The 125,689-nt window shown below is 40.9% G+C and overlaps 1 protein-coding gene and 1 non-coding gene across 4 annotated transcripts; one reads left to right on the top strand and one right to left on the bottom strand.

Annotated features, from left to right (window-relative positions):
- Positions 1-10,916: 10,916 nt before the first annotated feature.
- trnav-cac (transfer RNA valine (anticodon CAC)) lies at positions 10,917-10,989 on the bottom strand. The gene has a single exon. It is a non-coding gene; the product is annotated as a tRNA-Val (tRNA).
- Positions 10,990-67,416: 56,427 nt separating this feature from the next.
- On the top strand, positions 67,417-124,248 carry glra4a (glycine receptor, alpha 4a). Of its 3 annotated transcripts, XM_054792309.1 has the most exons (10): positions 67,417-67,768; positions 100,778-100,905; positions 102,114-102,181; positions 102,731-102,954; positions 106,353-106,435; positions 110,820-110,957; positions 112,496-112,710; positions 117,929-118,078; positions 121,600-121,713; positions 123,466-124,248. In XM_054792309.1, the coding sequence occupies exons 1-10, from the start codon at positions 67,701-67,703 to the stop codon at positions 123,754-123,756; spliced, it is 1,479 nt and encodes a 492-aa protein (XP_054648284.1). In that variant the 5' UTR covers positions 67,417-67,700; the 3' UTR covers positions 123,757-124,248. The 3 variants fall into 3 exon arrangements, with proteins under 3 accessions (XP_054648284.1, XP_054648285.1, XP_054648286.1); XM_054792310.1 differs by lacking the exon at positions 121,600-121,713 and having other exon boundaries at positions 67,419-67,768; XM_054792311.1 differs by lacking the exons at positions 67,417-67,768; positions 106,353-106,435 and having other exon boundaries at positions 100,772-100,905.
- Positions 124,249-125,689: the final 1,441 nt, after the last annotated feature.

Raw genomic sequence — 125,689 nt, 5'->3', positions numbered from 1 at the left:
TAATATGAAGAGAATAATGTATATTTCCAATACGTATATTACGAGCGAAAATATAATATAAGATGTGATGTGATATTTTTAAAGTGATACTACTACGAGAAAAACATAAGTGAGAAAACAAGAACAAAGTAGGATTTTTTTTTAGAAAAGTTATATTCTGAAGGAAAAAATATGAATACTGCATAATGACAATAAATGTATTTTTTGGGAAAAATATGTAATCTTCAGAAAATAAATAAAATATCATATAATTTTTTTTTTTTACAAAAAAAAGTGATAGTACTACAATAAAAAAAACATGATGTAATATCATGAGTATATAGTCATTTTTTTAATTAAGATATAATACGAGAAAAAAGATGCAAATGTAATGAGACTGAATGTCATATTTTACACCAAAAAATACATAATCGTCCAAGAATAAAGTAATATTTTTTACTTTAAAAAAGTGGTTGTTCTACATGAAAAAATATGAACTATAGCAAGAATAAACATCATCTTTAGGAGAAAAGAAAGATGTAAGACAAGAATGTTATACTTTTACAAGAACATAAAAATACACGAAAAAAAATTATAATATAAAAATGTGAATAAAGTAGTATTTTTTTTTTTTTTTAGAAAAAAGGACATATTTATGAGGAAAAAAAGACATTATCTAAAGAATAAAGTCAGATTTTTACGAGAAAAAACCAAAAAAAGTCATAATAGAATGAGAATAAAGTCGCATTTTATTGAGAAAAATAGCTTGAGAAAAAGGACACAATCTTACAAGAGAAAAAGTAGGAGTACGATGAGATGTAGCTATGTCATATAATTAATGTGATTGCTTGCTAATGATACATGCCATATTGCATCAACGTAAGAAGCAGAAAGGCTTGTAGTCATCCATCATTTTCAAACCAAACAATGTTTGGTTGTACACAAGCACATAAGACGGTACAGTAGGTGAGTCATGTGCTTAATGTGATCCTTCCACCAATTATTATTCACGAAATAAATCCAAGAAATCCAAATTAGATACAAAGTCAGGAAATATGCAGTGTTGTATGATAAAGTGATGGCACGTGCAAACAACTGGCCCACTTCTGTTTAAGGACATGCACGTGTCATGTCAGCACTCCAGAGTGTGCACCGCAGTAATGGCCCAGCAGGGGAGGATCTTGCCTCCGAAGACCAGTGTCTAGCCTTCTCCCTCCCCATTTTGCCTTGCACTGTGAACACACATCTATATCGATGCCATTGTCGCTTCTTACCCAGTAGGACACTTTGGGGGAAGCAAGATAGGGAGCCTCAGTGCAATCACAGCCCTTTTCCGTGATGGTTATTAGCCACACTTTCCTTCAAGGCCACCATGAAGCCAGCATTGACAATGGTCAGGTTTGTCCAGTCAGAGCATTAAAAGCAAGAAGAAGGAGAAATTGACCGGTGCCGTGATGAGCAAAGAGATGGACGTGTGTTGCAGAAGGGGAGCTCATTTTTGTCACATCTTGTTTCTTGGAATGGTGTTTGTGAGGGAACGGCTCCAAAGCTTTCATTAAGGCTTAAATTGAGGGACCTCACCGCAATCCCGATATACTTGTTTCAGCGAAGGCAATTGCAGAAGCAAAAAAAACCCAAATGGGCCCTTGGAAAGCTCATTACACTTCCAAAACAGCGACTACGTCAGGCAGCCAGTGGGAAGAAAAATCTGTTGGTCCAATTTATATGATAAACTTCTGATGAAGCGCTGCTTGGGAAAAAGTGGGAATCGGACTTTTCTCGAACTGAAGAGCTGTAAAACTTCCACTGTTATTTGAGATTTTCTTGTGGGTATTATGTACAGCAAATTTTTAACCTCACCACTGTATTTATTTACAATTTGTTTAGACGTATTGATATTTTTCTGGTACAGGTTCATTATTTCATAATAATGCTCAGGTTTGATTGTCAGTGTGTTCAGTTTTAAAAGGGAAGTAGAAAATAAAAAATCCAGACTTGCACATGCAATTAACTATTTACAGAAATGTAATTTTAAATTATATTATTCTTTTTTTCAATAATTATTATGTGTTATTCGTAGGGGTGTTACAAGATCTCGTGTCACAAAATCTCACGAGATCACAGGGTGACAAAATTTGTCATTCAGAAAAAAAGTGCCTCGTGGGCACTAGATCTGGCATGATAATGAATAAATGAATTCATCACACAATAAATGAAAATGAACTTGATAATTTGAATATACAATAAATATAATTCAATGCATAGGCGTGTCTGTTTTCCTCGTCTTCCACCTCCAAAAAGGCAGGAAGAGAGTTCACTCTGTGCTTTGATTTCAATAACTTGGCGCTTTTGTTCCATAGAACAGCGGCATGAACGGAGTGAACCCTTTTGTCGGTCATACAGTCTCTTTGTGGGTGGAGGCGGGGCCACTAGCATACACACAGAGGGCAGAAGCGTGTAGCCTTGTGAGGCGCAACCTCACATTAGCTCATAGGCTCGGAACATAACCCTAGCGGGAAACTACTGTGTTTATTTTTTTATAATTGGGATCATTTTATTTCTTTCATTTATATCTTTTATTTATAATGTATGAGAACAAGCAGTACAGAAAATGAAATTTATGAAATATACTATGCTTTTATATAATACTTTTGAAATTCTGGTATTTTTTACCAGTTTTTGACTGATATTTGTTCATCAGTTAAACCCATTATTATATTAGTTGTAGTGCTAAGTACATTGTTACATAATATATTAACAGTATTATTACTACTGCAATCTGTTTCTAATACTGACAACATTGAGAAACGTTATTTCAGTTGCTGCATGTTATTCCTTGACAATAAAGACGATTACCCTAACATGCATGTTTTTGGAATGTGGGAGGAAACCGGAGTACCCGGAAAAAACCCACACACACACGGGGAGAACATGCAAACGTCACACAGAGATGCCCAAACAGAGATTTGAATTTGATTTCTCCAAGCTAATTTCCAGAAACTACATCTTTATTTTGTGTTTTTCTTGAATATTTCCACTCTAAATTAACATTTTTCCTCATAATATTACAAGCTTATTCTCTAAAATGATCAAACTTTTCTTCTCTTTACAATACAAGTTCTTTCTCTTAATATTTAGATTTTTTTTGTAAAATTCCAGCTGTTTTTTTTTCCATTTCTGATGCTGCTGTTGTTGTTGTTGTTGTTTTTTTTAACATTTTCTAACTATTTCAACTTTCTTCTTGTAAATGTTCTCCTCATAATCCTTCCCATAATATTTTGGCTCTATTCGTGTAACATTATAACTTTTTCACTAACCTAACTTTCCAAAAATACCAACTTTATTTCTTGTTATGTTGTTTCTCATAATATTACGATTTCTAAAAAAACTTTTCAACTTTATATTACTAAAAGGACGCTATTTTTCCGAATAAATTATTACGTTATTCTTGTAATGTTACGACTTTTTCTCGTTAGATTACAATTTTCATAAAATGTAATAAGTGGGGAGGTTATTTTATAAGTGACTCTTGTTAAAATACTTCGTTAGCATGGGGATGTTTCTGTGGTCTTATGACATCCACCAAGACTGAGCTACGTAAAAACTTGCGCAATGCACGTAGCGCAGACGTAAACGTCATATCCGGTTACGTTTAACATGAATAAATAGAATAGAACCCATAAAATGCAGTTATATTTCAGTGTAAAACAACCATAAGTAGAGTGCAATGATGGACTAATCTAGAGCAGGGGTCACCAACGTGGTGCCCGCGGGCACCAGGTAGCCCCCCACGACCACAAGAGGCGCCCGCAAGCCTGCTTTTCATTCAGGTTTTCAGTTAATGATGTGAGAACACTAGAAAGAAAAGTATTCTGAAACATAAAATGTGAGTTGTGGATGCCAGCAGTTTGTGAATGTTTTGGTAAAACAAGCATATTTGATCTGTTTGGGTTGAAATAAGGTATGAAAATCATTTCTACAAAAAAGAGTAGCTCGTGGCCATTTTCATTTTCTAAAAGTAGCTCTCGCAAGAAAAAACGTTGGTGACCCCTGCTCTAGAGGATTCAGCTTTTTCAGGGTTTTTTTTCTAAAAGGTGAAATGCCATCCATCCAAACATATCTTCCTAGCGAATGCTTTTGTGTGTTATTTTTTCAGTGGCGAAAAAAGACGTAAAATAATTTATGGAACAAAGAAAAGAGGGCTTATAAATTGTCCACTTGCGCCATGGATACGATATAAAAAAAGATTGATTATGTTGTTATTTATCAGAGTTCCTTCTATCTTGATAACATTTTTGGGAGTGGAGGGGGAACGCTTGCTGCCGTAAAATAGATCGACGGATGGCGTAGATTACACATGCCTAACACGTGACTGACAAAAAACAGCACATGCGTAGAACCCACTTGAACCGATTGCGTTCCGGGTACGTATTGCGCAGTGACATAGCGTGCATAGCATTGTAGGGACATTTTAACGCATGCACACACACATGCACACATTGTCATTTTGATATTTAAAAAAAAAAAAAAATTGTTGTTTATTTTGTGGTATAGTTGTTTAGATATTTGAGCTGGCACAAAAGCAACAAATATTTGTGTCAAAGTGAAAGTTATGCTTGAAATGTTTCACAAAAAGCCTGTTTTGCCCCTTTTCTAGTCGGCAACTGATATTTTCCTGAAACGTTCTGCTGCTGATGACTAAAGAACGGAAAAAGGTAGAAACAAACTTCTTTTCTCTGATGAAAGACAGGAGTCTAATCTTTCTTTTGTTAGGTTCCATGTTCATATAATCATAGAACACAATCATCTGATCCGTCAAAGTCACCGAAAATGCACTGACGGAGTTGTGTTTAGACTTACTGTATTCTAAAATTGTTGGTCATGTTTAAAAATGCACGCATTTAGTTGTATTCAGTGTTGAAACGTATTGTACGACTCTCGTTTTTAAATATGTGGCTTTCATGGCTGTCTTATGGTCGGAAAGGTTCCTGACTTAATAGATTGATTACAGCACACTTGATCCACTTATTTAGGCCCAATAACAGATCTCTTTCTTTTTATGAAAGGTCATGTTTTCATTTCTCTGAAGATGACATCTTGATCACACCGTGACTCTCTGTGCCTCCTTCAATTTGGCTGAAGAACTGGGAAACAAGGAATGGTGGCACATGTACACACATGGTGCTGAGATGTTCCATTCAAATCCACGTGCTAGCACTTCAACTCACTCTTCATTAATTCAGCCGGCCAATCATTCTTCTGAAAAAGGACGGAACACTCTGGGAACACAATAATGCCAGCAATTAATTCAAATTTTTAATAGAAAAACGCCGTGTGCCTTTGTCCCTGAAACATACTCCTGCACCAAGAGGTGCTTCAGTGCGTGTTTTGTATTCAGACTTCAAGTTTTTGTACAACTTCTCGGGTCTCTCGCTCTCTTTTTAATGAGTTTAGCAGTCAAGGTGCTTAAGCTTAATGGTGATAGCTTGTCTGGTGCTGTGTGAAGGTAACATAATATGCCTTCCAGATCCTTCAGGACTCACTGATGAACACAAACGTCTTCAGATGTATCTCGCTGACTCGTGCATCGCTGTTACACCTACAGTAGCTACGTATTGTTCTTATGATGACTGAATGTGTTATATGACAATACAGTATCATCCAGTTCCTATTGTCTTGTTCTTCTGTCTCCAAAGCCACAGTATTAGGCACACCAGCGCACTCAGACCAGCCAATGTGGTTTGCGTCGGTGCAGAACTGCATTGCATCACGCTGCGAGCTGTTTCTAATATTTTTACCCATCTTATGTACCTAAATAGGTTGTGCAGATCCCAAAGAGCTCACAGCATGATGCAATGCAGTTCGACCACTGCAAACTTAAACCATAATAATAAACATACCTGTAATTAAACATTAAATTAAAGGTTTATGAGTTGTCATTATTTTTGATCGATAAATGAAAGTATTCAATTACAATTAAAATGAATTAAATTAAAATAAATCGGTGATTTCAACACATTAGTTATTTAGCAATGAATTAACTTAGAATCTAAGCATTTGAATAAAGTATTATTGAAAAATACAATAAATTAAGAAAATCATTATTCTAAATATACAATATTAATTTGCAAATAAAATACAATTTAAAAATTAACACAGTTCTTAAATGAAGCACATTTATTTTTTTTAAATACAATTACAATTTAAAATTAAAATACAACAAAATAAAACAAAAACATGCAAATTCATTAACAATTTTCTTGATCACATTATTTTTTTTGAATAATAAATGTTACATTTAAAAATTGGAAATAAAATTGCCGATAAGATGAAATTAAAAATATGATCAAATTAAGACATTTTCTTACATATAGCAAATATTTAAAAAATATAAATTAAATTGCACTTCTACAAAGCCAATTTTTTTTATTTTTATTTTGATCAGGTAGAATTTTTCACAAGTTCTTGTGCTGGCTGGCATGACACTGTGCAGGCATCCCTAATGATTGAAGAATGAACACTTATTGCCCTATACAGCATGTAAGCCTGAAAAGGCAAAACGTATCAGAAGGAAAGTGGCAGCAGTGGCAGTGGTCAACAGGTCATCGTTAGGGAGTACTTTGTGCACTTTGTTAAAGCTGTCGTAAGGGTGCTTCTGCCTTTTAAGTTCTGGCACCATTAATGGCCGCGTATCCTTGACTATAGCTGCTCTTTCACTCCCGGCGCCGCTATTTACCACCTAATCCCCGACAAGGCCGCGGTTGTTTTTCCAGAGTTGTTAAGTGTGAAGTTTGTCAAACTGCGCCGAGGAAGGACAAGTTGATGTTTTGGCATTCACTGTTCTCGCTAAATTAATTTCCTTTTCAAACTTCCTGGCTCATCTAACTGGCTGAACACTAATAGAGCCTTTCAAATAAAAATTAAAAAAAAAAAGTCTGAGTGCATAACTGAAGGTCAGGCATTATTGATTTGTTGTAGCACAATGCCATCCTGTGGTAACACTGAGGGATGCTTCAACCTGCACCAGTGATGGCCGACCATCTGGACTTGAAGGATAATTGGTGCTCACTTTCGTATTTTCGTCATGGGACCCACGGCTGTGCAGTAAAGAACACATGCGTAAAGTAATGACTTGATTGGACAGCTTTTGTGACGTAATTAAAATATTTCAAACCACAATCATGTCTGGTGGTTTGAATACATGGGTTATTTTTATATTCTGCTATATTAACCTGCTAAGATTGTACAAAAAGCTTCTAAAACAGGGGTGTCAAACTCGTGCCATGGAGGGCCGAGACACTGCAGGTTTTCTTTCCAGCCGGTCACTAAAACAGGTGATTTTAATGATCAACACCTCCTTCAATTTGAGGGAAGGAGCTCATCAATTAAATCACCTGCTGGAGAAACTGGTTGAAGAGAAAACCTGCAGCGTCTCGGCCCCCCAGGGCACGAGTTTGACACCCCTGCTCTAAAACATACTTTGACAGAGCGCCGTTGTCACACACAGGGAGGGGGAGAGAGAAACAGCACTTCGATTTCCTCTTGCTTATTTGTCATTTCTGCAGGCTGTATGCTGTATTTGGACACTCCTCTGTGTCTTTGGTCCGTGTCTCATTCACATTTGAGCCGAACTCCACCCTAACTCTTATAAATATTCCACAACACAAGCATCACTTTTGTCTGCCCGTGTATGTCTGTCCTTCGAGTCACGAGCCGGGGATGCTATTCTTTCACACACCTACAAAAAAACAAGTGACTCCGGTGATTAATGGCGCAGAAAATCATTAAAATGTAAACAGTGGCAGTTGGTTGGCGCTCATTAGGGAGCTGACGGTGTGACAAGTAGCGCTAATTAACCCCGGGAAGTGACCCGTGGCCCAATGAAACTCTGCACTTCTCCCCACATCCACTCCCTCCCTGCTCTGCCATAGTTAAGTCACACGTGTTGTCATAAAAAAGTAGGGAAAACTGCAAAAGTATTCATGATGATAAAACACAAACTGTGTAACTTAAAAGAAAAATAAGTCACATTTTAAACTACATTTAACAGAATTGCTCAGATTTTTCTTGGCATGTCACACTCTGGCGGCCATTTGTTGCTGGGCAGAGTTTATTGGGCTTGCCCCACTGGCCAACAGCAAGAAATACTAATTTACTCAACACACATACTAAGCTAAGTACTATAATACAGTATAAGCTACAACACTATAAGACAAGCTGATGTATACACAGTAATTTGGTCCCTGCATTGTATTACTAATAAGAGGCAAATTTGTAAGAAAGATGGTCAAAGATACAAATGAGAGAAGCACTCGGAGAGCGCAGACCTCTGCCAAGCACCATAGCTCCCCCCATATTGTGATTCACACCAAAATAATAATCCTACATTTTTTGGATCAGTCTTTGATATTTTGTAGAACCTGTTGGAAAATTGGCATGTATTTTTTTTCCCAAGTGCTCTGGCCATTTTTTGTGGAGTTACATGCACAAATGCTGAAAATGGTCCAATCTCGCTACGTTAAAGAATCCTTTAAAAAAATTCCTGGATCCAGACGGTGATCCGGATCACCCCCAAAATGTAATCCGTTCTTCCATATCCCATTTCCGACCATTCCTGAAAATGTCATCCAAATCCATTCAGAACTTTTCAAGTTATTTTGAACACAAACAAACAGATAAATGCTGGCAGAAACATAACCTCTGTGTTTGGCGGAGGTAAAAAGATTACCCTTGAGCACTGAAAAGCTCTTACTTTGAAGGAAAAGAACATTTTTGATTTGAACAATAAAAATGCACATAAAATGAAATGATTATTTGTCACTTCATGTACTGTATTGATTGTCCAGGATGTGTTTCTTCAATATCAACACTAGAGGGCACAATAAACCTGTGGAAAAACAGTCCTCAGCGGTGTGCGATACCACTGATTTTATTTCCGATCCGATACAGAGTAAAATTCAGACTCGGTGATACCGATACTTTGTGCAAACACGCTGTCTTTTTTAATTTTCACTTTTAAAAAGTAGTGTATTTCAAATCATTGCATAGCTCATAGCATAAAGAATACAAGACAAGCTCTGTATGTAAGTATGTAGAGTACAGTAAGCTAAGCTAGTACAGTAAGCTAATATACAGCAACAGAAAAAAACAGAGGACAAAATCATATAAAATATGTAAAAATTGTATTTTAAACAAGAAGCAAAATAATAAATTAATTAAATTACAATTATTAATTAAAATTAATAAGAATGAGACTGACTTAGAGGGCAGTCGTTTTGTTTTGTGTCATGCGTTTCCGCATGACACCGTTCGGAAGAACAAGTAGTTCCTACCAACTGCGTATCATTTAGAAAAGGGGCCCGTTGCACAAAACTAGGATAAGAGATCAAGCCCGGATATCTTGCTTATCCTGGTTCAAATTATCCATGAAAAGTGGGATAGTGGAAAGTGGAATATGTTCTAGCATACAGAGATTTAATCTGTGGCGTTAGCCTGCTCCAGACCAAACTAAAGTCCAGCATCTATTTCATCTCATCCCTTATCTCAATCAGTAGTCACCATAAATGGAAACCAATAATTGTTCTACTGGCCACCACACATTGTTATCACATTTAAATACACCCGCTGTCATTACTTCAACTTTGTCATTTATTTCAATCATTGCAGACGGAGTTTACATGCTGTTGCAATCATTAGATCATTTATTAAATCATTTACACATTCTACATATAAAATACACATCCCATATGAATACAAATACACATGTACAAGACAAAAGAGTTATACAGTGTGATGGAGTTATATTTATATTTACTATTATATTTCAACGGATTCATAATCACAGTAGCCGTGGGGACCCGGAAGTTTACACGCTAGCGATTAGTGTTGCTGTGATGTGCTAATAAAGAGTTCATAGATATTCCTGTACAACGCTGTTCTTGATATGATAAACGGGTAACAATCAACATTAATTAACTATTTGGATTTGAATTGATGGTTTTAGCGGAGAGTATTTATGCACTGCTTACGCACAAACTATTGCAAATCGTCTCCGCAATACTTTGCCGCTTTGTGTCTTTGTTTTATGACTGTATCGGGGTTGCCTTTCTTTTTTTATTTGCTCTTTTGCGTCCTCGTAAGCCTCTATGAGGGTTTCTGCTTCAATGATGGGAAAGTCCGCCGCCTCGTTGCCATGGTGAGTCGGTGATTCTGTCATCGAGTGCGGAGTCCTACTTTTGTGCAACGGGCCCGAGAGTTCAATCATTTAGTTACTTTCCACTGTCCATCCATCCATTTTCTATACCGCTTCTTCCTCATTAGGGTCGCGGGTACTTTCCGCTGTGTTCCTGTTAATTAATGATATCGGTGTCCTGACCGGTATTATGATTTGAGAATCGATCTTAGCGTTTAAAGATCTGCTATCGGAGGTATCGCTATTTCAGTATCGACCAGTGGTGGCTTTGTCGTCGACCAACAGTATGCCATAGTTGATAACATAAATAATTTGTTAATCATTATACAAATTTGACAACTATATAGTAGAAAGCTGTAATTAACACAATTACTCAGATTTTTCTAGACATGCTCTGCCTGTGTAACATGTTGCCATGAATATCATATCGTTTATAGTTGGGTATGTTCACACTACAAATTGTGTGTAAAACGTATACTAAATGATAAAATCCACTGTTATAGCATTATTTAGTTAAAAGATTGTAGTCATGTGAACGATTACTTCAACAGGGATGCACATTTAGAGGATTTACTACATTTACAGCAGGTTTCCTTGCCCTCGTCGCCCCTCGACACTGGCCTCTCTCCAACCTTATTCCACTATTACATATGGCATCTGCACGAACAGTCGCGCACTAAGGCGGTAAAGAAAGTACAGTACCAAGATTAGTCCAACATTAAAAGGAAAAAAACACCATAAAAGTTGTTTCCGCCCGGTTTCGAACCGGGGACCTTTCGCGTGTGAGGCGAACGTGATAACCACTACACTACGGAAACTTCGATAACTTTTACCGATGACCAAATCATCACACGCACATATTACAGGTGATTATTCAAAAAAGTGTTATAGCGTTATAGTAATGTCTAAAAGTTGATGTACACACACTAATTTGGTAATCAAATCCCTTTCATTAAATGAAAAAGTCGTAGACACACTACAAACATGTTCTTTTGGTGGGGAAAAAGGAAGACTTTTGATACAATATAAAAATAAAAGCACACAGAAAATAAATGTATTGCTTAATCGTGACAGAATTTATTTTAAAAAGTGATATTCCGTATTTCCGGTGGGGTTTTGGCAGAAAATGTACTAATTGAATGTGTCCTGGATGTGTTTTTTCTCTTTTACCACTAGAGGGCAAAACAAGTCTATTGAAAAAAGAGTCTTCGTTGTCTTACATACTGGAGTGCATGTGTCAAACGAAGTCTACTTCAGGTTGTGGGCCGAACCGGGCATTACCACCCCAACTATAACCACCCCAACTATATCGCATTTATCGTATAAAAATATCATTAACTGTTTCCAAATTGAATATGTTTAGAAGACACTGCTCCGGTAAATCAGGGGTGGGCAACCTAAGACCCATGTCCCATGTAAAGCACACCATGGAATTACAAAACAAAAATTAGACCAACTGTTTAAAAACATTTTTTTTGGTGTCATGACAAGTGAAAAAGTGTTCCCCCCATTACTGATTTCATAGTTTTGTACATGTTTGTCACACGTAAACTTTTCAGATGATCAAACAAATTAAAATATTAGTCAATGACAACACAAGTGAACACAAAATTAGGTTTTTAAATGAAACTTTTTATTATTAAGGCAGAAAAAAAATCCAAACCTATGTGGCCCTGTGTGAAAAAGTGATTGCCCCCTAAACATAATAACTGGTTGGGCCACCCTAAGCAGCAACAACTGCAATCAAACTAGGAAAGAGTCTCTTACAGCGCTGGTGAGGAATTTTGGCCCACCCATCTTTGTAGAATTGTTATAATTCCGCCACATTGGAGCATTTTCGAGCATGAACCACCTTTTTAAGGTCATGCCACAGCATCTCGATAGGATTCAGGTCAGGACTTTGACTAGGCCACTCAAAAGTCTTCATTTAGTTTTTCTTCAGCCATTCAGAGGTGGACTTGCTGGTGTGTTTTGGGTCATTGTCCTGCTGCAGAACTCAAGCTGGTTTCAGTTTGAGGTCACGAACAGAGGGCTGGACATTCTCCTTCAGGATTTTTAGGTAGACAGCAGAATTCGTGGTCCCATTTATCACAGCGAGTCTTCCAGGTCCCGAAGAAGCAAAACAGCCCCAGACCATCACACTACCACCACCATATTTTACTGTTGGTATGATGTTCTTTTTCTGAAATGCGACGTTACACCAGATGTAATGGGACACACACCTTCCAAAAAGTTCAACTTTTTTCTTGTCAGACCACAGAGTATTTTCCCAAAGGTCTTGGGGATCATCAAGATGTTTTCTGGCAAAACTGAGACGAGCCTTAATGTTCTTTTTGTTCGGCAGTGGTTTTTGTCTTGGAACTCTGCTATGTAGGCTGGTTTTGCCCAGTGTTTTTCTTATGGTGGCGTCATGAACACTGACCTTAACTGAGGCAAGTGAGGCCTGCAGTTCTTTGGCTGCTGTTGGGGGGTCTTTTGTGCCGTCTTGGATGAGTCGTCGCTGCACTCTTGGGGTAATTTGGGTTGGCCGGCCACTCCTGGGAAGGTTCACCACTCTTCCATGTTTTCGCCATTTGTGGATAATGGCTCTCACTGTGGATCAATGGCGTCCCAAAGCTTTAGAAATGGCTTTTCCAGACTGATAGATCTGAATTAATCTCATTTAAGTTATGTTTTTAAAGGGCAGCAATCACTTTTTCACACAGGGCCATGTCGGGTTGGATTTTTTTCCTCCTTTAATATTAAAAAGTTTCATTTAAAAACTGCATTTTGTTTTCGGGTGTGTCATTGACTAATACATAAATTTGTTTGATGAGCTGAAACATTTACGTGTGACAAACATGCAAAAAAATAAGAAATCAGGAAGGGGGTCAAACACTTTTTCACACTACTGTTTGACTGAACGAAAAGGGAGCATCTAATCAGAATTAAGGCTGCCCTACTTTTTGCCTGATCAGCCTCATGACTGAATGGATGGAGGAGGAACGACTGTGACACGTCTCTCCCTCTGTGCATGAAGGCATCTTTGCTTTGGCGTGTTTTTAATTTCTCCATGTGCAAAGCATGACTCGGGCCATCTTGCAATGACACCTGCCAATACCCAGGTGGAATACGCATACTCACAATTCGCTTGTCACCATATTGTCAGCATCTCCCTGTGGACTTGTTAAGTACTGCTGCACCACAAAGACCACATGGTGTGGGGCTGTGGGTCTACATTTTCATGGCAAATGGATGTTTATTGTGTGTTTCTTGTTATTTTTAACGCATTTTTCAGATGTGCAGAAATTGGCATGACATGGTGTTTAATTTGTAGGTGGAAATGTATAATACTAAACACAAAAACACAAAAGTCTGTGTGATTTATCACAAAACTCCTAAAGCAAAATTAAAACGTCGGCTAGATAGCTGTGTTTATCCACCACGTGTTTTTGTGTGGCCTCTTGTTGCTAGGCGGAATATGTGAGTCACAATCAAAACTAATTACAGTTGCTTCTTGTTTATCGAGGATAAATGCTTCCAGACCCGGCTGCGCTAAATGAATTTCCGCGATATAGGAATCAATGTTAATAAATGGAATATTTTCCTAGTTAAAGCTTAGAAAACATGTTTATGACTTTTTAAATATATTTTTTATAATCATATTAGAGCCATGTAGACATAAAATAACAACCTTAAAGTCACCTTTACACTCCTATTACTCTTTGTTTACACCACAATGCTAATGTGCAGGCTACGGGATCAATGCAGGGACACAAGAGACGGCCACGGCTGCATTGCATGCTACTGCGCTAACTAGTTAGCCTCCAGTTTATTTATTTTTCAAACGGAGTGGGGAAGAAAGACAATATAAGAAGCCAAAAACTTACCACTTTCACACGGAATAGGAGGAGAAGTTATTTTGCGGCCGCATGGTTGCCTAGTGGTTAGCCTGCTGGCCACATAGTCAGGAGATCGGGAAGATCTGGGTTCGAATCTAAAAACATGCATGTTAGGTTAATTGGTGACTCTAAAAATTGTCTATAGGTATGAATGTGAGTGTGAATGGTTGTTTGTTCATATGTGCCCTGTGATTGGCTGGCAACCAGTCCAGGGTGTACCCCTCTCGCCCGAAGCCAGCATACCCACAACCCTAATCAGGATAAGCGGCATAGAAGATGGATGGATGGATGTCGGACATGCCATGGCTGACTACATGCAGTGTGACGGTAATGTGATGTAATGTCACGTCTCATCAATGTTTGGGGTCATTACTGATATCTAGTGGCCAAAATACTACATATACCTTGTATTTTAATATTTGATTAATGATAGGCCATAGTCAACCACAAAACAGCGATCATTTATGAATTAATTAATGAGCGAGGGAGCGATATTCGAACCACAATACAGCAAGGGACAACTCTAAACGTTTTTTGTCAACTTGAGGGAGAGTCCACCACTGCAGAGAAAGGACAAGGAGAGGCAGCTCAGTATTATGAAACACGTTCATTTTCCATATTAATTTGACAAAAGTAACAATTACATTTTGAAAACAATTTTAGCAACCTTAAAAACTATAGTACGCAGTATCTTACCATCTTTTTTTAACACTAACATGTGATATGTCCTAAAACTTTACAACTTAGTACAATTTTAAACAATGCTAGGAGACTAAGTTGCGCAAACTGTATGGTTGTTTTTTGTCCACATATTATTGGAGGGAATTTGTGCGGGCAACAACTTAAGCCCAATTACAAAACTGGAAAATGCGTGTTTTTGTGAGCCACCGCATCACACAGCAGAGAAAGAACAGGGAAAAGTGACGAAGGGATTTTTCTCCACATTCATTTTGTAACAGAATAAACTTTCTTCTCCATTTTGGGTTACGTTATTGAGGTGAGAAACACTATTGAATTCAAGTAATAACTCATGTCAAAACAGGAAGTTGATGGTGTTAAAATATGTTTTGGGGCGAGTCATGTCAAAAATCCCATCTTCAATGAAAGTGAAAGAAACCTGAAACATTCATTTATCCCTTTCATTCGTCATTTTGTTCATCAAATTGTTTTCTGCATGGAAAAATATCATCATAAAGCTATGAACACATGTTTTGTGTTAACATTTTTGACTTTCTGGAACAGATTAATTGGATTTACTTATTATTATTATTTCTTAAGGGAAAAACTGATAGCCAGCAAGCAAACGCAACAAGACACTCTCAAAAGGTCATATGGGTACATTTTCCACAAGATTCTCATCCGCGCTAATGACTGAATGTGTCGCGTGGACAGTTTTGTTGTTATGATTTGTTGTTACGCACTCACACTATGCTTTTATCCAATATTCTGCTGTCAGCTTGTGAAAAAAATTGTCTTAAGTTCAACATCTTTTCATATTCCGAGCATCATAGTGTCCATACTTTGCGACAGCAATACTTTCAAGGTAAAGGCCGTTTTATCCTTAAAGCCGAAAAGAGCCTCGTCATCAATTCCCTCGAAATGCATTATTAGAGACTCGTCAATGTTACCTCCCTCAAAGCCCCGCCTCAAAAACATCAGCTCAGCTTTTTTCCCCGTCTTTGGCCATCCCTCGTGGCGAGCGCCTTCTCATTAAATAACTTCCATAAGAGACGTGCAACTGAAGAAGAGTTGATGGGCAATTTTCACAAGCCCCCGGGGGGTTCGTACAGCAACAAACACGAGTCGTTGACTATTGATCCAGCCGAAGCTGAACATGCACTCTGGCGTAGTATTGTAAGAAGAACATACGTGTGTGTGGAGGGGAAAAAAGAAATGAATTGATTTTGCGTGAGAGACATAAAGTGTACCAAAGTGATGGGAGATTTTAAACATGGTGTTTTTTTTAGCCACATGAAAGAGTCAGCTCGTGCCTGAAGGGCAGAGAGATTATTTTAACTGACTGAACTGAAGGTCAGTGGTTTTGTTACTGAGGTCATCCTCCAAATGGACAATTTCCAAGCTCTATCAGTGTCTGTGTGCCCCCCTAGACCTTCTTACCATTATCTTTCTAGCATTCATTCATTTTCCCTACCCCCTGCTTACCTCTCCTCCTCATTTTTTCACCACTACAAATGACATTAGTGGCGCTCCCTATGGGGTATACTCAAAATGCTTTGGAAGACATGACTGCATGTAAAACAGATATCTTCAAATTATTATAATCAGGGGCGCCGTAAAGGGGGGGAAATTTAGGACAATTCCAAGGACCCCTGACTGACAGGGGCCTCAGTAAATTGGTAAAACAATTTTGCTGTCTGGTTGCGATAAAAAAAACGATTAAAACAATCTCTTGTATTTGGTAGTAACAGTTATCTACATTGAGTGCATACAATGGTTTGGTCCACTACTACTTTCACCATGTTTCCTAACTGCAGCTACTCGGCAGTTGCGGTAGAGCAGAGTGAAACAATGCTGCCGGTGCCTAGTAAAATAAAGTCTGGGAGTCAAAAAAGGAAAGACAGAAAGGTGAGAGTAGACAGGCAAACGAAAAGGGTGTCAATATGTGACCTGTAGCTGTGTATCATGGAAGTTAACCTGTTAAGTTAACGTCAACAATGTAATAAGCTAGCAGAGTGTTAGCCTATATCTCACTACTTTTTCACCAGCATTTCAACAGCGCAAGTAAATGTTTAGCATGTATTATTAAACCAGTCGTCCCCACCCCCCACATTTACCAGATTTAACAACAGATGACTCAGCAGCAGCCCTGTCTCGGCCCGTAACTTTACCCCTCCCTGTCCCAGTGAAGAAGGTGTGCAACAGTGTTCAATGACGTGTCACTTAGTGTCATTGCAGGGAGTCTTTGGAAAATATAAAAACATATATTTGCAGTATATTTTTGTGATGATAGAAATTCAAACAAATTACTTTTCCAAATAATTATTCGATATTTCAAAGTTAATGTACTGTATATGTAAGCATTATTTTTTTAAAGTCTTTCATAAATATTAAAACGATTTTGGAATTTTACAATTAAAACCACAATGCGACTGGAAAAGATGGCCTTTAGCACATTTATGTTCTCTTGTATCAAGTAGTGAATTGCATACTATGTGCAGACTGTTGCATGGACAACTCACTAGCAGGACATATTACACTGGTAGTATCCAACACTAAGAAGCAAGTTATGTTATGTAGTTATGTAAAGCTCTTGTTGGGTCAGTTAAGGTTCTAGAGATGTGGTGATTTTTGGTGATTTTTTTTCATGAGGCCTAGAATTCCCGGCGGCTCCCCTGATTATAATCATGAGACAAATGGTCAATGGCAATTAGTTAGGTGTCCCTACAAAGCTGTGTTGCTTGAAGGTGGCATGGCAACCATCCGTCCATTTTCTGTGCCACTTATCCTACCTAGGGTCGCGGGAGGCGGTCTACATCCTGGACTGGTCGCCAGCCAATCGCAGGGCACTTATAGACAAAGAACCATTCACACTCACATTCATACCTATGGACAATTTAGAGTCACCAATTAAACTAACATGCATGTTTTTGGAATGCGGGGGCAAGCCGGAGTACCTGGTGAAAACGCACGCACGGGGACAACATGCAAACTCCATCTAGAAATGGACAAGCAGAGATTGGAAATCTTCCAGATCTCCTGACTGTGTGGCCAACATGCTAACCACTCAACCAATCTTGCTCAAATCAAATAACAGCACAGGCTACACAGAAGGGGTGCATGTTTTCACCCTTTTGTGTGCAGCAGTTCAGGGGTAGAAATAACACAGCATGCATGTACATACACAAACACACACACACCCACACACACCGCAGCCAACACTTGGCATCTATCCTTATTACACAAGACATACCTGGAGGATATCGCAGGAAAGTAAAGATGAAAAGTTGCCATTTGTAGACTAGTCTTCATTTATCTTCTTTGAGCAGATGTTACCCAAAGCCTGATGCATTGCACACTGCATAAAGTGCATCGATTTCACATACAGTATTATACATATTAGATAGCATATTCCTTGTTTTTTTGTTATTGTGGAGTGGCCACAAATGATTGTCCCTCCACTAATTCTGGCCAGCACATTCTTCCCAGCATATACTGCAAGATTTTTTACTTTTATGTTTTTATATTAAATGTTATTAAACAATTAAACTATGCAAATTAATCATTTAAACCCAAAAATATAGGAGTTTAGTTGTACTTTTTCCAAAAAAATATTATACTTTATTGAAACGTAACATTAAAATGTTATGTATGTTAACATTAATATAACAGTAAAATATATTTAGTAATTTTTTTTAGGGCTATCAAATCCTGTTCATTTTTAATCAGATTAATCACAGCTTTCCAATTAATTAATCATGATTAATCACCATGTCACACTACGTCTGAAATATGCCCATGTTTACTGTATTTTATTGAAAAGAAAGATAAATGACAGGGCAGGGGATGATATATATATATATTATATATATGTATGAGAATTTAAATTAAGTTAAGAGATGGCACACATATCTGAAAATCTACTTACCTAACAGTGCTTTCTTTAATAGCAGACTGCAATGAGTAGTTGTGTTCAAAGACACCACATCATTTAAGTTGAATTCACATGTTTTGAGTAAATCTTCTGGGATTTACGAGTATACATAAATGCAGCAATTTGTAAGATAAGAATATCCCCTTTTTGTTTTCCTTTGCATTTCTGTTCGACCACACATACACGCATCACAAAGACGTCGTTGTGATGTTCGGAGTGTCCCTGAATGCATCTCGCGGCCCGTCTAGTGACAATGAGGAAGCGTTGTTGCAATGACAAATGGACTACGGACGTGTTTGTTTGGAGTTGGAGATACATATATGGGGTTGGAATTGCACCGCTGTTGATGTGTTTGGGTCAGAATAAAGTTATAAAAGATGGGCAGACTCTGCTGTGGCTTGCCAGGATGCGTATGCGTTAATTACGCAAAAAAATGTAACGTAATTACTGAAATAAATTAGTTACCGCCATCAATGCGTTATTTTTGACAGCCCTAATTTTATGTATATGTTAATGTTTACTACTGATATATTGAACACACACACTAATTATGTTTTATTATACTATGTATTTCATATTGCAAGGTAGTAATAACCTATGCTATGTACAGTTGTGGCAATTTGATATTTTTCCATTTGGTTTATTAAAGTTATGTATAGTTATTCTGACATACTGTGTGTATCTATGTACTTCTGCTAATATACACACTATTGCAATGACACTTTGCAGCAGCAATGAACGTGCATTGTGATTACCACAAGTCACTTGAAGAAATAACCAAAGTTTTACTGTATCTATGTCATCCGTCAATCACTTTAGGGGTTAAAGGACCAAAAATGATATGGCAGAATGACTCAGTATTGAATAATAGAGTGTCTTGCAAACTAGGCTAAAACTATCAGGAGGAACTAAACACATACACATTCAGCCCACACTCAAAGCTCAAGAATGTGCTGTTGATGGAGAACTGGTATTACACGCCATTGTTATCTTGTAACGCCAGTTTTTAATGCTAACCACCACCTTGTCAAGTAGAAATAAGCAGAGCAACTACAGACAAACTACCTTGCTAGGAAAGTCGCAGTAATACAGTGTTGTATATTGTGAAGCCGTACTGCTGGAGACTTCCAGCCTTTGTCCCTGGAAGGTTATCTGCACGACAGAATCAACAGGTTGTTTTTATAATAATAGTCGGCGTTTGCTGTTCCACCCCCCACTCTTTCACCGACTCTCCACCCTGCGTCATCAATTTTCTTTATTTTACTTTCTTGATTTTCTGTGTCGGCTGTGAACCTCCTGAACCCTCCTCATTCACCGCGGACTGTAAATGAATGAAGTGTGTGTTCATCAGACAGGACGCTTGCAAATGGAGTTGCCTTGCTTGAAAGTGAATGGCGTGTCATAATATTCATAGGCAGAGAGAAAAAGAACGCGCTGTATCTTCCCTCCAAATGACAAGTGAAATCACAAACAAACGCAAATGGCGCCTCATTAACGCCGTGTCTGTCAGCACGGAACAAACTGCCAAACAAACGCATAACTTACCGCTATAAGGCATATATGCATGTACATATATGCATGGCATCCATTACCACTGAATGGCAAACAACAATGAGGCTATATTGTTATTTTCTTATGCAGCTCCATCAATGCTAATTCCCCTCATACAAACAAACTTGTAAAGTGTCGGTGTCATCGTAAAGCTATAAATAAAGTGAGTGAGTCATTTCGGAGAGGAACCATTGAGGGCCAAGAATTGCTGTCAGCTATTGCAGCAGTCATGTCTTTTTTATTTATATGTAAACATCTTTAGCGGGTTTCTACGTGTTAGCCCCGTCATTTGATTGAAAATATGAACCTAAATATTGTGTCGGTGCTGTTTTAAACGTCAAGCAGCATTGAGAGACGGAGCACCAGGGACCAGCCAATGAGGCAGATAACAGATGGATGTAAAAACCCAGCGGAGAATGGATCTGCAAAATTAGACGCAACGGGGTTAGAAGGGAAAATCCCTTTCCAATACAGTGGACGGTCCATTTGTCAAGTCCCGGAGGGGACGCAGGAGGAGGGGAGAGGGGTGGGGGGTGGTGCAGCGAACATGAGCTATTAGCGCAACATGGAGTCGGCCTTTAAAGACATGCTTAGCCTCATCTAGGTTGGTCGGCCTCCAGATAGCCAGAGGGTGGCGTCATCAATATGTAAATGTTTGCATGTCGCAAATTGTCTCCCTGGATGGTTTTTGCGCATGGTGCACAAAACAGTTCATTTGTTTTTGCTGCGCGTTTGTCTTTAAATGAGCTGATGCTAACACTGTACATCCATCAATCTGGACTGTTAGCTCAAGCCACTTCTTATATGCAGCAAGTATGGAAAACGCTAGTTATATAGTATAGTTCCTTCACTCAAATAGATGCCACTTCAATAAATAAACACTCAAGACACCTGATTACTTTAACCATGTATCACGGTAGATGGCATCTGTAAAGCTGAAGCGTTTAGGGTGGAGTTCAAAGACAAAGTTGCTTTATGCCACGTAGAAGGTTCTGGAGTAAAAGTTGGTAAACATTTCCACTTAAAAAAATGTATCTATAAAAATAACTCATAAATAAACTTATAGACACACAAGTCTAGTTGGACAGTAGTGCTGTTTGGCCAGAGTGTCCAGAAAAATGAAAATCAGCCCTTCAATATGTATTTTAATACCGCATACAGTGGTGTGAAAAAGTGTTTGCACCCTTCCTGATTTGTCACACTTAAATGTTTCAGCTCATCAAACACATTTAAATATTAATCAATGACAACGCAGCCGAACACAAAATGCAGTTTTAAAATGGAACGTTTTATTATTTAGGGAGAAAAAAATCCCAAACTACATGGCCCTGTGTGAAAAAACCCCCACCCCACCACAGAAACAAAGAAATTGAGCTCTGTCTTATAAAGCCAGCGACGACTCATCCAAGAGGTCACAAAAGACCCCACAACAACAGGCAAAGAACTGCAGGCCTCACTTGCCTCAGTTAAGGTCAGTGTTCATGACTCCACCATGAGAAAGACACTGGGGCACAAACGGCCTGCATGGCAGAGTTCCAAGATGAAAACCACTGCTGAACAAAAACAACATTAAGGCTTGTCTCAATGTTGGTTTGGATTTTTTTCCCCTTAATAATGAAAAGAGACTCCTTGTACTTTCTGCAGTTGAGTAAATAAGTGAGTAAAAACATCTCTTCTTCACTATATGAGGAAAAATAAAAAAAAAATATTTAAAAAAATATATATATTTTACATATTTAAAAATGTTGTATTATATTCAAATTGTATATATTTGTTGTAGCTGCACTGTATTTCTGGCCTATCTATTTTTCATTTGATTCAGGGTACTTTGTCCTCATTAAACTTTCTAATTAGGATTTTAGGTTTCTTTTTTTTTTTTTTTTTTTTTTTTAGTTCCCTCCCCGCAAAACTGCGTTCGCTTCCAATTACGCTGCATTACTTTTTGCAAATGTAGAAAAGGCTGACGTAATCGCATGCCCAGCGATAAAAGAAACAGGCTAGCACAATAACAACACGGCATCTGGTGGCCTCTCATTTCACTTCTTTATTTTTGTGCTTTTATTTCCAATCCATGCTGCTGTACCACTGAGCTCGTCTGTGGTTCAGCGACTGACACCAGTGTGCTGATTCCTGCTATATGACACTGCCAGTGGACTGAACAGTGGAGAAAGTGCTTTAATAAGGGGGCATGCCATCTGTTCTGTTCTGCACACTATTAAAAAACAGTATTGAAACTACTTTGGTGAATGCAAAGCATGTGGTATGCTAATGAAAATAATCCCGTTATACACAAAAAAATACCAGAGGGCCTCTTATATCAAGACTCAGAGATGCAATATAAAGAAGCAAACTCATGTATTTTGTTGCTAAGTGTACATTTCTGACAAGCCGGTGCATTAAATCAGTTCTTAATGATGACAAAACAACTCAACAATAAACAGCCAGTGCATGCTCAAATCAGCTCACCCCTTTGTTTCAATCTAGCAGTGTAATATTTCCAAGCAGTCCGCTAATGCTGCTCATTTAACCTCACCGCCCTTGGCAATAAAAACCTAATAAGCACTTTTGCATTTGCTGAACACAAGCCGATCCTTCTTGCTTTAATTAAGTAGGTTGGTCACCTCATTGGTTATCAGTGACAGCATGTAAAAATGAATAGCAGTAGTGCAGTTTGAGACGAGAATACCGACGTTTAAAATAACTGCAGTCATGTGAAAAAAAATCACATGCACAAATGGTCAGTGACTGATGGACAATTGGTTGCTAAGCCCAAAGACGTTTTGCTTGATGGTGGCCACGTCTTTTGAACAATCGTGCTCAAATTGTACACACATGTGCTAGTCGGTCCCCGAAAGGTGTGTACAAAATTTCGGGTCAATTCGACTAAATACCCTTAAGTTACGGCGGGTGTTTGGTAGAGCGTGTTAAGCTGTGTGAGGAATTTCACGTTAATCCGATTTGTGGGAGTAAAACTTTGGTGCTTAATAACGGCGCCACCATGTGGTGTATTCGTCAGAAAAATAATAACACAGGCAACACAGTAGATGTGCATGTTTCTGACTAACTTTCATCTTTTTGTGTGTAGTAGTTCACAAGTAGAAGAGTTAGCTTACACAAACAGTCATGACTGTGTTGTGAACTGGTATGTGATATACTCTAGTTTATTACACTTATATTGTGCACTCCTATGAGATACACTCTAGTTTATTACACTTAGCTATCAAACATTCATAACATCAGCAACGATACACCCAGCGGGACAGCGCACACTCTAAATTGTTGTGCATTTTAATTAAGCACTTGGCAATTAATGCCACAATGCAAATTAGCTTGGATAATCGCCTGGACCCTTGGTAATTTAGTAAACAAATATCTGGCAAGGGAGTTACGTGTTACTCTATCCCTGTCATAGATGTGGCGTACCTCTGCTTGCATGGCGGAGACTCAGCTGGAAGTGTAGTGTTAGAAGACACAAACCTGTACAGACTACAGAAACAAGAATTGGAAAAAAACACTCATTTCAATGCTTTTGCAGCTGTAGCAAGTGCTTTGCCTACACTATCATAGCCCAAAACCATCATGTTGAATAGTTTTCTATTTGACTTAAATACAAATAGATTTTGAGATAGAGGGTGGAGAAAAAACATAGAGGCCTCCTACCTATTCCTACTGGCCTCCTTCCATTTGCTTTGCTCAGCAGAGTGGAAATGAGGAATGATAGGTGTAACAACTTGTCCGACCCCCCACCTCTCTTTTAAAAGCACCCTCTCGACAAAGTGTGACGTTTTTGTTTTTTTTTATAGATTATGTTTGTGATGTATTAATGGGAGAGTGCAGATAGTGGGGGGACAAATGACTTTTTGGCAGCATCCAGAACTCTATTTTTTAAGCTGAGGCTTTTGGCTTGGTTTATAGGCGTGTCATTTTGTGGTTTAGAGAGGAGCATTTGGATGGCTACCGTGCAGGTGCAGGTGAAAGGTTTATATTATTATATTATACCTTATTATCAGTAATGTCATGTTTGAGGACCTAAATACGTTAGCTTGACAGCTACACTAGTGTGGTTTGTGCTCCAGCCAGGATATGTTCCAGTATTGGTGGACGAAAATGGACCTCGGATCAGGTCAGCGTTTGGCACCATGGCATTTGCTGCAACATAACCAGCTATTTATTGCAGAACTCGTGCAAAAAATGGCAGATTTGAAGAGAATAATGCTAAACAGAATAATAATAAACAGGGCTGTGCATTAATAATAAATTTGATTCATGGATGGATGCAATGATGGATTAACGAGAGAGAAAAACTCCACGGTTGGATTATTGTTTTGGTTCCCTGTACTGCGTGTGTGTTACTTTTGGTTTCTTACTGCCTGTGTGTCTTATTGCTGTCATGTTCTGTAGTGCTGCTCTGCTGCCGCCTATCTGTGCTCTGTTGCAGCACACCAGCCATGGTCTGGGAGGAGCCACCAGGTCACACCTGCAGCCAATTATCCTGGGACTACTTTAGCTGCCAGTGTGTGAACTCATCGTCAGATTGTTCCCTGCTTAATGCCTGACTCCTGCTATTCCTCGCCTCGTGTTCATTCTTGTACTTTACTTTCTGGTGTACCCTTGTTGCACCGTGAGTAAGTCATATTCCCCTGCTTGATTTCCAGCAGTGGTGATTTTTTTTTATAGCTTAGCTCACGTTCCTGCTCGGCTTTCAGCAGCGTCTTTTGTTCTTCTTCCTCGTTTTCCAGCTCCGTTGCATCTGTGGCTTTTTGTTAGCGGTGTCTAGCAGCGTCCTTAGTTTCAGTGCTTTTTCCCCGCGGCTCAGCCCGGTGGTTTTCATTGTACTTTGTATTTTTTGCTTCTTGTGAGTCTTCCTTTTGTTCATAAACTTCCGTTACTCGGACTGACTCGCCTCTGCATTCTGGGATGTTGTACATTGGCCGTGGCCAACCGTGACAACTGCTTTGGTGTCCTATCGCCGGTGTGGCTAATTGTTTTGGTTTCTTACTGCATTTGTAGCTTATGTGGCTTTCTTACTGCTTATGTGGCTTATTGTTTTGGTTCTACTGCTGGTGTGGCCATTTTAATAAAAAAAAAAAAATCCTTGATGGAAATAAATCATTCAAATAAATAAAACAATACAGTAACTCAATAGGAATACAGCGGAATACAGCTTTGTCGCTCAAACCACATGTTTGGACGCTGGTGGACAACGATTATTTTACGTTTTGATTATTTAAAAAAAAAAAATAGTTTTTCTACGTCAGGTTTTGGAGCTCCAAAAGGGTTAGCGACAAAAAGCATATGGAGCCACATATGCAGTCCGTCTAATTATATTTCATTAGGAACCTTGCTAGTTATTGTCTTTCAGTTTATTGTACAGATTAGTCTTCAAAGCTCTTTTTTTATATTAGAAATGGATGCTGTCAAGTGCAAATGAATGACAGGCTGGCATCACATCACAATTAAGCCGACAAAAGCCTTGTTCTGCCTGCTGATTTCAAAACAATTCATAATTGATGCACCCGTTCTATCAAGTGTGAGCGTCTAAATTGTCTTCTAGAAAAAAAACCCATCTGGATATGCCAGTGAATGCAAGCACCCTAAATGCCCTTTATTCATTTATAATCATTTGCTGTCATTTGTAGCAAAGGAGAAGGACTGTGGTCTTTGTGATGATGCAGGATTATTCATTCGCATTATTCATTCGCCGCAGCGTATGAGTAGTGCCTCCAGCTCGCCAGTTGATAACGTGATCTTTCCTCCACACTGCATTGTATTGTATTGTATTGAACAGGCGGAGTGAATTACAAGAGCTTTCACCTCAAGATCCCTGCGTAAAGCCATTAATTGGGCCTATCGCACTGGGCAAATAATGACACCAACGACGTGTCCATTATCTCACGCCCTTGATTGTGCTTTGGGGGAAATCAGATTTTCCAAATTTAAACGATATCTCAGACAAGGGACGCCGCGGAGCAGAAGAGATCAGACATGGCGGGCTATTCACCGCGAGAAGCGTTTGACAAGGACGGCGAAACGTGTGAGGTGAGAAGACACAGCAAACACGGAGCGCTTTGGGGCCTCGTTTATCCAGCACGCATTTGAACACTCGCAGCTGTGACCTTGTAACGCGCGGACATGGTTAGTGCAGACAAAGCAGCTGTGCATGCGACCCGTGTCAACTGCGAGGGAACTAGCAAAAATTCCACAGAAACATACACACATGGAGACGTCTATTATAAATAATGCAATCGCTCCTCTCGCCAGCGGGTACTGATAACTGCCACCACGCATCACAGAAATAAACGACGCAAAATGAGCCACAAAGTCTATAAAGTTACAGTACAGTGTTCCCTCATTTATCGCGGTTCTAGGGGCGTAACGATTTATTCCTCTCGCCCAAAGTCCGACCCTAATGCGGCACAGAAAAAGGATGGATGGCATAGCACATTCATTTGCTCAGAAATTGGCATAACGTCCCTCACCTTTAGGCGTAAAGTGCCGGTTGGGATTGTTCTATTTAAAGTGAATAATGAATCATGGAAAGCTATACCACCCTCTGTTCATCCTGATTTTGTATTGCATTTTTAACAATTTTTTTTTCATCTCTGATAATTTATTATTAAGTATTATTAATAATTTATACCTAATTCCCTTACAAAAACAAAGAGAATCAAGGAAACTTCACCTGTCCAGTATCCAGGTATTTATTTCACAGTCACACTGGTTGAATATTTGGCTAAAAAGTTACTGAAATGATTTAAAGTTACTGAATCGTTTTGGATCATATTGTTCTAAATGAAGCGATATTGTTCTTGAGTCATATCACCAACCAAGAAACGTGATGCAAATCGAATCGTTATTAAAACGAATCGTTACGTGAAATCCGCAAAGTAGCCAACTTTATTTGTTTACAATTATTATCTGTTTTAAGGCTGTAAATCCCGACACAATACACTTTACTTTTCTCAGACAGACATTAACATTTTCTCACATTTCTCTCTTCTTTAAACACTTTCAAAGTTCAAATTTCGTTTGATTTTTAATGATCAATCTACTAGGTTGGACACAAGAAATTATTAAGTGACTCACGTGTATTCACTCCTCTGACCGTGCCTCATCCTGGCGATGTTCGACTGTAGCGTTTTTGTATCCTTGTTAAAACATATTGCTCCTGCCGTCGTATTTTCCTCCTCCTGTTCTACTCTTTGAACCGAAGATTCATTTATTCCGTAATGGCGCCCCAATGCCGGTTAGCCTCTTCTTCTTCCTCTGTTGTTTATTGGCAGTTAGCAAGCAGCTCACGCAGTTAGCTAGTTTGCTAGCAACTAGGGATGAGCCGGATACTTGTTTTAGACAAGTATCTGTTACGGATAATGCAGTACACCGCACCCGCTTCCTGTTCATCCCCCGCCCACTTCAAGTACAGCCAGCCACGGATACGGATCATTTAGATGGATGAACAGATACAGATACAGATAGTGGTGTGCTCGCTCATCCCTACGAGTGACCATTGACCACAACAGGAAACGGCACAAAGGAGATTGATTGACAACAGTCTACAGCCAATCACGACGCAGAGCACATTGGGCGGGTTCCCACTTAAGCCCCGGTCACACCGCCCGAACTTTGCTCTAGCGTTCCTGGAGCGGTGAAAAAAATTCATCACCGCTCGTAACCGTTCACCACCGTTTAACAGAAGTTGGCCCCCGTCAAGGCAACGCCGTATACGCTCGGCCACCGCTGATGGTTCCTCCTACCGCTCTGAAAGTTTTGAGCTTCACAAAATATTGCCAGCGGTGAGGAGCGGGAAATTTTCCGCCACGGCAAAGTTCATTACCGCTCCATCAACGCCCAGTCAAAGTTTGGCGCCGCTAGACGCAAGTTTGTGGACGCTTGTGTCCGCTAAGCCGACGCAGAAATCTTGAACGCTGGACCACTGCTGCTTCGCCAGCTTGCCCGGACGGTGATTAAACGTTGCACAAACTTTGGTGGAGCGGTTGTAAGCTTTTTACGAGCGGACACAGGATTGCTGGAATGGTGTCAGGCGTTGAAGCAGCGATCCATTGCGGTGATGAACTTTGGTTTGGCGTTGGTATGGAGGTGTCGGAGGGGCACCACAATTTGGCTATAAATACGGGGAGAAATGGACCAGGAGCCCATTAGTCTGTTGTGGCATTGCTTTGACTTTAGCGCCCTCTGCTGTACAGTTGCTGAAAATGCTTGTGTTCAGCCAATTCCTTTCTAACTTATCTGACTGCTGTGTGTCTTTATTTTCACACAATGAAACGATCTCTATATGCACTGAAGCTAACCTAAGCTTCCATTAAAACATTGCAGATGATGTAAAATACAATACAACGTTGGAGTTTATTCAAATTCACACTGAAGCAATGCAGCATTATGTGTTATATGTACATTACATGGATAACTGATCCGCATGCGCAGAACGCCGCTCTATCAACGCTCGCATCACCGCTAAACCAACGTTCGCTACCGTTAAACCAACGCTAAAGCAACGCCGGCTTCAGTGGTGCACCGCTAGGACAACGCCCATGTTTTAGATTTTTTTTTCCCATTTTGTGCGCGGTGACGAGCGTTGTCGAAATTCGGCCCCCGTTCAAGGAATGCTACAGCAAAGTTCGGGCGGTGTGACCGGGCCTTTAGCCAAAAAGGACTGCTGTGGCTCTATATTTAGCCGGCTATTGTTGTCTGTGGGTTCCTAATATGCTCATACAGGCACATAAACATACTGAGACAAGGTGGAGCTGCACACAACTCTCACATGAGTATACAACACCCTCGACTGGTTGCAGTAGTAAATACAATAACAGACACATACAACAGAGCACCGATAGATCGCTTTAATACACCACAAGGATGCAGAACACAGTGCGTGTTCATACGCTGTTAAAAAAAAAGTGCAAAATTACACTTAAAAAAAACAACGAATCCGCGAAAGGTGTACTGCAATGTAGCGAGGGAACACTGTAGCACAGTTCTGTATGATGACGTGATGGTACATGCAAAAAGGCGAAAGCCTGAATGCTGTAGAGCTGTGTAAGTGCAAGGGAAACTGCTTCATCCGGTATGAAAACTGCCTTTAAAACACAGCCACTTTTACAATTGACTTAAATTCTTCTCACATTAATCCGCTACAGTCCCATACTTTAATTTAACGTGTGGGCCCCCACCGAACGAGCAAATCGATTGTCAGGGTTTCAACTGAATTTCGAGACATTTCACAGAAACGCAGCAACGGAGGCCTTTAATTATCTGTCATGAAAACAAAACAATCCCAGCGTCCGTGACACGGTGGGAGAAATGGAAGTGGGTGAAATTGCGCCTCGCTGTTCAATGAAAATCAAATCAGCGGAAACTCAAACTGCCACAGCGAGCGAGACGACGCCGGGCTCATTTATTACATGTGCTCAACCTCAAGGATTTTTGGGGTTACATCAAACACAAAGACACATAGAGGGAGCACATTCATGTGATTGTAACTGAAACGACAAGTTGATTGACCAGTAATAATCGTTAGTTGGGCTTAGGTAAGCGTTGAGCTGCAGACCAATTACAGCAGGTCGGAAGGGATGCTGTGCATGATGACACAGGCTAATGGAAGGATGCAATGTAGCGCACACTTGCCAGCGTAATGCAGATATTTACCTTTCCACTTCAATGGAGCTCTACGGATCTCATTTACATCACAATACCAGGCTGTGTGAAGGGCACAAATAAAGTCACTGGTGTTCTTTTTGTCTTAATGTCCTAATGTTCAAATGAACATGACAATGTGATAGTTTAAGATATTTTGAAAATTGTTCGATGTGATATTATATGTGATAAAAATGTGATATTAAAAGAAACATATGTGTGGTGCCCAAGGTGTCTAAAGTGCAGTTCAGATATGTTTTTTTTTTATTAATAAAAAAAATTGAGTAAAGCTTAAGTTTATGAGATAAACTTGAAAAGTATAACTTAGGCTGTTCTTTCTTTAAATATATAACATTTTTTATCATACATTATCGTCCCTCGTTTACCGAGGTTAATTGTTTCCAGCCTCGACCACGATACGTGCAAAGTAGAATTCAGTATTAATAAATGGAATATTTTCATAGGTAGAGCATAGAAAACCTGTTTATGACTTTCTAAATACATTAGTACCTCGCATAACGTAAACCTTCTTTTACGTAAATTCCACTGAACGTAAAGAATTTATGTAAAGTTTTTGCTTCGTATTACAGAAGAAGTTCAGACTAGTTCAGAGTTGTTCAGAGTGCAAATTCAGACTAAAGCTTGGTGACGCCTTCTGACACTTCACGCTCTCATTGGCTGATTTTCGGGGCACTGCCTCCGCTCTCATCTCATTGGCTGATTATCGGGGCACCGCCTACGCTCTCATCTCATTGGCTGACTTATACAGCACGTTTGTGTGAGAGACAGACTTCTTCCTTCAACCTCCTTCATCTTCGTAGTCGCCCTTAAACTAACTTTTAAACAATTAAGTTAAGTTAAATTAAAATTTTGCACACAGCATTATCGTGTAGTGCGTGTGCATTTGTCTCTGAGACCAGCTGACTTTTAGACTCTTTAAGGCTAGTCCTCCTCCTCCTTCCTGCCTCCACTTGCACTCCTGATCAAGACATCTCGTGAACGGTAGGATTGTTTTTGTTTTTCAGTTTTATTCATTTACAGTAATCTTACTTATTACCTTATTTTATATTGGAATGTTACTCTACTATGTTTATGCTAACGTTTTCTTATATTTTCCCACCATATTTGGTGGACTTTGAATATTTTGAAGTGTTAAAGGGGTGAGTTTGGGAAGATCTTGGAACAGATTAGGCTATTTACATGTATTTTACGCTTCGTATAACATAAAAACCCTATAACACAAAGGTTCTCGGAACGGATTGTTTACGTTGTAGGGGCGCCTACTGTACGTGTTTTTTTTTACCCATTATTAGAGCCCTGTAGACATGAAATAACACCCCTATAGTCACCTTTACACTCCTATTCTTTGTTTACACGACATTGCTAATGCACAGGCTACGGGATCACTGCAAGGACACAAGAGACGGCCACAGCTTTAAGCATAGCAAGCTAGTGAGCGAACGTATAGGCCCTGTCCACACAGGCACATTCATGTTTTGTTTTTTTTGGCAGGTTGAAAAAAATTCACGTCCACCCTGTGCCGGATTATTAAATAGTTGCATCCAGATGGGAAAGGATCACTGGGTGAAAACGATGTAAAACACAAGTCACACCACCGTGTGGCGCTGTAAACAGACACACAGACAGAACCATGTGGCACACCAAACTATAGAAGAAGAAAGAACGCATTTGGATAACTTTGTCATCTTCCGCTTTCCAAGGCTTGTCTAGACTTACGACAAAGTGGCATTACTTCTACAAGTCTTTTTGGAGTTTGAAAAACAAAATATCGTGAAAATGTCAACTGGGGTGAGTCATGCCAGTCAAAATATTCAGATATTATGTTGGTTTCTCATCAAATCCCACTTCTGGTCACTAGTCGGTGACGTAGTTTTCAGAAAGAAGTGGGTTGCTTGTCCAGACGGAAACGGTTTCAGATTTTCCCACCTTGGAAGCCGTTTTCAAAAGATACCTTTTCAGGTCACCCAGAACGCCGTTTCCGTGTGGATGAAAGGCTGAAATGATCAAATACTTTTTGACCTGAAAACGTTTCCGTGTAGATAGCCTTCCAGTAAGTCTCCAATTTATTTATACATTTTTAAAATTTTGACAATATTTTTAAACAAAAGTGAAAAATATCAAAGTTGAACCTGCATTCTACAGTTCTTCTGTATGTGGCGCTTGGTGGAAAAAGTTTGGACACCCTGCCTTATGTGGTTCACAACATTATTCTTTGCTATTAATCCAATAACAATCCATTGCTCCTTTACATCTCCCCCCCAGCATGATGATGGTTGTATTTTATATTCCAGCTTCATGGCTTCAGGGGACAACAAATGGCTGCAAGTTTTTTACCCCAAGGCTGAGTCTATCAAACGGCTCATCTGTCTATGCAAATGAAGCCCACGGAAGAACGTAGTGTGGTGCCATTTCAACGAGGCATCAGTCATTCATTTTGACGGCCTCGGTTGAAAGAAATGCGCTTTTAACGGCCTGAAACCTTAATGAAGCGTTGAAAAATTCATGAAGGAGATTAACATTAAGGTTAAAGCCCTCACCTAGGTTACCCCTCCCGTGTGTGCACTTCCTCTCACATATTCATGGTGCTCTTGCATGTTTTTGACACTGACAGTCAAAGGAACCATTTGCAAACCCTAATGACCCTTCGCTTTGTGCAGCAACAGGATTACATTTACAGATTGAGCTCAAACTGTGGTACGAGTACCCACTGGTAGTACGCAGGCTTCATCTAATGGATTTTTTCTTTTGATACAACATTTTATTAGAGCGATATACTGCGCATCAAATATGTATGAAATCCATCCATCCATCCATTCCCTTCCGTTTATCCGGGTTTGGGTTACAGCGGCAGCGGCGTCAGTAAGGAAGTGCTGACGTCCCGGTCTCCAGCCACCTCTTCCAGTTCCACCAGGAGGACATTGAGGCATTTCCAGGCCAGCTGTGAGACATAATCCCTCCAGCGTGTCCTAAGTCTGCCACGGAGCCTCGTCCCACCTGGATATGCGCAGAACACCTCACCAGGGAGGCATCCAGGAGGCATCATGTACAGGATCAGTGGCTCTACTCTCTCGAGCTCCTCACCATCTCTTAGGGTGAGTCCAGCCCTCCTGGAGAGGAAACTCTTTATCTACAATCTTGTCCGTTCGGTCACGACACAAAGCTCATGACCATAGGTGGGGGTGGGACCAAAGACTGAGCAGTAAACTGAGAACTCTGCCTTCTGGTTCAGCTCTTGTTTCACCACAACGGTCCAGTACAGCGACCGCATTGCTGCAGACGCTGCACCAATCTGCATGTCGATCTCACTCGTTTGCCCACTCGTTAACAAGATCACAGGATACTTGAACTCCTCCACTTGGGGGAAGACCAAGAAATACACCCTTTTATGGGTGACAACCATGGCCTCAGATGTGGAGGTGCTGAGTCTCATTCCGGAGGCTTCACACTCCGCTGTGATCCCGCCCCAGTAAACGCTGAAGGTCACAGCCCGTTGAGGCCATGAAGATGACATCATCTCTGAATGGCAGAGATGAGATCCTATGGGGCCCCCAAACTGGACCCCCTCAACGCCTTGGCTGCGCCTAGAAATTCTGTCCAAACAAAACATTAAAATATGCCTTGAAAGTCACGTGAATCAATTGCACACATGATGTCACGGAAGGTATTAGCATACAGATAGCGCTAAACCTCAATAAGCCTTGAAAAATCAGGATGAATGGATTTTCCTTGGCTTTTTACGCTCTTTTATTCCCAAAGTGCCCTACAAGGTTAAGGCAGAAGTCAGAATTTATCAGACTTTTTCTCCTAGGTTATTGTTCTGTATAAACAGCACTGACACAGAACGGGTGGACAAAGTCATCCCGCCTGCAGTCCACCTTCTGACGTAATATCAGACTGTGCAAAAGGGAGACTTGCCAGTGTGTGACGTGTGGCTAACCTGTTGTGTTGGAAGCAATTGTCACTGTTCGACAAGTGTTGTTCATACAGGAATATCCCGCCTTCGCTAGGTTACTTATTGTCTGGTCTTCTGTTTAACATCTCCGATGTGTGTAAGAGAGGCTAACGTGTTTTTACGTTTTACAGTTTACTTCTTTTTACATTTGTGCGACAATGAAGAATGGTAAAAAGAGATATGTGTCGTGAAGTATCGCCAGTGGTTAACTTATATGTACACTTTTATGACAGATAAGTGTTATCCTTAACTGTGGACAAAGCGTTCGTGTTAGAGGTTCCACGGGAATAATGACAGTTTCCGCTACAGCTTGGCGTTGGCGCTTTACTTGCAGGTTGGTGGGTCCATTATACAAAAATATGCATGTTTTGCTCAGTAAACAAAGATGTTCAATCTAAGTGATGGGAATATGGCTCGTGGCCATGAATGGGCAGGAGGAGAGAGCGCGCTCCCTCATTATTATGCTGCACATGAAGTGTGTTTTTCGACACACTCCGTTCACTGCCACTTTGATTCACATTGGAAATGTAAACGTTAAGGTTATTAGATGACCGCAGAGTCTTGGCAAATGGCGGCAAAAATGCAATTCGACTTTAAGCATGAGAGGGGAAACTGAAGTCCAGATTGTTTCTATTTTGTGTGACGGGTATTATTTCTGCATTAGCCTCTGTTCCGTTGCTTTGTCCTCTTTCTCCTTTACGTCTCTTTATTTTTTCCAGAACACGTTGGGCCCACCAGAATCCGATGTGACAATCTCTCACGGGATTTGAGGCTCAGAAGTCATTAGAGCGAAAAGCGTATTCAGCACAAAGTCATCAGGGATGAAAATAGTACGGAGCCCTGCATTGTTCCATAGCTGCTTTACAACAACTGCCAAAAGTCTCGTCTGTCTGATCCTGACCAAAACATTGGTCTGTCAAGCCAACACTGGAGTCCTCTGTTGAATTAGACAGGATAGTAAACATCAAGAGTCCCAAGAGCCGATTCCATAGCATCTTTTTGAAACACCTTAAAAGGTGAACTAGGTCAGGTCAGATGTGAACAAGCAGCTAAACGCAAACATGCTTCCAGGGTGAGTGGCAGCCCGATAGGGCAGAGATGACACTTTGCTAGGCTTCTTAACACACACCCACACACACACACGTACACACACACACACACACACACACATATGTGTGACTTGGATCGCCGTCAAATAACATTAAGAGATTTCTCCACACTGAGGCCTTCCTCTCTCTCTGTGCTCATAATCACCCTTCCATCTTTGGTTTGGTCTGAGCGGTGCTCATCTGATAACATGATTAGCACAGTGTGGAAAAATCCCACATATCACCTTTATTTGTCACTTCTCATCGCTTGCATGGCGGCTTCTGAGGATGCCTGTCATTTAAGTGTCTCACAGTTATTCATAAGACATACTGTAATGGTTGTCTGCTGTAACTGTCCTGTTCATGTGCTGATTAGACGGACGTAAGAGAGTGGAAAGTCAGAGAAGAGAAAAAAAGAGTAGAGTGCAAGTTCGATCAGGGAGAAGCGACTCCTACAGTTAGAATAGAGTGAGAGTAAGGGGAGAGTGTGAGTAGGTTGAAAGTGAAGGGAGTGCATGAAATGGAGAAGAGGGCAATAGAGTGAGGGTGAATGCACTGACCGTGAGGAAAGGGCAAGTTAGAGGAGAGTGATGGAGTGAGAGGACGGGACAAGTGTGAGTTGCGGTAAGGAGAAGAGTGGCAGAGTCAGGAGAGAGGAGGGAAAGACGAGAGGTTGACAAGAGGTTCTAGTGAACGGCAATGAGTGGAAAAACACGAGAGAAGAGTGTCAGCCGGACGACGAGTGTGTGGAAAGTGATGCAGTGCAGGTTGGCCGAGGGCAAGTTTGTGGAGAGCAATCGAGTGAAACGACACTTATAGAGTGAAAGACAAAAGTCAAAGACAAGCATGAGTGGGAGTACGGCTGGGGTATGAGTGGTAGAGTCGGAGAAGAGCGTGAATTAGAAGACAGTACTGTGAGATATACTAGAGTCAGGGAGTATGAGGAATAAGAGTGAGAGGCGTTGGAGAGAGGAGTGTGAGCTAAAGCAAAGTAGAGTAATCCCTCGTTTATCACAGTTAATTTGTTCCGAGTTTGACCGTGATAAGTGAATTTCAATTTATAAATTGACTACTTTAATAGTTAGAGCATAGAGAGCCTGTTTACGACCTTGTATAGACGGTTTTAACATTATTCAAGCCCTCTAGACATGAAATAACACCCCTATAGGCTCCTTTACATTCATATTACCAAATATAGTAGAGACAATAGAGAAAATGAGACAGAAATTAGACATAATATAGACTCACACGTTAGCATCGGGAGAGTCACATTATCACAGAGTACTGTACTTCCTGCGGTGGCTATTGTCTCATCAATGTAACATTACTGACACCTAGTGAGCAGTGTAGAATACTACATATCGTTACAACACGTACATACCCCGAGCCAAGAGGTTTGTTTCATTTGATACGCTTACTACACGCTTGTATAGCAGTAATACTTGCGTACTTGTACATTATAATTACACACACATACAGTTCTTACACACAACCACTAACATGTGAAAATACTGCAACTTGTTTGATGATGCCAAGGATTTGTCTTTGAATGGGTGAGTACAGTACAGTAGTCTTCTGAATGCCTTTTATTTGTATTTTAATTCATTTAGCCATTTTTATGCTTGGACATGCTTAATTGTGCCCCGAAATGTGTAAAATATGCTTAAAATGCACTTAAATGTGCATATTTTTGACTATTAATAAGCTGTAGTCAACCACAAAATAGCAATTACTTTTTTTTATTAATATATTTAGAAAAAAAAATGAATGAATAAAAAAAAATTGAAGAAATGAATCACAGTTTTACTTAACTAATTAATCATGATTAATCATCATTTGCAACTCTGTGTGAAATATGCCGTTTTACTGTATTTTATGAACAAAAAAATAAACAACAGGACACAATTGTATATACTTGTATGTATTAACAGCTCCAAATGATTTGAAATCACGCTAAAAGATACCACACATTTGCTTCACACTAGTCTTTTTAATAGTAGCAGAACATTTGGATCACACTAGTGTTATTATGAGCCATGAGCAGTTGTGTTCACGTCATTTTTTAAGTTGAATTTATTTACTCTTTTGAGTGTAGACGTATTTTCTGGGATTTCCCAGCATACTTAAATGCAGTAAATTGTACTTCCGCAGTAAGAGTTACGCTGGTGAGGGATAAGAATATCCACTTACTGTTTTTCTGTGTTGTCTTTCTGTTTATTTACAGCAGACCATGCAAACACGCATGATGATTGTGACAACATCGTCAAGTGACAATCAGGAAGTGTCCTTCCGAGGAGGACTAGCGACGTCTTTGTGAGTTTATGACACATATAAGGTGCTGGAACTGCACTGTTGTTGATGTGTTCATTTCAGAATAAAGTGATAAAAGAGTGTCAGACTCTGTGTGGGGACGCTATTGTGCCCCAGTCTGCCGTCATAACAAAGAGGGGTGGCTTGACATGGTGCGCATGCGTTGATTGCGCAAAAAATTTGAATGTAATTCATGAAATAAATTCATTTCCGCCGTTAAAGTGCTCGTTTTGACAAAAAAAAAACTAATAGAGTGAAGCCGCAAAAGTCGAAAGCGTCCAATGTGAACGTTTTCATGGGGCCCACAATTCCTGGCAGCATCCCTGTGTGAGATATATGCACGTGAGAGAGTTAGAGAGGAGTGTATGTTAAAGAGTCTCAGTGTGTGCAAAGTGAGAGTGTATTGTTTACAAGTATGCCTCATCCACTAATCATTATGTTTGCCTTAATGGGAAAAAAACCGGCAGCAATTGTCGTTGCTTTAATCGTTTTCTTTGTGTCTTTTGCTGCGACAGCGAGCTCCGCTCACACTCTTGTTGACGTCACTCCGCTCATTCGCAAACACATTCATCATAATTCAAAAAGCAAAACTGACCTTAACCACGCGTTCCCCACCGAGACCCTCTTGCATTGATATGAACGACAATCAATCAGCCATGTTTGACTTGTGCTTTATTAAGCTGACTGAGTTGTTGTCCCATAAAGGTTGCGCTCTCTTTGTGCAGACTGATGAAGTAACGCAAGTTGTCCAACCAGTGAGGACTTTAAAGTATTGCCGCTCAGCCTTTATCTCCCCTCTCGTTTAGGGATACTTATCTCCTTGTCAGGCGGCTACAGGACAGAGATTACAGGAAAGAGGGAGTTAAGATGTAATATCTGGCTCTACCTTCTTGGTTGATGATAAACAATTGACTGTGTAATTAACACCTGCACATGCACCAGAGAGACCGACATATTGATTTCTGCTCTTGCCTCAATGTCTCCTCTCCTGAGGACTTGAGGGACAAGATGAACATAATGGAATCTTTCCAGTGCTCATCTACGTACATCACCCTTGTTACCTCCACCAAGCACAAAAGCACAAGGGCAAGAAGTATTGTTGGTTGGTTTGTGTGCTTGTTAGTTAGCAAGATTACACAAAAACTATACCAGGGATTTCCATTCAACTTCGTAAATAGTTAGCACTAGTGTATCACGGCACATGTATTCGTAATTGCAAGTGAGTGGTTCACGGTGAGTTATGATCCCTGTCTTTTACGTTTGAATGTGGATTTGCAATAAACTCATGACTGCTCATTGTCATTTTACCGCTTCGTTCCTGTCAGAGTGCACGCGGCTGTTTACAGGAACTGACACTTTGTGGTCCAACAAACAACACACGTATATGGCACTCCAGGATTCCCTCCCGCCCTCACCTTTTAACAGTTCAACCTTAGCAGAGGCCTGCTCCTCGCGGGGCGCCTCTCTAGATTTGTATTAGCCTACCATTCCCCAATTGTGATTATATTTAAAAGAAGTAATTTTCTCTTTGTCCACCAGCAATGACCACTTCTGACCCTTTAACACAATTTGATGCGATGCTTCAGTTGAACAAGGTGATCCTTATGATGAGGAACAACTAGAGGAGGGAAAGGTGCTTACTGTCACCATTTTCCTGTCCCTGGAGCTCAGGCAGCGTTATTCTTTCACATGTACGGATCAGCAGGGTCAAAAGTTCCTCTCTCCTTACAAAAGACTAATGCCTTCCCTTTTGAGTCTCCCCCCGCGAGGGCAGAGAGTAGAAAGAGGACTCGTTAATTGGGATGCTGGACCCGAGGTGCTGCGGCTTTTTGGAAGAGAAAGTTAATGGCAAGCTTTTAATGTGAAAGTCAGTTCTTTTGAACCAGAACATTGGTTGGATGCTAATTCATTACACCTATTGCCTGTAGAAATAAACAGACCGACTCAAAATAAGCCTCAAAGTTATGGTAAAAACGGTTTAGTGTCATGAAGCGATGGCAAATCAAACATGCCTAATGGGTGCAGTGTGAGTGCAGGCCAATGGGGATGGAAAAGAAGGACTACGGAAGAGGATCATGGAAGTTTCCACTTGTAGAGTGACAGGAAAGGTTACTAAGAAAGACCACACGCCAAAGTGATGTCAGACGGCTCGCTGCAATGTAGGCCAACAGTTGATACAACTGTGTCTTCCGTATCTGGGCCAAGACGTTGACCCCAGCTCTCAGCGCCTCTCTCAGCTCTCTGAACTGAAATATTGCTAGATTTCAGTTACAGTATACGGTATGAATACTTCAAAGAGCTCGTATGGGACATACTGTACTGTAGAGCGATATGGGCGACGGATGAGTTTTAAATAACTCAAGTTGAACAGGAGCGGCTTATCACAGCAGGGAAGGCAGCTGGACTTTCAGCTGAGGCTGGCACTCACACCACCTGACACAGGACAGCTGGCTGTACCCGAAAACCAAGTCCCAAGTGTCCCCTCTTGGACTTGAGGAAGGAGGCTCAGATGGTAGCATTTTCCTACATGCTGCGTGTTGAAGTCCACATCTGCAGACGGATAAATAATGAATTTTATTAGCTGTGCAGTGAGATCCAGGGCCCCAGGAAGACATAATGTGTTACAATTTCATCATATTCTGGGATGCCTATTGATCATCCTCTATTGGTTTCCACTAGGTTTCATTTTTGGCCCCAAAAGTTTGAGTTGACCTTAATAATGAATTCATTGTTGTGTTTAGTGTGTTGACACAAAATCTTAAAAACTCACTGTGCATCTTTTTTTTGAATATGTAAAATGATTTTAATTGCACTTTGTCTCGTATTATTACAATTTTTTTACAAATAGTCTGGGCCCTGATTTTGGTGCTCTCTGCAACTGAGTAAATAAACACCCATGGCCTCTCTATGCACACAATACATACGGTACTTGTCAATAAATGTAGGCAAATTGATGCTGTTCACTGATTTTTTTGTTGATAAAAGGACAGTTGTGGAGCTGAAGAAACCAAATTAACGAATACACGTGCTAAATGCTAACACAACCCATTTGGATTATCCATCCATCCATTTTCTATACCCTTGTCCTCACTAGGGTCGGGGGTATGCTGGAGCCTATCACAGCTGTCTTTTCAGGCAAGAGGCGGGGTGCACCCTGGCCTGGCCGCCAGCCAATCGCAAGGCACATATAGACAAACAACCATTCACACTCACATTCACACCTGTGGACAATTTTAGAGTCGCTTTTGGATTATAATGTCTTGATTTATTTTTATTTTTTTTTAGTATTTAGAAAAGTTGTGCACACAATATTGGCCAGCAACACTAGTAGCAAAGCATCAAGTTAGTGGTGTCCTGGTTGTCCACCAATATTAAAGACCACTACAGTATTATGAGGGACCCAGGGTTGCTATGTTGCTATGGCAACAACAGAACTGCTAGTCTTGCGTTGAAGCTATTATTTTAAGCTCAAACGATTAATTACCAGGATGTATGAACATGCAATCAACATAATACTAAATTAAGCATTTTTACACATTTCTTGGCATGGATCTCCTTCATGCCACTGAGTTTTTAGACTTTTCCTACCTGGCCACAATGTCACATTGTGTGGCTTTATTTTAAAATGCACAGCACATCCTCAATAGGGTCCGCAGGGAAATGGCGAGCCTTGACTTTTTTCTCTGTGTAACATACACACACTTGCATGCACAACGCTCGTGTGCCACTTGACAAAAGGTGAGGATGACGCCGGGCTGTTTACTCTTTAATCGCCTCTCAAGGACAAAGACCTTTATCAGCACTGACCAGAGCCCAGTGTCCCTCCCACCCATCCTCCTCCTCTTCTTCTACTAATGCTCCTTAAAGGGCAGCAGAGAAAGATTCTTGCGGATGGTTAACACTAAGCCGACGGCTCCCGACACCCCCCTACATCCATCCATCACTGTCTGGCCCCCGGCAACCCCTTTTTGACTGCCCATCCCGCCAGTGAATTGCAGGACCTTCAGGACATTTAGTGCAATTATGCTAACCTCACGGACCAGCTGTTTAGATTTCTAGAGAAGGAAGTGATCCCTTTTGGTATTCCAAAGGAGCCAAAACGTCATTTGACACGACCGCCCAATTGTACAAGCTGTCAGCATTGGCTTAAAGCCACTATATGTAATAATCTGACTTTAATGTAAGACTTTGGAACACATTTAGTGGGAATGAAGGCTTGTATCAGATAAAATAGTATCTCTGGCGTTGCCTAGCAAGGATCCCTCATATTAGTGATCTTTAATATCCGTGGACCAGCCAGGACAACACTGATTGTGTTGTTTGGTTCAATACATAATGTTAAAACACAAATGAGTTGTGTTAGCATTTAGTATGTGCATTCATTAACTTGTATTCTTTATCTCATGTTCTGTCAGCACTAGTCTCACTGCTAATAATAATGTTTACAGTTGTCTATAGTGCTTGTTTTGAGACCTAATGTTATCACATAAATGGAGTATGTTAGCATTTAGCATGCGCATTCATTAATTTGGCTTTTTCAGCTAACATTGTGGTAACACTAGTAGCATAACGGGTAGTGATACTGTTTAGAGTAGTGTATAGTGCTCGTTTCAAAACATAATCTGATAACATAATCTGTTATGTTAGCATTTAGCATGCACATTCATTAACTTGGCTTCTTCAGCTCATATTATGGCAGAACCTAGCGTTACGGCGAATAATAATGTTTACAGTGGTATGTAGTGCTTCTTTTGTGACCTAATGTTGCAACACAAATGGGTGCTGTTAGCATTTAGCATGTTCATTCATTACCTTGGTTTCGTCAGCTCACGTTGTGGTAGCAATAGCATGCTGGCTAATTATATTGTTTATGTGCAGTGCTCGTTTCAAGTCCAAATGTTATAGCATAAATTGTTATGTTAGCATTTAGCATGTGTTAGCATTACACTTCTAGTCTGCAGGGGGAGCCCTGAAGTGAAAATGATACGCTTAACTGTTCTTTACTGCAACTTTAATAAAATCGTTGAGCATGTAAGGATGCAATTTTCCCTTTTGTATTACTACTTGCACTTATTGTGCATTTAAAATGAGTTTCCCCGCCCCGCTAGTGACACTTCAGCAATAAAAACCTCCATCATTGTTAGCACATTATGGTCCAAATGGCAATTGGAGGATGGTTACATAAGGGCCGAAATGAAACGTCTTATCAACTTATCGTCCAAGGTTATAGCTATGGAGCGCTTTGCTACTATATGGTGGAATTAAGCCCCGTCCAATCTCTGTAATATATGTATCGCGGGGGAAACGCGTGGGCGTCTGAGATTATGATCCCGTTTAATTGGAGCCTTGTGTCACTCGTATACTTCAGCTGCTTTTCAACTCCTCTGGTCAAATATAATTTCAACTCTGCTGGATGTCACCGAGAGCTATTTGGAACCTATGTGATTTCCAAATGAGTCGGAATTAAGAAAATGACTCAATTAATGGATATTTATTCACAGCTGCTCACTGCCCAGGGATGCAATTAACTTGTTTCAAACCCGAACATGAGTCAGAGGTGATGGAAACATCTAGTGCATGGAGATAGTGAAAGGTCACACTATACGATATGCTTCTTGGACAAGTTTGCTTTGGCTGAATTCATCAAAAAATAATAACTTTGCGAAAGGCAGTGTGCTGTTTTAAGCCCCTGCCGGTCGATGGCGTAGCTAAAAAAAATTCCACACTGTTTTCCAAGTATGAAACAAAAATTATATACTATAAGTTAAATAAACCAAGTGGTGTATTTACATGAAAAATAAATGGTGTCCACCAATTTCTTTATCCAGCGTCTAATAATAATTTGCAGCGACTTGTTGCCAAGCAGAATTCATATGGCACAAATCCCCCCACCCCCAAAATTCTAATTAGTCACGCCCACTATGCTGTTGCTTTGCCCTTGTTGCTAGGCAGAATTCATGGGGCAACAACCCATTTAAAAAAAAATCACTAGTCCCACGCACTGAGCTATTTCCTTGGCAACTTCGGACACTTTAAACACTCTCATACAATAACAAAAATCTATAAAATCCACTTGTCACGCCCACTATGTTGTTTCTTTGGCAACGTGAGGCACTTGTTACGAGGCAGAATTTGTGTCAGGAAAAAAAAATACGATCAAATTCACTAGTATTGCTGTTTCCTTGGCAACATGCTGCATACTTGCTGCCGAGCAGAATTTATGGAGCACAAAACCCAGAAAAATATGGAAAAATAGGGAACAGAGCACCATGAGGAAAGGGACAGGGAAGGTCGGATGGAATAAAAGTAACAAATATATATATGTACAGTGGTGTGAAAAAGTGCTTGCTCCCTTTCTGATTTCTTATTTTTTTGCATGTTTGTCACACTTAAATGTTTCATTTCATCAAACAAATTTAAGTATTAGTCAATGATAACACAACTGAACACACAATGTAGTTTTTAAATGAAACTTTTTATTATTAAGGGAGGAAAAAAATCCAAACCTACATGGCCTTGTGTGAAAAAGTGATTGGCCCCTAAACATAATAACTGGTTGGGCCACCCTTAATCAAGCGTTTGTGATAACTTGTCTTCATTTGGTTTTTCTTCAGCCAATCAGAGGTGGACTTGCTGGTGTGTTTTGGATCATTGTCCTGCTGCAGAACCCAAGTTTGTTTCAGCTTGAGGTCACGAACAGATGTCTGGACATTCTCCTTCAGGATTTTTGGTAAACGGCAGAATGTTTCCACTTATCACAGCAAGTCTTGCAGGTCCTGAAGCAGCAAAGCAGCCCCAGACCATCACACTACCACCACCATATTTACTGTTGGTATGATGTTCTTTTTCTGAAATGCAGCGTTTATTTTACGCCAGATGTAATGGGACAAACGCCTTCCAAAAAGTTCAACTTTTATTTTGTCAGACAACAAGTCAAACAACAAGTGTTTCCCCAAAGGTCTTGGGGATCAACAAGATGTTTTCTGGCAAAATTGAGACGAGCCTTAATGTTCTTTTTGTTCAGCAGTGATTTTCATCTTGGAACGCTTGGAACTTTTGTCTTGGCCGTTTGTGCCCAGTGTCTTTCTTATGGTGGAGTCATGGACACTGACTTTAACTGAGGAATGTGAGACCTGCAGTTCTTTGCATGCTGTTGTGGGGTCTTTTGTGACCTCTTGGATGAGTTCGTTGCTGCGGTTCACCAGTGTTCCATGTTTTTGCCATTTGTGGATAATGGCGCTCACTGTGGTTCGCTTGAGTCCCAAAGTTTAGAAATGGCTTTATGACTTTTCCAGACTGATAGATCTGAATTATCTCAGTTAAGTTATATTGACTAATATTGACATTTTTTTGATGATCTGAAACATTTAAGTGTGACAAACATTCAAAAAAAGGACAAGGGCTTTTTCACACCACTGTAAAGCTTCTAAAGTATTTTTTCGCACTTCAATTTTGCAATTGAATCTTGGCTCTGTGTTACATGAAAAACATGGGAAGGTAACAATAAGCACACAAGTTGTTTTCACCACAGTGCTTTCTGCTGGTAACATATTTAACAGGCAAACTCTTTAAGGTTTGACTATAGCTCAGAATCTGTCACAGGTTCCTCTCTGCAAGATTATGTAAAAAAAACAAACCATTAGGAGACGTTGATTTAGAAATAAACAGGTGCAGGTGCAAACTTTGACTACTTTAAATAAAAGTGACGTTTAGTGTAAAGCTTGTAATGAGCTCATTTAGTGCAATCCAAACTCATGAGCTGCTCGGAATGGAAATTTGCCAAACTGTTTTATTTTTCTTGATTTATCTTCGTGTGAATGCAGCCGCCAGAGCACATTAACTGTTGCTTTTATTTTGTCATCATGTTTTGTCACAGGTGCCACTTTGCATAGGAGGATGGTGCGTGATGCAACATTTTTTACAACATGGGTGTTGTGTGGGTGTTGTAGTCATGTCCGGTGCCATTTAGCCCGAAAAACTTTGTAACAAAATTGGAGAGAAAATGTCTTGGAACCACCGGCTGACCAGATACTAAATCCGTACCTTGTAGTCCCCTGCTTTTTCCAGCGGAAAAAGCATACATCCTGTAAAACAATCTACAAGCCCTCGGGGTGAACACATGACATCTACTTTACGGCCAAACCTTGGGCTTCATCTCATGACCGCACAGCGCCAGGGAGCTTTATTGTGCGTCTCCTCATGCCGATGTTTTCATCACGATTGCCAGAGTGGCACGTGAAAGCGAGTAAAAAGACTTTATGGCATGATTGCAATCTCACCTTCTCCGTCCGCCCTCCCCTCCACATGGCTGCTGTTGATATTCACAGCTGCTTGCAAGCTGGCGTGCACCGTCAACACAGGATTCATTTGTAAGAGGGTCAACTTGTAACATAGTTACAGTTATGATGGAATGTTTGAGTGTTATTTGCTTTGACTGTACTGTGCAGATGAAAGCAACGACATAGGTTTATTGCCATATTATACTGTACAGTGGGTGTGTTGAGCTGGATGCTAGGATTTCAAAAACCAATGGTTGCCATAGAGACAAGAATAGGAAATGATGGTCGGATGGTGGTTTAGGTTTGTGTTCTTACTATTCCAATGTGCGTCAGTCTGAGAATCCGATACTGTATGACCCAAAATCATACTCACACTGCTCACCAGCATTCAGGCTTGGGTGTCTGTTTCATCGCTTCATTATACAACGTTGTATTACTGCAACTGCAGTAAGTTCATATTATGCAAGGTGGTGGTTATCACTAATAACTGGGGGTAGGAGCGATCATGTGAATCACATGACTCGTGCATGTCTGTGTGATAGTAGCAAGAACAGAAGCAACCATCATAGCACTGTTTCTCCTGAAACTGCACTGTACACTTCAGCTTTGCAGATGCCATGCATTACTACTGTATTACTATCATTTCAAGGGGTTTAGGATTAAGGAGTGTTGGTTAAAAGCCCCCCTATTATACACAAAATTGACTTTTTAATAATGCCATCAATATGTGTCCTTAGAGCGCATGTGTCAAACTCACATCACCACATTGCCGGGAATAGTGTGTGTCATTAATGCACTTCACTGTGTTCTTTCTACACGCAACACTTTTCTTTTTGCTCCCATTTTTTATGAGATGAACTCAAAGATCTAAAACTTCTTCCACATACACAATATTACCATTTCTCTCAAATATTGTTCACAAGTTTGTCTAAATCTGTGATAGTGAGCACTTCTCCTTTGCTGAGATAATCCATCCCAGCTCACAGGTGTGCCATATCAAGATGCTGATTAGACACCACGATTACTGCACAGGTGTGCCTTAGACTGCCCACAATAAAAGGCCACTCTGAAATGTGCAGTTTTATCACACAGCACAATGCCACAGATGTCACAATATTTGAGGGAGCGTGCAGTTGGCATGCTGACAGCAGGAATGTCACCCAGAGCTGTTGCTCGTGTATTGAATGTCCATTTCTCTACCATAAACTGTCTCCAAAGGCGTTTCAGAGAATTTGGCAGTACATCCATCACCTCATGTTGCAGCGGGATAATGCACGGCCTCATGTTGCAAGGATCTGTACAGTACACAATTCTTGGAAGCTGAAAACATCCCAGTTCTTCCATGGCCAGCATACTCACCGGACATGTCACCCATTGAGCATGTTTGGGATGCTCTGGATCGGCGTATACGACAGCGTGTCCCAGTTCCCGCCAATATCCTCGCTATCACAGATTTAGACAGATTTGTGAACAATATTTGAGAGAAATTGTGATATTGTGTATGTGGAAAAAGTTTTAGATCTTTGAGTTCATCTCATAAAAAATGGGAGCAAAAACAAAAGCGTTGCATTTATATTTTTGTTGAGTGTAAATGTATTTATTCTTTAATTATGACAGAAAAATTGTCAAAAATCTTTGGTAGGAACCAATCACAAGCTATCAGTGAACTCACAACGAGCTTGTTAACCCACTGAAAATCACATTATTACCCAAATCATTACCCAATATAACAGTCTGACTCACGGTGCCATTTTACAACACTAAAATAACCACACAGCAATTTAAGACTCAAAATGTAGTTAGTAAATGTACAATACCAATACGAGTAAAAAAAAACCAAACAATTTTAACGTTTTCCCATAATGCATTACGTCCAAGCAAAGCAATCATTGGTGCCTGCCGGGGCGCTGCAATGATGTCAGCTTCTCTCTGGGCTCTTGGCTCCTCTGGCTCCCTCTGGTGGACAGAAGCAGCATTGCAGCGCCATCCATCCATTCATACATTTTTTATGCAGCTTGTCCTGCAATGAAATGCTTTGCTTGGACGCAATGCATTACGGGAAACGTGTTAAAATAGCTGTTTTTTTATTTTAAACTTGTATTGGTACTTGTATTGTATATTTACTAGCTATGGTTTGAGTGTTAAGTTGCTGTGTGATGAGTTTAGCGTTGCTTGTAAGATGACACCGTGAGTCAGACTGTTATACTGAGTAATGACCTCCTGCGATTTCCAGTGTTTTTTTTCACAGCTTGTGATTGGCTCCTGTCAACTAAATAGCTGCTTCGCCATCACGAACTTGTGCATGCAAACAATGTCATTTTATGACGTGGACAGGTGCGGACGGTGCAGTTTATATGTGAACAAATTCGTTTCTTCCTCTAAATTTAGTGGGCGTGGCTTATACACTGTAATTTACGGTAGTTGAATGTCTGCTTGTCACCTTGACATTCTCACTTCACTTCTCATTTAAAAGTATGCATCAATTTGTTAAAAATTGTAAAAATATAATAATCAAATGCACAAGCAATTGTGTAATGATATCATGAGGTTAAAATCATATTTATACTCATACTCATAGTATATATTGACAGTTACGAGTATTCCTCTGAGGTCAGCCATAACTGCTATGCGACCCTCGTTGAAAACGAGTTTGACATTCCTTCCCTTAGAGCCTGCTTTGTTTTAGTTTATAAGCACCAAACGTGAGAAAAATCTATCATCTCCCTCACTTATTTTGCTTGACTTTTGAGGGAAGAGGCACGGTTGCTTTTGAAGCTTTTCATGATGTCATGAAGGATAAACCTCGTTCTTCATGAACATGATATCACCTCTGTCCCGTCCCTAGCTAGATGAAAAGAAGAAGCAGGCTTCACTACATACCTTAAAGACAGGAGTTGCCAACTAGCTGCAGACAGTCAGCTGTGTATGTAGTCAGCTACAGAGATGGGAGATGAAAGTTTGATTATTTTAATTAGGGTGACCGACCACATTTTGGTTACCCAAAACCAAGCAAACCAAACATACCCAAATGATACTCAAGATGCCTTATAATTTCAGTACATTTAAAGTATGCCTCCGCTGTATGGATGGTAAATTATTAGATTACAAACTGCTATCTAAAGTCATAGTCACAAATTAAAAGGAATAACATTCAAAATTGTAAAAAAACCCATCATGAAAATGATTGACAGAACAACAGAGGAAGGAGGTTAGGAAGGAGTTAAGGTTAGCACTGTAGCTATGCTATGCTAGTGTTGCTAACATTTGTGTCCTCCTGTCCCACTCATTAATGTTACGTTGCTGTGTGTTATATAGCATCTATTACAGTATGTTGGACAGGTCCATCGTACAGTAATCCCTCGTTCATTGCGGTTAATTGGTTCGTGATGAATGAATTTCTGTGAAGTAAGATTCCTTATTTACAAAAGGATTATTTTTGCAGTTTTAGAGCATAGAAAACCTGTTTCCGACTTTCTAAAATATGGTTTTTAACGTTATTAGAGGCCTCAAGACATGAACTAACATCCCTGTAGTCACCTTTACAGTCGTATTGCCCAATACAGTAGACATAATAAAGAATAAATAAGCCATTTAAGACATAAATAAGACTTTTGCTTGTTCGTTTGGCTATAAATGTGTTACGTAGGAGAGCAGAGTGAGTGATGGACAGGAAGTGACGTAGGGGGTACAGAGTTGAGTTTCATCTTTTGTCGGTTACTGACACAAAAGTCACCTTTGTTTAGACGTTTTTATGAGGGATTATTTTGCCTGTTGTGACATAATTCCAGTTTACATTACAGTAACATTACTGACACCTCGTGACTAGTGTAGAATACTACGTCAGCACCTTATGTTTTTATTTTAGTCCATTTAGCCATTTTTATGCTTCATTTAGGCAAAAAATACATAACGTTAGTGTAAATATGCATGTTTTGACTAATAATAGGCCGTATTCAGCCACAAAACAGCCTGATTTATTAATATACAACCATGCTAGAGCGAAGCCACAAAATTCGAACCGCAGAGTTGTGAGGGGCGACTATTTGTAAAAAGTGGACAAAGTACAAAACAGCCTTTATTGGGGACACATACGCTGTAGGACAAAGACAGCTCATTAGCATTAAGGCTACAAAAACACAAAAGGGTGTGTTCCCATTAGGGCTTACTAAAATCACTTTAAAACTTTTCAAAAACATCTAATACTTATTTAATTTTTTTAAAATACTAGACTTTTAAGGCATGACACTTGGCACACTTTCAAGAAACCTAAAAATGTCTATAAATTCCAGCGCACTGGTGTGAAATCCTAAATTCTTATATGGGCACAAGGGTATACTTTTGTTGTCTTTTCTATGCCTTTCACAAAAAGAAGACAAAACAACGTGGGAACATTATGTCTAATTAAAGGATTAGACCCATGGCCCCCGGGCACGTACAAAAGCCCCATTTATATCTTTTTTTTTATTGAATTTCCATTTGAGTTGTTTGGAGTTTATTCAATTTTACAGTGCACTTTGTATTCATTAGCCAGCAAAGAGCGAGAGCGAGTCGGGCCATCTAAAACAACGGTGATGGCGCGCTGGGGTTTTGCGGAGCTCCGCCTCAGCATTGATCGGCAGCCATGTGCGCGCATTAACATCATAATGTTGTGACGCTTACTCCATCAAAGATGACAAGGCAGACAGCCAGCATAACTCATATGGTGTGGGGACCAGTCAGTGCCTTGGAAATTATGCGTATAATGCACTCTGCATTACACAAACCTCAGGCTTTGGACTTAGAAACCTACAGTAGACATTATGTTTACATTGTTCTCTTTTTGAGTTAGCAGAATAACAAAAAAAACACACAAAAGCAGCTCTACTCCAACTGTATTTGTTTTGAAGAACAACATCTGTTGTAAGAACGTGCAACGGGCTGAAGAACCAACATCAGTTCTGTCTTGGGATGTGTCAGGATGTCTCAGCATGGAGGCCAGAGCAGCTGTTTTTCTCAAGACCCTCAGCATGTTTCTCCAGGATCCCCCAGAAAGCAAGCCGAGAGCCTGAGAGATAAAGTCTGAATGTCAAGTTATTCTGCAAAGAACATCCCGCAGGTGCCTCTGCAGGGCAGCATAATCTTGTGCAACGTGAAAGTCTTAAAAAAGGTGGTCGGGTGAGGAGGAGCCTCCTGTAGAGGAGCTGTTTGGGCTCCATAAAACTGCCAGTCATGAAAAGGTTTCAGAAAGTTATAAATACTTGGGCATTTTTACAGCCCTGATTGTACAAGATTGAAGTTTTTTTGAACGTACACTTTTGACAGCGAGACAGGTCCCAGAGGATGGATGCCATTTTTGTGGTATAAAGGAGGTACTTTTGACTTCAAAGTGCAAATTTGTGAGAAAGACTGATTATAAATGTCATTCTATTTAACAAAACCGTTTTTTCAGAAGGCACAAAGTGTGAATATTAATAGATATTACGCTCAACTTAGACAGTATGTTTTTGCGGCTCCCCTTGGGCAGTTGGTGTATGGAACTGGAGAGAAAAATGAAAGGGTATGGCGGCCACTTTGATAAGCTTTTCATTAAAAACAGTCCAAATGAGTCAAATGTTGGGGAAAATACCTCAGCAGTTGAAGGAATCAATGAGTTAGGGTATATGTTTGCATGCTACAGTAAATACACACGCGGCTGCTAGCACGCACAAGCGTTTGATAAAATGAATATACAGTCGTCCCTTGTCCCTTATTGCTGTTGATTGGTTACAGCCCCGACCACGATAGGTGAAAGTCTGAGAAGTAGGATTCAATATTAATAACTGGAATCTTTTCATAGTTAGAGCAAAGAAAACCTGTTCATGACCTTCTAAAATGATTTTATTAGAGCCTTGTAGACATTAAATAGGACCCCTATAATCACCTTGATAGTCGTACAGAGTTCCCTCGTTTATCGTGGGGGATAATTTCCCAAAACAGCCTGCAATAAGGGAAATCTGCGAAGTAGCCAACTTTATTTGTTTACAGTTATTATGTATGTTTTAACACAATACACTTTATACACTTTTGTCAGACAAGCATTAACATTTTCTCACAGTTTAAAGGACTCTCTCTCAAATTTAGTTTGGATTTTAATGATCAATCTATTAGGTTGGACACAATAAATTATTAAGTGACTCACGCGTATTCACCGCGTATCCTCTGACCGTGCTTCATCCTGGCGCCGTCCGACTGTAGCGTTTTTGTATCCTGGTTAAAACATATTGCTCCTGCCGTCGTCCTCCTCCTCGTCCTACTCCTTGAAGCGAAGATTAATTTAGCTGGTTAGCTGCTTCTTCTTCGATTGTTTATTGGGGTTAGCAAGCAGCTCACACAGTTAGCTAGTTTGCTAGCCTCCGCACAAAGGAAATTGATTGACAATGGTCAATACAGCCAATCAGCACGCAGAACACAATGGGCGGGTTCTCCCTTAGCCAATAAGGACTGTTGTGGCTCTATATTTAGCTGGCTATTGTCTACTGTGGGTTCCTAATATGCTAGTACAGGCACATAAAAACATACTGAGATGAGGTGGAGCTTCACACGTTTTCAACATGAGTTTACAACACCCTCTACTGGTAGCATTTGTAAATACAATAACAGACACATACAACAGAGCACCGAGACCGCTCTAATACACCACAAGGCCGCATCTCGCCAAGACAGATATCCTCCACCAGATTTCATGTCAATCCGTCAAACTTGTGGCAAGTTACAGGGGCAAATGTAGCAAAAGTGAATATAGCCCGGTTCCGAGTGAGTTTTGGAGATGCGGACCACCAAAATGTAGTATGTCGAAAGCAATGGGGGTCAATTGCATGGCAAAAAAAAAAGATTGACATCAGCCTATCATCCATCCTCACTATAAAGTTTGTCACTTGACTGATATACAGGACAGCCAGTCTAACATTAAGAGCACAGAATGTCTTCCTTCCTGGGTGTGGCCATTCCGGAATTGTATCTTTTTGCTTCAGTCAATCATTCTGATTTCTTTTTTTAGACAATGAAAGATCCAGACCCGAACTTGCTAAGTGAATTTCCGCAAAGTAGGATTCAATACTATCCGAATAAATTGAATATTTTCATAGTTATAACATAGAAAATCTGTTTATGACCTTCTAAGTACGGTTTTTAGCAATATTAGAAATAAATAATACCCCATCATCTCTTTTACCCAGTACAGTAGACATGATAATAGAAAATTAGCCACATAAATAAGATAAGAGAGTCACACGTTGATCATTGACAGCGTACTTCCTGGTGGCTATTGTCTCATCAATGTCACGTGACTGACACCTCGAGGCCGGCGTAGAACACTACTCTACTGCCACTGTTTGTGGTTAAGGAGAGACTCATGATGCACTTCATTCGCTGTATTGACAAGCAGAGAACACATGCAGTAAACATTCACACAGGAGCTGCTGTCGGCCACTTGCTACACTGCTAACCTGCTGCACGCACTCAGCTAACAGTCAACTCTAGCCAGCTGTCGTCACACACGTCACTTCCCAGGCCACGTTTCCTGAAGGCACACACAACAAGACATTTAAATTTTTATTTTTGTTCATTTAGCCACTTTTATGCTTGAAAATTATTAATTTAAATTAAATTAATTTGGTTAAATATGCATTTTCTTTTACTAATAGTAGACCATATTCAACCACAAAACAGCGATTTACGAATTAATTCATTTTTTAAAAAAGGCGATAGAGTGAGGGTGCAACGTTCGAACCGTTGCGAGGAACAACTGTAGTGTGATAGCTTGTTACAATCAACACTTCAACTTTCTGCTCATAACCTTTTATTTCTGTGTTTTGAGTGTGGCCTTAATCTTCATAATGACGCTACAGTATGTGTGTATGGTTTAAGCCCCGGTCACACCGCCCGAACTTTGCTGTAGCGTTCCTGGAGCGGTGAAAAAAATCCATCACCGCTCGTAACCGTTCACCACCGTTTAACAGAAGTTGGCCCCCGTTAAGGCAACGCCGTATACGCTCGGCCACTGCTGATGGTCCCTCCTACCACTCCGAACGTTTTAAGCTGCACAAAATATTGCGAGCGGTGAGGAGCGGGCAATTTTCTGCCCGGCAAAGTTCATCACCGCTCCAACAACGCCCAGTCAAAGTTTGGCACCGCTAAACGCAAGTTCGTGGACGCTTGTGTCCGCTAGGCCAACGCAGAAGTCTTGAACGCTGGACCACTGCTGCTTCGCCAGCTTTGCCCGGCCGGTGATTAAATGTTGCGCAAACTTTGGTGGAGCGGCTATAAGCGTTTTACGAGCGGACACGGGATTGCTGGAACGGTGTCAGGCGTTGAAGCAGCGATAAAGCAGCGATCCATTGCGGTGATGAACTTTGGTTTGGCGTTGGTATGGAGGTGTCGGAGGGGGACCAGAATTTGGCTATAAATACGGGGAGAAATGGACCAGGAGCCCATTTGGAATAGCCGTTGAGTGCAGACCTCAGTTATATCGAATTTGCTCAAAGTTGCAGTAAAACTGTAAAATGATTGGTGCACTAGTCCAGCAGCAGAATCAGAACCTCCTCAGATTGCAACAAACTGTTGACAGAAGGAGAAGAGAGAGAAGAAGGAGAGACACAGCTGATGGTGGAGCTGAGGAATGAGGATCCACGAGCCTTCCAGCACTTCATGAGGATGCCACCAGCCCGCATGCGCAAAACGCCGCTCTATCAACGCTCGCGTCACCGCTAAACCAACGTTCGCTACCGTTAAACCAAGGCTAAAGCAATGCCGGCTTCAGCGGTGCACCGCTAGGACAACGCCTGTGTTTTGGATTTTTTTTCCCATTTTGTGCGCGGTTACAAGCGGTGATGAATTTTTCTCACCGCTCCAGGAACGCTACAGCAAAGTTCGGGTGGTGTGACCGGGCCTAGTTTTATTTTCAAATTCAGGGGTAAGATGATCTAAATCCTACTCCTTTTTACACATGTTGAATTGTCCAAATGTATCCACGTGATGTTCCCTAATGTAACTCATTAAGCAAGCTGAAATAAATAAACCACACTCTACCAAATACACACAAAAGGCAATAAAACACGCCCTGCGCGAGAGAGGAAAGGTTAAGATGCTATTATTACACACCTAAGGCGGGAGAACTGTATTGTCAAAAGCACATGTTCGCTCCTTGTGAGGTTTTTAAAAAGCAGCAGTGTGAGCTCAAAAAACACAGCACCTATTGCATCAGTAGCAAGTGAGCGCAAACAAACCTGTTAAGATTCAAGCACCTGGAGCCACACAGGGGCCAATCAACTCTGTGTAAATCAGCTCAATTTTCACCCTGCCAGATTTGTTCTGCAGTCGATTTGTGGTGGCACTTTGACTTGTGGAAACATTTCAAATCAAAATATGATGAAGAAAAAGCTGTTAACTTCCAACGTATACACTTTGAAAGTTGGAGCCTGCTGAAAATAGCCATCATATTCAAAGTATTTGTTCGTGTAAGCTAACTCCAACTCTTGAGCCGCTGCACACAAAATGGTGAAAATTTAAATGTTGAGGATATCTGTATTACATGTATCCTTGCATGTTTGCCAAAGCATTTTGAGCACAACCCACTGGTGGCCCCACAAATGTCATTTGCAGTCATGTTAGCATTCAAGCACAGTCAAACCTCGGCTTTTGTACACCCAGGTTTTCGGGGTATGATTCGGTTTTCATTTCAGATTTTCACCCAAACTTTGCCTCGGTTTGTGTACGATATTGCACGTAACAAACTAGGCTTTTTAAGCTGTACTGAATCGGTCAACAAAAACAAGTGTCCAAACAAAGCACCTTTTGCCTTTGCTGACTCACCGTTTGTGCATTTTTTATTCTATTAATGATTTATTGACTGGTAAATAACCCACCATGGGGCCAAATAAATGTGCGATTTGCTTTGATAAAGAAGGTGAGAAACACAATTGAATTCCAACTCGTCAGGATGTACGGACAGTTGGCATCAACAATAAATTCCATCCATTCGTTATCTATAATTACTTTGCATTGTTTTCTGCATGGAAAACTCCAATTATCCGTCCATCCATACATCTTCTACCACTTATGGGGGCGGCATGGCTCAGGTGGTAGAGTGGACGTCTCCCAAACTGAAAGTTATGGGTTGGATCCTCCGTCCTCCTGTGGTCATGTTGAAGTATCCTTGGGCAAGATGAACCCCGAACCCCCAGTTGCTCCTGATGTTGTGCCATCAGTAGGTAAATGTGCTAACAGTGCTTTGAATGCCTTGGAGGTGGAAAAGCGCTATACAAGTGAAAGGCCCATCCATCCATCTTCTAAACCGCTTATGCTTATCGCAGGTACGCTGGAGCCTATCAACAACCATTCACACTCACATTCCTACCTATGGACAATTTAGAGTCTCCAATTAACCTACCCTGACCTAAGTGAAAGACTTACCATTTTATCAGAGGGAATTTATTCACAGGGAAGCCCAGACTTTGGCCTCCCAGGCTCTTTGCAGCGGATCCCGAGGCGTTCCCAAGTCAGCTGAGAGACATAATGTGTCCTGGGTCTTAAACTACAATTATTCTCTACAAAATGTATTTTTGATCCTATATCTGAGTGTTAATTCTGGGTGATTTACATTATTTCCTATGGGAAAAGTTGCCTCGGATTTCGTAGGTTGCGTTTTTTGTTGGGCCTTTTGGAATGAAAATGATGAAAACCAAGGTAGCACTGTATTCCAGACTGCATCATCACTATAAATAGACGGTCGGGGATTTTTCCCCAAGGATGGCCCAAGTTAAAAATGGATCCACAGCGCCTCTGTGTCATGCTATTGTGAATTATATGTCTGAGCCGCCATGAAGTTCAAAGCATACATGATTAATTCTAACAATGATTAATTCAAATAGGTACAAGGAGACAGCTGCAGAGGAAAAAAAGATCCCACAGCACATATCGTGTTAGACTCTATCCTTGGAGAAAAAAAAAAGACTACCAAGAAGGAAGATTTAGGAAGATTTCTTAACTCTGTGCTTCTGGTAGCTAATTAAAATTTAATGCATTGTTTTGTATTCCGTGGATTTCCATCACGCCCTCGCAGCATAAGAAGGTGCCATGGGGTACTTTATTGTTGTGTTCGTAGCATGCATTAAGTAGGACAAGCCTCGAAAACAACAAACTCACCCAAACCAAACGGACTCCAATCGTTCAACAACTTATTTTATAGCGTCTGAGTATGTGAGGATCTAAATGAGCTCAGTGGGCGGAGGCAGTACGGCGCTGCTTATTGCCGCAAAGCGCCACGTTCAAGTCAACACAGCTGGAGTTGTATTTCACCATTACAACTCTTCCACGCTTTCCGTGCGCCATAAAAACGGGGACACAATTAAAAAGAAACAAGCACGTCACAGCCATGACAGTACTCCCCATTTCAACATGCCCAAGCACACGGACAAGTGTCCGTAAAAATGTCAAATGGTTCTCACTTATTTTCTGTCATGCCCACTCTAGGGGACAAACGTTTGTTCACGCCCCCCCGGTTTGAAATATTACTGAGAAACTAATTATATTCATGTGTTTCTCTGTACAAACCACTGTGTGAGTGGCTGGCACCAACATTGCTCAAGCATGGATAAAGACACTAACACACCTGGCAACCTTGAAGACATTTTTTTAAAGTAGTCCCCCTTAGCTCTCAAGAGCCCCATCACCAAACAATAGTGGGCCCGGAGGGGGGCCCGCCCCACTATTTGAGAAGCACTGCTTTAGGCTGTGATCGCACTCATCTTTGGTTCGGTTAAAAGGAATTCTGGTGCTTTTCCTCTGCTTGTACGGTTTGCTCAGTTGAGTGGGAATAAGATCATCCGAACCCTTACATGCATCAAAGAAGCGGGCCGAGACTGCTCGAGAGATGGGTTTCAATCCGCTTGCAAGTGAATTCTGGTGCGATTCGGTTCACTTGAGCTGAAATGTGAATGCCACACGGACCAAAGACACAGATCGATGTCTTTGCAGAAATGACAAATATTACAATATTTGAGTTACGTCACGTAATATGTCACGAAAGCTGACAAATCAAGTCTTGACTTTATGCATATGTTCTTTGCTGCGCAGCGTTTGGTGCCAACGCTACAAAACAGGATTGCATCCGACAAATTCCAAAATGCAAACTAAATTTGAATATCCTGCATTCAGAAACTGACATCAGTGTATTCTGACAAGAGTTTACGCTGCGTGTTTCGCTTTTTCTTTGACATTTTGTTGCGCTTATCCCAAAAAGACAAGAAGAACGTAGAAAGGAGGAAACAGAATTCCATCCGATAAAAGAAGAAGAAAAAAATTCAACTGACTGGGCAACTTCTACTGTAAATTTGAATGCCCTTGACATTGTGAAATCTGATATTTTACTATAAAATTTCTTGAAACAATCGCACAAGAAACTGAAAAAAGAATTGAAGAATTGCATCTGATAAAGCAAAAAAATAAGGAAATCAATTGACAAAGCAACCTCTAAATTCAAACAACGCTGAGGTTGTAAAATCCAGAAATTGGCCAAATTTTTCTACAGATTTTTGACACTTTAAACATTTTAACATTATCACGTGATTGCTTTTTCTTTGGCTTCATAAAACGAACGTATGAAGAAAATAAGACAGCCCAAGCTACATGAAGTCAGCACAAACTTCCAGACAACAGCTTTGCCATTTATCAAATACACTTGTATCATAGTTAGACTAATAATGTTGGTTTTATGTTTTAATATTTACACTGGGCCGCACGGTGGTCTAGTGGTTAGCATGTTGGCCACACAGTCACAGTCTGGAGATCCGGAAGACCTGGGTTTGATTCTCGCGTGGGCGTTTCTCCAGGTACTCCAGTTTCCTCCCACATTCCAAAAACATGCATGTTAGGTTAACTGGTGACTCTAAATTGTCCATAGGTATGAATGTGAGGGTGAATGGTTGTTTGTCTATATGTGCCCTGCCATTGGCTGGCAACCAGTACAGGGTGTACAACGCCTGTCGCCTGAAGTTAGCTGGGATAGGCTCCATCATACCCCTGCGACCCTCACGAGGAGAAGCGGCATAGGAAATGGATGGATGGATGGAACTTGTATCATAGTTACGGTTAATAATGTTAAACGGTTACGGTTAAAAACAGTGCAACATCCGGCCACCTCACTGGCCATCTAGACATTTCACGTATCAAGTTTAGGGAAAAATGGTTTCCAAATTGAGTTAAAAAAAAAAAAATTAAGTTGTGTACTCTTGGACATTTTGTGGGTTCAATTATCATGTAAAAATAGTCCCTTCTACCTTTAAAGTGCAGCATTTAAAGTTGTTACACTTGTATTGATGTGTGCGACCGCAGTATCTGGTTGCTCACGGTGCAAGCAGTGTGTCACAAAGACAGAAAAGAACAGCTTGTTGAGAACAAACCATCAAAACAAACCATCAGCCTGGTTCCAAAGCACCTCAGGAGCACTGAAAGAAAAAAGAACCACTTTCCGTTGTGACTCCCCCCCCCCATCCTCCAGTGGGCCATTTAGCTTGTGTCACTATATTCCATGTTTGTCAATAAAGTTTGACCTTCTGCTCTTCGTGTAGTGCGCCCATCTATCTGTGCCAGCATTTAAAAATACATCCTGGCTTGAGGTCAAGTGTGAGCAGGTATAAGTGCAGTTGCTTGGAGCGATCAGGGGGATGCCCCGCTCCTGTGACGGCTGGGTCAAAGAAAGAGTTACATGCCTTCAAAGGACAGAGAGGGGCAAGTGGACGCTGGTATGTATTTTTAGTCTGCTTGGGGAGGGATGCACTTTGATGGATACACATGCAATGTCTGGTAATGGTGATTGTTTTGTTCATTTCAAACATGCTTAACAAATTTAGTACATCACATGATTACACTTTCACAATACAACATGTCCGAAAAGGACTAGGACTAGGAAGAAATATCGTTTTTTTAATCCAACCTTCTCCATGTCTCAGTAATTACTGATAGTTTGTTCACTTCCTGTGTTTAACATCAGGTCGTATATTGTTCTATTGGGTTTCAAGTGCACTGTGTTTTATAGTCATATTTTTATGTGCTATCCATGATTAGCCATTCTCTGAATCTCCTTCTCTGGTCTCTAAGCTTGTTAGGGCAGGAGTAGGTCAGTGTGTAAGTACGTGTGTTGGGTATGGGATGATTTGATGTTGTTGCAGACCAAAAACCAAAAGACCCTGGTAATTCCCTTAGTGGATTTCTCTTGTTTTCCTGGAAAATTTGTCTTCAAATGCAAATGTTGACAATTACGGGACTTTCACTTTATCTCTGAAGCCAGCAGTTTGATTCAACCAAAGACCCGTAATGGAGCCTTGTTTTTTTACAAGGGGTGTTTCATTCAACATATATCTATTGGGGTCTTTCCTATAGATAAAGTATTTCAGTTTTTGGGAAATTTTTATTGGGTTAGAATCAAGGATGTCCGATAATATCGGCAAACTATTCATGTCAGTATTGATTTCTTTTGTCGATAATGGTATAGGCGCATGAGTGATGACGTGCTCCACACAGCAACAAGCTTGCTAGCTCAGTATGTCCACGATCTGGAATTAGTTTCCCCTTTGTAAATATGCAGCTTGCAATGAATGCACTGGTTATGCGAGGGGGGTGTTGCATTCAAATATTAAGCGACCGGGGGTGATGTGCTGAATGAGTCCAGTTTCACATTTCACTGATTATATTAGTCCAGACTTTCACACGTTGCACTTTGTTCTTATACGGATGTTTGTGCCACATAGAAATGTGCAGCTTTCTAAACTGTAAGCAGTTGACTATTGGTCAGGATTTCTTTAATGACTATTTTGATTAGACAAAATTTTTGCAATAAATATTGCACTTTTTCTATATTCTATTCTATATTTCATATTGCACTATTTATTATTTTGCACAGTGTTTATTTGTGAAATGCATCCAGTAAAAGAATCCTAATGTGTTTCTTCATTGCACGAGACGTGACTCGGCGTTAGTATGAGGCTGCTGCCCATATCGATATTGAGCATCGCTAGTTAGATTCTATTGTCAAACAGGTATAGATTTTTACGAAAAGGGAAGTTGTATGACATGCAATGGTGACTTACCCCCCACTTCGTCCCGTGAGCCGAGTTCTGGTCGGATGAGTTTTGGTGATGAGGAATGTAGTTCTGGTTAGTTGGCGGGGCCGCTTCAGTAAAGAGTTTGGCTTCTAAAAACACTATGCTTTCAAAAGAATTATACATTTGCATGACAAAAATGCCTCCTCGAAAAAATCAGACCTCACAATCGCTCGGCGTTACTTTGTCTCCCGTTGTATCGCTGCGCGCTGTCTCCTGTCCATTGCTGTGTATGCGTTCCACAGCGGCTGAAGGTCGCTGCGACGCGTGACTCTCGGTCTTCATTTAATAAAATCAAGCCATTGCCATGAATGTATGTTGTATGTATAGTATACAGTACAAGTATATGTCAGTGTGATGGCAAGGCTTTTCATTTGGTTCTTCAGCTGGACAAAAAAAGTGAAATGTGTACCTTTTAAAAATTCAAATTTATTTTAAACACTTTTAGAAATACAGTTCCTCTGCTCTGACATTTAAGCTCTGAATGAAGACACAAGTCAAATGTTTAATTGTGTAGCCTCAACTATTTTACGTTACTCCTCACTTTCTTAGTAATCTGCTACAAAATGTACTTTACATGTATAATTATGTGTTTTTTAAAATACCTGGCATGTGTGTCTTTTCGAGGGCCTTTTATGTTTTCAAAAATATGCTTTTGCATTTTTGGACATCCATAACCATGGGTTGCCATTTAATGACCACAGGAAAATAAATCCCAGGTGGACAACAGATCGAAGCATTTTTGATCACCACAGTGAAACGGCAGAGTGATATGATTCCCGGCAGTCAAAAAGCAACAAAACAACCTCAAAACCCGAGTAGAATCCTACAAATAATATGACCGTGACAGCAAGGCGCCCATTGTCATTCCAGTGGCTCTTTGCTATGAGGACGGCAGTGACGTACAGAACGTGTTATGGATTCACAAGACAATCTTTGGCTCTGCTTCCTTACATGAAACAACACGTCGGGCCAACACTGTGCTTGTGTGACAGTGTAATCTTCCAATGATTTGGCTGACTGACTCATCATTTGTGCTTTGTAGAAACGAGCTTTCTCTCTGTCAAAAGCTTTTTTTGTGTGTGGATGGGCTGTGATTCTGGCAGCTTGGCCAGCCATACAAATTGAATGGATGTGTAATGCATGAGGACACATAGTTGGCTCTGTCAGGAGTTCAGGAGTTGGGTTTTTTTCTTCTTCTTCATTTATACATCTGGCTACTACCTAGGGATTTCTATCCAAATACATCACGGCAAAGCCAAGGCAAATCTATTCATGTGAGTGTCCAACATGCTAGAACTGTATCTGCTTCAGAATATACTATGGCCAACTCAAGGAAAATATTCAAACAATGATTTTAATAAATGAACAACACATCATCAGCAACATTAAATACAACAATGGCTATTATAATAGCATGTATGCTCTTTTCAACAATCTCAAGCAATATATTTAATTTTGTGGAATTATTTAGCATTTATTTATAAATAATAAAAAAGTAAATATGTATTTATATCTAAAACTGCTGTACTTATGTATGGATTCATTCATTTATCTTTAATCTGTGTAATTGTCTGAATCTTTTTTATTTATATTTGTAATCATTTTTTTAAATTCCATTACTTGTTTAATTTATGTATTTCATTTACTTCCTACTTTATTTCCTACTACTACTACTTAAGCTATCATTATACATTCTCTATACTTTTATTGTCGACGTAACGTGTTAAGCATGTTCAAAGCAAATAAAACCCCGCTAAAAAAAAGCTGTGTAAGAGTGTAAAGTTACGAGAATCTTATCAAACCCGCACAGCAACACTGCCAACATCGTCATCTCCACTGTAAGTTTCTTTAAAACATTCCAAGGATAATCTCTTGGGGTGATAAACAGCATGGGTGGCTGCACACAGCAGACCAACCGTCATGCAGAATGTTATTTAGACAGAAAGTAAGGATAAGGAAGAGGACGGACCACAAACAGGCTGCTGTAGGTCAAACCCTCAGGGGTGGCTTAGGAGCTGGAGATTGGGACTGTCTGGCAGGCTGAACTGCCATTTTTGTGCACATATACAAAAACCTTCTATAGTCGCTTCAGTTTTTATCCACATGTAATCAAGATGGCATCACACATATGCCACAAAAGGTGGGTCAAGTGTGTGTCGGGGTCAGGTTGTCTATTAAAGTGTAAGCATATAGCCCCCCATTGGTTATATTAAGACTGTGCATGTAACTGATGGCCATGCCGGAGTGATTGCCACAGCTGGAATGTGACCTTATTTTGCAAGGAAGACAACTATTAATCTGCGAGGCGACCATTAGGGCAGGGTTTAAGGTTATGGAGGAAGGAGGTTGACATTTTCAGCATTTTTAGTTATTTCATGACTAGCATAATGTATACTTCAGAGCTACAATATTTTCAAAATTACATTTCATAATGCTTTTTACATATTTGGAATAAGCCAGTATCAGTCATAACCATGACCACAGTGCACAAATGTTCATCTATTTCAAGAAAAAAGCCACCTGATCAGAAAATGAGTATCACAGTTGCTGACCCCGCATACACGAAGTAGATTTGGTTTTGATTTGATTGAATATACTATTATATAAATTCGAGGGTTGTCAATCGATTAAAATATTTAATTGTGATTAATCACATGTTGTCCACAGTTAACTCAGAATTAATCACAATTAATCACAGATAGACATTTTTATTTTATTTTTGTCTTTGTAGTAAACGATTCGACACGCATCAAGATACACAGGTTAAGATCCGATTCAAAAACGATATATTTCAAAAACACGATTTGATACAGTGTATAATCGATACGATTCAACAGTTACATTTGTTGATATAGATCTTAATCTTACATTATAAAATAAAGAAGCCTATAAAAGTGCCATTCTTAGAGTATTTTAAGTGTAAAAGAGCACATCATATCCCCAAGCATGCCGTAAGGTAGGGGTCCCCAACCGCCGGGCCACAGGAAACCTTAAAACCTGCACAGATAGACTACTACAAGTATACTGTCTTTTCCCCCTTTTTTCACCTCATATTTGGTCCCAAATGCTGATACTATGTGGGATAGCATAAATATTAGATTTGATGACCTGATTGAGTGCTAATGTGCATATTTGTGGGATGCACCGCTCTCAAAAACAAACTTGAGGGTAGTACTGCTGGATGGTGGCTCTGTATTCATTTAGTGCTTTTAATTTGATGTTGTTCCTGTCTTTTACGCAACACATAATAAATAAGATAAATTAGATCGCTATAATGTAGGTTTGTTCTGCTGATGTGTTGACAATCTTTCCCGGTGACTAGCTTGCGCACTGCTAATGCTATCGCCGCTAATGCTATTTAGATCCATTCTCGTCTTCAATCATGGTCACAATGACACAAGCCCCAAATAGCTGTCCTCGGCTGTGCCTGCTGGTACACTAACTAGCAGCCAAGAGGCGACTTGCTTCTAAAAAACACTATTTAGTTGGGACACTTGTATGCCAAGGTACCACTGTATAAATGACAATAAAAAATATCTGCAGTTCTTCAGTCCCTTCTCAATTCTCTCTGGCAGTCGACGTACTCCGTGACAACTCATCTCACAGCGACAGCAGATACAAATAACTTTGGTCTTGTTGTGAGAGCCATCTGTCAGGGCTTTGAAGCTAAAATTACCATTCAAAATACCCTTTTCTTTGTCCATTTCTGCTCAATATTTGTTCAAACTACAGTTTGGGCCGAGGGTCAAACAGGACGCATGAACATTAAACGCACGTCAAAAAAAATAGCCCTAAGTTGCCGACGCAACAATAGTAATAATATGTATAAGTATGGGTGGTGCTTTTTTATTGTTAAGAAATTTGGCTTTTGGGCCAAAATTCTGCCCAGCAACAAGTGGTCGTGCAAATGTGATGAGAAAATGTGCCGGTCTACATTGTCAGCCTGCTAAACTTTCGATAAAATTGTATACATATACTCTTAAGTATCAATATTAAGTCTTCACATGCAGACTATTTGTCATCGTCGAGCAACGTGGGAGTATTATTTAAAAAAACAGAAAACCCATTTGGCACAATTCAACCCAGCAACAAGTGTCAATGCAAGTGTTTGATGCATCTTACTAAGCTATCATTAGCTTGCTAAAATTTCATTGAAAATGTTTATATCAAAAAGTGTGTGCATATTCAAAAAGTACTAAAATTAAGTTTTTATATCAATCATACTGAATATTTGTTGTCACAGACAAACTCCAAACACAAACTCCAAATTATGATATATATTTTTTAAATACAATTCTGCAAGTGTCCCTGAAAAATGTTTGATGAGCTTGCCGTGCACACCTTATTTTTATAGCCAGCTTGTAAAAATGTCAGAAATGTATACTTTTTGAAAAGCTATATTAAAAAATTCAGTTTTAATATCATCCACGCAGCATATTTGTTGTTGTAGAGCACAGAGTAGCTGTGTTAGCTAACTTGCAACACGACTCCAAATTAGGATCTTGTTAATAAAAAAATAAAATAAAATGCTCCCAACATTTTTCACCACAATTGACAAAAAAAAAACTCTCTCCAAATTTGGAGATACATGCTTTGCAAAATATTTCAATATAAAACACAAACGCTTCTATGTTGCATGTTTTATATACATATATATATATAATTTCTTAATTTGTCAATTTCCCTTCCTGAACAAAGCAGAGCAAGGCGATACATCTTTAACACGCGCGTCTCACTGAAGATAGGAACAAGAAGACTGAGAAATGGCGCGGGCTAAAGGTTAATCTGCCGAGTCTTGCCCCATGAATAGAAAAGAGTGACATATCTGCCATCCTCGCTCCACGGAATCATCCTGGGAAAAGACGGATGACTGACATGGAGGCAATTTGACGGTGGAACTCTGTGAGTGATGTCCCACATTGTGCTCATACACAACACACAGAAAAGCTTTCAAAGTGTGCATACGTTGATCTATAACCTGACCTGCTGAATGTCTGAAAGCCTGCCGGCATGTATCTCATCTGCAAAGCCATTATTTATCATGTGATGGACCACACTAGGTTCCTGCGTGGAGAATGTTTTCGGATATTCGATAGAACCTCTAACGGTCTTGTGATTGCAAGTCTAATTGTAAGTGACAGTCATTATTTATAGAGGATGGAGGATTCTATTTGAGTCAAATGAGTGGGCAGATGTTTTGCAGCTGGTTCCTACTGGCTGTAGGTAATGAGGGCGAACTAACATTTTCTTCAAAAACGCCTTTATCTTATCCCCTTATGTATCTAGCAATAACATTTCAGACATGCTAGCATTTCGGCTTAAGATTTAGCCAATAAACGAAGTATTATATCAAAACTGCATGCTCATGGTTAAAGGCATAGTTCGGATTTTTTGACATGAAGTTGTATGACATCCCCATAAGCATTGTAGTCCAACAACAGCGACTTCCCCCCCACTTGGTCTTCTAAGTCCAGCTCTGGTCAGATTTCCGTGATGAAGAACGCAGTGCCACTTAGTTGCAGGGGACAATTAAGTAAAGACTTTGGCGTCTCAAAAGAATATGCGTTTAAAAGATTAATACAGTGGCATCACAAAAATGCCTTCTCAACAAAATCAGACCTCACAAAACGCTTGGCGTTATGTATTTGTCTCCCGCCGTACTCCTGTCGCCTGTGCGTTCATGTGTATGTGACAAAGACGCTCGCATCCACTTCCGTGACGGAGCACCGCGGCCATCTTGTTTACGTATGTGTTCCACAGCGGAAGAAGATGCGAGTGTCTTCGTCACATTCACATGAACGCACAGGCGACAGTGCGCGGGGAGACGGCGGGGAGACGGCTATAACGCCAAGAGTTTTGTGAGGTTTGACTTTTTGAGAAGGCATTTTTGTGATGATTTAATCTTTTGAATGCATATTGTTTTTCTTAATTGTCCCCAGCAACTAAGTGGAACTAAGTTCTTCATCACAGAAATCTGACCAGAACTGGACTTAGGAGACCAAGTGGGGGGTAAGTCCCTGTTATTGGACTACAGTGCTGATGGGGATGTCATACAACTTCATGTCAAAAAAATCTCAACTATCCCTTTAAAGTCATGGCTGTCTCGTGTCATTGCAGTGATCCAGCATTACAGTTGAGCAATGTAATGTAAACAAAGAATAATAGGAGTGTAATGGTAAAGATTGTATTGAGAAAGTCAGCTACGAAAATATTCCATTTATTAATATTGAATCCTACTTCGGAATTCACGTATGGCGGCCGAGTGTGGAACCAATTAACATTCTTTGTTATTCCAGCAGATAACTACATTCACCAAAAAACAACTGTCCTTCAACACAACTGAAATTACAGTACATGACATATGTCACAATATATGTACAGAAATTTACAATAACATCTATTTAAAAGCATTAATCGTGTAATGAATGCTTATACAATGCGTTATATAATGAATGTCGGTTTTGAGTACCGACGTTGACGACATCACGGATGACGTTTCACGAGAACAAGGAAGTGCAGCGAGAATTGTAGAAACAACACAAATATAACATTAACATCCGCTCTGCCTTGTTTTTTTTTTTATAAATTGAATTTGTTTTGTTTATGTCACCATTCGCACATCACGCTTCCTAATTAAGGCTGAATTACACACAAGACCACCTTCCATGCAAAAACCTGCTGTTGCTTTAAACCGCCACTCGTTTGGGGGGGAGATTTTTATCAGTCGAGGGCCAAAAACTATTTCCGCTCACCGAGCGACTGCCTGACAGACATCCGCCTGGCAGCACGTATCGACCGGCTTGCTTGCGCTCAGCCCCCCCGGAGCGTGTGGGAGGATGAGGAGGAGGAGGAAGGAGAGGAGGAGGAGAAGTTTTTCAGCCAACCCAAAAGGAGCGCTCAGTCAGAGAAGGCGTGAGAGAAAGAAAAAGACGATGCCTGCTGACATTCTCTTACACTCACACAGTGCACGGTGGATTTGCTGATTTGACTAAAGTCGTATTATTAATATTATATTACTTCTTTTTAAGTTCTTCGGCGCGACCGTGGAGACATTACCAGAGTCGGAGGATGCTCCCACAGGTCATCCGGATTCTTTACGTCTTGTCTTTCTGCTTTTTCCAAGGAGGCTTTATCAGGTGAGGAGCCCCCAGTCAGATCTTTTACTTTTCTTATTGTCTGTATGTTCTGTCAACCTCCAATTAACTTCAATCACAAGCAGATATGCATCTGTGAGGGTGGTTTATAAATAATGCATTGTTTCAAGCGCATTAGTTCCCTGTGGACGTGCTGTATTCCGTTTTAAATAAGTTATAAGGCAACTTAAGGAGGTCCGAGCTACCTGTGGAGTTTCATGCTTGTTGTTGCATTGCATTGCATTTTTATTTTTTAAAGCGCAGGTTCAAGTTGAATGATTCAGAGCGTTTTAATGAGTGTGTTGCGTATGACTGCAGGTGAACTCTGCATATTTAATGTTTCACAAGCTTTGGTGTGAAAAGTGTGCCTTAATGATGTTTTTTTTAAGAGACATTGCAAGATGCTTTGCGCAGTTCAGTTAAACGTTGCAAGGAAAAAGGTGGGATGATTCAATGAGTGGGGGATTAGTGAGGTAATGTTTTATTCTATTAAAACTAGGGACAAAAATGACTGCAACATGTCTAAAAATGCTGTCATGTACATGCCAGACCTCGATGTCAGTTTCTTATCTTATACCACACCTGTCATTTGAGTGGCGTTGGCCACTGTTTTTGTGACATCTAAATGGTGATTTTGACAAATAATGGTGACTCACCAACAGTGTAGTTAGTTTACGGAGTGGAACAATGAGTTTGGGTAGTAACACTTCCTGTCCTTTACTTAAAGGGATAGAGCAGATTTTTTGACATGAAGTTGTATGACATCCCCATCAGCAGTGTAGCCCATCAAGAGTGACTTACCCCCACCTTGGTCCCTTAAGGACAGCTGATAGCGCGCATTAATACGACGTCAAACAAAGTAAAGCTGAGCGATTTGCGAGGTCTAATTTTTTCGAGTAGGCATTTTTGTGATGCAAATATATTTACTCTTTTGAATGCATTTTGTTTTGAGAAGCCAAACTCTTTACTCAAGTAGCCCCAGCAACTAACGTTTCTCATCACCGAAATCCGACCAGAGCTGGGGTCACAGGACCAAGTGGGGGTTAAGTCACTGTTGACGCACTACACTGCTGATGGGGATGTCATAGAACTCAAAAAATCCAAACTATCCCTTTAACTTGTACCGTGTGGGAAGACATGTCTGTCCTGCACCGTATGTTCCTTACTGAAAAATGCATTTACTAATACAAGTAACGTCACACCCCTATAAACTAATGATAAGGAACATAGAAGATATGAAATAACTGCAACGAAAATGAAAAAATGCCAAGAAATTGGGCACCTGACTGATGCCGAGCCTAAGTTTGGAAACCAAAATCTTTAAAAAAAGCTGTTTTTATACATTAACATGTGTACAAATGCTCCAATTGTGCAGCAAAACCCCACAAAAAAACTCTGCTGTCCCCGCACTCATTCACCACGGTGTACATGCAATACACCCCACGCCTTGCTTCCAAACCCCATCTCCAAACTTTTATTTGCATTAAAGCACTCTTATTTCATGCCCTGCCAAACTTCAGGTGAGAGCGGGAAAAGGAAATAAGCTCCACATAATCCCGCCTCGGGAACGGCAGTCAGGCCCAGGGGTCGAGGAGAGAAACGGGGGGTGGTTGGTGCATGGTGGGGGCACCACTTAGCCCCCGAGAGCAGCCGACTGACAGCATCTCCTAGGAGAAATTAGATGCTCGAGCCAGCGAGGGGGATGCGAGGGAGGGAGAAACGGGCAAGATCTGATGGAACCAGACTGGAATGGGATGGGAAAGATGGCAGCAAAGAAATGGAGAGTGTGATTCATTTAGCTAGAGGCGGCGGAGACACAGAAAGGGTTCAGATAGGAAGGAGACGATGAGGGAAGTGTCATAGATTAGGAAAATTATTTTTAAAAATTGATAGATTGATAAATTCTGGACGGGAGGGTGACTGACGAGGAAATGAGAATCTAGAATGAAGATATGAACTTCCTATTACTGTGTGTTAAAACTCACAATGTAACCGCTTGATGTGGCCAGGACCCCCACAAGTGACGTAAAGTAAAGTAAAGAGAAGTGATAACTTCCACTAACTTGCTTGTTATTACTTCGCCAGACTGCATTTCATGTCCACATAAGTAAAGAATTTTTTTTTTTTGCTATTAGGGTCCAGTGAAGTAGCCATTCTGCTTACTTCTCCAAAAGCAAACCAGGGCAGCAACTAACAATTATTTTCTTAGTCGATTATGGTCCATCCATCCATTTTCTATGCCACTTCTCCTCATTAGGGTCGCGGGGGCATGCTGGAGCCTATCCCAGCTGACTTCGTATTTGTATTTGTATTTGTACTTTATTTATCCCACAGCGGGGAAATTCACTTGTTACAGCAGTAAGCAAGATACGCAAGTAAAGAGTACAGTGTAAAGAATGCATAGTGACTACAACATGGTTCAGGTGGTGCAGGTGTTGTAGAGCCTGACAGCGGTCGGTATGAAGGACCTGCGGAACCTCTCCTTCTTACACCGTGGGTGTAACAGTCTGCTGCTGAAGGAGCTGCCCAGGGAAACAACAGTGTCATGTAGCTGGTGAGAGGTGTTGTCCATGATGGATGTCAGCTTAGCCAACATCCTTCTCTCCCCCACTTCCTCCACGGAGTCCAGAGGACCGTCCAGTACAGAGCTCGCTCTCCTGATCAGTCTATTGATCCTGCTCCTGTCCCTGTCCGTGCTGCCCCCTCTCCAGCAGCCCACAGCATAGAAGATGGCTGAGGCCACCACAGAGTCATAAAAGGTCAGTAAAAGAGTCCTGCACACACCAAAGGACCTCAGTCTCCCCAGCAGGTGGAGGCGACTCTGGCCCTTCTTGTAGAGGGCGTGGGTGTTGACGGACTTCGGGCGACAAGCGGGGTACACCCTGGACTGGTCGCCAGCCAATCGCAGGGCACATATAGACAAACAACCATTCACACTCACATTCATACCTATGGACAATTTAGAGTCGCCAGTTAACCTAGCATGCATGCATGTTTTTGTCAATGTGGAAGGAAACCGGAGTACCCGGAGAAAACCCACGCACGCACGGGGAGAACATGCAAACTCCACACAGAAGGGAGAATCGAACCCAGGTCTTCCCGATCTCCAGACTGTGACTGTGTGGCCAACATGCTAACCATTAGACCACCGTGCGGCCCTCGATTAATGTCAAGCTTGTTATTTCAATTAATCAAAGCTGACCAGGGGTCAGCAACCCCAGGCTCCGGAGCCGCAAGCGGCTCTTCAGCCTCCTTGTTGTGGCTCACTTTGCCGAGATGGGTATTTTATTTTGTGGAGGAAGTGTGCATTTTCGAAAACAGTTTGAAATATCTGACTCACCGCAAGTCTGTGAATGCATCTAGACTGTGTTGTGATTGTTGAATGGATGAACAAGGGGGGGGGGGGCATTGTGTGCAGTGACACACGAGAAAGAGGTCTTTTGAGTGTGCTACCCCCCGCAGTAAGATACCCATAACCATGAATAAAAGAAAAATCTCAGAAGAAAATAGAGTTAAATTCTGAATGGACATATTTCTTTGCCTTCACTGCCAATGACGCAGGCTTACCCAAACAACAAACAATGTAAAATTTAAAGACGTTTTCAAAACAATCACACAGCTTTTTCGGAAAAGTCCCCAACTGCAGATGAGCGTGAGACAGCGATTTCGGAACTAAGTTTGAGCAGAGCAAACATACTTTCAAGAAGTGGATAAATGCTCCAAACCCAAATACATCTGCTAGTAAGCACAGATGGAGAACACATGAAAGAATCGTTCATAAAAATATCACAACATCTATGCTCCAAATTAAAAAAAGAAATCGGAAATTATTCAGAAAATTAGAGAAATGTATTTCTCTACAGAGACAGTCAAAGACAGGACCAATAGAATGGCAACAAACATCACCGGTAGGCAAAATGATGACATTAATTCAGCACAAACATATTCAGTTTCCTGTGATGAGTCAAGTGATGAAACAATATGGAGCAGACAGCACTGATATGCAGATATGTGAATTCTGATTGGCTTTTTAAGTTAAGTTAGAGTTGGCTACGTTTAGTGGAATTGAATATGGTTATGAAAATAGCTCTTCAAAGGATTAAAAATAATGCAACCAAAGTATTGCTGAATTTACTTTTTTGTGACGCAGCATGACCAACAATATTGTTTGGCTTTTGTAACAAACCTCTGTGACTCAGGTCCCTGATCCAATAAAAGATACATCCAATAAAAAAAAGTCAATCCATTAAAGGATAAAATTGGAAAAATGGGCATGCAAAATACTTTTAGGGTAAGACAAATTATTTGACATGGTGACAATTTGTGGTGTGATTTCAAATATATGACATTTTTTAACAAACTCTCTTCTGCGCAATAGTAATTTATTGACGGTCCCTAGTGTAAACAACCAGCGGTTAGAGCAGCACTTCCCATGCGAGCAGTGGCGGAGCCAGAAATGTTTCATTGGGGTGGCCGAGATGAGACCATTACTCATATAGGGGTGGCAATAAGTTGTTACCTGAATGGCCAGTGAGGTGGCCGGAGAGTGACCAAGGATGGCCACCGCCACCATTGGCCAACACGTATCTCCGCCACTGTGTGCGAGCTCCCCGCGCAATGACACAGCAGTCCGGGCACAGTGAGGGGGAACTAGCGCTGTAGTCGAGTGTCAAACAGCCTTGAGGCGCATTCCTGCACCTACCATGTCGGAGTGTGGCTCAGTGTTACGTTCGTGATACGACAGCCGGATCAGCCCGATCTTGTGGCGGAAGTCGATAATACCCGATCTTAAAAATACAACTGATCGGCATTCGACATCCCTATAATCGATTCTACAATTAATGATATTTTACAGGAAATTGTACACACGGTACATCCAAAATATAACAGGGTTTCTGGTACATGTACTTGATTGTGGCGGTGTGCCACTAAATAATTAAAGCTACCACACCTTAAAAATGTGTTGTTTTTTTTAAACTTGAAAACAATTTTAAGTAATATATTGTATGAATAGATATATACAGTATGCTATATAGATACCTTAGCTTATGATTTACACACATCGTGAGACCACAATTAGTTTGAAAACGATTAGAAATATGTTTCACTGCGCTTTATTTTGATAACCATGCACCGGAATTGGCTCTCTGCCTTGCTGGCACTTGCGCACGTGTGACCGGATACACGACACATTTAGTGTTGACTTTCTCTTTCACTTATTATCGGGAGAACAATAGCCTGTAAAATGTGTAGTCAATTGACGACAACTTGTCACATGCTAAGTCTATGTATGCCATCGTGTGTGATCGCTCACGTTTCAGTATCATTCCACTTTCTGGCATTTTTATTTACATCCCTGGCTGGCGGTATGTAGCTAGCTCGTTTTTGTCCCCCCGGCGATCTACAGTATGATCATCATCACAACTTACTTTTTTAAAGTGTCACTTAACAGTCTTGCTCTCTTGTCTTCAAAACACTAGTTGTGTGTCGAAGTTGTGCAACAGAAACACATAGTGTGTACAGCTTTAGACAGTGACGCTATCACAGGGGTCTCCAACTGTTAGCTCGCCAGCTGATGTTGAGTGGTTCACCAAAGAATATTTGCTTCACCTCTTAGTATTCTATTCTATTCTCTTAGTGGTCTATTCAAACATGTACTGTATTCAAACCTGTGTTTAATGACAAACGAGTACACTGAGTGAAGATGCGCTTTGTAAATAAAGTGCAATTTAAATGTTGGCAGCGCTCTCAGCAACTTTGCCATTAACAGTTTTGCAATGTCCTCGGTTCATGATCTGCTAGTTATTGAAAAAAGTTAAATAAATAAGTTAATAAATAAATAAGCATAAAAAATTGCGATTGGTCCATTTTAAAACAATTGCAGACACAGCGGCGGCAGTCCGCCTTCCCATGCAGCCCACCTCCACAGCTTCAAAAAATCCTGAGGGAAAACCTGTATAAAAACGTTGTCACGATCCGGCTTGGCCGGGTTCTGGATCCCGAGATGCAGTAGACGAACACAAAGCGTAAAAAATAGGAAAAGTTTAATAACAAAAAGGGCAAAACGCCAACCAAGGAAATACAGACAACAGGAACAAAAAGGCTCTGGGCGACTAGCCAGAAAAAGATACAAACAGAAAACACTGCCGAGAAAAACTAGAGGCGGGGGGGGGGAACACACGGGAAAAATAAGGAAGCTGCTGAAAAACATCAAGCAGAATTAACCTAAGCGATAGCAATAAATACCGTGGATAACAGGTAGGTAAAGCACAGGCAACAAGAGGGACCGGTTAGGAGAGCAGGAAGGCTGTGGGTGCGCATGAGTTGACGGAGGAATAACTGGCACTCGTCTGCTGTCTCGTGGCAGTTAAGAAAGGACCCGGTGATTGAACACAGGTGTGTCCAATCGGCTGGCTCCTCAGGAATACGTGCACTGAAACAAACAGCAGACAGGCGGCAGCAGAACGACAGACACGGGACATGACAAAGTGTCATGGACTGTATAAAGGTTGTAAACATATATCAGATTGCATCATTCACTGTATAAGACATCAACACAGACTGAAGGTGTGAAAAGTGGCCACCAGTGGGGAGAACGCCAAATCTTTAATTCTTCTAATAAGGAGGTCTACTGTACTTTCAGGTGTCCCAACACCTTGAACATAATGCATTCTCGAACTCTGTACCACATCCAATCTACTAATTAGTCCAAACAATGTTGAATGTTCCCTATGGAAAAGCCATGGAAAAAGAAACAGTCAGTTCCAGGGTGAAACTGTCACCATTGTAAAACCTTTATTAATTGTACAAGTAACTTAAGTAAATGTAACATTTTATACCTGTCTTTCGCGTGTAAAAAGACATTAAACGCTGAATAATAGCACTTAAAAACAAATTGTGTACTCACTTTGTACTCACTCACACAAATGTTTTTAATCGTACTTTGAATTCTATCGCACAATTTTCAGGACTTTTCAAAAAATTCCCGCATTTGCCATAATTCAATATTTTGTGTGACATTTTTCCCATTGAAAGTAAATGGGCAATGTCAGTGTCGCCCCCTATTGGTGGAAATTCATTTTACATGCAACATTACATGTAACATTCTGCTTATTCTCTGCACGGTGGCATGGCTCGGGTCGTAGAGTGGTCGTCTCCCAATCCGATAGTTGGTGGTTTGATCCTGAGTTGGTTCGACCCTCAGAACGTATTTCTAGGCCATAACATTCATTCTGCATTTCAGTTCACCTTCAGTATTCACACACAATTTCTACTGAAATTGCTTCACTGTATTTTCATATGAATAAGTTGTAGTTTTTTCAGAATTCCTCAATTACCGCTGGATTTTTACTTTACCACCACTGTAGCATTGCTCCACTAGGTTCCACCCTCTCGTCCAAATATGGTAAGTGTGGGTGGCCACATGCTGTCTTTTCAAACACTGATATCCACCCTGTGGTCATGTGATGTATATCAGTGGTATGACCAAGGGAGAGTGACATGAATGGCGTTGACGTAAAGGTCAAGAGGAGACGAGCGAGGTTACTCTGCGTGTCCTTGCCTGCAGTCAGTGAGAAATCAACAGCGGTTAGATGTGAAAATAGCCAATACTATATACTGTACTGTCACTTTCCTTCGTATTGAATTATTATTGGATGACATTTCAGCTTTTGCACGATTTGCTTCTGCTTTTTAGAGGGGAAATGATTCTCAGATCCCTGCTGACACCCGCTCCAATTAAGATGGTATATGCCACTGTGATACTCCTGCAAGATGTCAAAAAAACACAAGAATGTAACATGAAAGCAGACTTTCTAACGATGACAGAGAGCCGTTGAAAAAAGTTAACCTGGACTAGAACATGATGATATTGTCTCATTTTAGTTCAGATGATGTATCAACTTCGAGAATCCTTTAGAAAGTTTAGCTCTAATTGAAAATTTTGAAGGTCCACAGCCCTTTAAAAAGGTCCCCTATGATGCAAAAGAGAGATAGAGTGATCTAGTGATTTGTGTCACTAGAGCCTTTTTATGTGCACCAGAGAGAGTAGAGGTGCTCAAGCAGTCTTTTCAAATTGCGGCGGAAAGAATGACAGAAAAACGTCCTTCCTCATAGACATGTTACTGTGTCCGACCCACCACTAGCTGGATGAGCCCCTTCCACGTATACTTCCACCACTTTTTTAAAAACTGGCAGTTAGTCAGCGACAGACGTTGGACCTGTAAGTTTGATCATGTTGTTTTCTTCAACGAAGAGGCTACCTTAGCATGATGTTGCTGTTAAAATGTGACTGTAATGCTAGCACTGGAGCTCACATCGCTAAGCTAGTGTCACTGTCCCACTCCGTTTTGTATATAACATTCATTCATTCATTTTCTATGCTGCTTGTCCTCACTAGGGTAGCGGGGGCATGCTGGAGCCTATCTCAGCTGACTTTGGGAGAGAGGCGGCGTACACCCTGGACTGGTCGCCAGCCAATCGCAGGGCACATGTAGACAAACAACCATTCACACTCCCATTCGTTCATATTGCATACAACAACATGCATCATGCATATTTTTGGATTCTGCAAAACGGAGATACAGTAGGAACCCAGATCTCCTGACTGTGTGGCCAACATGCTAACCACTAGACCACCGTGCGGCCCTGTACGTAACATACGGTATCTATTACATTGGACTAGTGCAGTGTTACCGTATATGTGGAAAAAGTGGATAAAATGCACAATAGTGCTTCTTGGAGACACACACTCAGAGACTTGCATGGACAAACACAGCTCATTAGCATTAAAGCTACAGACACACAAAACGCTGTGTCCCAGTAGGGCTTACTACTGTCTTCATTCCAGCATCAGGGCTACATTTCACAACACACTTCCAATATATTGTTGTGCTCTGAGACTAAAATAGTAGAAAATATTAAAATATGGGACCTTTAAGAGATTTGTCTTGTTATTTTTGTACATAGTAAATGTAGGTAATATGCAAATAATATGTTAGAGCTGTAGGAACACGAGACAAAGTTTTTGATCTCCATCTAACCAAAGCAGAGTCGTCTTCTGCCTTGCCTCCGCTTATTGCTTCGTGACAGATTGACCGCTCAATTGCAGCGCTTTGAATGTCACTGCAGGGAGTGAAAGGAGGGGACGACGAGCCCCGCCGAAGGTCACGGACGGGAATAATCAACAGCAAAGGGAAGGGGAGGCGACAGTCGTAAAGAAGAAGTACAGTAGCAATGAAGAACACTTGGCACTAGATTTTTTTTTCTTCGCTACTTAATATGTACAGGTTATGATCTCAAAGTCTAGTAGGTTTACATTACCCGTGCTATTTTCATCTATCCTGTATTTAGATTCACATTCATTACGCTGACAGCAGCTACAGGACACGTTTGAGGACGTTTTTTTGGGCACCTTCTGAGGCAACCAGTAAGCAAATGTAGCTACTTTGTGTCATATTCATGAGGATAAGTCATAAGTAAGCATAATATCCTCGCAATAATTCAGGGAGCCATCAGCTAATAACACACGAGAGTCAGCCATGCTTCCAAATAACGCTTCCACTCTGAACCAATTAGGTAGAAGCTTTCTTGCGCTGTTATTCAGACTGAATTGTTCTGGGCAAGTTTATGAGCAACTCCACATACGCCAGAAATGTATCTAACGTCACTGTAGTCGGTTTTAATTGAACTCCAGTTGTTTTTCTGCCTTAGGTGTTGTCCATTTGGTGAAGTATGAACAAACCAATCATCTCAGTACAGTTCCTGACTTACTTGGTTTTGGTGAGAAAGTCGTGCCACCTTGATGTGATCCAACTGGCAAATGCACTAAAAAGGGTTTTCGCAGTGGAGTATTGCACATACAGTTAGTCAGACGGCGTGTGGGTGTGAATGTCATTCAATTTGGGCCCTTAATGATTTATTTGAACCATTCTTTTTCTAGGGTTGAATGATTATGCAACGTGCATTGTCAAAGATTTAAAAAAAAAACAAGAAATGGGTGCACAAGTTAGAACTCATTCTGGACTCTCTCTAGTTTACATAGGTACACATACAGGTTCTAAAAATATATAGTACATACGCTCACCTAAATCTTTTAATAAGTTCCGCAATGCCATTCTAATTTGACAAAGCCAAGCCCTATTGACTTGTTATAATTGGTCATGATTGACTGCAGCTGACAATTTCTCTTCTGCAACATAAAACCATATGTTTGTTTGAAAACATATGGCGTGTGTAAACTACTTTACAGCTTGTCTGTCTTACATTCCAGTACAACTTTTCATTAAAGAAAATAGTCAGTAGTCGACACACAGATACGCTGATACAGATTGATGGTCAGACCATGCGTCGTTGCAGGAAGCCATGGATTACTGACACAACAAACCTCTAGAAAAAAAGGATAAAAGTCCAGTTTGATTTCAAATGTGATTTTCTCTGACAGGCAGTCACAAGGCCGCACACACAAATAACTTTGGCTATAAAGTGTTGATGGAAACACCGACTCTTAGTGGGAGCTTTTGGATGGATGGTGTAAGTAGTCCACTGGCGTAGTCCACCATCACCATAGTTGGACCAGACTTGATAGGTACTACCGTAGTACCTCGTTATTAATCTATTCCAAAGGGCCCATCCAAAACTGAATCAGACAAAAACAGAAAAAAAATGTAAATCCAGTTACCGTAATTTGTTCCAGACAACCAAAAATGTTAACTATTCCTTTTCTGGCCACTCGATTCCATGGAATGATACATGGGCAAACAGATCTGGTCCTGGATCCAGGTCCTCTGATACAGGAATTATGTTTCCCTCTTGTCTTGTGTATGTCTCTTGTTGTGATATTTATTTTTTGTTCTGCAGAACAAGAACCTTTTACCAAAACAGCCTCCATTAATTTTAAAACTGTGGCTTTTAATGATTCCTGTTTAATAAATGATATGAAAATAATGACTATTTTGTTAGGGGCAATGTTTGACCATACAATAACCGAGACAGTGTACGAAAACTGAGACTTATTTTTGGAAATCATTTTCATCAAAAACAGAATCATACGAAAACGGGGGCATCTGAAAACTAGGTGCCAGCGTACCAGGATATGCAGACTAATCACGAGGAGGTTCTGTGGTAAACAGACATTTCAAGTATTGGATGCCCTGATTTGTGGAGTGTAGTTGGTTTTCCTTTGCCTACACGACTCCATCAGTTAGCATCTCACGTTGAGAAGCCTCACTGAACCTCGGATTAGGCAGTGAGTGATCAAAGCTGCCATCTAATTAGACGGGACGGGACTCTACCCATAGAGGAAACATATTCTCTTAATTGCCTTTTCATTAACAAGGCTGGTGATCAGGAAAGCAAATCGTCGACAGCAATGGCGGTTCCGAAGGACCATTAGACATCCATGGGTGAACATGCTAACTTTTAGTGCTATTAGCATAATGTATAGTACAGAAAATTGGTCTTTCTACATGTTGGAACACATTGCTCCAATTTTTCCTGCATGTCTAATGGACCTTGATGTCTCTGAGTGAGCCCTTTTACATCTTCTTCACAGGGGAGGGGTCAACTTTCTGCCACAACGCCATCAAGAATTGACTTGCCGGCTTTATTTACAAGTGCATCATGTTTTATGGCAATGTTTCCTTATTTTGGCCTGAATGAGGTGTGCAGCCCCTCTGCTCACACGGCTCCTGCTATATGTAATGACCTATTAGCTTCTGCTGCCACCTCCTCCATGATCAATAGGCTCATTAGGGGGAAAAGGATTTGAAATACAATGCAATTTACCCTCGTGCATTTATCTTCACTGACAATGACTACTTGTGCACACTGACACCTCTGCTGCTTTTGACAGCACAAACCCTATTTTTACACAGTGACTAGTACACCTCATCGACAGTAATCCGAGTCAGTGAACATCTAGATGTAAAAGTCTATAAAACAAGCCAAATTCAACACCGACATTGAATTGAAAAGTGATTCTTGCAGTCCTGTGTATTTTATACCAAAACTTGGCATGGGCGTATAAATGAATTCAAATTTTGTCAGTGTTGAAGAATTTTTAAGATGTAACATTCGTATCGACAAAATAAGCGGAAAATTGCAATTTCCTCCATTTTTTTAAATACACTATTATTAAAACAGATATTAACTGTGTTGCTACCCAAAACAGCAGCACCCATCAAAGCATGTAAGCAGTGCGTCAGATGAATTGCTGAGTGAATGTGGAGTTCCCTGCACAGTATTAAAGATCAGATAGCAAAGCATTTTGCATTACGTGAAGGCAGTCTTTAACTGTGATTCATTTTGTGTGCATGTTTGTTCTGTGGCGCTACCACCCAGTCTGCCGCAGTTCTTCCCACTTCTTTGCAGCTCTCTGTAAAAATGAAGCGATTCAACTTTCAATAGAAAGTTAATGCGTGATGTAACATCCATCCATCCATTCATCCATTTTCTTTGCCACCTATCCTCATTAGCGTCGCGGGCGTATGCTGGAGCCTATCCCAGATGACTTTGGGCGACAGGCGGGGTACACCCTGGACTGGTTGCCAGCCAATCGCAGGGCACATATAGACAAACAACTATTCACACTCACATTCATACCTATGGACAATTTAGAGTCGCCAATGTGGGAGGAAACCGGAGTACCCGGAGAAAACCCACACACGCACGGGAGAACATGCAAACTCCACACAGAAATGCCCAGGTCTTCCCGATCTCCTGACTGTGACCGTGTGGCCAACATGCTAACCACTATGCCACCGTGCGGCCCTGTGATGTAACATGTTATTGGACAATCAATTTTTTCAAATGATGGAAACCATCCATCACCAGCATCTGTACATGACCCAAAATGATGGTTTGATTTATTTCAAAAAGCCTTTTGGTATTCCACTGAAGTACATCACGTCTACACTTATCAACATGTCTGGTATCAACATGTCCCAAAATGGGCAGAAAAGCAAACATCTTGTGTCTGCTCAGGTATAATGGGCTCCCTTCTTGTTTTGCGAAAGTTATTTTGTACTTTTTCATGCAGTGGAAAGAATGTGGCATGTATTTGCCTGGACAAATGGGAGATGCTGGCAGTCATTCAGACGTCTGCAAGCGGTCAAGAGGAACGACAGGTGATAGAAAATGACAGAGATTTAAGGTGAAAGAAAAGAATGGAGGACGAAATAGAGGGAGGATTAAGTACTTCCAGCAGTGGCAGAGAGGGTAATTCTGTGTGGATGAAACAGTGTTTACTGGGCTTGCTGTTAGTCATACATCTCTGAACAGTTTCATTTTTCTTCTGTATTCATTTTGGACCTTTTTTGTTTTGAAGAACAACCTAATTAGTTCAGGCTCGAGCCAATAAAAAAAGACGGAAACATCTCTTGTCAAAGTTTATTAAGCTATCTCAATACATACCCGGGGGTTTAATGATTTCGATCAATCTGAGCTAACCCTGAGTAAATTGCAAGTCTGCTCAGGCATGCTAATAATATTGGAAAGATGCAGTCTTTTGGCGAGCTTGACATCTGCCAGCACAAGTGATGTTTCTGGGCTCGGGCGATAGTATCAAGCAGGGCGCAAGAGAAGCCAGATTTATGGCCCCGGTGGCTTGTTTCTTACTCTGACTGCCACCTCCCGGCTTTTCCAGAGCAGCCCTAACTGATCCTGGCCCCTTTTAATGCCCTTTTTTCTGTCTGGTGACTTCAGAAATGTATTCGTGTGAAAAGCAATAACCTTCTCTTGGTGATTTAATGCTTTTATCCGCCGGGGGCACCCTGAACGCGGCATGATTACAACTGATCCGAACACCACTACGCCAACTCCCTGACTCCTAATTGCTACGTCTGCTGTCACCGGGAATAAATAGCTCATCTTGCAAATCCTTCTTCTTGGAGATCATCATCCAGCATCTTAAGATGAGGAGTTTAATTGCTGTTTTGAAGATCAATGCAAATATGTGGATCAAGCCACCCCAATTGACTGTAATATGCATTGTATTGACAAATGTAGTGGTGTCACCAACAGGAAGGCTTCCACTCTTTTGGGAATACATTCTGAAAGACATTTCATGGGTTTTCAAGTTCTTGCACACCAAACACGCATGCTTGTATGGACCTTGTTAATGCACTGGGGCACAGTCATGTTGGAAGAGAAAAACTGCTGCCACACAGTTGTCTTGGTAAGATGAAGAACCTCAAATTCCTGATACAGTTGTGTGAAAAAACGGTTTGCCCTCTGATTTCTTATTTTTTGCGTGTTTGTCACACTTAAATGTTTCAGATTATCAAACAAATTTAAATATTAGTCAATGACAACACAACCGAACACAAAATACAGTTTTGAAAAAAAAACTTTTTATTATTAAGGGAGGGAAAAAAAATCCAAACCTACACGGCCCTGTGTAAAAAGGTGGAAAAAGTTATAAATCCATTTGTAAAGCTTTGGGACTCCAGCGAACCACAGTGAGAGCCATTATCCACAAATCGCGAAATCATGGAACAATGGTGAACCCCTTCCCACAAGTGGCTGGGCAAACCAAAATTACCCCAGGAGCGCAGGGACAATTCATCCAAGAGGTCACAAAAGACCCCACAACAACATCCAAAGAACTGCAGGCCTCACTTGCCTCAGTTAAGGTCAGTGTTCATAACTTAATCCGAAGAAAGACACTGGGCAAAAACAGCGTGCATGGCAGAGTTCCAAGTTGAAAACGTTGTCTCAATTTTGCCAGATCATCAAAAATGATGATCCCCAAGACCTTTGGGAAAATACTCTTTTTGGAAAGTGTGTGTCCCATTACATCTGGCATAAAAGTAACATTTCAGAAAAAGAACATCATACCAACAAGAAAATATGGTGGTGGTAGTGTGATGGTCTGGAGCTGTTTTGCTTCTTCGGGACCTAGAAGACTTGCTGTGATAAGTGGAACCAATGAATTCTGCTGTCTACCAAAAAATCCTGATGGAGAATGGCCGGCCATCTGTTTGTGACCTCAAGCTGAAACGAACACAATATCTTGCATCTGATAACAGAAGCATCTAATCTTGTGACTTCATAATCAGGCTGTGTCCTGAAAAGAGTAACTGATAAGGTTATTGTTCTCCATGTAGTCAATTATGGGCACTCGTGGCATTTGAACCAAAGCACTCTCTGATCGTCAAACCATTTCAAACATCCATTAAGCACTAGAGATAGGGTGACAAATGCACGGCGTTTGAGCATTCACCCGAAAGCAATCCTTGCGATACACTTGTCGACTGACTAACAGGAGATGAATCTTGCATGGGGCCCACTTCAGACAAAGTGATCCTCCCAGATGTCTCAACAAGCCTCTTTGTATTCAGGCCACATTTCGCTAAGTCCAACATCAGATGATATCAACCAGCACCGACTGGCTCCTGTCAGTCGGCGCCACAGAGCGATCGCAAGATTTCTTTTTTTTTTTTTAATGGGAAAGAGGAACTCAATTGACAAAAGACGGCTTTCATGTATCGGGGCGAGGATGGACAGCTGCTTTATTCTTGTACCGTCAACTCCTCCTTATCTCCACAAGCTTTGTTTGTTTGCCTGTGTTTTTCCGCGTGCGGTAAAGCTCTCAGAGAATCGACCCGGTGTGTTCTCTGACTTCCCCTTTAAAAAAATCCATGTTACAGCATGTCTAGATCAATTTAATTTCAACCCAGACTTCATCTTATCATCTCTGCTTGTTATTGTTAAGTTACTGGAAGCAACTCAACATCGCTGCCATCTGCCAGCTTGTTGTCAATGGCTGCTTCTGATATGAAACTTCTATGCGCACTGTGGTGCTTCCAAGATATTGTTGAAAGCATGAAGTCTCTCATTGCTCAGTGTACATACGAGGGGCGTCGCAACACATCCCGATCATCCGATAACAACACGAGTCATACGTACTTACTTTTATGACTACGTAATTACATACTTTTATGACTTATTTTGTAGTGTGTAAATGTTAGGAAAGGCTTGATCAAATGATATTATTCAGAGAATAGCCAACAGTAGGTATGACTTACTTAGGTACGTATTACTTATGCATGTGAGGTATAGTTTCATCCACAATGTAGTGGCAGCTAGGCATAATATGAGGTGCTCAGCGAAACGTTTAAACCCAACATTGCTCACCACTGACAGGGCTCGCTCTTTTCTGTTAAAGATAATGACTTTTTGTCGTCCCGTGGGAGTTTGCTGTGTGATGCCGCTTCACGTTCGCGATGAGGTTGGTTGTATGGAACTTCCCAGTTCTGTGCCACCATGGGAAACTTGGAAAGTGCATGGAAAGTATTTCAATGTCGTTTTAATGCCGCACAGCTGACATCATTCCTGCTCCTTGCTACATTGTTAGCACCCTAGCAAACACTGTTGTTGTGATCACATGGGCTCTATCCGGTTGCTGCTGGATAGACGCGGTGGGGTCTGAGATTGACTGCTTGTATCGGCATGCCAATATTGGAGTTTTGGGGTGCAGGCCGATTTTTTTTTTTGCTGATATTGGCCAGATATCCATATCGGATAGAGACATTCTTTGTATATACCAGCGCACTAGAGTAACATTTCCTACAGAAGTAAGAAAAGACTAATATCCTACAGCACATAATCAAAATTGACTGATCTATATGAGAATTTTCGTAGAACTGAACATAGGAATTTAGTATGGGTGTAACAGTAAATGGTATTCGTAATGCGATCATCTTGAAATCTATATATCCATGATCTTAACAAACTCCAGCATGATGCAGTAAAACCGTAGCTATAGCTGACTTTTCCATGTTGAACATCTCCACATGTTCCATGATGCATCCCCCACTCATATCAACCGCCACCAACCACCCCCGTCCCCCCCATCCTTCTCTCATTTAAAGCCGCAGGAGAATCTCCCCCAAGGCTCCTTTGTACAGAAGTAGATTACACTCAATGTACAGCGTACATATAATTAGGAGCATCAGACTGTTTGACTGTGGTGATGAATGCCCTCCATTTGCTACATGCAGCAACATGAATGTGGATGGAGATGTCCACTCCCATCAGTCTCAGCATGAATCAAACCCTCTGACAGCATGCATGCTATTCTTCTTCTTCCCACAAACCAATATCCAGCTGCCACTTAGACTTGTACTGACTTTAAGCTACTTATGGAAAGGTGTTTTCCCTTCTTAATAGGGCATTAGCCTTAGACCTCCCCCCGCCCCCTTGCGACTCTTCCATGGTATTTAATTGCTGCTGATGGAGGAAGTAAGGTTATATATGGCGTTTTGCCCCAGGGACTGTGCACTCGCAGCACTGCATCACAGGCAGGAGAAGTCAAAGGACTGACAGGTGAGACTGTGTGTGCGCGGCTCTAGTTGACATCCACCTGTGCCTTTAACCACAAAGACTAGAGCTCAGTTGTTTTTAAAAGACCTACTGCAAGATGCATTAAACCAGGATCCTTTTTAAGACAGGAGTGCTTTGCAATCTGTAAGAACCTACTACAGAAACACCAGTCAAAGTTCCTCTCAATGACAGGGGCACTTTGCTGTTTTTTAGAATCTATTGCAAAAACATTAGGTCAAAGATCCTCTATGTGACAAGAGCATTTGAATGATAGTGTTCACCCTTGACCTAATGAAGTGCACTGTTAGACTTTGTATTAACCGAACCAAACCTATCCAGCATGAACGCACCCCAAAACTGCCTTTAGGTGTGAATGTGAGCGTGAATGTATGTCTGTTTGTTTCCCTTGTGATTGACTGGTGAGCTGACCAGGTTGTACACCGCAAAAAAGGGCTGGCCAAATATAAGATAAGATAAAAAGACTAGATTTTTTGGAATAAAAAAAACCAACTTAAAACCATGCAGCAATTAAATTTTAGTGGTTAGCACGTTGGCCAATACAGGAACAGCCTAGAGATCGGGAAGACCTGGGTTCGATTCTCCCCTGGGCATTTCTGTGTGGAGTTTGCATGTTCTCCCTGTGTGCGCGTGGGTTTTCTCCGGGCACTCCGGCTTCTTCCCACATTCCCAAAAACATGCAGGTGAGGTTAATTGGCGACTCTAAATTGCCCATAGGTATGAATGTGAGTGTGAATGGTTGTTTGTCTATATGTGCCCTGTGATTGGCTGGCGACCAGTCCAGGGTATACCCCGCCTGTCGCCCGAAGTCAGCTGGGATAGGCTCCAGCATGCCCCCGTGACCCTAATGAGGAAGAAGCGGTATAGAAAATGGATGGATGGATGGATGGATATCTACAACTAAGCAGGACCGAAAACCTAGATTTAAGATTTTTATATCCAAAAATAAGCATAATGAAATACTTTTTTTTTTTTTTACCTTATTTGAACCGATAAAAAGTGACAAAAGTGAGACCATAGCCCATTTGACCTGGTCCCCCTCTGAGCCTTGCAAGTTTGGTCCAATGGTAAGCGGAGCACTGCAATTAGGAGATGGTTTTGACAGGGTGGAGGGAACAAGTATTGAACCCTCAACCTTCAAGTTTCTGGACAACCTGCTCTACCTACTGAGCCACGTCCCAAAGTCAAACCTCATACTATGTAGAGTGATAAAGCCGTATTCTGAAACTAAGTCTGAATCCATCTTAAATGCAACAAAGGGCTTGACAAATGTAAGAAAAACAGACTAGAGTGTAGGAAAAAATTCTTAAAACTACTACTAAAATGATCAGTCTATGCAGCTAGTTAATTTTACTCGAAAAAAAAAATCCTAAATTAAGATTTCTATATCTAGAAATAAACAGGACCTTTAAGATGAAAATACTTATTTTCAGAATAAAATTGTCAGAATAAAATTAATAAAACTTTATACAACCAATAAAAAGTGAAATATTAATATATGTACAAATGGAATGACATGTTAGTGAAAAATGAATAAGCTGTATCCTGAAACTCGCTGATCTTGAAATAAGCCCAAATTAATTTTACAAGTAATCCAAAAAGTCTTTCCAAAGAAAGTCTACTCGTTTCACGAATATACATCTTAACTCATGTTATTAAAAATCACAACCAGAAGTGCTAATTTGATAACATCAATATTTATTTTCTTTAACCAGTATACCCAAGTTGCTCCACAAAATCTGTCATTTAGTCCGTATTTGTCATCAAAAATGGTTTACAGTGTGCCATTACCTTTCTGTTTCATAAACTGAATGTTAAAACATTGTTGTTTAGCAGTTCTTAAATTAAGCACCCTGCGGATGTTGTGGAAGCTTTAAACACGATTTTATTTGTTGAGAAAACCAAAATAACTTATTTTGAGAGTTATTTGCTCAAGTTTAACATTTCTAAACTAGACAAAAAGTAATCCCTCCTTCTAAGAGTTAATAGCCCTTAAAACTAGGGAAATTATCTAACATGTCTGGAAATATGATTTTAAATCTTGGCAAGGGGCAAATAATTTGCAGTGTAGGACAGGGAGAGGGAAAGAGAGGATAAGCAGTATAGAAAATGGAGGGATTAAAGGAGTCATACAGAGAATATTCCAAATGACACAAATTTGGTCCTATACTTAGGAATGTGGTAGGTCCAAGCTCTGATATTTTATCTACATCAGTGGTCACCAGCCTTTTTGAGCCCAAGATCCCCGGTCTTGGCCGTGAACCTGCATAAGATCTAATCTCTGTCTGTCCCACTCGGCGCGGTGTGGCGAGTGGAGCCGTTGTATTAGTATCTCCGACGGGTTTTGGGGACTGGGCTTTTGGGTGGTGCTTGCGGCCTGTTGCCTAGAGGGCGGCAAGGCGTACGGGCGTGTTCAGTGGTCAAAATGCGTGCCTCTTGCTCACTCTCAGAGATGGGAGGCCACTCATGTAATATCACTTTTTTGTTTCTAACATTCTCGCGATCGACCAGCAAAGTCCCAAAGACCGACCAGTACCTTGCGATCGACGGGTTGGTGACCCCCGATCTACATCTTTATGAACCCTCGGTCTTTTAGATGACTCAAAAATGTGTGAGTTTGTGTGTTACTGTTCTAGTACAGTAAATCCAACAACGCGATCACCGTTTTACTGGAAATGTCTTGAAGAATGGTATTGTTATGCATTGTCGTTGTCTGACTTGGTATTGTTGCTTTAGAGATACGTGTCATACGGCCCGCGGAATTGTTTGGGACATAGCATTGAGTTGTACCCTATCGCAGACCTCAACAAACACGTGACGTCAGTCTTGTCCGGTTGCAGTTGGTACTGGCTTAAGCACTTGAAAGGCAAACAAGGTGTGTTTGTAGCGAGACATCAAGTGAAGTCAGAGGAAAAATGCCACGTACATGCACATGTGGAAATTGTTCATTTCGGAAAAAGTTACTACGAAGAATTGGGTTTAAAGCTACCTAGCAAACAGGAAGCAATATGTGAAGATAGGAGAATACACTTTGGCATGTTTCAATATATCGTGCGGTGTACCCCAAGGTTCAATACTGGGACCAACACTGTTCAACCAAATTATAAATATGACATTCTGTAACATAACTCAAATATTCCAATTCCAAGCCAAAATACCTTTTGTTGGGTTGAAAAGTTATTTTTATATTTTGCTGTATTTACCAGCATAGATTTTACATAAAGCTTCTAAAATTCTCTCTCTCTCTCTCACACGCACACACAGAGGGAGAAAGCAGAGCAGAGAGACAACACTTCCAACACATATTCTCTTCCATGTCTTTTCTGCATGCGGTTTGCTGTCATTTTAACGCCTGTCCGTGTCTTTGAACTGCACCAGAGTTCATTTGCAAGCAGACCGAGACCCATCTCTCAAGCTTTCTAGGTCCACTTGTTTGTTGTACACCAGGTTTTGAGATGGCAAACGAACCATACTAGTAGAGGAAATGCACCAGCGTTTGTTTTAACCAAACCAAACATGACAAGTGTGCACACAGCCTAAAGTTCTGTACTCTCTTGAAGAGTTTCACATTTATTTTCTTGCACATAGTACAGGACATACATGCACTATATAGTCATGTGTCTTTCTTGCATGTTGTCTCAACTCCATACTCTGTAGATTTAACACCTTCCTTATTAAGAAAACACAAAATGGCTTCAAGGAAAACTGCACTTTTTTGGGAATTTTGCCCATCATCCACAATCCTTATGTGAAACATGAGCACACATGTCTTCTCGTTTTCTGTGCATTCTAAAGGGAGAAAAACAGTCAGGATGAGGGAGCTAACAATGCACGTCATGGGAGTCATCTATTTTGACTATAAAGCCCTCTAAAAAACCTCCAACAACGTTTTATCGTTTTATATACGTGCTGTGACCATGCAGTAACAGGTACATTCATGATAACATGTAATACTTTTTATTATTTTGCCGGATTTTGATCATTTTCAACACTTCTTTCATGGGTGCATTGATTTCACAGAGGCCGTTGATGGGAACTAACATTACTTCCGTCAACAATATTGGCATAGAGAGCACGTGTCCGTTTGCAACTATTAATCATTGCAGACACTTTAAGAGCCGCCGACGACTACCCACTGACAAATGAGGATTCAGAACCATGTCTTTTGGAGCCTCAATATACGGAGGATGAGCTACAGGTTTTAGAAGCCGAGCCCGCAAGAAGAGAGAGTGAAACTTCGTAGCAGATGGGGGGCAGGTTACCACACCGGCATGACTCGGTGGTGTAAACGTGGAGCTTCCCAAGCCATGCCTACCAGCTGGATGGACAACTGTCACCATGATATTGATTCTGATACATAGAGCACATAGCACATGATATCACAACACAGTCTACCTAGCCTTGTGTAAACAAAACATGGAATGTGGGCTGATACTTTACAGATAATTTGGTTATCTATTCGTAGTTGTTCACATGCTGGTTCTTGTTTCCCTACTGCATTGTTTTGGAGTGGGCTGTTACCTCTTGGTAATGGCATGAGGTGCTGCACCACTATGCCAGAAAAATAATCCTTCATGTTTGCTGCTACTGTAACAATGTTGCTGTAGCTTGGTTTATACACAGGCTCGTTTGAAAAGAACATTTATAGTTGAAATAGGTGTGTCCCATTACGTGCATTGTTAGCTCCCACATGCTACCTGTTTTTTTTTTTTTTTAGCTGTTTTTATCTCTTTGGAAGGCACAGAAAAGAGAAAGACGTGTGTGGTCACGTTTCACATAAGGATTGTGAATGATGGGCAAAATTCCCCCCCAAAAAGTGCAGTTTTTGTTTAAAGATTCCTGATGTTTGTCCTTCGGCCTCAACGTCACACACGGTCACAACGGTTTAAAATCCCAAATGCATCAATACAAATTGATGTCCAGTTCAAAACCCTGATGGTGACATTTCTGCTGAATCAAAGCCACAGTTGAAACATCTGTGAATCCTAGTGACAAGTCATGAAACAGCTCAATTTGCTTTGTGCGCTTTTTTTCACCCTTTCTCCCAGGGTGATGTCTTACTCCCAAGAGCCTCTCAAGGGGCCGGACACGCATTGCATGTCTTGCAGTTTTTCTGGAAAACAAAGCCCTATGGCTGCATAAATCCTCAAGCCAATTCAGAGGAAGGGAGGCAAGACAGGCAGGCTTTTTAAACTATAATCCTGGTTGACTTACAGTACAGTGTTGCCTTTTCCTCCTGTCTCCCTGTGAGGTGGATTCAATTACACTCCAGTGATTTAATTCCAGCTCTTGCTTGAATTGGAATTGTTTTATGCAGTTTGACTCCAAAAGCTGACAACCTGTTATTTACTGGGAAAACTACACCAAACATGACTTTCTTCAATCTGCTGATATACAGTATTACACTATGGGTGTAATGGTACGCCATGATGATGGTTTGGTACATACCTCGGTATTCAGGTCACGGTTCGGTTAATTTTCAGTACAGAAACAAAATGCGAAACATAAAACTACTTAGCTTTTGTGTAAACAGCAAATGATTTTTACGATTAAACATAAACATCTGTAAACTGCGAGCAAATAATACTCAAAATAATAAATACTAATTAGCATGCAGCATTAACAATTCTAGCTTTTCTACTTAATGCTGGCACACTGCTTTCCTCTTTAGGGTTAGCCACACGGAAACATTTTCAGGTCAAAACGGCAAAGTATTTTAATGTTTCAGCCTCTCATCCACACGGAATTGGCGCTCTGGGTGCCCTGAAACGGTATTTTTTTAAAACTGTTTCAGCCTTGGAAAGCGGAAGATGACGGACTTATGCGCATGCGTTCTTTCTTCTTCTATAGTTTGGTAAAGATTCAACCCGCCAAAAAAACAAATCCCAGAAATGTTTTCGTGTGGACAGGGTCTTAACCACTTGTCTTTGTTCGCTTACGTATTTCAGGCCAAGTGTTCCCAAACAGGAGACTTTAATGAGCGCTATTCATGACTCCCGCGATCCAAACGCCGGACTACAGTGTATTTGTTTGCAGAGTGCTGGTAGATGCATGACTACATCGCGTACCGTACTGAATGTTCCCATTGTGAATACATGTGCCGTTGCACCCGCATATTACACCCTTTGAAAGCTCCAAGTTCTGACCTAAAAGGTCAGTTTGTCTACAGTTTGTTTTCTCCCTCAGCTAAGTGTAGAGATTTTGATATAATTACACTTTAATACTTTGCCCCACCTGTCAAGGACAAGCAGTCATCTGACTAATGTGTGGGGAAAAGACTCTGCCAGCAAACTGGAGGTCATAGCACAAGGGATTTATGGAAATACATCATCTGGAGAGTCTAATCCTTGAATCTTTGTGCTGTGCGGAAAAAGACTCCCCAAAAACCACTTACACTTACAAACATTGCAGTCCAGTGGTGTCCAGTAAAAGGTTAAGAGACTTAACTTGTGTCTATTGCAAAGCTTCACTTAGGTAAACAAAGCTTGTATGTCACATCTTCAAGGCTTAGGAGGTTGTTTTAGCAACTTGTAGAGGTTTGCGGCAGAACGCACCGGATATTTATATATGTGGAGGAAAAAATTAAAAATACCTATGGTTGCCAATGAGTGAAAACGTTTTTTGGCATCATGCAGTGATGTTGAGGTTTTCAATGTAGTGAGTCCCTGGGAGCCACAGGTGGTGAATTGAGTGGGCCCCTGGAAAATTCAGTGGGTCCTCAATGAAAATAAAATGTTTCTTTCTATGTCTTATGTTTTTTTTATGTTCAAAATGTATCGAAACAAATGAAATTCCAAATGTGAAACGTTACAATGCAGTATACAGATACAATGCAATATACAGGCAATTTTGAAGTACTGTCATTTGGCTGATCAGTAGTACTGGAAGCAGAAAGTACAGCTGCAATAGTCTGTTAACCAGCAATAGCTTTTATCTTTTTCTTCTGTGGCATTTTTTGTGTTCTTCTTTCGCTGATTATTTGAGAAAAATGGGATATCGTTGGACGTGTCATGTATACGCAGACGGCATCGGAGCATAACAAAATGGCAACAGCCATTCACAGTGTTTTTCATCACCGCGGTCACTACTCCGTCTGACCAACAATGAGCCGTTCTGCGCATATGCAAAAGGCGTCTACATCCGGTTGGTAGTCTGTTGACCTATTTTTCGTCAGTCACGTATCAGGCAACCCGATTTGTACTACGCATGTGCAAACCACGTCATCAGTCGACCTATTTCACGCCAGTTACAGATCGTGCAATGTACGTCACTCCCCCACGCCCAAAAAACGTTATTTAAGGCCCTGTCACACCTTGACGATTTAGCCAGCTTAGCCAACGTATGAAAAATTTGGCCAATACGCTGGCGTACGTCGAATAAGTTATGGGTAAGTTTTGTATAAGTTAAGAGCACGCTGAAGCACGCTGGCATACGCCGTAGACGTCCAAGTCGTCCAAAAATTTTGTGCATGCACAAAACTTTTCGACGTATGTCAACGTATGATTCATACGTCCCGCATACGCGGGCAATAAGTTATGCGATCAGTGACGCCCGTTCACACACGTTATTTGTAAGTTACGCACAAGTCGTAATACGTCAACATACCTTGAGACAAAACTGTGTCTTCTTGGCTGTCTTCTTGGCAAGGGTTGGCTGAGAGGAGATGGAGGCCACTGGGGAAGCAGCTTCCAATACCATTGACGATGCCTGAGAGGGGTTAGAACCTGCGTCATCTCCATCAGAGTGAGAGTGGGAGGGGGAGGCTGTGGGTGGTGATGGATCCCTCCGTCACTGCCCTGATACTTTTTGGCAGCGGTCTTCGAAATTTTCTTTGGCATGATGTTGATGTTGACACTGCGATGTCTAGTGAGGTTATGACTTGCGTCATCAAGTGGCAGCCTTTTTATAGGCTACGGCACGTCATCGTCGGCCATACGCTGCCCTGCAGTTTGCATAAGTTAGACTGGTGTTGGGCATAAGTTGTGAACGCCGGCAACACGCTACGCATTTGTTGGTATAAGTTGTCTATAAGTTATAGAAACGTTCTATATAACTTACTAATACGTCATGTATTCGTCGAACTCGTTATGAATACGCTATGTATACGCCCAAAATTGAAAAAAACATCTACAGTCCAACGTATGCCATCAAAATGATCACGTCGGGCATGCACTGCCTAAATCGTCAAGGTGTGACAGGGCCTTTAGATTCAAGAAATGACAACATAATCTTTTTTTTTTTCTAATATCATATCCATTGTGCAAAGTAGAGATGAGCAACTCTTTGTTGGTTGTATAAATATTTTTTCCATGGGGGGTTACAAAAACAAGACATCCTAGCAAGACATGTTGGGATGGATGTTTTTTCTCCGTTTAGCATAAAACTGTAGCTGCTGGTACACGGACAGATCCATCTTTGCACTCAGCTTACAGTCGTTTGCATTCAAATGTCACGTCACTTTTGTTTTGTTTTATATTTGTTTAATGCATCTGTGTTTACAGTCATGGAAAAATGATTAGACCACCCTTGTTTCTTCAGTTTCTTGTTCATTTTAATGCCTGATACAACTAAAGGTACATTTTTTTGGAGACGTATAATGATGACAAAATAGCTTATAAGAGTTTAATTTAAGAGCTAATGCCTACCCATTTCCATGCTTTTCTTCATTATAACCAAAATCATTTAAGTTCTTACCTCAATAGCTCTTTTTGTTTTTATCATTATATTTGTCCAAACAAATGTACCTTCAGACTGAAGAAACAAAGGGGGTGTAATCATATTTTACATGACTATTTATGTGGTCTTTTGTTTGCAATGTCTACATGAAGTATGGTTATTGACCATTTATGGTCATAAATTTAAAATATTTAAATATTAGGGCTGTCAAAGTTAACGTGTAAATAACGCGTTAACGGAAATTTCCTTAAACTGCACTATTTTTTTTTTGACGCACAATTAACGTGCACAGGTCCTGTTTGACCCTAGATCCGGACTTTGAGGAAACGCAGACGTGAATGTGGAGCCACAAGTGGGAACAAATATTGGGCAGAAATGGATGAAGAAAAGGGTATTTTTAATGGTAATTTTAGCTTCAAAGCCTTGGCAGATGGCTCTCGCAACAAGACCAATGTTATTTGTACAGTATCTACTGTCGCTGTGAGTTCAGTTGTCATGAAGTACGTTGACTGCCACAGAGAAGTGAGAAAGTACTGGAGCAGTGTCGCTTTTTTTTAAAATTTATAAATGTATATATTTTTTTGTCTATCTAGATGCGTATCGAATCGTTTACCACAAAGAAATTTACATCCTTGCTTGTAATCGCTTCTTTCTCGCTGCAATTAATTGTGATTAATTATGAGTTAACTACAGACAAAATGCGATTAATCACAATTCAATATTTTAATCGATTGACAGCCCTAATAAATATGTAAATCAGGGTAAGTGATGTCGCAGAAGCTCCGTCAAAATTTGAAGTGGCGTAGGTCTTGCACACGCGTAGTACGGAGCTTATTTCTCATATGGACCGAGTAGTGACAACCGCCGCTGGAGAATGTTTTTTATTCATTACAGCACGTCAACGTTAAAACACCATCGACACGAATGAGAACATCGAGCTGTGGGAAAGTGGGTTTATTTACTATGAAGTTCGTATCTTTAATTGTTGAAATGAAATCTACTGTGACTGGCTAGTTTTTTTCGGTAGCGGCTAAACTAACATGTTGCTATACATTGTTACAGGGGATCACGTCTGCGCCGAGCAGGTGCGCATAGGGTTGAAACAGGGCTTGTCTCGTCTGGTGACAACAAGGATTCTTTTGCTAGTTAAGTTAAGTATAAACATAAGTTAAACACGATCTATCGTTTTACATGGAAAAAAGGTGCGTAAATTGTAAAAAGAATCCAACCATAGTGATGAACGACTGATTGATTTGCAGATGTGCCTCATGCCTCGGTTAACGTGCACCCCGGTTAGTGTGTTTGTCAGTGATAAATTTCCGCCAAAATGTTGCCTCATTCACACCTTTTGTTCATCATTTATATGCATTTATCTGCATTTTTAATGCATGTAAAACTATAATTATATAAACTATAAAATCGTGTTATGTGTTGTTTTTGGCTTTCTGAAACAAATTAATTGGATTTACATTACCGTAAAGCAACGTGTATAAACCGCACCCGTGTATAAACCGCACCCCCATTTTCAGGCTCACGGCGGGGAAAAAAAAATTTTAGTTCATAAATGCTTGCCAACTCTTTCATCTCAAATGAACATGCGTAAAGGTACTAAGCAATTTCAAAAAGAAGAATAAAGGAGAAATCTGAACTTCGGCATCTAGATCTTTAATATTATGGCTAAGCACAGATTAATAATAATAATAATAATAATAATAATAATAAATCAAAATCAAGAAATTTGCAATTTTCAGAGATGTTTTGATATCTTATCTTTCACTGCTTCTCTTCTCAAACTCCAACGTTGTATTGTATTTTACGACTGCAATGTTTTAATGGAAGCTTAGGTTAGCTTCAGTGTATATTGAGATCGTTTCACTGTGTGAAAGTACAGACAGCCGTCAGATAAGTTAGAAAGAAGTTGCATACACAAGCATTTTCAGCAACTGTACAGCAGAGGGCGCTAAAGTCAAAGCAACTGTCTGATCCAGAGACGGCTATTCTAAAATGGGCTTCTCGTCAGTTTCTGCGTCTGGTCACAGACCTGTCATCGTGTATAAACCGCACCCCGATTTTTTGCTTCTTACCAGTGGAAAAAAAGTGCGGTTTATACACAGTGTTTTACGGTATTTGAAACACAGTGTTCCCTTGTTTATCGTTGGGATAGGTTCCCAAAATAGCTCGCAATAAGTGAAATCCACAAAGTAGCCAACTTCATTTTTTTTTTACAATTATTATATGTCTTAAGGTTTTAAAACCCCTCACCATACACTTTATACACTTTTCTCAGACAGGCAATGACACTTTCTCACATTTCTCTCTTGTTTAAACACTCTCAAAAAAGTTCAAACCTTCGTTTGAATTTTAATGATCAACACAAGAAATTATTAAGTCACTCACGCATATTTCACTGCTGTGACCGTGCCTTTTGTCCTCGCGTCGTTCCGCTGTACTGTAGCGTTTTTGTATCCTTGTTAAAACATATGGCTGATGACGAACCGAAGATTCATTTACAATCTAGCAAGCAACCAAGCGAGTTATGACACAGGAGACATGGCAGGACAGCACGAAGGAGATTGATTGACAATGGTCTACAGCCTATCAGGATACAGAAAAGAATGGGCGGTGCAGACAGACGAGAGAGGAAAGAGATAAACACTCAACTTCCCACAATGCAATTCTTCTTAAAGGGCCCGGCTCGGCCTGTAACAGCGTTCATACGTTCATTCATACAATAAATACCCAATAAATCCCATAAATACTCCAATTAATACTCAGTTCAATGAATACTCTACCCCACTACACTAACCAATTTTTCCCATAAGAAATAATCATTTATTTATCAGAAATAATCATTTATTTCTTATGGAAACAATACGTTTCGGTTAAAGTTGGACCTTTTGGAACGGATTAATGACGCTAACCATGGTTTCATTGTAATCGTCAACACAAGGCTTGCTGAACTGAGGCCGTCCAATTACAAATTTCTCATTTTGTTCAACAGAGCTGTAATTTTTCCTCCAAGTTTTGGTTACATTTTGTCGAGTTTGTACGGGTTGTGGTTTGATGTGTCATGTGGTGTTTGGAACTACAGGACTGTGGATTTGGAAACGTGATCGGCCTTTGTTGGAAATGTGTTCCTTTTGTCTTGTTTATGAAGGAATATGTACGGTATTATGTATGCGTTGCTAATTGTTTACATGTAAGTGACTTGAATATTCTATTTGGCAAATGTTTGCTCTGTGTTTGAGGTTTCTTAAGCTGCTATTTACTGTAGTAAATTGAGAATGCACAGAAATTTGCACTGTCCATTGGCATACAAGTATTTTGACCACACAAATGTAACAGCAATGGGATGAAACAAGAAAGAGCATCCCTGATTCTCGCATAACTTAACAATTTTCCACCATACATTAAGAGTAATTGTGTTTTTACAGGGGACAGATGTTCCTCTCACTGTAAGTGAAGTTTAATTGGCCTGAACTGCTTGGTCAGACATAATGACAATGATGGAGGAGGGTCTCCATCATGTGTCCCCACTTCATTGTCCTAATTGCACGCACACAAAGACACTACAGCACTTAAACCCCCCTCTCATCAATAAGTGGCCATCTCGACCTGCCAGGGCCAGCAAAACGAGAGCGGAGAGGGCTGCCGCAAAATGGCATGGCGTCCCATTCCCATCGGCTCTCGTATGCGTTGTATGATACAAAGTGTTTTATTGTAATAAACATGCCAACACAATGTCACCTTGGGTGCAATCAGTGAAGTGTCATAAAAATGGCCATAAAAACAAACAAGAACCTGATCATTTTCGCTATTAACAATGTCAAATTTTACGACTGGATACTGATAATTAAAAGAAACATGGCTCCACTGTGTGCTGTTGTCTTCGGATTAAGAATGGTTGCATTTCAATAAGGATGTTTAAACTTTAAATCATGCCTGAAAGGTGGCGCATTTTTCAACCCTTATAGTTAAGCATTATCCAACTACAGTAGGTGAAATGTTTACTCTAAAGCTGACACACACTAGGAACACTTCACCGTGCATTTATTATTCATGGGCTTGGCTTTTCATTTCAGCCTGTGGCGTAGGCATGTCACGGGAGCATGCTTTAGTGTGCACCGCAAGCAGGCATGGTGGAAAGACATTCATTCCTCTGTGAGGATGGAGCGGTTTTCCAGCTTCCAGAGCCGACGTGGCATTCATTAGAAGGGGAAGGGATCATTTTGAATATTTAAGGAGGTCTAAAGGCAGTTTTTACCCTACAGCATCAGGACCGTCGGATGAGAGTAGAAATAGTAAAAGGTCATATGAGGCTTGATTGAAAAGCATATGTGACTATCAGTCATACCAAGTGTCATGTAGACCAAAACAAACACAGTCCCGCCACTTAATTAGGAGCCCTGACGAGCATCTTTGCACTATTGCAGCAGAAAATAATTCATTTTTTAAATTAACCCAGCCGAATCCTCACCATATATGTTAGCTAATGTTGTATAAAATAATAATTATCTCTTGATTAATTGTTCTTTCCCTGTAGTTTTATTGCTCTCTAATTCTTGCCAATATGTTATTTTTTCTTTTTCTTTTTTGAAGTCATTAACTCAGGTAAAAGTCCCATTTGTCCTCCTTTTGCACATCGCATGAATCATCATTCCAGCCAGAAACGGGATAGTGGGAATTTCCTGTGTTTCCCCCACCAAATTGTCCATTGGAGTAATTTCAAATAAGCCTCAGGAGGCCCCACATTGCTGGAATTTAGTTTAAAAGTGCTTTTCAGTGAGCCCTACTGGAAACACAGCATTAGTGTAGCATTAATGCTAATGAGCTGTGTTTGTCCACGATAGAGTTTGTCTCCAATAAGCGCATTTGTGTACTTTTTCCACTTTTTACATACAGTATACACTGTGACTCTGTACTTGTCCAGTGTAACATCATGGTTATTTTATTTACACAGTTTCTATAGTTAGACTATTTGTTGGAAAAAAAACACAGCAATCAAACCTACAGCTCCCATGTCGATAGCAGACTGACGGATAGTTGGCAGAGCTCTGGACTTTATTTTAAGATGTGTAGTGAAGCCTGACGAAGGTTGTTTTTCCTTTAGGTAGTCATGAAAAGTCACAACTTCAAAAGGGAACATTTGAGCGTCTCTTCTTTCAAAAGTGGAGCAAACAAGTGAAGAATATGATTTTTTTTCTCAAATTTGGTGCTCAAACAGGCTCCATGCAGGGACACCTGCACTATTTCTGTTAGAACGTAATGTGGGACCTTACTTTCAGTTTATCAAACACGTTTTGTGATAAGTTCCCGCTAAAATCTCAAATATTTATCTTGAGAATTAGAGGAATGTTCTTCTGGATGAATGTACAAGGTTACGAACAAGTTTCGTTCCGACAATGCATTTGAAAGAGACGCTGCAGAAGAAGTCAACTGACCTTGGACTTCCAGCTTAAGTACTATAAACCTTTCCATCGCAACAGTAAGACCACTACACTGATAAGTTATTACTGTCGCTTTCAGAGGAGCAAATCCTTACTGTAGGGATGCTCCGATTGGTCGGCCACCAATCAGTATCTGCCGATTTCCGTGAAAAATCACATGATCGGCATATGCCGATAAATGCCTTTCAAGGACGATCACGAAAGCTGATCACCTGTGGCCAGTACTATTGCAGTCCGCAGTCATCCATGCATGCAGTGTAGTGTCTTGCCCTAACTAACGTCTTGGGCATCGTGCTCCTCCCACTTACTCTACCTTCACAGTGCGCAGGCGTGCCAGAACAAAAACATCATGTCTGCTGCGTGGAACTTAAGTACCAACACATCTTGCAGGGGTAGCACGTTAAAAACCTTTAATACGGCATTTGAGGAGCACCTGACGGAGTATGGTGAGTTTTCGAGGCTGGTGTGATCATCAGTCAAACGCCAGCTAACGCAGCCATGTGGACAACACTCGCCCGTATGTGTGTGACAGTCAGAAGGCTAAGCTAATAACCCAAAAAATAATTGAATTCGTCAGACAAGATGGCCAGCTATTGTTAGCGGTGGAAGACAGCGGGTTCGCAGAGTGCTCTCTCACTTACCTGGAAATCCTGCTATGGCTCCACCAATGTACTCTCACGTCCAAAGTGTCCTTCAAGTAGGCATCTCATCCTCTTCACGAGTGATATATGTTCTGAAAAAGTAAGTAAAATATGTTTTTGTCTCAATAAAGGTGATTTTATGGTTTCAACTGGCCTATATTATATGGCCAATAGCACTTACTGTATCATAAAGAAGTTGAAAAATGTGTAATTGATCCATGTGATCGGTATCAGCATCAGCCGATTTAATTCCTGGATGATCAAAATCGGTAGCATAAAACCCTGATAGGACCATTCCTAAATGTGAATTTTGTGATTTCCGACCGTGAACGTGAAGGCTGAGTCCTGATTGTGTGTGGAGCGAGTGGGAGCGGGCCAAGAAGGGCGGCTGGATGTAGAGAAGACAGTTTGCTGATGTTGTTTTGGCGTGGTTGCGGCTAACAGTAGCCTGCTTTGTTTTTGCAATAAAGAGATTGTTGATCGGCCACCTCCTCATCATCCTTACACCGCCCGGGTAGATGTTACAATATGATCTTTATCTTAATAATGGTTGTGACAGTCCAGTGTTGAGACCAAAAGTGTGGCCGTTTCTCCTCTCTGGGCTTTTTATGATGTTAGTTTTCGCTTCCATAGTCATGGCTTTACTTTTCTCCGGTGCACCACCACCAGAAAAGCCTGCACATATAATGTATTCTTCTGCCATCTGAACTGCAACTAGTCTTGACCAAAATTAAGGTTTTAATTAATTTATGGGAGCACGTTCATAACCACAAACCATCAAAGCAATGCCATAAATTGAGGACCACTTTTTTTCAGTTGGTTCACTTTTATCTGCTAATTTACAGCATCTCAATTACCATCTCTGTCTTTCTCTTCTCTTCTTTGTATTTCCTCCATCAACCTGTCAGACTGAGCTCCTGTAAGGAGGAGATAAAGCCCCCCAGCAGGGCACCACAGCTGTCGCCTTCAGACTTCCTGGACAAGCTCATGGGAAGAACATCGGGCTACGATGCCCGCATCAGACCCAACTTCAAAGGTAAGCGTATGAGCCAGGGATGACACGTCTGCCAGGAGGGCTCTTAAAATTCCGGCCGATTGCCCAGACATGGGAAAACAAAGTGGAGCAAATTGCCGACGTGAGGGCCAGAAAGTGGACCATTCTCAAGCACACCCAGGAGTGCTAAAAATGCTAAAAAAATAAATTAAAAAAAGCTAGACTCATTTAGAAGGATTTCTCAGGGAAGAAAATTCTATTTCTTTTGCAGTTGACAGGACACATTGTGCTTTCTCACCTCCGTTTTGAGACACCAGTCCATCTTGTATGAGGGAAAAATAAGGACAATAAAAATAATCTGTTCCAAGGTCAAACTGTTGTAATAATATAACGTCTGTTCACATTGCGGGCAATTAATCTGAAGTAATATTTTAACATTCATAACCACTGTTAGTTAAACGTAAGAATAATAAAACACACTATCTTTAAATGAATAAAACACCTTCACTTTTTTACTTTAAAAACTATTTCGTCCACGGTCAAACTACTGCCATCATAAAACACTATTTTTACATTGTGGTACAAGTGTAAAATATAAGTTAACCACTGCTAAGACAATCTTAAAAGACAAAGGCGTACTTTCACACATGGCATTTTTTTAACATTCTTGTCACAGAAGCTTAAAAAGAAGTTAACCACCTTAAATTCATAACACACATTAACTTTGAAAGCAACTGAAACCGCCACCGCTTACATCCGAGGCATATTCTTACCAAATTCTGCCAAAGGAAAAGCAAAGCACACGCAGTTAATCCTTTGATGGGGTGTAAGGGTTTAGCGCAACATGCATGTTATTGGAATAAGTGTCACCAAAGACAAAGAAAGATGAGGAAAAAGCACATTGTTCGCTGATTTTGGCCTTAGATGTTGACTGAACTGAGGTCTTGTGAGTTTTAAGGGTTTAGCACAATATGGCAACGTCAGTGACGAAAAAAAACAAAAAACAGAAAGCAACAAACACAGCAAAATATGCACAAAATGCGTCCTTTGATGCTCTGAACTGAGGTCTAACAAAATTTGCTAAGGTCTCGCATGACGGCAGCTTTAAGTTGTAATTTTCACTCAACTTTAGAGACATAGTCCCAAAATTATCACCAAATTCTGATTTGCTGGCGTTCTGGTGTACTTTGCATGGTTAAGGTTATTTTGATCAAGCAGTGAGTTCTCCAAATGTCTGCTCTTTCCTTTAGGCCCGCCTGTGAATGTCACCTGCAACATTTTCATCAACAGCTTTGGCTCCATCACGGAAACCACCATGGTAAGAAGACCCAGTATGTTCCATCGTGCATGGTCATCCACCACTTTAAATGACATTCAGTATGACTACCATTGTCTTGGTTGCACCTCGCTCCCCTGTCTTCAAAATGACAATTGCAATGAAAGAAAAGGACTTGCCACGCTTTCCAGCAATTGAAGCAGGTTCCCTCGTTTCTATGCTTCCTGGAGCGTAACGGTGCAACCTTCCGAGACCGGCGCATCACTGGAGTGTGGCTAATTAAGTGTCCACTCTGCAATTAAAATGAAACATTGAGAATATGAATTTTAAAAAAAGGACATGGTGGGTGGGGGGCTAAGTAGGTACATATATGGTAAAATAGCTGCCCTTAGGTCTGCTTCCATAGTGATCCTGCAGCTAGGTCAGCATAATCAAGTAGTCAACTGATTAAGGGGGTCTGACAAGAGGCCTGGACCTCTGTAACCTTCTGTCAAGTCTGAACCAGAACTCTAATGATGTCATTGTACACACTGGCAAGGCATTTTATGCACGAAGAGTAACAAATGCTAACCGCTTCCCGCTCCCCAACAGGACTACAGGCTCAACGTCTTTCTCCGTCAAAATTGGAATGACCCCCGTTTGGCATACAGAGAATACCCGGACGACTCTCTGGATCTGGATCCGTCCATGTTGGACTCCATCTGGAAACCCGATTTGTTTTTTGCCAACGAGAAGGGAGCCAATTTCCACGAGGTCACCACTGACAACAAGCTACTACGGATTTTCCAAGACGGCAGCGTTCTGTACAGCATCAGGTAAGGGGACAATTTGTAATCTGGGCATAAACAGGGCTGAATAGGCCATATTACCATATTTGGTAACCCCAAGAGTCTGAGGCTGTGTTTACATTTCCGCACTTCCGTACTTACGCTTCAGTATGAATGTACTATGTAGACTTCGTACTTGTTGGCAATCAATTGGTGTAAATCAATTATTGCCATTGTGCACTTACCAGAAATGACAAACGCAATATTTATCTGCTTCTTCTTCTTTTCCGGGTAGTGTTGAGTGCAATGGTGGCACACTGCATTTTGCCATACCTCTAGATGGAATGCACTTATCCACTCAAAATGCTAAGTGCAAGTACGCAAGTGCGCAAACTGAAACACAGCCTTACACCTTACAAGTCAAAATGGCCGCCCATGCCTCACTATACAAGTAAGTAATATATAATAAATACAATGAAAAAAAAACAAAAAAGTGAAATATTTAAAAAAGACAGCAAATAATCTTTTAAAATACATGAATAAAAATGATAAAGATATTAACTAAAAAATTGTATTGTACTATAATAACTTGGGGGCTTAAGAGTTTCAAAGTATTTCAATTAGTGAACTATGAAGGGATGAATTTACTTTTAGACTGTAAATTGGACTTTATCATTCTTACTTTTCCACATTTTAGTTGTCAAATATTTTACAAATTGCAATGTAGTGTCCATTTTCCCAATTCATCAAATAAGTTTAGTGGAATGTAGTAGTAGTACAAGAAAATAGGGGCCCAAAGTATTTCTAATACTTCTCAATATGATGCATTATAAAATATTAGGTAAAACAAGAGCCATTCCAGCAGTGAAATATCAATGCTGTTAACTATGAAGTGCAATATTTTTGTCCATAGCAAGGACAGGCGGCAGTATTTAACATACGTCAAATATATGCTAACAGTTTGAAGCTCCAGCCTTGCTTTTTAAAAATACATTTGGAAACGTAGAATAAAGTCTTCAACCTCATTGGTGTTTTTGTCAATGTTGAAACAACAATGCATGTAAGGACCAGCTAATAGTTAACCATACTACACACTAGCAAACCTTTTGTTGTGTTTTCACAACAAAAAGTTGCCAATTTCGACTGCTTGTACCCACAGTCTTGTCCTTTCAGTCACTACCCAAAGCTCATGACCATAGGTGAGGGTAGGAACGTAGATCGACCCGTAAATTGAGAGCTTTGCCTTTTGGCTCAGCTCCTACTTCACCACAACGAACCGATGCAGAGTCCGCATCTCTGCAGATGTCGCAGTCTGTCTCTCTCGCGTTCCATCCTTCCTTCACTAGTGAACAAGACCCCAAGATCTTTAAACTTCTCCACTTGGGGCAGGATCTCATCCCCGACCCGGAAATGGCACGCCACCCTTTTATGGGCCAGAACCATAGACTCGGACTTGGAGGTGCTGATTCTCATCCCAGCTGCTTCACACTCAGTTGCGAACCTATCCAGTAAGAGTTGAAGATAACGGCCTGTTGAAGCCAGCCGGACATCATCATCTGCAAAAAGCAGTGGCCCTGCCCTACAACCACCAAAGCGGATCCACTCAATACCATGGCTGCACCTAGAAATTCTGTAATGAACAGAATCCGCCTGAATTAGGTAGTCAGGTACCCCATACTTTTGGAGGAGTCCCTTGCAGAACATGGTCGAATGCCTTCTCTAAGTTCACAAAACACACATGGACTGGTTGGGCAAACTCACATGCACCCTAAAGGACGCTGCCAAGAGTGTAGAGTTGGTCCACAGTTCCACGACTAGTACGAAAATCACACTGCTAATCCTGAATGCGAGATTCAACTATCCGGCAGATCCTCAGGACAGCTGAGTGTGATCCCATGACAGTTAGAACACACCCTCTGGTCACCCTTCTTAAAAAGGGGGACCACCACCCCGGTCTGCCAATCCAGAAACACCGCTCCCGATGTCCACACAATGCTGCATAGTGGTGTCAACCAAGACACCCCGACAGCATGCAGTGCCATAAGGAACTGCGGGCGGATCTCAGCCACCCCCGGGGCCCAGCCACCGAGGATCTTTTTGACCACCTTGGAAACCTCCACCCCAGAGACAGGAGAGCCCACCATAAAGTCCCCAGGCACTGTTTCCTCATTGGAAGATGTGTCGGCGGGATTGAGGAGGTCTTCGCAGTATTCCTTCCACCGGTCCACAACATCTCGAGTGGAGGTCAGCAGCACCACCATCTCCACCATACATGGTGTTGACAGTGTACTGCTTCACCCTGTTGGGGTGGCGGATGGTGGTCCAGAATTTATTCAAGATATTGAAGTCATCCGAAGCTTCAGCTTCACGGCGTCTCTCATCACTGATGTCCACCAACGGGTTGTGGGATTACCGTCACGATAGGCACCAACCATCTTACGGCCACAGCTCCGACTTTACATGAGCAGACATGTAAACATGTCTAAAGTGAGACTATACAACAAAAAGATCAGCTAAAAGGGTTAATCATTTAAAAGAGCAGAAAGTGAGCTCGTTAGCTGAGCATACTTAGCTAACATAATTAAGTGCAGCGAAAAGCAGGAAGCGCCTTTCAAAATTAGGAATGAAGTGGCTGTACCTAGTCAAATTCAAGATCAATAGTCATTCAACAGTTTTTAAGTGTTTTTATGATATAATAAACACTTGCTACATGAATTTAGGCCACATGTCAAACTTGTGCCATAGAGGGCCGAGACACCGCAGGTTTTCTTTCCATGCGGTCACGAGAGCAGGTGATTTTAATGATCAACACCTCCTTGCGGGAATTTGAGGTTCTGAGCTTATCAATTAAAGTCACCTGCTGGAGAAGCTGTTTGGAGAGAAAACCAGCAGTGTCTCGGCCCTCCATGGCACGAGTCTGACGCCCCTGATTTAGGCCGTTCTTGTTTTGTAATGAGTCATCACACTTTCAGCCTGCTCTAAACAGATGACAACAAACTATATGAGGAGATGAAATCATTTGTAGTTAAGTCGTCAGCCAGCCGGCTGTTGAGACATTCTGTCATCATGACGTGCGAGCAAATGGCTGCCCATGAGTGTTTACCGCTGGCAGCAATTGTCTCCCCTCTGGTCAGTGCAGCACAGCAGGTAATTACACCGCTTGTGTCCTCCGCACGCTCCCAAATTGCTCCCCCCTCTCCCGAAGCATTCCCAGCCTATTGACGCGCCTGTTTCACAACAAATACGCTTTAGCTGCACATTTGCAGTATGGGGGATCCATATTTGGGGATGAAACACAAACAAGCCTACTTTGAGCTGATTGTTCATTCCACATCTTTTTTTTTAGTGTTCTTGTCCATGTTTGGTGTTTCTGTGATTCCTTTTTGTGCCGTTTGCTGTCCCCCTGCGGCTTTTCTCCTGCCTTTCAATCTGCTTCTCTATCTCAGGCTGACTCTCATCCTGTCCTGCCCCATGGACTTGAAGAATTTCCCAATGGACATTCAGACGTGTACCATGCAGCTTGAGAGCTGTGAGTCTTCTTCTTTCTCCTGCCTTCCTATTACCCACTTTTGTCTCGCTTTTCTCTTTTGTGCCTTTTGTTGTGTATATAAAAAGCGTCCAATTAGAGGAGATTGGGCCTATGGGAATTTTTCTTACTGATGTTGTATTCATTTGTGAATGGCATCCCCTGTGCGGCGTCTCGTTGGCCATTAAAACCACTTTAAAATGCTATTTTCTCTTTCACTGATAAAGCCAATGGGAGCAAATAATGGCCTCCCCTTGCCCTCGTGGAACAGATAACATCTGTCCCCCACCCGCGGCAAAACCAATTTCCAGCATATAAATAATAAAACTTTAATTTTGCGTTACTGTTATTAACCGTGACCCCTAGGTGCCTTGCGGTGACCCCCGTGCGTCCCTTCGTTGCAAGGACAAAAACGTACCCAGCAGCATTTCCCCACAAATAAATAAGTCAAGCAGAAAGCTGCTATCTCCCTCCCCTTGTGTGCTTATCTGATTGCACACAAACAAAAGGTATTGGTTTTTGCTTCCAGCTGGTTGCAGCCCCCACCCCCTATCTTTGTACTGAAGACAATATGATTTATTTCAAACAGATAATAAAAAATTACACAGAATGTGCGTCATGGACTGGTAATGTTTAGGCATGATTAAAGGAACAATATACACTTACTGTATTTTAGAGTATGATAACCAGCAGAGGCGCTGTTGAGTTGTCTGAAGAAGTACAATTTGACTTCAATTATGGGAACATGAGCTACATAACAATTGAACAACTCGTCTGGGCAGCAGTGGCTTTGGGAATTGGCTTTTTGTTTCCAAATAGCCACAAAAAAACAAAGAAAAAGCGAAACCTGCTCTGATGATGAGTTGAAATCTTGTAAAATTGGGGACGTGATGCACAACGGCTGTTCAAATTTCAAAACTTTCAAACTTTAAAGGGCACATTTTTTCCGAAAATATTGGTTACATTCCGAAACTTAACAAGCATTGGTGTCGCTCTCGTTTTGGAATCATTTTTGAACTATTTTCCTTAGAAATTTGTGTGTCTTTGGTTATAGATGGCATTTTGTATTTTGCATACAGAGGAAGCAGACTTTAAATATCTTGAAATGATGAGGCATAACTTCAAATATCATTTGAGTAACTCATTTGCTTTGTTTCTTCATCTTCTGACCATGTAGTGATTAATAAATGCCAACAAATAAAAATAAACCAGCAGGGGGAGCCCACCATATACTGTACATAGTAACTATTATTATATTATTATATGAAAACTCTGGTGTTGACACTGCTAGTACACCACCAAAGGGTGTGACCACCTTGGCACGAGCTGAACATTCAAGGTTTTACTGCTATCACTGTCACTGTGGCAACATGAGAAAGAGCGAGGGAGGTGGGTGGGTTAAAAAACAATAACAACAACAACCGTGGGGGGGGGGGGTGCTGTACGATCCAAGGCCAATTTTCTTTCATGCAAGAGGCTGCTGAATAAAAGTGAGAATTGAAGGATACATAAAAATAGCATTTGTATGCAGCTAACGTCACCATTAGTATTTACCTGCTGTTATTTACACCAGCTTCACTGCATGAAAAAGGAGAGCTGCCATGACAAACAGTCGTTACTTCATCTTCTGTATTCCAGTCACTCACAGATAACGTTTTTATTGCACCTTGAACACTACGTCAATTACGTCCTAATGCCTCTCAGCTGCAGCCTGCAGAAAGAGGGAAAAAAACATTGATGATCTCAGGAAAGCATTGCCATTCCCCTCACTTGTTACAGGAGGTGAATGACAGAGAATTCCTCCCTCCTCTAGTGAACAAGATAAAGTGGATTTTCGTGCAGTTGTTTTTCAGCTGAGAAGGCCATAACAACTTGAATAATTTATGTAGGGGCCTTATGGGTCTGAGTAGACATTGGTATTATTCAAATGTGGTCGGGAATCTTGCATTGTTGCATTGTTGTTGCATGTGGCATGCATTTTTAATATCATGCACTGCATAATCAGGCAAGTACAGCCTTCGAATTAGACATCATACAAAACTGTGAGCGAGATAATTGGACTCATCCTGAGCGAGATGTTCAAAGAGCTTCAGGAAAGTTGTATATTCATAAATTAATCATTGCTGCGTATTCCATTCAATTGCATATTTCTTACACTAATACAGCACTGAGACAATATGATTCTCGTGTACTGTTTCACAACCTTCATGCAGCATCGACGGCAACATTGTTGTGCTGTGCTGAGCTGACCTTTGATGTGACAAGCGCTGTGGCGGGGGTCAGCTCAAGAGTTGCTCCCTGAGCTGCCTCTTTCTCTTTGTGTCTAATTAGTGGAGGCGTCCAATAACTCCTTGATATTGTTCAAGGAAATCGTAATGCTGAAAAGAAACAAAGCAAAATCCGGCTGAAATTTGAAATTGTCCTGCTACCGGTTGCCAACCTTTAGCCAGGTATTTGTGTCACCCGCTGTTGGCCAGGATTTGGCAGTGAAGCCTTGGGATACACCAGGAACCTTTTTGAGGCCAAGATCCCTGGTCTTGGCGGTGAACCTAGGCAAGATTTACCTCCCACCACCCACCTCTAATATATAATTGTGTAAAAGTGATACATATTTGAAGTCAAAGCTTTGTGTTGTTGTTGGTTGGCGCTGGCACCCCGGGTTTTGGCGACCAAGATCAGGGCTGGGTGCGTGCCTGGCGAGTGGTGAGGCATACGGCCGTCTTCAGTGGTCAAAATGCGTGTCTGTTGGTCACTCTCCAGGAGGGGAGGGAACTGATCTGATAATGAATTTATTTTTGCTGATATTTCCGTATTGTAGTGGAGAGCTAGGGCTATATGTGATTTGAGAACATTCGAACGGACATACTGTACTACGCACTGGACTACGAAGACTGTAATACATTTCATCAGCAGCTGCCGGTATGGTATGGCTAGGATGTAGTGATGGGTCCTGGAACATCGACGCGTCGGTGCATGTGTCGAGCTCAAAGAGCGAAGCCCCGTGTCGGTGCGCGTGCCGCTTTAAGAAAAAGTCACGTGACCGATACGGTTGCTGTTTCACCTGTCTGTGAGGCGCCCAACTGTGTTTATAAGGAAGCGCGTCTGACTTCTGTCATCGGGGTGCCACGTCTCAGCAATAAGAACAAATCTTTTCAAGCACAATTCTTCCATTGAATCCAGTGTGACATGGAGACTGAAGGAAAAGAACGATTTTCGGCGTGTGGGACCATTTTGATCTTATATCGGCAAATAAGCCATTTGGTTTTATTTCCTTTAATGCATGATTTCACCCCGTTCCTCTGAAACAGTTCATCTCCTCTTCATCTGCATTTCAGTAACTCTTAGTTAAAATATTTGTTTTATTTGGCTATGAAATTTATGCTTCAGACTGGGCCCACCCCATCCCCCATTACGAACGTCCTTTTCTTTTTAATAAATACACTCTCTATGGTTGGGATCAGACATGCACCACCCTGCCTTGCTAGAGCAGCATGTACCCCTACACCATTAGAGACTGTCGACGAAGTGGATGTGTCTGATGTGTCACGGCAGTGATGTAACATCCAGCAGGTGTCAGTATTGAGCAACACAGCAACAAAGTATCATACAGTTTGGGTAATGTCTGCAACGCTTCACAAGACCTCATCTACCCATCACTACCAGAATGGGCCATTGGTCCTAAGAAACAGTAAGCTGCCCTACAAGGTGCCTAGTATGAAAAACAGCAAATCCGCCCTAAACAGTGCCAGAACTAAATATAAACATATCATGAGGGGGGAAAAAAAAAGAGATCGACCGGGAAAGCCCCAAAGATCGAGTGGTCGATCACGAATGACAGGTTGGTGACCCCTGGGTTACATCCTTCGGAAGAGCATAACATCTGTATGAGAGCTCAAGTGCTAACATTACCGTCACATTTTAGCAGCAACATCATGCTAGGTTAGCTGAAGAAAAACAACACGATCAAACAACAAATAGTCGTTTGAACAACAAAGCTGTTCTTTGTGACGTGCTGGACGTCTACACGGGACAGGCTCATCTAGCTAAAGGCGGGTCACAGGCAGTTTCATGTCCATGAGGAATGAGGTTGTGCCTTCACGACGTCACAAAAGCCCGTAACTTCAAAAGCGACCATTTGAGAGCCTCTTCTCTCAGAACTGGAAAACAGGCTCTAGGGACACATATTATTGTTAGAATATCATTTAAATAGTCAATTTTGGATAATAGGGGACTTTTAGGGCAATGAAGTTGCAAAGCCCTGCCCCTAAAAAAAATGTTTTGGTCAATGGCAGCCATAGTTTTTACAAAAGTTTCTCTGTGAAACTATTTACAAAAGTATGAAAGTCTGTCCTCTAATATAATCCGACCTTTTTCACTTATTCCACAGTTGGCTACACTATGAACGACCTCATCTTCGAGTGGCTCTCTGAAAATCCTGTTCAAGTGGCCGACGACCTCACACTGCCACAGTTTGTGCTGAAAGACGAGATGGATTTGGGCTACTGCACCAAATATTACAACACAGGTACACAACAAGTCCATTGCCAGCACTCAAGCTTCATGCTTTCTTTTTTTCACGTTTTACTTAAACTGCAAAGTGGACGGGGCGTTAATTGGAAGCAGGTGAAAATTAGAGACAGGGTGTGTCACGCCCGCCAATGTAATGTCCACAAACGTAATAAACCACCAACGTCACCATAAATCTGCAGATTTAATGTAATAATCCTGCAGATATAATACATTTTCCACAAACGTAATTGCCGCTGCCTAATACAAATGTAACGCGATTTCCCACAAATGTAATAATTATTACGTTAGCAGAGATTTATTGCGTTTGTGGAGAAGTGCAAATTTTCAACTTTCAATGTTGTAATAACGTAATAACTCTCTAGTTATTATATATGTGGGAAATTGTGTGTTATTCTCGTATCAGGCAGCGACTATTACGTTTGTTGGATTACATGGACATTACACTGCAGATTTTTATAATGTTTGTGGTTTATTACGTTTGTGGACAATATTACACTGGCAGGTGTTCCAGGGTGTTATTTTCCAAACAATTTTTATAACAACTTCTAACAACATCGACACCATCATTTTAAAGCACATGCAGAGGTAGATAAAGCTGTTGGATGCTGATGCATGATACTTCTGATGCAGATACAGCTGCATCTTGCTACATCTGGAGATTGTCTTCAGCAACAACTGTTAACGCCAATGTTTGCCGAAACGGCGCAAATTAGTTTTTTCCTATTTTTTGCAACTATAAGAGACTCAGCAATTAATTGTAGCATTGTAGCATTAACTGTTGCATTTATATTATTCCAAGTTCTTCTTTGATTGATTCAACAGCCTCACAAAGATAATACAGTGGTGTGAAAAAGTCTTTGCCCCCTTCCTGATGTCTTTTTTTTTTTTTTTTGCATGTTTGTCACACTTTGGTTTTAGTCTTGGAACTCTGCCAAGCAGGCCGTTTTTGCACAGTGTGTTTCTTATGGTGGAGTCATGAACACTGACCTTAACTGATGAAGTGAGGCCTGCAGTTCTTCGGATGTTGTTGTGGGGTCTTTTGTGACCTCCTGGATGAGTCGTCGCTGCGCTCTTGGGGTCATTTTGGTTGGCTGGCCACTCCTGGAAAGGTTCACCACTATTCCATGTTTTCTCCATTTGTGGATAATTGCTCTCACTGTGGTTTGTTGGAGTCCCAAAGCTTTAGAAATGGTTTTATAACCTTTTCCAGAATGATAGATCTCAATTAATCTCAGTTATGTTTTAACAGGGGGGGCAATCACTTTTTCACACAGGGCCATGTAGGTTTGAATTTTTTTTTCTCCCTTAATAATAAAAAAGTTTTATTTAAAAACTGCAGTTTGTGTTCAGTTGTGTTGTCATTGACTAATATTTAAATGTCTTTGATGATCTGAAACGTTTAAGTGTGACAAACATGCAAAAAAATAAGAAATCAGGAAGGGAGCAAACACTTTTTCACACCATTGTACCTGTGTGTGTGTGCGTGCGTGTGTGTGTGTGTGTGTGTGTGTGTGTGTGTGATGTGCACCGCAGGTAAGTTCACCTGCATCGAGGTGAAGTTCCACCTGGAGCGTCAGATGGGCTACTACCTGATCCAGATGTACATCCCATCACTCCTCATTGTCATCCTCTCCTGGGTGTCTTTCTGGATCAACATGGACGCCGCCCCCGCCAGAGTAGGTCTGGGCATCACCACCGTGCTCACCATGACCACACAGAGTTCCGGGTCTCGGGCCTCGCTGCCAAAGGTAAATGGGCTTAACGTGTATGAGGATTAAAAGAAAACTGCAGTTTTGAACGGTTTAAAACTTAAAAACTTATGCCTTTTTGACTGCACGGTACCTCCATGGGTCTACTTGCCTCTGTTAGGAGTGGTCGGTTTTCCACTTAAAAACAGTAGTGCTTAATTTGTGACTGCGCAAACCATGCGGCATTGAATGTAGCAGTCACAAAAAGAAATGCCGGCTGTTGGTATGGAGACATAGTTCATCCGAGTGGAGACTGAGGGCAGCTGCAGCAAAGTGGAGACAACAGGGCATGCTAACATTAAGCATGTGTGTATAGTAGGGGTGTAGATCTTTCCGTGATGAGGTTTCTCGCTATATTGCGAGAAAAGGGCAACCAGAAGCCAATCAAGACCATGAACAATGTCTACTATGAATGATAATACAGTAATATGAAAGTGGCAGTTTTCTTAAAACACTTTTCACTTAAAGCACCTTTCTGAAAATGTATGCTAAATTATCATCTCTCGTTCTTGTGGACCCAAGCTCGTGCTTCGTCTCGTGACATCCTCAAATGACCTCACAAAAAATGACAAATTTCCTTCCATCCCAGCCTAAAAAGCCAAACCAAAACACTCAACATTTGATTAATTGCGGATCAGAAAGGGATTTACCGTCCTTGTCTTGCAAAGACATCGAAAGGGGACACTCTGCAATGGGATGTCCTGGGATGAGCTTATTTGGGTGATGAAATAATGACTTTGCACTAGACAGAATGTAGGACAAGGACTGGGGACAAACCTGAGAGAGAGACAAGTCCCATGTGAGGTGAGGACAAACAGTGAGGTCATACTGTACTCAAAACAAAGTCAGGTTGTTTGGGTTTTTCTTTGTGATTAGGAAAGAAAAACACAAGTTTCTCATGATCGGCCATCAAATCAATGTGTTTTAGGCGATGCAATTGCAGCAGGTAACCATAGCAACAGGATTTCTGCCTCATGGGGTATCACCGCTACACTGAAGACACAAAATGAGGAAATTGTGGACACGGTATTTCTCATAGTAACCACAACTGTCCCTGATTCCATGTGGTGCACTGGGTCACGTGCCGAAAACACAGACACACATACTTTCAACCATCACCTGCCACAACATTAGGTAGGTGCAACATTAGGTGCAAGGCACAATTTACCACTTCCTCATTTCTCACGTTCTCAATTCAAAACTATTTTTCCCATCAGAGTGCATTATAATGGAAGTAATGTCTCAGGGTCAAAGTGTTGCCACCTTTTTAAGCTGTACTGTCATCCCTCGCCACATTGAGGTTTGAATTTCGCGGCTTCACGCTATCACATTTTTTTTAAAATATATTCATTAATAAATCATGCTGTTTTACTTTTTTTAAAAGCATATTTAAGCAAGTGTTATGTATTTTTTGTCTTAATTTAACATTTTCAAGCATAAAAACGGCTAAATGAACTAAACAAATACAACGCATTAAGAAGACACATTGAAATTGTGAATGTAGTATTCTACTCTGGTCACTAGGTGTCAGTGACGTAATGGTGACACCACACGTCATCTCTGGAAGTGCAGGCTTTTATTGCAGGTTTGAATTGTCTCACAACAGGCACAATAATAATAATAAAATAATAATCAGAATAATAACAAAGGCTACTATTGGGGCCGTAACCCATGCCAAGCTAACATTTTCTGAGCACTTTTCTGAAAATTAATTTGAAGATATCATCTCTCGTTCTTGTGGACCCAATCTCATGCCTCGTCTCGTGACATCCTCGAATGACCTCACAAAAAATAATGACCTCACAATGTCATTTCCTGGCCTCCACACATCCGGGACACATTTACTGCAACACACCCGAGCACAAATTTTATTTAAGTCTTAAATGGCACCCCTACAGTCACCTTTTTAGTCATATTACCTGATGGTAATGGTAATGATTTAATTTTATTTGAACATGCATACAAGTTACAGAGTAATACATCACGTAATACAGTTCACAGTTCCACATGTCCAAAAGGAGTAGGAAGAAGCAAAGCTTATTTAATCCTACCCTCCCAGCGGGTTATTGTTTGCTTTATGCATAATTTTAACTGTTAGATTTACTAAATCTGCAAATTGTAATATTTGTGATTTTAGAAATAAAGGATTTCTATGTTATTTAGATGTGGCATTATGGATTATCCTAGCTGATCTTTTCTGCAGGACATTTAGCGAGGGAAGATTACTTATATAGCTATTACCCCACATCGCTACACAATAAGTTAGTTATGGTTAATACCACAGAGCAGTCAAGTGTATGGAGTGATTTTTGGTCAGGGACAAATTTAGCTTTATTCAATATTTAAGTATTTCTCTCCTCCTTATGTTGTATATTTTTAATGTGAGATTTCCAGCTCATTTTTTCATCTATTATGATCCCCCCAAAATTATTTTTTTTACTCTTTCAATGTCCACACCGCCAATTTGTATTTGCGCATGCATAATAGCATTATTTTAGTTTGACTTAGGTTCAAGGATAATCTATTTTTTATCAAACCATCTTTATAATACAGTCTCTTGAGACATAATACCTCACATTTTAACTGTAATACAAGTGTGAAAACAAATTAAGCACTTGTTTGCCTTGCATATACTCACTTTCGGTATACATTCTTCCTGTATCGGCATTGTACTATACAGTACATTATATTATTGTTGATGTAGTCGTGTTGTACTGCCTGGACAGAGAATTGAATGACCTGACTATTTTCCAATGCACATTCAGTTCTTCCTTTCTTATTAGCAACATTGTACTGACCAGCCTGGACACAGGACGGTTATTTTCCGGTTCTGTGGTCTTCATCACATGCCTCTGCTTCGTGGTAACATCCTAATAAAGCCAAAGAAAAAAAGCAAAACACACTTGAGGATCTAATACAGTGTATGCTCACCGTGATTGACGTCTCGCAAGATGTCATGTGTGATGGTTTGGACTACTTTTGAGATTTTTTTCGAATGCAAATCACCCCCAGTAAATGTGCTGCATTGCCAATTTTAGGACAGCACAATGCAAGAATCCATTATTTAGCCTGCGGAATCCATGCTGATTGTTCCCTGCTTCACAGTACATAAAGTACTACTAGTGTCCTTGCACAGACGTTTCAAGTGCTAACATTTTGAGGCTGACTTTGATGTATATAAAATAAACAACTATTTGGTAGTTTGTGCTTGATCGTCCCGACAGATGTTGTTGTGCCATCAGCTGTAATGAGGGGTGGTGACCGAAAAATACGACAGAGACACCTGTTTCTTTCAGTATAAACTAAACTGCGTCCATTACAGTTAATCACTGCTGGAAGTCTGCCCGACACTCTTTTATTTCAACAGTAGTGTATCGTAAAGCAAAAAGGCTTTGCTGTATACTTTTTGAATTTGTCCTTAACGGTGACAGACATTTGACGACTGTTTCTACTTTAAACGTAGATCTGCAACAGCAGATTATTTGACTTCAACTTTTATGTAGAGATGTTTTCCTAAAATGAACATTTACATGAAAGTACCCCATGAATAAAGGTGAGTAATGGTGTTTACTTGCTGTCTGTAATACTGTACAAGCAGGTGGGCTAGTCAGAAGTTGTACAGCGAGCCTTGAACACAGGGATTCTGCAGGTTTCCACAAATCGAATTTCACACTTTTTAAAGAAGATGAATATAATTTCAGACCCATTTCACATCCATGCTGGCAGAAATAAACCTGAAAAACACACTGCGGTACACAGACAGCAGACAAGCTGCTTGTGCTCAATAAATTCTGACCGGACTGCACTGGTACTCTAGTTCCGTTTTGTAGTTATGTTGCAGCGTCCTCAAAAATCCAAACAAATAGCGAGGCTGAAGTTCATGCATTTGTGTTAAATCAAAGTCAAGTTAATACAGTACATTCTTAAGACCTTTCGAAGTCGTATTAAAGACATTGTATACAATTTTAGGAGAATTTTAGACATCGTAAGGACTTAAATTCAAACGATTGGATTTTAGACTTTTCAAGCCACCGTGGATACTCTGTAACAGCACTGTGTGTGATGATAACCATAGAACAGAAAATAGAACTTATTGTTGTCAGAAAGCGGCATCCGTCTCTGTCCTGGCTGCTAAGTACAATCAGGCATAGTAAACAATATGAATACAAGTAACAGGAAATGTACACTGGAAAACATTTATGTGAAGACACTTACCACTCGGGCATTTAGGTGAACTTCTTTTTACACTTGTATGACAGATAGCAATGTTGTAAAATGTTACTCGCTGTAACATTTTGTAATGTAACATCGTAATGTAACATTTTGTATTGTAAAATGTTACTTGTTGCCTGTGCAGTTAAAGAATTTTATGATGGCGACAGTTTGACCCTGGAACAGACTCCGATTAACACCTCTATTCAATTCACCTTCAAATCCTATAGTTGGCGGGTGCGTGTTGTACAAAAGCAAATAACTGTCTGTAAGGCAAGTACATTGGTATTAACAACTGTGTTGTTTACAATGAACTCATCAGCGCTAAGCAGTTCACCACTATTACAACATTGGTTCTGCTGCTGCTGTGTGGTTCGATATACAGTACAGACCATGTGGTCAGAGCTATGTTTTCCTTTTCACTTTCTCATGCGCTCCAAATCATTCAGCAAGTTTTTGGAAAATTTGCGATATATATATTTTGGAAATAACAGCCTGTCTCCAATTATTGCCTCCTGCCAGTTAACACCAATGAGGTAAATAAACAACCCAGTTATTTCTTATGAGAAAATTTGATTCTAAATTCACACAATCCGTGTTTGACAATGTGAAAAAAGTTTTTACTTTGACAGTGGTGTCGTGTCATTTCCTTTTCCCCCCATTGTAGTTTTTGCGTTCGTAACAGTCAGCAAACTGCTGCTCACTTGGCTGAATTCTCCTCTCCGCACGTGCTCAGCAGGCGTTGCTGATGCGTCACGACATCTCTCTCTCATGAGCGACTGGGACTAGGGGGACGGCGGGGTGGTTGGGTTCTCCCCGAGCCTTAACCGTGACCTGTCTCATGGCTATGTGTCAAGTGCCCACAATCCCACTGACTCATTACAATTCTAGGCCAAGCTAAACACGTATGTCATCGCACGCCACGAGTGACCCAAAACGCGTCCAATCCATCAACCTTATCGGTCCGCCTATTGACGGTGGGACCCCTGACCTTGTGTGTTCCCAGGTGTCCTACGTGAAGGCCATCGACATCTGGATGGCGGTGTGCCTTCTGTTTGTGTTCGCCGCCCTGCTGGAGTACGCGGCGGTCAACTTTGTCTCCAGGCAGCACAAGGAGTTCATCAGGCTGAGGAAAAAGCAGCGGCAGCAAAGAATCGTGAGTGTAAATCAAGCGGCCTGAAAAGAAAAACAGACTGTCACAAAGTGCAGAATGTAAAAAAAACACACACACACAGCGCTCCTTGTCAGGCTCCATAACTTATGCCTCCCATTATTGCGGGGCTGCAGTATATCCAGGAAGTGACAACATCAATACGCTACAGCTGGCTGTCATATCACATGAGGAAGATTTGCTCTTTCAGTGTGGCTGGTTGCCATGGCAAGCGCTGACCTGTGAAGAGCCGTGGTGATCCTTTCCCTCTGACATTACATTTGACGGAGTCAGCCGGACGACCCCGCGGCTCCTCTAACCCCCTCAGTGACACAGGCTGATGCGTAAACAATTGGTAGGATGCCCAGTGGGATACGCTGCAGTCGTCTTTGACCATGTGTTCCTGGCTCTACATGCAGAAAAAACAAGCAGCAACAAATAATCAAAATCCTTTAGCCTTCACTCATGAACCTCATTTATTTTCCATGTCGTGTTTTGATCACGTTGTATTGACTTTGTTAGCAACATTATCAAACGCCCCCCCACAAAATCAACTTATTTTGTGTGTGTGTGTGCTACACAGGAATAATTCTTGTCAACGGTCTCAACAGTCCCTCGCCACGTTCTACTCAGTTATAACCTGATTGTGTTGTTGTGTTTTTAAGCTTTATAGATGAGGAAAATACATTTTCTGCTTTTTTAATGATGTTCTAACTAGAGCATCACCTACCTAACATATGGACCTCATGGACATGATACCACCTATGACCCAGCCCCTAGCTAGATGAGCCTGTTCCATGTACAGTAGTCCCTCGTTCATCGTGGTTAAATGGTTCCAGGTAAGTGAATTTCTGCAAAATCGGATTCCTTATATATAAGTTGAATATTGTTGTAGTTGAAGCATAGAAATCCTGCTTACGACCTTCTAAATTCAGTTTTTAACATTATTAGAGCCCTCTAGACATGAAATAACACCCCTATAGTTACCTTTACATTTGTATTACCCAATATAGTGGATATAATTAAAGACATAGATAATTTAAGACTCGTGCTCGTGTGGTTGCTGTAAATGTGTTCCAGTGCTAGTGGAGATGGGTGGGAGGGTAAACAGTGAGTTGCTTTATCTTGGCAGTAGCCCCTGTTAGGGATGATTCTGCCTGTTGTGGAGTAATTTAAGCCTGCAGTAAAAGCCAGGTTTTCCAGCGATCAAGTGTGGTGCTTCTGTGTCTCATCAGACATTACAGTAACATTACTGACACCTAGTGATCAGAGTAGAATACTACATATGACAACATCTTTACATGCATCTTCTGTATGCCTTATATTTGTATTTTAGTTCATTTAGCCATTTTTATGCTTGAAAATGCTTATATGCATTGTTGTTTTCAACCACGAAACAGCAAGATTTATGTCAAGTTCTTTTGGCCTTAAGCCAGCCTGCACTTGAAACGGCTGTGAAGATCGTAGAGGACGCTCTATCAGCTCAACTCCGGTAGACTTTCTTGAGTTTTATTTCATACTTGAACTCTTTACGGGAGCTTGTCAGGTTAGGTTGATAACCTTTGAATCAAAGAGGAATAGCATCAAATTACCACACAGACTAAACACATTTGTATCTTAGAATCAACAATACTTACCAGTGTTCTCTCTGGTCTTCTCTCGTTACAATCATTTAAATAGGGGCGTCTCTTCGTTGTCAAGCTAAATTTGACCGAACACCTCCACGTGGTTGTCTTGAAGAACTTTGTGTTCTTGTAGATCCTCTTCCAGAGGTGAGAAATGTTTCCCCTGGTGGTTTCTTGCATAGCTGCCTCAGCAATGCAACCAGCTGGTCGGTCTTCAGTGTTGCCTTTAGTGATGGCCTTTTCACCAATCTTTGCTGTGTCATTATGCGGTACTGCTTGATGTGTTTGTTAACTTCTTAAGCATTTTCCAGGTTAGCATTTAGACAAGCGCATTTTGACCTCCTCTGCACCTTCGGGTGACAAGTTAGAGAATAGTTGAATCTGTTTGCTGGTAAGATTGACAGTTCTCTCGTTCCTTCTTTCAATGTCCTTTTCCTTTCTTGGACAGAGAAAGTAATGATGGTCCCTCTTGCACTCTGCTCTGTTGCAGAGGTACGCTGTATCGCAGGGCTCGTCTTCATCACGGCATCTTAGATACTGTATAATTCAAAGGCTCCCAATTTTGCTACATCAAGTTTTTTGTCGTGCCGTCCAAGACTTAAGATTTTATCATGATGTCCATCATCTCCACACACAATGTGCTTTCAGGGTGCCTTGTTGAGGTCGATGTTTTGGTAAATGCTTGTTTTCTCTCAAAAGCGTAGCCAGGTTTCCTGAAGAAATGTATATTGCGTTGATGAACTTGTTCAAGAATGCTTTCTTGATCTTTTAGAAATGATAACAACTTGTTTAACTGGTTCGATGTTGAAACATCGTTTTGGGGTTTTCTTTGGATTCCCTCAGAATGGAATTGGGCACTTTACTTTCCACTGATATTACGTTCAGTGGGTTATCTGCTGCACCAGAATGTCCCAGAGTGAGTTTTATGCCCTTGCAGTTCCCTCAGGATCTCAACCACAATGGTTGTTTTATTTCCATATTTGTCTCTCGCTAAACCTCGCTAAACTCTTTAAGGGCATTGCACTTCCGTGTACTCCCAAGTGAATGGCTCTAACACAGTAAACCATACCTCTTTCCAACCGTGGCAACACAGACAAACAGCTACAACTCAGTTTTTATCAAAACGAGCTGTCTTCTGTGCAGTCTGACTTATATTGATCTCTAGGAGAAGCCGGCAGCGAGACCAGAGCACAGGGACCGTCTACAAATGTCTTCTTCTTCTGTATTATGGCGGTTGGCATCAATGTCGCAAATGTCGCAAAACTCTTTTGCGAGGGAACGCAGAACATATCTTACATAACATAAGTTATGTAAGAGTTCGTTTTTTGTTGTTTTTTTTTTTACCCATCATATTTTTATTTCTCCATGTCCCCTCCAGGGCACACTGGATCTATACGTTTCATTGTTTTCTTTTTTTCTTCAGCAAATAGGCTAACCTAGCATGATGTTACTGTTAAAATGTAACTGTAATGTTAGCCATTGTGTCTAACGTTTGGTCCCACTCCTTAATGTTACCTTTTTTCACTTTCACTCATCTTTTGGCTACTCAAGCAACTGCTCACCCCGTTTTTGTATTTAATGAAAATCATTTTTACGTATTTAAAAAACTAAATCTACTCATGTCTTTATTAAAGTCTTTAAATAATCCTCCCTAAACACCCACAATGAAAGTAATATTCTGTATTGTCATAGTGAACCTTGGACCAAAAGCATCTTAATTCATTTAATTCCTGGCATGATGCTGCGATTTCTTTAATTGAATGCACCCCCTGTAGCAAATCAGCCAATGAAGTTCCCAAAATTTTTAAATCAGAATGGTGTTTTTTTCAGTTTTTTTTTTTATGATAAGAGAGGAGCGGTGACAATAATTTCAACTGTGTGTCTTGCTTTCCCCCAATGGAGGAACTCGCCTGTCGGAATGGGAGCGTGGAGTCGTTACGGAACATGAACAGTGACATTCCTGCTAGCGATTCCACCTGCAGGAATGTGACGCAGCACTGCAGCGCCTGTGTCAGGGTAAAAAAAAAAAAAAAAAAGTGTGGACCCCGTGTGGACCCTTTCACCTTTGACCCCAATGAGTGTTCAACCCTCACTAACTGACCCTGCTGCAAGTCCCACAAATGTGTGTTTTATCCCCACTGTGCTGTCTGTTTGTAGGAATTAGTCCATGCACAATATACCTTTTTACTCCATTTCTGTTTTTTAAGACAATAAGGTGACTCATGTTTTAATAACAATTGAATAGGTTCAATTTTTCAGCACTGTGCAAAAGCGTTGATACAGTAAACAGGAGAGAAACAGCAGAATCGTATAAAAATACAAAAAGATATTCCACAAGACCCTTAGAAATATGAACCAAAATGCATCAAGGATGAGCCTATAACATTTTGGTGAGAATCCGGAGAAAAGGTGCCGCAACAGAAATGTATATTTACCGCTTGATGGAAAAGATCCCACCCCCAGAATCAAAATGGGTCTGTTCGCTGTTCTTCATGAACCAGGAAGTAGCCTCCTAACGGCAAGCATACAGTTTTGACTGGGGGTCTGCTGAGTGACAATCTGGTTATACGGTGGCATCTCTAAAGTCAACGCCACCAAAGGTTCCACATTTCTTCTGGATAAATATGCATGAAAAGTCAAACATTTTTGGGAGTAGTAGGCCTGTTATGATAACAAATTTTGCTGGATGATAATTCTCTAACAAATTATTGTCGATAATCGATATTATTCACAACATTTATATAGCACAATAATGGGAGTACATGGTATCAAAAGCAACAAACTTCATACGCCAAGGAAAAAAGGAGCCAAGGTAATTCCACCAGCTTCCGCCGGTGTTGACAGTGCAGAGGTGCTGAAAAGAGGTGCTGACACCCAACAAGCCCGCTGAAACATCACTCACCATTGAGGCATCGCCAATTTACATCACGTCATGCCGGCAAGGAAAAAAGGAGCTGAGCTCCATCCACCGGCCGGCGGCAAAGTCACGAATATCAGCTCCTCTCCCAAATGTGGCAAGAATTTTTGAACTTTTTCATTCCAAGTGGTTCTGCTTCATTTGTGCCGATTTGTGCTTAGTGTGATGGGGGCTTAACATTTTTGCACAGTATGCCATGATAGTCTTTCTCAAAATGTGGTCTGAGTACCACTGGTGGTATGCGCGTTCCATCTAGTGGTACTCAGGAACACCACATTTCCTTATGGAAAAAACCAATTGAAATGCACCTGTGAAATAATTGTACAAATCAAAATTTAAAATGTGCTGAATTATTATTTAGCCTACCTTATTTGCTGCAAGCCAATTATCTGTAAGTACAAAAACATTGCAAAGCGTAGTATTTCTGATGTGGTGGGAAAAGTTTGAGAACCACTGTCTCAATCTATAAACTAGTGACAAGAAAACAGCAAAAACAGTCTCCCTCTGTGCTCATGTACGACCCGAACTGAGCTTTTCTTATTAAAATTCATCATGGAATTAGGCTCTCCACTGGGTGTTGACGTCCAAACAGATTCAGGATGTGTCAGTTCCACTTATCCAGATTAGGAAATGCAGTCAAAACTGAGAAATAGGTCACATTTGAGGATATAAACTGGGTTTGTGCATGCAATTACTGACTAATTGTTGTGTAGTATCTAAACGGCTTCGGAGCCTGAAGTCACAATGGCGGTCCAATGATTCTGTGCTCAAAAGAGGAAGCCGTGAAATTCTGTGATTTAATCCCTGATGACAGCAAGGCCAATGTGTTTTCCCTCTGCTTGACTCCACAGGAGGAGGAGCTGGTGAGGGAGAGCCGCGGATTTTACTTCAGGGGTTACGGACTGGGTCACAGCCTGCAGTCTAAGGATGGCACCGCCATGGAGGGGGCCACTGTCTTCGGACCCCCGCCCCCTGTAACCGTATGCGATGGCGAGGTCCTCCACAAGCGCTTCGTTGACCGGGCCAAGCGCATCGACACCATCTCCAGAGCCGTTTTCCCATTGAGCTTCCTCATCTTCAACATCTTCTACTGGGTCACCTACAAAGTGCTGCGACACGAGGACATCCATGCAAATTTGTAAAGGCCGTCCACTTTGGATTTTGCCAGGTCTGCCTCCCATATTGTGAGGAGATGTGCCAAAGAGGTGCATGTTCCTCTCGAATCGGGAATAAACGCTGTGCTCGGACGTGTCTCCGGGTTATCAAGCCAAAAAAACCTTAAAAGTTGATCTGAGGGGATTGAGTGATGGCGCTGTTGGCATTGGCGATCGCCCTCTTCCAGGTGGAATCTGAGACACAAACGTCTGGATCCTTGACGATGTTGACGATGTGATCGAGTGAGGACTTCAAGGTTGAGACTGGTGGGATGAGACTTGAATTTCCACACTTTTCATCACTGAATGTTTTAGAAGATTCTAACAACAATGAGTTTTTTCTACACTTTTGGTTAAACAAACAGGTGTAGGAAAGGGATCTTTGATATTTATTTACAAATATTGGCAAAGTGGTGACTTTACCTACTTGTAATGAGATTATATACATACAGTATATGACAGTGTGTAATAATTATAATAAAGCCGTTCATGAAACCACACAAAGCACAATTCATTTTGCCTGAGTCAACATTAAATGCTTTTCTGCATTTGGCTCCTTTTTAAATCAATTGACGGTCCCCAAGTCAGGACCGGCATGACTGTGGAGCTTGCCAAGACATGACGATAGAAATCGAGTGTTTCTGCTGCACAGAGAGGCATACCATGTTTATGTCTGTGAAAAGGCTTCGTGTATATGGCGAGTAGGACATTGCTCCAAGAGAATACACCACAACAAACGAAGAATTATTCGCGTCAACCAGGGTTGGGTATTGAGACTCGAGCATCGAGGGGAACCAGGACTAACACTCCGATTGTTAAAATGACTTTATTTTCATTCCTAGATTTGATGCTCGCCGACCGGAAGAAATAGCCAGCAAACACCAACAAAGAAGAAGAAGCGGCTAAAAAGTTTGGATTCATTTCATAAAAAGAGTGGTCGGCTCTGTGCAACGTTTGCAACACAATGATATCATGCAAAGGAGGGTGCATGATCAACATGATTCACGTTCACATATTCATGGTGTGATACCTACTCTGTGATACGCTACGTCGTACATCCTCTAAGCTTATATGCTTGTTCTTGTTTCCTGTCAGTACAGATGGGTGTCCTATCGCATTGTTTTGGAGTGGGCCCTTACCTTTCGGTAGTGGTGTGAAGCGCCGTGTCACTACGCCAAAGAAATAGTTGTTTATGTTAGCTGCTACAATAACAATGCCGTTGTCGCTTGGTGTATATACAGGGCGCCTATGTAAATGGAACATTGCCGTTTTTTGGAGGGCTTTTTTGGGGTTTATAGTCAAAATAGGTGTGTCCCGTTACGTGCGTTGTTAGCTCCCACATGCTAGCTGTTTTTCTTTCTTTAGAACACACAGAAAAGGGAAATACATTTAAATACAAGGTCGCCTATTATGCAAAAGTGACTTTTATACAGTATGTTAGCAACAGTAACATGTGTTCTTCAGAGTCTGTTTATGAGCACCAAACATGAGTAAAATGTATAATCTCCTTCACTTGTTTAGTGCACTTGTTAGAGGGAAGGATTTGAAAGGGTCGTTTAAGAAGATGTGACTTTTCATGACTACATGAAGGAATACCCTCCTTCCTCATGGACGTGATACCGCCTTTGACCCGCCCCTAGCTAGATGAGTCCGCCGTCTTCAGTGAGCAAAAAATATACAGTATAAGCAGGCTTCACTACACATCTTAAAATAAAGCCTTGAGCTCTGCCAACTATCGTGGGAGCTGTAAGTTTCATTGTTTTGTTCTGTTTCATGTTATTGTTAAAGTGACACTGTAATGTTACCACTCTAGCTCACATAAGCTATGCTAGTGTTGCTAACGTTTGTGTCCTCCTGTTCCAGTCCTTAATGTTACGTTGTTGTATACGTCCACGACTTCCCTAAAAGAGCAGGCTTCGCT

The sequence above is a fragment of the Dunckerocampus dactyliophorus genome, chromosome 11 (genome assembly GCF_027744805.1).
Source record: "Dunckerocampus dactyliophorus isolate RoL2022-P2 chromosome 11, RoL_Ddac_1.1, whole genome shotgun sequence".
NCBI lineage: Eukaryota > Metazoa > Chordata > Actinopteri > Syngnathiformes > Syngnathidae > Dunckerocampus > Dunckerocampus dactyliophorus.
The sequence above is the reverse complement of the archived record's forward strand: the minus strand, read 5'-3'. Positions and strand labels throughout refer to the sequence as shown.

Coding starts and splice junctions, on each gene's coding strand:
- glra4a (XM_054792309.1), top strand. CDS start 67,701: ATGCTCCCACAGGTCATCCGGATTCTTTACGTCTTGTCTTTCTGCTTT. Junction 110,958..112,495: donor CACCAAATATTACAACACAG/GTACACAACAAG, acceptor TGTGCACCGCAG/GTAAGTTCACCTGCATCGAG. Junction 121,714..123,465: donor ACTGCAGCGCCTGTGTCAGG/GTAAAAAAAAAA, acceptor TTGACTCCACAG/GAGGAGGAGCTGGTGAGGGA.